The sequence below is a fragment of the Rhynchophorus ferrugineus genome, unplaced genomic scaffold (genome assembly GCF_030347505.1).
Source record: "Rhynchophorus ferrugineus isolate W39M unplaced genomic scaffold, kcgeb_rfMv2 rfM18, whole genome shotgun sequence".
Lineage (NCBI taxonomy): Eukaryota > Metazoa > Arthropoda > Insecta > Coleoptera > Curculionidae > Rhynchophorus > Rhynchophorus ferrugineus.
The window spans coordinates 1,720,425-1,864,603 of NW_027472597.1; positions in this window are offsets into that span (position 1 = coordinate 1,720,425).

The following is a 144,179-nucleotide window of genomic DNA, read 5'->3' on the forward strand; positions in this document are numbered from 1 at the left end:
TTGCCAAATTGCATTATCTCTTATAGTTTCCGAGATATGGACAATCGAAATTTTACACCTTAGAGTCTGTTTCTAACTGGGGTCAAAATTGTAAAATGGTCTTACGAATTAGCGATTTCGTTCCAATTCACATTCCAAGTAATATTCGGCATGCTAATTACGTTGCCGATTGCCAAATTGCATTATCTCTTATGGTTTCCGAGATATGGACTATCGACATCTGACAATATTGGCTCTGCTTCTAACTTGGGCCAGAATTGTAAAATGGTCTTACGAATTAGCGATTTCGTCCCAATTCACATTCCAAGTAATATTCATTCGGCATGCTAATTACGTTGCCGATTGCCAAATTGCATTATCTCTTATAGTTTCCGAGATATGGACTATCGACTTCTGACAATATTGGCTCTGCTTCTAATTTGGGCCAGAATAGTAAAATGGTCTTATGAATTAGCGATTTCGTTCCAATTCACATTCCAGGTAATATTTGGCATGCTAATTACGTTGCCGATTGCCAAATTGCATTATCTCTTATAGTTTCCGAGATATGGACAATCGAAATTTTACAGCTTAGAGTCTGTTTCTAACTGGGGTCAAAATTGTAAAATGGTCTTACGAATTAGCGATTTCGTTCCAATTCACATTCCAAGTAATATTCGGCATGCTAATTACGTTGCCGATTGCCAAATTGCATTATCTCTTATAGTTTCCGAGATATGGACTATCGACATCTGACAATATTGGCTCTGCTTCTAACTTGGGCCAGAATTGTAAAATGGTCTTACGAATTAGCGATTTCGTCCCAATTCACATTCCAAGTAATATTCGGCATGCTAATTACGTTGCCGATTGCCAAATTGCATTATCTCTTATAGTTTCCGAGATATGGACTATCGACATCTGACAATATTGGCTCTGCTTTTAACTTGGGCCAGAATTGTAAAATGGTCTTATGAATTAGCGATTTCGTTTCAATTCACATTCCAACTAATATTCGGCATGCTAATTACGTTGCCGATTGTCAAATTGCATTATCTCTTATAGTTTCCGAGATATGGACTATCGACATCTGACAATATTGGCTCTGCTTCTAATTTGGGCCAGAATAGTAAAATGGTCTTTTGAATTAGCGATTTCGTTCCAATTCACATTCCAAGTAATATTCGGCATGCTAATTACGTTGCCGATTGCCAAATTGCATTATCTCTTATAGTTTCCGAGATATGGACAATCGAAATTTTACACCTTAGAGTCTGTTTCTAACTGGGGTCAAAATTGTAAAATGGTCTTACGAATTAGCGATTTCGTTCCAATTCACATTCCAAGTAATATTCGGCATGATAATTACGTTGCCGATTGCCAAATTGCATTATCTCTTATAGTTTCCGAGATATGGACTATCGACATATGACAATATTGGCTCTGCTTCTAACTTGCGCCAGAATTGTAAAATGGTCTTATGAATAAGCGATTTCGCTCCAATTCACATTCCAAGTAATATTCGGCATGCTAATTACGTTGCCGATTGCCAAATTGCATTATCTCTTATAGTTTCCGAGATATGGACTATCGACATTTGAAAATATTGGCTCTGCTTCTAACTTGGGCCAGAATTGTAAAATGGTCTTATGAATTAGCGATTTCGCTCCAATTCACACTCTAAGTAATATTCGGCATGCTAATTACGTTGCCGATTGCCAAATTGCATTATCTCTTATAGTTTTCGAGATATGGACTATCGACATCTGAAAATATTGGGTCTGCTTCTAACTTGGGCCAGAATTGTAAAATGGTCTTGTGAATTAGCGATTTCGCTCCAATTCACATTCCAAGTAATATTCGGCATGCCAATTACGTCGCCGATTGCCAAATTGCATTATCTCTTATAGTTTCTGAGATATGGACAATCGAAATTTTACACCTTAGAGTCTGTTTCTAACTGGGGTCAAAATTGTAAAATGGTCTTACGAATTAGCGATTTCGTTCCAATTCACATTCCAAGTAATATTCGGCATGCTAATTACGTTGCCGATTGCCAAATTGCATTATCTCTTATAGTTTCCGAGATATGGACTATCGACATCTGACAATATTGGCTCTGCTTCTAACTTGGGCCAGAATTGTAAAATGGTCTTATGAATTAGCGATTTCGTTCCAATTCACATTCCAAGTAATATTCGGCATGCTAATTACGTTGCCGATTGCCAAATTGCATTATCTCTTATAGTTTCCGAGATATGGACAATCGAAATTTTACACCTTAGAGTCTGTTTCTAACTTGGGTCAAAATTGTAAAATGGTCTTACGAATTAGCGATTTCGTTCCAATTCACATTCCAAGTAATATTCGGCATGCTAATTACGCTGCCGATTGCCAAATTGCATTATCTCTTATAGTTTCCGAGATATGGACTATCGACATCTAACAATATTGGCTCTGCTTATTACTTGGGCCATAATTGTAAAATGGTCTTACGAATTAGCGATTTCGTTCCAATTCACATTCCAAGTAATATTCAGCATGCTAATTACGTTGCCGATTACCAAATTGCATTATCTCTTCTAGTTTCCGAGTTATGGACTATCGACATCTGACAATATTGGCTCTACTTCTAACTTGCGCCAGAATTGTAATGGTCTTATGAAATAGCGATTTCGCTCCAATTCACATTCCAAGTTATATTCGGCATGCTAATTACATTGCCGATTGCCAAATTGCATTATCTCTTATAGTTTCCGAGATATGGACTATCGACATCTGACAATATTGGCTCTACTTCTAACTTGCGCCAGAATTGTAAAATGGTCTTATGAAATAGCGATTTCGCTCCAATTCACATTCCAAGTAATATTCAGCATGCTAATTACGTTGCCGATTGCCAAATTGCATTATCTCTTCTAGTTTCCGAGTTATGGACTATCGACATCTGACAATATTGGCTCTACTTCTAACTTGCGCCAGAATTGTAAAATGGTCTTATGAAATAGCGATTTCGTTCCAATTCACATTCCAGGTAATATTCGGCATGCTAATTACGTTGCCGATTGCCAAATTGCATTATCTCTTATAGTTTCCGAGATATGGACAATCGAAATTTTACACCTTAGAGTCTGTTTCTAACTGGGGTCAAAATTGTAAAATGGTCTTACGAATTAGCGATTTCGTTCCAATTCATATTCCAAGTAATATTCGGCATGCTAATTACGTTGCCGATTGCCAAATTGCATTATCTCTTATAGTTTCCGAGATATGGACTATCGACATCTGACAATATTGGCTCTGCTTCTAACTTGGGCCAGAATTGTAAAATGGTCTTACGAATTAGCGATTTCGTCCCAATTCACACTCCAAGTAATATTCGGCATGCTAATTACGTTGCCGATTGCCAAATTGCATTATCTCTTATAGTTTCCGAGATATGGACTATCGACATCTGACAATATTGGCTCTGCTTTTAACTTGGGCCAGAATTGTAAAATGGTCTTATGAATTAGCGACTTCGTTTCAATTCACATTCCAACTAATATTCGGCATGCTAATTACGTTGCCGATTGACAAATTGCATTATCTCTTATAGTTTCCGAGATATGGACTATCGACATCTGACAATATTGGCTCTGCTTCTAATTTGGGCCAGAATAGTAAAATGGTCTTATGAATTAGCGATTTTGTTCCAATTCACATTCCAAGTAATATTCGGCATGCTAATTACGTTGCCGATTGCCAAATTGCATTATCTCTTATAGTTTCCGAGATATGGACAATCGAAATTTTACACCTTAGAGTCTGTTTCTAACTGGGGTCAAAATTGTAAAATGGTCTTACGAATTAGCGATTTCGTTCCAATTCACATTCCAAGTAATATTCGGCATGCTAATTACGTTGCCGATTGCCCAATTGCATTATCTCTTATAGTTTCCGAGATATGGACTATCGACATCTGACAATATTGGCTCTGCTTCTAACTTGGGCCAGAATTGTAAAATGGTCTTACGAATTAGCGATTTCGTTCCAATTCACATTCCAAGTAATATTCAGCATGCTAATTACGTTGCCGATTGCCAAATTGCATTATCTTTATAGTTACCGAGATATGGACTATCGACATCTAACAATATTGGCTCTGCTTCTAACTTGGGCCAGAATTGTAAAATGGTCTTATGAATTAGCGATTTGGTTCCAATTCATATTCCAAGTAATATTCGGCATGCTAATTACGTTGCCGATTACCAAGTTGCATTATCTCTTATAGTTTCCGAGATATGGACTATCGACATCTGACAATATTGGCTCTGCTTCTAACTTGCGCCAGAATTGTAAAATGGTCTTATGAATTAGCGATTTGGCTCCAATTCACATTCCAAGTAATATTCGGCATGCTAATTACGTTGCCGATTGCCAAATTGCATTATCTCTTATAGTTTCCGAGATATGGACTATCGACATCTGACAATATTGGCTCTGCTTTTAACTTGCGCCAGAATTGTAAAATGGTCTTATGAATTAGCGATTTGGCTCCAATTCACATTCCAAGTAATATTCTTCATGCTAATTACGTTGCCGATTGCCAAATTGCATTATCTCTTATAGTTTCCGAGATATGGACTATCGACATCTGACAATATTGGCTCTGCTTTTAACTTGCGCCAGAATTGTAAAATGGTCTTATGAATTAGCGATTTGGCTCCAATTCACATTCCAAGTAATATTCTTCATGCTAATTACGTTGCCGATTGCCAATTTGCATTATCTCTTATAGTTTCCGAGATATGGGCAATCGAAATTTTACACCTTAGAGTTTGTTTCTAACTGGGGTCAAAATTGTCAAATGGTCTTAAGAATTAGCAATTTCGTTCCAATTCACATTCCAAGTAATATTCGGCATGCTAATTACGCTGCCGATTGCCAAATTACATTATCTCTTATTGTTTCCGAGATATGGACTATCGACATCTAACAATATTGGCTCTGCTTCTAACGTGGGCCAGAATTGTAAAATGGTCTTATGAATTAGCGATTTCGTTCCAATTCACTTTCCAAATAATATTCGGCATGCTAATTACGTTGCCGATTGCCAAATTGCATTATCTCTTATAGTTTCCGAGATATGGACAATCGAAATTTTACACCTTAGAGTCTGTTTCTAACTGGGGTCAAAATTGTAAAATGGTCTTACGAGTTAGCGATTTCGTTCCAATTCACATTCCAAGTAATATTCGGCATGCTAATTACGCTACCGATTGCCAAATTGCATTATCTCTTATAGTTTCCGAGATATGGACTATCGACATCTAACAATATTGGCTTAGCTTCTAACTTGGGCCAGAATTGTAAAATGGTCTTACGAATTAGCGATTTCGTTCCAATTCACATTCCAAGTAATATTCGGCATGCTAATTACGTTGCCGATTGCCATATTGCATTATCTCTTATAGTTTCCGAGATATGGACTATCGACATCTGACAATATTGGCTCTGCTTCTAACTTGCGCCAGAATTGTAAAATGGTCTTATGAAATAGCGATTTCGCTCCAGTTCACATTCCAAGTAATATTCGGCATGCTAATTACATTGCCGGTTGCCAAATTGCATTATCTCTTATAGTTTCCGAGATATGGACTATCGACATCTGACAATATTGGCTCTGCTTCTAACTTGGGCCAGAATTGTAAAATGGTCTTACGAATTAGCGATTTCGTTCCAATTCACATTCCAAGTAATATTCGGCATGCTAATTACGTTGCCGACTGCCAAATTGCATTATCTCTTATGGTTTCCGAGATATGGACTATCGTCATCTGACAATATTGGCTCTGCTTTTAACTTTGGCCAGAATTGTAAAATGGTCTTATGAATTAGCGATTTCGTTTCAATTCACATTCCAACTAATATTCGGCATGCTAATTACGTTGCCGATTGCCAAATTGCATTATCTCTTATAGTTTCCGAGATATTAACTATCGACATTTGACAATATTGGCTCTGCTTCTAATTTGGGCCAGAATAGTAAAATGGTCTTATGAATTAGCGATTTGGTTCCAATTCACATTCCAAGTAATATTCGGCATGCTAATTACGTTGCCGATTGCCAAATTGCATTATCTCTTATAGTTTCCGAGATATGAACTATCGACATCAAACAATATTGGCTCTGCTTCTAACTTGGCCCAGAATTGTAAAATGGTCTTATGAATTAGCGATTTCGCTCCAATTCACATTCCAAGTAATATTCGACATGCTAATTACGTTGCCGATTGCCAAATTGTATTTTCTCTTATAGTTTCCGAGATATGGACTATCGATATCTGACAATATTGGCTCTGCTTCTAACTTGGGCCAGAATTGTAAAATGGCCTTATGAATTAGCGATTTCGTTCCAATTCACATTCCAAGTAATATTCGGCATGCTAATTACGTTGTCGATTGCCAAATTGCATTATCTCTTATAGTTTCCGAGATATGGACTATCGACATCTGACAATATTGGCTCTGCTTCTACCTTGCGCCAGAATTGTAAAATGGTCTTATGAATTAGCGATTTCGCTCCAATTCACATTCCAAGTATTATTCAGCATGCTAATTACGCTGCCGTTTGCCAAATTGCATTATCTCTTATAGTTTCCGAGATATGGACAATCGAAATTTTACACCTTAGAGTCTGTTTCTAACTGGGGTCAAAATTGTAAAATGGTCTTACGAATTAGCGATTTCGTTCAAATTCACATTCCAAGTAATATTCGGCATGCTAATTACGTTGCCGATTGCCAAATTGCATTATCTCTTATAGTTTCCGAGATATGGACTATCGACATCTGACAATATTGGCTCTGCTTCTAACTTGCGCCAGAATTGTAAAATGGCCTTATGAATTAGCGATTTCGCTCCAATTCACATTCCAGGTAATATTCGGCATGCTAATTACGTTGCCGATTGCCAAATTGCATTATCTCTTATAGTTTCCGAGATATGGACTATCGACATCTGACAATATTGGCTCTGCTTCTACCTTGCGCCAGAATTGTAAAATGGTCTTATGAATTAGCGATTTCGCTCCAATTCACATTCCAAGTAATATTCAGCATGCTAATTACGCTGCCGTTTGCCAAATTGCATTATCTTTTATAGTTTCCGAGATATGGACAATCGAAATTTTACACCTTAGAGTCTGTTTCTAACTGGGGTCAAAATTGTAAAATGGTCTTAAGAATTAGCGATTTCGTTCAAATTCACATTCCAAGTAATATTCGGCATGCTAATTACGTTGCCGATTGCCAAATTGCATTATCTCTTATAGTTTCCGAGATATGGACTATCGACATCTGACAATATTGGCTCTGCTTCTAACTTGCGCCAGAATTGTAAAATGGCCTTATGAATTAGCGATTTCGCTCCAATTCACATTCCAGGTAATATTCGGCATGCTAATTACGTTGCCGATTGCCAAATTGCATTATCTCTTATAGTTTCCGAGATATGGACTATCGACATCTGACAATATTGGCTCTGCTTTTAACTTGGGCCAGAATTGTAAAATGGTCTTATGAATTAGCGATTTCGTTTCAATTCACATTCCAACTAATATTCGGCATGCTAATTACGTTGCCGATTGCCAAATTGCATTATCTCTTATAGTTTCCGAGATATGGACAATCGAAATTTTATACCTTAGAGTCCGATTCTAACTGGGGTCAAAATTGTAAAATGGTCTTACGAATTAGCGATTTCGTTCCAATTCACATTCCAAGTAATATTCGGCATGCTAATTACGTTGCCGATTACCAAATTGCATTATCTCTTATAGTTTCCGAGATATGGACTATCGACATCTGACAATATTGGCTCTGCTTCTAACTTGGGCCAGAATTGTAAAATGGTCTTACGAATTAGCGATTTCGTCCCAATTCACCTTCCAAGTAATATTCATTCGGCATGCTAATTACGTTTCCGATTACCAAATTGCATTATCTCTTATAGTTTCCGAGATATGGACTATCGACATCTGACAATATTGGCTCTGCTTTTAACTTGGGCCAGAATTGTAAAATGGTCTTATGAATTAGCGATTTCGTTTCAATTCACATTCCAACTAATATTCGGCATGCTAATTACGTTGCCGATTACCAAATTGCATTATCTCTTATAGTTTCCGAGATATGGACTATCGACATCTGACAATATTGGCTCTGCTTCTAATTTGGGCCAGAATAGTAAAATGGTCTTATGAATTAGCGATTTCGTTCCAATTCACATTCCAAGTAATATTCGGCATGCTAATTACGTTGCCGATTGCCAAATTGCATTATCTCTTATAGTTTCCGAGATATGGACAATCGAAATTTTACACCTTAGAGTCTGTTTCTAACTGGGGTCAAAATTGTAAAATGGTCTTACGAATTAGCGATTTCGTTCCAATTCACATTCCAAGTAATATTCGGCATGCTAATTACGCTGCCGATTGCCAAATTGCATTATCTCTCATAGTTTCCGAGATATGGACAATCGAAATTTTACACCTTAGAGTCTGTTTCTAACTGGGGTCAAAATTGTAAAATGGTCTTACGAATTAGCGATTTCGTTCCAATTCACATTCCAAGTAATATTCGGCATGCTATTTACGCTGCCGATTGCCAAATTGCATTATCTCTTATAGTTTCCGAGATATGGACTATCGACATCTAACAATATAGGCTCTGCTTCTAACTTGGGCCAGAATTGTAAAATGGTCTTACGAATTAGCGATTTCGTTCCAATTCACATTCCAAGTAATATTAGGCATGCTAATTACGTCGCCGATTGCCAAATTGCATTATCTCTTATAGTTTCCGAGATATGGACTATCGACATCTGACAATATTACCTCTGCTTCTAACTTGGGCCAGAATTGTAAAATGGTCTTACGAATTAGCGATTTCGTCCCAATTCACATTCCAAGTAATATTAGGCATGCTAATTACGTTGCCGATTGCCAAATTGCATTATCTCTTATAGTTTCCGATATATGGTCTATCGACATCTGACAATATTGGCTCTACTTTTAACTTGGGCCAGAATTGTAAAATGGTCTTATGAATTAGCGATTTCGTTTCAATTCACATTCCAACTAATATTCGGCATGCTAATTACGTTGCCGATTGCCAAATTGCATTATCTCTTATAGTTTCCGAGATATGGACTATCAACATCTGACAATATTGGCTCTGCTTCTAATTTGGGCCAGAATAGTAAAATGGTCTTATGAATTAGCGATTTCGTTCCAATTCACATTCCAAGTAATATTCGGCATGCTAATTACGTTGCCGATTGCCAAATTGCATAATCTCTTATAGTTTCCGAGATATGGACAATCGAAATTTTACACCTCAGAGTCTGTTTCTAACTGGGGTCAAAATTGTAAAATGGTCTTACGAATTAGCGATTTCGTTAGAATTCACATTCCGAGTAATATTCGGCATGCTAATTACGTTGCCGATTGCCAAATTGCATTATCTCTTATAGTTTCCGAGATATGGACTATCGACATCTGAAAATATTGGCTCTGCTTCTAACTTGGGCCAGAATTGTAAAATGGTCTTATGAATTAGCGATTTCGCTCCAATTCACATTCTAAGTAATATTCGGCATGCTAATTACGTTGCCGATTGCCAAATTGCATTATCTCTTATAGTTTCCGAGATATGGACTATCGACATCTGAAAATATTGGGTCTGCTTCTAACTTGGGCCAGAATTGTAAAATGGTCTTATGAATTAGCGATTTCGCTCCAATTCACATTCCAAGTAATATTCGGCATGCTAATTACGTTGCCGATTGCCAAATTGCATTATCTCTTATAGTTTCTGAGATATGGACAATCGAAATTTTACACCTTAGAGTCTGTTTCTAACTGGGGTCAAAATTGTAAAATGGTCTTACGAATTAGCGATTTCGTTCCAATTCACATTCCAAGTAATATTCGGCATGCTAATTACGTTGCCGATTGCCAAATTGCATTATCTCTTATAGTTTCCGAGATATGGACTATCGACATCTGACAATATTGGCTCTGCTTCTAACTTGGGCCAGAATTGTAAAATGGCCCTATGAATTAGCGATTTCGTTCCAATTCACATTCCAACTAATATTCGGCATGCTAATTACGTTGCCGATTGCCAAATTGCATTATCTCTTATAGTTTCCGGGATATTAACTATCGACATCTGACAATATTGGCTCTGCTTCTAATTTGGGCCAGAATAGTAAAATGGTCTTATGAATTAGCGATTTGGTTCCAATTCACATTCCAAGTAATATTCGGCATGCTAATTACGTTGCCGATTGCCAAATTGCATTATCTCTTATAGTTTCCGAGATATGAACTATCGACATCAAACAATATTGGCTCTGCTTCTAACTTGGCCCAGAATTGTAAAATGGTCTTATGAATTAGCGATTTCGCTCCAATTCACATTCCAAGTAATATTCGGCATGCTAATTACGTTGCCGATTGCCAAATTGTATTTTCTCTTATAGTTTCCGAGATATGGACTATCGATATCTGACAATATTGGCTCTGCTTCTAACTTGGGCCAGAATTGTAAAATGGCCTCATGAATTAGCGATTTCGTTCCAATTCACATTCCAAGTAATATTCGGCATGCTAATTACGTTGTCGATTGCCAAATTGCATTATCTCTTATAGTTTCCGAGATATGGACTATCGACATCTGACAATATTGGCTCTGCTTCTACCTTGCGCCAGAATTGTAAAATGGTCTTATGAATTAGCGATTTCGCTCCAATTCACATTCCAAGTAATATTCAGCATGCTAATTACGCTGCCGTTTGCCAAATTGCATTATCTCTTATAGTTTCCGAGATATGGACAATCGAAATTTTACACCTTAGAGTCTGTTTCTAACTGGGGTCAAAATTGTAAAATGGTCTTACGAATTAGCGATTTCGTTCAAATTCACATTCCAAGTAATATTCGGCATGCTAATTACGTTGCCGATTGCCAAATTGCATTATCTCTTATAGTTTCCGAGATATGGACTATCGACATCTGACAATATTGGCTCTGCTTCTAACTTGCGCCAGAATTGTAAAATGGCCTTATGAATTAGCGATTTCGCTCCAATTCACATTCCAGGTAATATTCGGCATGCTAATTACGTTGCCGATTGCCAAATTGCATTATCTCTTATAGTTTCCGAGATATGGACTATCGACATCTGACAATATTGGCTCTGCTTCTAATTTGGGCCAGAATAGTAAAATGGTCTTATGAATTAGCGATTTCGTTCCAATTCACATTCCAAGTAATATTCGGCATGCTAATTACGTTGCCGATTGCCAAATTGCATTATCTCTTATAGTTTCCGAGATATGGACAATCGAAATTTTATACCTTAGAGTCTGTTTCTAACTGGGGTCAAAATTGTAAAATGGTCTTACGAATTAGCGATTTCGTTCCAATTCACATTCCAAGTAATATTCGGCATGCTAATTACGTTGTCGATTGCCAAATTGCATTATCTCTTATAGTTTCCGAGATATGGACTATCGACATCTGACAATATTGGCTCTGCTTCTACCTTGCGCCAGAATTGTAAAATGGTCTTATGAATTAGCGATTTCGCTCCAATTCACATTCCAAGTAATATTCAGCATGCTAATTACGCTGCCGTTTGCCAAATTGCATTATCTTTTATAGTTTCCGAGATATGGACAATCGAAATTTTACACCTTAGAGTCTGTTTCTAACTGGGGTCAAAATTGTAAAATGGTCTTAAGAATTAGCGATTTCGTTCAAATTCACATTCCAAGTAATATTCGGCATGCTAATTACGTTGCCGATTGCCAAATTGCATTATCTCTTATAGTTTCCGAGATATGGACTATCGACATCTGACAATATTGGCTCTGCTTCTAACTTGCGCTAGAATTGTAAAATGGTCTTATGAATTAGCGATTTCGCTCCAATTCACATTCCAGGTAATATTCGGCATGCTAATTACGTTGCCGATTGCCAAATTGCATTATCTCTTATAGTTTCCGAGATATGGACTATCGACATCTGACAATATTGGCTCTGCTTTTAACTTGGGCCAGAATTGTAAAATGGTCTTATGAATTAGCGATTTCGTTTCAATTCACATTCCAACTAATATTCGGCATGCTAATTACGTTGCCGATTGCCAAATTGCATTATCTCTTATAGTTTCCGAGATATGGACAATCGAAATTTTATACCTTAGAGTCTGTTTCTAACTGGGGTCAAAATTGTAAAATGGTCTTACGAATTAGCGATTTCGTTCCAATTCACATTCCAAGTAATATTCGGCATGCTAATTACGTTGCCGATTACCAAATTGCATTATCTCTTATAGTTTCCGAGATATGGACTATCGACATCTGACAATATTGGCTCTGCTTCTAACTTGGGCCAGAATTGTAAAATGGTCTTACGAATTAGCGATTTCGTCCCAATTCACCTTCCAAGTAATATTCATTCGGCATGCTAATTACGTTTCCGATTGCCAAATTGCATTATCTCTTATTGTTTCCGAGATATGGACTATCGACATCTGACAATATTGGCTCTGCTTTTAACTTGGGCCAGAATTGTAAAATGGTCTTATGAATTAGCGATTTCGTTTCAATTCACATTCCAACTAATATTCGGCATGCTAATTACGTTGCCGATTGCCAAATTGCATTATCTCTTATAGTTTCCGAGATATGGACTATCGACATCTGACAATATTGGCTCTGCTTCTAATTTGGGCCAGAATAGTAAAATGGTCTTATGAATTAGCGATTTCGTTCCAATTCACATTCCAAGTAATATTCGGCATGCTAATTACGTTGCCGATTGCCAAATTGCATTATCTCTTATAGTTTCCGAGATATGGACAATCGAAATTTTACACCTTAGAGTCTGTTTCTAACTGGGGTCAAAATTGTAAAATGGTCTTACGAATTAGCGATTTCGTTCCAATTCACATTCCAAGTAATATTCGGCATGCTAATTACGCTGCCGATTGCCAAATTGCATTATCTCTCATAGTTTCCGAGATATGGACAATCGACATTTTACACCTTAGAGTCTGTTTCTAACTGGGGTCAAAATTGTAAAATGGTCTTACGAATTAGCGATTTCGTTCCAATTCACATTCCAAGTAATATTCGGCATGCTATTTACGCTGCCGATTGCCAAATTGCATTATCTCTTATAGTTTCCGAGATATGGACTATCGACATCTAACAATATAGGCTCTGCTTCTAACTTGGGCCAGAATTGTAAAATGGTCTTACGAATTAGCGATTTCGTTCCAATTCACATTCCAAGTAATATTAGGCATGCTAATTACGTCGCCGATTGCCAAATTGCATTATCTCTTATAGTTTCCGAGATATGGACTATCGACATCTGACATATTAGCCTCTGCTTCTAACTTGGGCCAGAATTGTAAAATGGTCTTACGAATTAGCGATTTCGTCCCAATTCACATTCCAAGTAATATTAGGCATGCTAATTACGTTGCCGATTGCCAAATTGCATTATCTCTTATAGTTTCCGATATATGGTCTATCGACATCTGACAATATTGGCTCTACTTTTAACTTGGGCCAGAATTGTAAAATGGTCTTATGAATTAGCGATTTCGTTTCAATTCACATTCCAACTAATATTCGGCATGCTAATTACGTTGCCGATTGCCAAATTGCATTATCTCTTATAGTTTCCGAGATATGGACTATCAACATCTGACAATATTGGCTCTGCTTCTAATTTGGGCCAGAATAGTAAAATGGTCTTATGAATTAGCGATTTCGTTCCAATTCACATTCCAAGTAATATTCGGCATGCTAATTACGTTGCCGATTGCCAAATTGCATAATCTCTTATAGTTTCCGAGATATGGACAATCGAAATTTTACACCTCAGAGTCTGTTTCTAACTGGGGTCAAAATTGTAAAATGGTCTTACGAATTAGCGATTTCGTTAGAATTCACATTCCGAGTAATATTCGGCATGCTAATTACGTTGCCGATTGCCAAATTGCATTATCTCTTATAGTTTCCGAGATATGGACTATCGACATCTGAAAATATTGGCTCTGCTTCTAACTTGGGCCAGAATTGTAAAATGGTCTTATGAATTAGCGATTTCGCTCCAATTCACATTCTAAGTAATATTCGGCATGCTAATTACGTTGCCGATTGCCAAATTGCATTATCTCTTATAGTTTCCGAGATATGGACTATCGACATCTGAAAATATTGGGTCTGCTTCTAACTTGGGCCAGAATTGTAAAATGGTCTTATGAATTAGCGATTTCGCTCCAATTCACATTCCAAGTAATATTCGGCATGCTAATTACGTTGCCGATCGCCAAATTGCATTATCTCTTATAGTTTCTGAGATATGGACAATCGAAATTTTACACCTTAGAGTCTGTTTCTAACTGGGGTCAAAATTGTAAAATGGTCTTACGAATTAGCGATTTCGTTCCAATTCACATTCCAAGTAATATTCGGCATGCTAATTACGTTGCCGATTGCCAAATTGCATTATCTCTTATAGTTTCCGAGATATGGACTATCGACATCTGACAATATTGGCTCTGCTTCTAACTTGGGCCAGAATTGTAAAATGGCCCTATGAATTAGCGATTTCGTTCCAATTCACATTCCAACTAATATTCGGCATGCTAATTACGTTGCCGATTGCCAAATTGCATTATCTCTTATAGTTTCCGGGATATTAACTATCGACATCTGACAATATTGGCTCTGCTTCTAATTTGGGCCAGAATAGTAAAATGGTCTTATGAATTAGCGATTTGGTTCCAATTCACATTCCAAGTAATATTCGGCATGCTAATTACGTTGCCGATTGCCAAATTGCATTATCTCTTATAGTTTCCGAGATATGAACTATCGACATCAAACAATATTGGCTCTGCTTCTAACTTGGCCCAGAATTGTAAAATGGTCTTATGAATTAGCGATTTCGCTCCAATTCACATTCCAAGTAATATTCATTCGGCATGCTAATTACGTTGCCGATTGCCAAATTGTATTTTCTCTTATAGTTTCCGAGATATGGACTATCGATATCTGACAATATTGGCTCTGCTTCTAACTTGGGCCAGAATTGTAAAATGGTCTCATGAATTAGCGATTTCGTTCCAATTCACATTCCAAGTAATATTCGGCATGCTAATTACGTTGTCGATTGCCAAATTGCATTATCTCTTATAGTTTCCGAGATATGGACTATCGACATCTGACAATATTGGCTCTGCTTCTACCTTGCGCCAGAATTGTAAAATGGTCTTATGAATTAGCGATTTCGCTCCAATTCACATTCCAAGTAATATTCAGCATGCTAATTACGTTGCCGATTGCCAAATTGCATTATCTCTTATAGTTTCCGAGATATGGACAATCGAAATTTTACACCTTAGAGTCTGTTTCTAACTGGGGTCAAAATTGTAAAATGGTCTTACGAATTAGCGATTTCGTTCCAATTCACATTCCAAGTAATATTCGGCATGCTAATTACGTTGCCGATTGCCAAATTGCATTATCTCTTATAGTTTCCGAGATATGGACTATCGACATCTGACAATATTGGCTCTGCTTCTAACTTGCGCCAGAATTGTAAAATGGTCTTATGAATTAGCGATTTCGCTCCAATTCACATTCCAAGTAATATTCGGCATGCTAATTACGTTGCCGATTGCCAAATTGCATTATCTCTTATAGTTTCCGAGATATGGACTATCGACATCTGACAATATTGGCTCTGCTTCTAATTTGGGCCAGAATAGTAAAATGGTCTTACGAATTAGCGATTTCGTTCCAATTCACATTCCAAGTAATATTCGGCATGCTAATTACGTTGCCGATTGCCAAATTGCATTATCTCTTATAGTTTCCGAGATATGGACAATCGAAATTTGACTACCTTAGCTCTGCTTCTAACTTGGGTCAAAATTGTAAAATGGACTTACGAATTAGCGATGTCGTTCCAATTCTCATTCCAAGTAATATTCCGCATGCTAATTACGTTGTCGATTGCCAAATTGCATTATCTCTTATAGTTTCCGAGATATGGACTATCGACATCTGACAATATTGGCTCTGCTTCTAACTTGGGCCAGAATTGTAAAATGGTCTTATGAATTAGCGATTTCGTTCCAATTCACATTCCAAGTAATATTCGGCATGCTAATTACGTTGCCGATTGCCAAATTGCATTATCTTTTATAGTTTCCGAGATATGGACAATCGAAATTTTACACCTTAGAGTCTGTTTCTAACTGGGGTCAAAATTGTAAAATGGTCTTAAGAATTAGCGATTTCGTTCCAATTCACATTCCAAGTAATATTCGGCATGCTAATTACGTTGCCGATTGCCAAATTGCATTATCTCTTATAGTTTCCGAGATATGGACTATCGACATCTGACAATATTGGCTCTGCTTCTAACTTGCGCCAGAATTGTAAAATGATCTTATGAATTAGCGATTTCGCTCCAATTCACATTCCAAGTAATATTCGGCATGCTAATTACGTTGCCGATTGCCAAATTGCATTATCTCTTATAGTTTCCGAGATATGGACTATCGACATCTGACAATATTGGCTCTGCTTTTAACTTGGGCCAGAATTGTAAAATGGTCTTATGAATTAGCGATTTCGTTCCAATTCACATTCCAAGTAATATTCGGCATGCTAATTACGTTGCCGATTGCCAAATTGCATTATCTCTTATAGTTTCCGAGATATGGACTATCGAAATTTTACACTTTTGGGTCTGCTTCTAACTTGGGTCAAAATTGTAAAATGGTCTTATGAATTAGCGATTTCGTTCCAATTCACATTCCAAGTAATATTCGGCATGCTAATTACGTTGCCGATTACCAAATTGCATTATCTCTTATAGTTTCCGAGATATGGACTATCGACATCTGACAATATTGGCTCTGCTTCTAACTTGGGCCAGAATTGTAAAATGGTCTTATGAATTAGCGATTTCGTTCCAATTCACATTCCAAGTAATATTCGGCATGCTAATTACGTTGCCGATTGCCAAATTGCATTATCTCTTATAGTTTCCGAGATATGGACTATCGACATCTAACAATATTGGCTCTGCTTCTAACTTGGGCCAGAATTGTAAAATGGTCTTATGAATTAGCGATTTCGTTCCAATTCACATTCCAAGTAATATTCGGCATGCTAATTACGTTGCCGATTGCCAAATTGCATTATCTCTTATAGTTTCCGAGATATGGACTATCGACATCTGACAATATTGGCTCTGCTTCTAACTTGGGCCAGAATTGTAAAATGGTCTTATGAATTAGCGATTTCGTTCCAATTCACATTCCAAGTAATATTCGGCATGCTAATTACGTTGCCGATTGCCAAATTGCATTATCTCTTATAGTTTCCGAGATATGGACTATCGACATCTGACAATATTGGCTCTGCTTCTAACTTGGGCCAGAATTGTAAAATGGTCTTATGAATTAGCGATTTCGCTCCAATTCACATTCCAAGTAATATTCAGCATGCTAATTACGTTGCCGATTGCCAAATTGCATTATCTCTTATAGTTTCCGAGATATGGACTATCGAAATTTGACAATATTGACTCTGCTTCTAACTTGGGTCAAAATTGTAAAATGGTCTTATGAATTAGCGATTTCGTTCCAATTCACATTCCAAGTAATATTCGGCATGCTAATTACGTTGCCGATTGCCAAATTGCATTATCTCTTATAGTTTCCGAGATATGGACTATCGACATCTGACAATATTGGCTCTGCTTCTAACTTGCGCCAGAATTGTAAAATGGTCTTATGAATTAGCGATTTCGCTCCAATTCACATTCCAAGTAATATTCGGCATGCTAATTACGCTGCCGATTGCCAAATTGCATTATCTCTTATAGTTTCCGAGATATGGACTATCGAAATTTGACAATTTAGAGTCTGCTTCTAACTTGGGTCAAAATTGTAAAATGGTCTTACGAATTAGCGATTTCGTTCCAATTCACATTCCAAGTAATATTCGGCATGCTAATTACGTTGCCGATTGCCAAATTGCATTATCTCTTATAGTTTCCGAGATATGGACTATCGAAATCTGACACCTTTGGCTCTGCTTCTAACTTGGGTCAAAATTGTAAAATGGCCTTACGAATTAGCGATTTCGTTCCAATTCACATTCCAAGTAATATTCGGCATGCTAATTACGTTGCCGATTGCCAAATTGCATTATCTCTTATAGTTTCCGAGATATGGACTATCGACATCTGACAATATTGGCTCTGCTTCTAACTTGGGCCAGAATTGTAAAATGGTCTTATGAATTAGCGATTTCGTTCCAATTCACATTCCAAGTAATATTCGGCATGCTAATTACGTTGCCGATTGCCAAATTGCATTATCTCTTATAGTTTCCGAGATATGGACAATCGAAATTTTACACCTTAGGGTCTGTTTCTAACTGGGGTCAAAATTGTAAAATGGTCTTACGAATTAGCGATTTCGTTCCAATTCACATTCCAAGTAATATTCGGCATGCTAATTACGTTGCCGATTGCCAAATTGCATTATCTCTTATAGTTTCCGAGATATGGACTATCGACATCTGACAATATTGGCTCTGCTTCTAACTTGCGCCAGAATTGTAAAATGGTCTTATGAATTAGCGATTTCGCTCCAATTCACATTCCAAGTAATATTCGGCATGCTAATTACGTTGCCGATTGCCAAATTGCATTATCTCTTATAGTTTCCGAGATATGGACTATCGACATCTGACAATATTGGGTCTGCTTCTAACTTGGGCCAGAATTGTAAAATGGTCTTATGAATTAGCGATTTCGTTCCAATTCACATTCCAAGTAATATTCGGCATGCTAATTACGTTGCCGATTGCCAAATTGCATTATCTCTTATAGTTTCCGAGATATGGACTATCGAAATTTTACAATTTAGAGTCTGCTTCTAACTTGGGTCAAAATTGTAAAATGGTCTTATGAATTAGCGATTTCGTTCCAATTCACATTCCAAGTAATATTCGGCATGCTAATTACGTTGCCGATTGCCAAATTGCATTATCTCTTATAGTTTCCGAGATATGGACTATCGACATCTGACAATATTGGCTCTGCTTCTAACTTGGGCCAGAATTGTAAAATGGTCTTATGAATTAGCGATTTCGTTTCAATTCACATTCCAACTAATATTCGGCATGCTAATTACGTTGCCGATTGCCAAATTGCATTATCTCTTATAGTTTCCGAGATATGGACAATCGAAATTTTATACCTTAGAGTCTGTTTCTAACTGGGGTCAAAATTGTAAAATGGTCTTACGAATTAGCGATTTCGTTCCAATTCACATTCCAAGTAATATTCGGCATGCTAATTACGTTGCCGATTGCCAAATTGCATTATCTCTTATAGTTTCCGAGATATGGACTATCGACATCTGACAATATTGGCTCTGCTTCTAACTTGGGCCAGAATTGTAAAATGGTCTTATGAATTAGCGATTTCGTTCCAATTCACATTCCAAGTAATATTCATTCGGCATGCTAATTACGTTGCCGATTGCCAAATTGCATTATCTCTTATAGTTTCCGAGATATGGACTATCGACATCTGACAATATTGGCTCTGCTTCTAACTTGGGCCAGAATTGTAAAATGGTCTTATGAATTAGCGATTTCGTTCCAATTCACATTCCAAGTAATATTCGGCATGCTAATTACGTTGCCGATTGCCAAATTGCATTATCTCTTATAGTTTCCGAGATATGGACTATCGACATCTGACAATATTGGCTCTGCTTCTAACTTGGGCCAGAATTGTAAAATGGTCTTATGAATTAGCGATTTCGTTCCAATTCACATTCCAAGTAATATTCGGCATGCTAATTACGTTGCCGATTGCCAAATTGCATTATCTCTTATAGTTTCCGAGATATGGACAATCGAAATTTTACACCTTAGAGTCTGTTTCTAACTGGGGTCAAAATTGTAAAATGGTCTTACGAATTAGCGATTTCGTTCCAATTCACATTCCAAGTAATATTCGGCATGCTAATTACGCTGCCGATTGCCAAATTGCATTATCTCTTATAGTTTCCGAGATATGGACTATCGACATCTAACAATATAGGCTCTGCTTCTAACTTGGGCCAGAATTGTAAAATGGTCTTACGAATTAGCGATTTCGTTCCAATTCACATTCCAAGTAATATTAGGCATGCTAATTACGTTGCCGATTGCCAAATTGCATTATCTCTTATAGTTTCCGAGATATGGACTATCGACATCTGACAATATTACCTCTGCTTCTAACTTGGGCCAAAATTGTAAAATGGTCTTACGAATTAGCGATTTCGTCCCAATTCACATTCCAAGTAATATTAGGCATGCTAATTACGTTGCCGATTGCCAAATTGCATTATCTCTTATAGTTTCCGATATATGGTCTATCGACATCTGACAATATTGGCTCTACTTTTAACTTGGGCCAGAATTGTAAAATGGTCTTATGAATTAGCGATTTCGTTTCAATTCACATTCCAATTAATATTCGGCATGCTAATTACGTTGCCGATTGCCAAATTGCATTATCTCTTATAGTTTCCGAGATATGGACTATCAACATCTGACAATATTGGCTCTGCTTCTAATTTGGGCCAGAATAGTAAAATGGTCTTATGAATTAGCGATTTCGTTCCAATTCACATTCCAAGTAATATTCGGCATGCTAATTACGTTGCCGATTGCCAAATTGCATTATCTCTTATAGTTTCCAAGATATGAACTATCGACATCAAACAATATTGGCTCTGCTTCTAACTTGGCCCAGAATTGTAAAATGGTCTTATGAATTAGCGATTTCGCTCCAATTCACATTCCAAGTAATATTCGGCATGCTAATTACGTTGCCGATTGCCAAATTGCATTATCTCTTATAGTTTCCGAGATATGGACTATCGACATCTGAAAATATTGGGTCTGCTTCTAACTTGGGCCAGAATTGTAAAATGGTCTTATGAATTAGCGATTTCGCTCCAATTCACATTCCAAGTAATATTCGGCATGCTAATTACGTTGCCGATTGCCAAATTGCATTATCTCTTATAGTTTCTGAGATATGGACAATCGAAATTTTACACCTTAGAGTCTGTTTCTAACTGGGGTCAAAATTGTAAAATGGTCTTACGAATTAGCGATTTCGTTCCAATTCACATTCCAAGTAATATTCGGCATGCTAATTACGTTGCCGATTGCCAAATTGCATTATCTCTTATAGTTTCCGAGATATGGACTATCGACATCTGACAATATTGGCTCTGCTTCTAACTTGGGCCAGAATTGTAAAATGGCCTTATGAATTAGCGATTTCGTTCCAATTCACATTCCAACTAATATTCGGCATGCTAATTACGTTGCCGATTGCCAAATTGCATTATCTCTTATAGTTTCCGGGATATTAACTATCGACATCTGACAATATTGGCTCTGCTTCTAATTTGGGCCAGAATAGTAAAATGGTCTTATGAATTAGCGATTTGGTTCCAATTCACATTCCAAGTAATATTCGGCATGCTAATTACGTTGCCGATTGCCAAATTGCATTATCTCTTATAGTTTCCGAGATATGAACTATCGACATCAAACAATATTGGCTCTGCTTCTAACTTGGCCCAGAATTGTAAAATGGTCTTATGAATTAGCGATTTCGCTCCAATTCACATTCCAAGTAATATTCGGCATGCTAATTACGTTGCCGATTGCCAAATTGTATTTTCTCTTATAGTTTCCGAGATATGGACTATCGATATCTGACAATATTGGCTCTGCTTCTAACTTGGGCCAGAATTGTAAAATGGCCTTATGAATTAGCGATTTCGTTCCAATTCACATTTCAAGTAATATTCGGCATGCTAATTACGTTGTCGATTGCCAAATTGCATTATCTCTTATAGTTTCCGAGATATGGACTATCGACATCTGACAATATTGGCTCTGCTTCTACCTTGCGCCAGAATTGTAAAATGGTCTTATGAATTAGCGATTTCGCTCCAATTCACATTCCAAGTAATATTCAGCATGCTAATTACGCTGCCGTTTGCCAAATTGCATTATCTCTTATAGTTTCCGAGATATGGACAATCGAAATTTTACACCTTAGAGTCTGTTTCTAACTGGGGTCAAAATTGTAAAATGGTCTTACGAATTAGCGATTTCGTTCAAATTCACATTCCAAGTAATATTCGGCATGCTAATTACGTTGCCGATTGCCAAATTGCATTATCTCTTATAGTTTCCGAGATATGGACTATCGACATCTGACAATATTGGCTCTTCTTCTAACTTGCGCCAGAATTGTAAAATGGCCTTATGAATTAGCGATTTCGCTCCAATTCACATTCCAGGTAATATTCGGCATGCTAATTACGTTGCCGATTGCCAAATTGCATTATCTCTTATAGTTTCCGAGATATGGACTATCGACATCTGACAATATTGGCTCTGCTTCTAATTTGGGCCAGAATAGTAAAATGGTCTTATGAATTAGCGATTTCGTTCCAATTCACATTCCAAGTAATATTCGGCATGCTAATTACGTTGCCGATTGCCAAATTGCATTATCTCTTATAGTTTCCGAGATATGGACAATCGAAATTTTATACCTTAGAGTCTGTTTCTAACTGGGGTCAAAATTGTAAAATGGTCTTACGAATTAGCGATTTCGTTCAAATTCACATTCCAAGTAATATTCGGCATGCTAATTACGTTGCCGATTGCCAAATTGCATTATCTCTTATAGTTTCCGAGATATGGACTATCGACATCTGACAATATTGGCTCTTCTTCTAACTTGCGCCAGAATTGTAAAATGGTCTTATGAATTAGCGATTTCGTTTCAATTCACATTCCAACTAATATTCGGCATGCTAATTACGTTGCCGATTGCCAAATTGCATTATCTCTTATAGTTTCCGAGATATGGACAATCGAAATTTTATACCTTAGAGTCTGTTTCTAACTGGGGTCAAAATTGTAAAATGGTCTTAAGAATTAGCGATTTCGTTCAAATTCACATTCCAAGTAATATTCGGCATGCTAATTACGTTGCCGATTGCCAAATTGCATTATCTCTTATAGTTTCCGAGATATGGACTATCGACATCTGACAATATTGGCTCTTCTTCTAACTTGCGCCAGAATTGTAAAATGGTCTTATGAATTAGCGATTTCGTTTCAATTCACATTCCAACTAATATTCGGCATGCTAATTACGTTGCCGATTGCCAAATTGCATTATCTCTTATAGTTTCCGAGATATGGACAATCGAAATTTTATACCTTAGAGTCTGTTTCTAACTGGGGTCAAAATTGTAAAATGGTCTTACGAATTAGCGATTTCGTTCCAATTCACATTCCAAGTAATATTCGGCATGCTAATTACGTTGCCGATTACCAAATTGCATTATCTCTTATAGTTTCCGAGATATGGACTATCGACATCTGACAATATTGGCTCTGCTTCTAACTTGGGCCAGAATTGTAAAATGGTCTTACGAATTAGCGATTTCGTCCCAATTCACCTTCCAAGTAATATTCATTCGGCATGCTAATTACGTTTCCGATTGCCAAATTGCATTATCTCTTATAGTTTCCGAGATATGGACTATCGACATCTGACAATATTGGCTCTGCTTTTAACTTGGGCCAGAATTCTAAAATGGTCTTATGAATTAGCGATTTCGTTTCAATTCACATTCCAACTAATATTCGGCATGCTAATTACGTTGCCGATTGCCAAATTGCATTATCTCTTATAGTTTCCGAGATATGGACTATCGACATCTGACAATATTGGCTCTGCTTCTAATTTGGGCCAGAATAGTAAAATGGTCTTATGAATTAGCGATTTCGTTCCAATTCACATTCCAAGTAATATTCGGCATGCTAATTACGTTGCCGATTGCCAAATTGCATTATCTCTTATAGTTTCCGAGATATGGACAATCGAAATTTTACACCTTAGAGTCTGTTTCTAACTGGGGTCAAAATTGTAAAATGGTCTTACGAATTAGCGATTTCGTTCCAATTCACATTCCAAGTAATATTCGGCATGCTAATTACGCTGCCGATTGCCAAATTGCATTATCTCTCATAGTTTCCGAGATATGGACATTCGAAATTTTACACCTTAGAGTCTGTTTCTAACTGGGGTCAAAATTGTAAAATGGTCTTACGAATTAGCGATTTCGTTCCAATTCACATTCCAAGTAATATTCGGCATGCTATTTACGCTGCCGATTGCCAAATTGCATTATCTCTTATAGTTTCCGAGATATGGACTATCGACATCTAACAATATAGGCTCTGCTTCTAACTTGGGCCAGAATTGTAAAATGGTCTTACGAATTAGCGATTTCGTTCCAATTCACATTCCAAGTAATATTAGGCATGCTAATTACGTTGCCGATTGCCAAATTGCATTATCTCTTATAGTTTCCGAGATATGGACTATCGACATCTGACAATATTACCTCTGCTTCTAACTTGGGCCAAAATTGTAAAATGGTCTTACGAATTAGCGATTTCGTCCCAATTCACATTCCAAGTAATATTAGGCATGCTAATTACGTTGCCGATTGCCAAATTGCATTATCTCTTATAGTTTCCGATATATGGTCTATCGACATCTGACAATATTGGCTCTACTTTTAACTTGGGCCAGAATTGTAAAATGGTCTTATGAATTAGCGATTTCGTTTCAATTCACATTCCAACTAATATTCGGCATGCTAATTACGTTGCCGATTGCCAAATTGCATTATATCTTATAGTTTCCGAGATATGGACTATCAACATCTGACAATATTGGCTCTGCTTCTAATTTGGGCCAGAATAGTAAAATGGTCTTATGAATTAGCGATTTCGTTCCAATTCACATTCCAAGTAATATTCGGCATGCTAATTACGTTGCCGATTGCCAAATTGCATAATCTCTTATAGTTTCCGAGATATGGACAATCGAAATTTTACACCTCAGAGTCTGTTTCTAACTGGGGTCAAAATTGTAAAATGGTCTTACGAATTAGCGATTTCGTTAGAATTCACATTCCGAGTAATATTCGGCATGCTAATTACGTTGCCGATTGCCAAATTGCATTATCTCTTATAGTTTCCGAGATATGGACTATCGACATCTGAAAATATTGGCTCTGCTTCTAACTTGGGCCAGAATTGTAAAATGGTCTTATGAATTAGCGATTTCGCTCCAATTCACATTCTAAGTAATATTCGGCATGCTAATTAAGTTGCCGATTGCCAAATTGCATTATCTCTTATAGTTTCCGAGATATGGACTATCGACATCTGAAAATATTGGGTCTGCTTCTAACTTGGGCCAGAATTGTAAAATGGTCTTATGAATTAGCGATTTCGCTCCAATTCACATTCCAAGTAATATTCGGCATGCTAATTACGTTGCCGATTGCCAAATTGCATTATCTCTTATAGTTTCTGAGATATGGACAATCGAAATTTTACACCTTAGAGTCTGTTTCTAACTGGGGTCAAAATTGTAAAATGGTCTTACGAATTAGCGATTTCGTTCCAATTCACATTCCAAGTAATATTCGGCATGCTAATTACGTTCCGATTGCCAAATTGCATTATCTCTTATAGTTTCCGAGATATGGACTATCGACATCTGACAATATTGGCTCTGCTTCTAACTTGGGCCAGAATTGTAAAATGGTCTTACGAATTAGCGATTTCGTCCCAATTCACATTCCAAGTAATATTCGGCATGCTAATTACGTTGCCGATTGCCAAATTGCATTATCTCTTATAGTTTCCGTGATATGGACTATCGACATATGACAATATTGGCTCTGCTTCTAACTTGCGCCAGAATTGTAAAATGGTCTTATGAATTAGCGATTTCGCTCCAATTCACATTCCAAGTAATATTCGGCATGCTAATTACGTTGCCGATTGCCAAATTGCATTATCTCTTATAGTTTCCGAGATATGGACAATCGAAATTTTACACCTTAGAGTCTGTTGCTAACTGGGGTCAAAATTGTAAAATGGTCTTACGAGTTAGCGATTTCGTTCCAATTCACATTCCGAGTAATATTCGGCATGCTAATTACGTTGCCGATTGCCAAATTGCATTATCTCTTATAGTTTCCGAGATATGGACTATCGACATCTGAAAATATTGGCTCTGCTTCTAACTTGGGCCAGAATTGTAAAATGGTCTTATGAATTAGCGATTTCGCTCCAATTCACATTCTAAGTAATATTCGGCATGCTAATTACGTTGCCGATTGCTAAATTGCATTATCTCTTATAGTTTCCGAGATATGGACTATCGACATCTGAAAATATTGGGTCTGCTTCTAACTTGGGCCAGAATTGTAAAATGGTCTTATGAATTAGCGATTTCGTTCCAATTCACATTCCAAGTAATATTCGGCATGCTAATTACGTTGCCGATTGCCAAATTGCATTATCTCTTATAGTTTCCGAGATATGGACAATCGAAATTTTACACCTTAGAGTCTGTTTCTAACTTGGGTCAAAATTGTAAAATGGTCTTACGAATTAGCGATTTCGTTCCAATTCACATTCCAAGTAATATTCGGCATGCTAATTACGTTGCCGATTGCCAAATTGCATTATCTCTTATAGTTTCCGAGATATGGACAATCGAAATTTTACACCTTAGAGTCTGTTTCTAACTGGGGTCAAAATTGTAAAATGGTCTTACGAATTAGCGATTTCGCTCCAATTCACATTCCAAGTAATATTCGGCATGCTAATTACGTTGCCGATTGCCAAATTGCATTATCTCTTATAGTTTCCGAGATATGGACTATCGACATCTGAAAATATTGGCTCTGCTTCTAACTTGGGCCAGAATTGTAAAATGGTCTTATGAATTAGCGATTTCGTTCCAATTCACATTCCAAGTAATATTCGGCATGCTAATTACGTTGCCGATTGCCAAATTGCATTATTTCTTATAGTTTCCGAGATATGGGCAATCGAAATTTTACACCTTAGAGTCAGTTTCTAACTGGGTTCAAAATTGTAAAATGGTCTTATGAATTAGCGATTTCGTTCCAATTCACATTCCAAGTAACATTCGGCATGCTAATTACATTGCCGATTGCCAAATTGCATTATCTCTTATAGTTTTCGAGATATGGACAATCGAAATTTTACACCTTAGAGTCTGTTTCTAACTTTAGTCAAAATTGTAAAATGGTCTTAAGAATTAGCGATTTCGTTCCAATTCACATTATAAGTAATATTCGGCATGCTAATTACGCTGCCGATTGCCAAATTGCATTATCTCTTATAGTTTCCGAGATATGGACAATCGAAATTTTACACCTTAGAGTCTGTTTCTAACTGGGGTCAAAATTGTAAAATGGTCTTACGAATTAGCGATTTCGTTCCAATTCACATTCCAAGTAATATTCGGCATGCTAATTACGTTGCCGATTGCCAAATTGCATTATCTCTTATAGTTTCCGAGATATGGACTATCGACATCTGACAATATTGGCTCTGCTTCTAACTTGCGCCAGAATTGTAAAATGGTCTTATGAATTAGCGATTTCGCTCCAATTCACATTCCAAGTAATATTCGGCATGCTAATTACGTTGCCGATTGCCAAATTGCATTATCTCTTATAGTTTCCGAGATATGAACTATCGACATCTGACAATATTGGCTCTGCTTCTAACTTGCGCCAGAATTGTAAAATTGTCTTATGAATTAGCGATTTCGCTCCAATTCACATTCCAAGTAATATTCGGCATGCTAATTACGTTGCCGATTGCCAAATTGCATTATCTCTTATAGTTTCCGAGATATGGACTATCGACATCTGACAATATTGGCTCTGCTTTTAACTTGCGCCAGAATTGTAAAATGGTCTTATGAATTAGCGATTTGGCTCCAATTCACATTCCAAGTAATATTCGGCATGCTAATTACGTTGCCGATTGCCAAATTGCATTATCTCTTATAGTTTCCGAGATATGGGCAATCGAAATTTTACACCTTAGAGTTTGTTTCTAACTGGGGTCAAAATTGTCAAATGGTCTTAAGAATTAGCGATTTCGTTCCAATTCACATTCCAAGTAATATTCGGCATGCTAATTACGCTGCCGATTGCCAAATTACATTATCTCTTATTGTTTCCGAGATATGGACTATCGACATCTAACAATATTGGCTCTGCTTCTAACTTGGGCCAGAATTGTAAAATGGTCTTATGAATTAGCGATTTCGTTCCAATTCACATTCAAAATAATATTCGGCATGGTAATTACGTTGCCGATTGCCAAATTGCATTATCTCTTATAGTTTCCGAGATATGGACTATCGACATCTAACAATATTGGCTCTGCTTCTAACTTGGGCCAGAATTGTAAAATGGTCTTATGAATTAGCGATTTCGCTCCAATTCACATTCTAAGTAATATTCGGAATGCTAATTACGTTGCCGATTGCCAAATTGCATTATCTCTTATAGTTTCCGAGATATGGACTATCGACATCTGAAAATATTGGGTCTGCTTCTAACTTGGGCCAGAATTGTAAAATGGTCTTATGAATTAGCGATTTCGTTCCAATTCACATTCCAAGTAATATTCGGCATGCTAATTACGTTGCCGATTGCCAAATTGCATTATCTCTTATAGTTTCCGAGATATGGACAATCGAAATTTTACACCTTAGAGTCTGTTTCTAACTTGGGTCAAAATTGTAAAATGGTCTTACGAATTAGCGATTTCGTTCCAATTCACATTCCAAGTAATATTCGGCATGCTAATTACGTTGCCGATTGCCAAATTGCATTATCTCTTATAGTTTCCGAGATATGGACAATCGAAATTTTACACCTTAGAGTCTGTTTCTAACTGGGGTCAAAATTGTAAAATGGTCTTACGAATTAGCGATTTCGCTCCAATTCACATTCCAAGTAATATTCGGCATGCTAATTACGTTGCCGATTGCCAAATTGCATTATCTCTTATAGTTTCCGAGATATGGACTATCGACATCTGAAAATATTGGCTCTGCTTCTAACTTGGGCCAGAATTGTAAAATGGTCTTATGAATTAGCGATTTCGTTCCAATTCACATTCCAAGTAATATTCGGCATGCTAATTACGTTGCCGATTGCCAAATTGCATTATTTCTTATAGTTTCCGAGATATGGGCAATCGAAATTTTACACCTTAGAGTCAGTTTCTAACTGGGTTCAAAATTGTAAAATGGTCTTATGAATTAGCGATTTCGTTCCAATTCACATTCCAAGTAACATTCGGCATGCTAATTACGTTGCCGATTGCCAAATTGCATTATCTCTTATAGTTTTCGAGATATGGACAATCGAAATTTTACACCTTAGAGTCTGTTTCTAACTTTAGTCAAAATTGTAAAATGGTCTTAAGAATTAGCGATTTCGTTCCAATTCACATTATAAGTAATATTCGGCATGCTAATTACGCTGCCGATTGCCAAATTGCATTATCTCTTATAGTTTCCGAGATATGGACAATCGAAATTTTACACCTTAGAGTCTGTTTCTAACTGGGGTCAAAATTGTAAAATGGTCTTAAGAATTAGCGATTTCGTTCCAATTCACATTCCAAGTAATATTCGGCATGCTAATTACGCTGCCGATTGCCAAATTACATTATCTCTTATTGTTTCCGAGATATGGACTATCGACATCTAACAATATTGGCTCTGCTTCTAACTTGGGCCAGAATTGTAAAATGGTCTTATGAATTAGCGATTTCGTTCCAATTCACATTCAAAATAATATTCGGCATGGTAATTACGTTGCCGATTGCCAAATTGCATTATCTCTTATAGTTTCCGAGATATGGACTATCGACATCTAACAATATTGGCTTAGCTTCTAACTTGGGCCAGAATTGTAAAATGGTCTTACGAATTAGCGATTTCGTTCCAATTCACATTCCAAGTAATATTCGGCATGCTAATTACGCTGCCGATTGCCAAATTGCATTATCTCTTATAGTTTCCGAGATATGGACTATCGACATCTAACAATATTGGCTTAGCTTCTAACTTGGGCCAGAATTGTAAAATGGTCTTACGAATTAGCGATTTCGTTCCAATTCACATTCCAAGTAATATTCGGCATGCTAATTACGTTGCCGATTGCCATATTGCATTATCTCTTATAGTTTCCGAGATATGGACTATCGACATCTGACAATATTGGCTCTGCTTCTAACTTGCGCCAGAATTGTAAAATGGTCTTATGAAATAGCAATTTCGCTCCAATTCACATTCCAAGTAATATTCGGCATGCTAATTACATTGCCGATTGCCAAATTGCATTATCTCTTATAGTTTCCGAGATATGGACTATCGACATCTGACAATATTGGCTCTGCTTCTAACTTGGGCCAGAATTGTAAAATGGTCTTACGAATTAGCGATTTCGTTCCAATTCACATTCCAAGTAATATTCGGCATGCTAATTACGTTGCCGACTGCCAAATTGCATTATCTCTTATGGTTTCCGGGATATGGACTATCGACATCTGACAATATTGGCTCTGCTTTTAACTTGGGCCAGAATTGTAAAATGGTCTTATGAATTAGCGATTTCGTTTCAATTCACATTCCAACTAATATTCGGCATGCTAATTACGTTGCCGATTGCCAAATTGCATTATCTCTTATAGTTTCCGAGATATTAACTATCGACATCTGACAATATTGGCTCTGCTTCTAATTTGGGTCAGAATAGTAAAATGGTCTTATGAATTAGCGATTTGGTTCCAATTCACATTCCAAGTAATATTCGGCATGCTAATTACGTTGCCGATTGCCAAATTGCATTATCTCTTATAGTTTCCGAGATATGAACTATCGACATCAAACAATATTGGCTCTGCTTCTAACTTGGCCCAGAATTGTAAAATGGTCTTATGAATTAGCGATTTCGCTCCAATTCACATTCCAAGTCATATTCGGCATGCTAATTACGTTGCCGATTGCCAAATTGCATTATTTCTTATAGTTTCCGAGATATGGGCAATCGAAATTTTACACCTTAGAGTCAGTTTCTAACTGGGTTCAAAATTGTAAAATGGTCTTATGAATTAGCGATTTCGTTCCAATTCACATTCCAAGTAACATTCGGCATGCTAATTACATTGCCGATTGCCAAATTGCATTATCTCTTATAGTTTTCGAGATATGGACAATCGAAATTTTACACCTTAGAGTCTGTTTCTAACTTTAGTCAAAATTGTAAAATGGTCTTAAGAATTAGCGATTTCGTTCCAATTCACATTATAAGTAATATTCGGCATGCTAATTACGCTGCCGATTGCCAAATTGCATTATCTCTTATAGTTTCCGAGATATGGACAATCGAAATTTTACACCTTAGAGTCTGTTTCTAACTGGGGTCAAAATTGTAAAATGGTCTTACGAATTAGCGATTTCGTTCCAATTCACATTCCAAGTAATATTCGGCATGCTAATTACGTTGCCGATTGCCAAATTGCATTATCTCTTATAGTTTCCGAGATATGGACTATCGACATCTGACAATATTGGCTCTGCTTCTAACTTGCGCCAGAATTGTAAAATGGTCTTATGAATTAGCGATTTCGCTCCAATTCACATTCCAAGTAATATTCGGCATGCTAATTACGTTGCCGATTGCCAAATTGCATTATCTCTTATAGTTTCCGAGATATGAACTATCGACATCTGACAATATTGGCTCTGCTTCTAACTTGCGCCAGAATTGTAAAATTGTCTTATGAATTAGCGATTTCGCTCCAATTCACATTCCAAGTAATATTCGGCATGCTAATTACGTTGCCGATTGCCAAATTGCATTATCTCTTATAGTTTCCGAGATATGGACTATCGACATCTGACAATATTGGCTCTGCTTTTAACTTGCGCCAGAATTGTAAAATGGTCTTATGAATTAGCGATTTGGCTCCAATTCACATTCCAAGTAATATTCGGCATGCTAATTACGTTGCCGATTGCCAAATTGCATTATCTCTTATAGTTTCCGAGATATGGGCAATCGAAATTTTACACCTTAGAGTTTGTTTCTAACTGGGGTCAAAATTGTCAAATGGTCTTAAGAATTAGCGATTTCGTTCCAATTCACATTCCAAGTAATATTCGGCATGCTAATTACGCTGCCGATTGCCAAATTACATTATCTCTTATTGTTTCCGAGATATGGACTATCGACATCTAACAATATTGGCTCTGCTTCTAACTTGGGCCAGAATTGTAAAATGGTCTTATGAATTAGCGATTTCGTTCCAATTCACATTCAAAATAATATTCGGCATGGTAATTACGTTGCCGATTGCCAAATTGCATTATCTCTTATAGTTTCCGAGATATGGACTATCGACATCTAACAATATTGGCTCTGCTTCTAACTTGGGCCAGAATTGTAAAATGGTCTTATGAATTAGCGATTTCGCTCCAATTCACATTCTAAGTAATATTCGGAATGCTAATTACGTTGCCGATTGCCAAATTGCATTATCTCTTATAGTTTCCGAGATATGGACTATCGACATCTGAAAATATTGGGTCTGCTTCTAACTTGGGCCAGAATTGTAAAATGGTCTTATGAATTAGCGATTTCGTTCCAATTCACATTCCAAGTAATATTCGGCATGCTAATTACGTTGCCGATTGCCAAATTGCATTATCTCTTATAGTTTCCGAGATATGGACAATCGAAATTTTACACCTTAGAGTCTGTTTCTAACTTGGGTCAAAATTGTAAAATGGTCTTACGAATTAGCGATTTCGTTCCAATTCACATTCCAAGTAATATTCGGCATGCTAATTACGTTGCCGATTGCCAAATTGCATTATCTCTTATAGTTTCCGAGATATGGACAATCGAAATTTTACACCTTAGAGTCTGTTTCTAACTGGGGTCAAAATTGTAAAATGGTCTTACGAATTAGCGATTTCGCTCCAATTCACATTCCAAGTAATATTCGGCATGCTAATTACGTTGCCGATTGCCAAATTGCATTATCTCTTATAGTTTCCGAGATATGGACTATCGACATCTGAAAATATTGGCTCTGCTTCTAACTTGGGCCAGAATTGTAAAATGGTCTTATGAATTAGCGATTTCGTTCCAATTCACATTCCAAGTAATATTCGGCATGCTAATTACGTTGCCGATTGCCAAATTGCATTATTTCTTATAGTTTCCGAGATATGGGCAATCGAAATTTTACACCTTAGAGTCAGTTTCTAACTGGGTTCAAAATTGTAAAATGGTCTTATGAATTAGCGATTTCGTTCCAATTCACATTCCAAGTAACATTCGGCATGCTAATTACGTTGCCGATTGCCAAATTGCATTATCTCTTATAGTTTTCGAGATATGGACAATCGAAATTTTACACCTTAGAGTCTGTTTCTAACTTTAGTCAAAATTGTAAAATGGTCTTAAGAATTAGCGATTTCGTTCCAATTCACATTATAAGTAATATTCGGCATGCTAATTACGCTGCCGATTGCCAAATTGCATTATCTCTTATAGTTTCCGAGATATGGACAATCGAAATTTTACACCTTAGAGTCTGTTTCTAACTGGGGTCAAAATTGTAAAATGGTCTTAAGAATTAGCGATTTCGTTCCAATTCACATTCCAAGTAATATTCGGCATGCTAATTACGCTGCCGATTGCCAAATTACATTATCTCTTATTGTTTCCGAGATATGGACTATCGACATCTAACAATATTGGCTCTGCTTCTAACTTGGGCCAGAATTGTAAAATGGTCTTATGAATTAGCGATTTCGTTCCAATTCACATTCAAAATAATATTCGGCATGGTAATTACGTTGCCGATTGCCAAATTGCATTATCTCTTATAGTTTCCGAGATATGGACTATCGACATCTAACAATATTGGCTTAGCTTCTAACTTGGGCCAGAATTGTAAAATGGTCTTACGAATTAGCGATTTCGTTCCAATTCACATTCCAAGTAATATTCGGCATGCTAATTACGTTGCCGATTGCCAAATTGCATTATCTCTTATAGTTTCCGAGATATGGGCAATCGAAATTTTACACCTTAGAGTTTGTTTCTAACTGGGGTCAAAATTGTCAAATGGTCTTAAGAATTAGCGATTTCGTTCCAATTCACATTCCAAGTAATATTCGGCATGCTAATTACGCTGCCGATTGCCAAATTACATTATCTCTTATTGTTTCCGAGATATGTACTATCGACATCTAACAATATTGGCTCTGCTTCTAACTTGGGCCAGAATTGTAAAATGGTCTTATGAATTAGCGATTTCGTTCCAATTCACATTCAAAATAATATTCGGCATGCTAATTACGTTGCCGATTGCCAAATTGCATTTTCTCTTATAGTTTCCGAGATATGGACAATCGAAATTTTATACCTTAGAGTCTGTTTCTAACTGGGGTCAAAATTGTAAAATGGTCTTACGAATTAGCGATTTCGTTCCAATTCACATTCCAAGTAATATTCGGCATGCTAATTACGCTGCCGATTGCCAAATTGCATTATCTCTTATAGTTTCCGAGATATGGACTATCGACATCTAACAATATTGGCTTAGCTTCTAACTTGGGCCAGAATTGTAAAATGGTCTTACGAATTAGCGATTTCGTTCCAATTCACATTCCATGTAATATTCGGCATGCTAATTACGTTGCCGATTGCCATATTGCATTATCTCTTATAGTTTCCGAGATATGGACTATCGACATCTGACAATATTGGCTCTGCTTCTAACTTGCGCCAGAATTGTAAAATGGTCTTATGAAATAGCGATTTCGCTCCAATTCACATTCCAAGTAATATTCGGCATGCTAATTACATTGCCGATTGCCAAATTGCATTATCTCTTATAGTTTCCGAGATATGGACTATCGACATCTGACAATATTGGCTCTGCTTCTAACTTGGGCCAGAATTGTAAAATGGTCTTACGAATTAGCGATTTCGTTCCAATTCACATTCCAAGTAATATTCGGCATGCTAATTACGTTGCCGACTGCCAAATTGCATTATCTCTTATGGTTTCCGAGATATGGACTATCGACATCTGACAATATTGGCTCTGCTTTTAACTTGGGCCAGAATTGTAAAATGGTCTTATGAATTAGCGATTTCGTTTCAATTCACATTCCAACTAATATTCGGCATGACAATTACGTTGCCGATTGCCAAATTGTATTTTCTCTTATAGTTTCCGAGATATGGACTATCGATATCTGACAATATTGGCTCTGCTTCTAACTTGGGCCAGGATTGTAAAATGGCCTTATGAATTAGCGATTTCGTTCCAATTCACATTCCAAGTAATATTCGGCATGCTAATGACGTTGTCGATTGCCAAATTGCATTATCTCTTATAGTTTCCGAGATATGGACTATCGACATCTGACAATATTGGCTCTGCTTCTACCTTGCGCCAGAATTGTAAAATGGTCTTATGAATTAGCGATTTCGCTCCAATTCACATTCCAAGTAATATTCAGCATGCTAATTACGCTGCCGTTTGCCAAATTGCATTATCTCTTATAGTTTCCGAGATATGGACAATCGAAATTTTACACCTTAGAGTCTGTTTCTAACTGGGGTCAAAATTGTAAAATGGTCTTACGAATTAGCGATTTCGTTCAAATTCACATTCCAAGTAATATTCGGCATGCTAATTACGTTGCCGATTGCCAAATTGCATTATCTCTTATAGATTCCGAGATATGGACAATCGAAATTTTACACCTTAGAGTCTGTTTCTAACTGGGGTCAAAATTGTAAAATGGTCTTACGAATTAGCGATTTCGTTCAAATTCACATTCCAAGTAATATTCGGCATGCTAATTACGTTGCCGATTGCCAAATTGCATTATCTCTTATAGATTCCGAGATATGGACAATCGAAATTTTACACCTTAGAGTCTGTTTCTAACTTGGGTCAAAATTGTAAAATGGTCTTACGAATTAGCGATTTCGTTCCAATTCACATTCCAAGTAATATTCGGCATGCTAATTACGTTGCCGATTGCCAAATTGCATTATCTCTTATAGTTTCCGAGATATGGACAATCGAAATTTTACACCTTAGAGTCTGTTTCTAACTGGGGTCAAAATTGTAAAATGGTCTTACGAATTAGCGATTTCGTTCCAATTCACATTCCAAGTAATATTCGGCATGCTAATTACGTTGCCGATTGCCAAATTGCATTATCTCTTATAGTTTCCGAGATATGGACTATCGACTTCTGAAAATATTGGCTCTGCTTCTAACTTGGGCCAGAATTGTGAAATGGTCTTATGAATTAGCGATTTCGCTCCAATTCACATTCTAAGTAATATTCGGCATGCTAATTACGTTGCCGATTGCCAAATTGCATTATCTCTTATAGTTTCCGAGATATGGACTATCGACATCTGAAAATATTGGGTCTGCTTCTAACTTGGGCCAGAATTGTAAAATGGTCTTATGAATTAGCGATTTCGCTCCAATTCACATTCCAAGTGATATTCGGCATGCTAATTACGTTGCCGATTGCCAAATTGCATTATCTCTTATAGTTTCTGAGATATGGACAATCGAAATTTTACACCTTAGAGTCTGTTTCTAACTGGGGTCAAAATTGTAAAATGGTCTTACGAATTAGCGATTTCGTTCCAATTCACATTCCAAGTAATATTCGGCATGCTAATTACGTTGCCGATTGCCAAATTGCATTATCTCTTATAGTTTCTGAGATATGGACTATCGACATCTGACAATATTGGCTCTGCTTCTAACTTGGGCCAGAATTGTAAAGTGGTCTTATGAATTAGCGATTTCGTTCCAATTCACAATCCAAGTAATATTCGGCATGCTAATTACGTTGCCGATTGCCAAATTGCATTATCTCTTATAGTTTCCGAGATATGAACTATCGACATTTGACAATATTGGCTCTGCTTCTAACTTGCGCCAGAATTGTAAAATTGTCTTATGAATTAGCGATTTCGCTCCAATTCACACTCCAAGTAATATTCGGCATGCTAATTACGTTGCCGGTTGCCAAATTGCATTATTTCTTATAGTTTCCGAGATATGGGCAATCGAAATTTTACACCTTAGAGTCAGTTTCTAACTGGGTTCAAAATTGTAAAATGGTCTTATGAATTAGCGATTTCGTTCCAATTCACATTCCAAGTAACATTCGGCATGCTAATTACGTTGCCGATTGCCAAATTGCATTATCTCTTATAGTTTCCGAGATATGGACTATCGACATCTGAAAATATTGGGTCTGCTTCTAACTTGGGCCAGAATTGTAAAATGGTCTTATGAATTAGCGATTTCGCTCCAATTCACATTCCAAGTGATATTCGGCATGCTAATTACGTTGCCGATTGCCAAATTGCATTATCTCTTATAGTTTCTGAGATATGGACAATCGAAATTTTACACCTTAGAGTCTGTTTCTAACTGGGGTCAAAATTGTAAAATGGTCTTACGAATTAGCGATTTCGTTCCAATTCACATTCCAAGTAATATTCGGCATGCTAATTACGTTGCCGATTGCCAAATTGCATTATCTCTTATAGTTTCTGAGATATGGACTATCGACATCTGACAATATTGGCTCTGCTTCTAACTTGGGCCAGAATTGTAAAGTGGTCTTATGAATTAGCGATTTCGTTCCAATTCACAATCCAAGTAATATTCGGCATGCTAATTACGTTGCCGATTGCCAAATTGCATTATCTCTTATAGTTTCCGAGATATGAACTATCGACATTTGACAATATTGGCTCTGCTTCTAACTTGCGCCAGAATTGTAAAATTGTCTTATGAATTAGCGATTTCGCTCCAATTCACACTCCAAGTAATATTCGGCATGCTAATTACGTTGCCGGTTGCCAAATTGCATTATTTCTTATAGTTTCCGAGATATGGGCAATCGAAATTTTACACCTTAGAGTCAGTTTCTAACTGGGTTCAAAATTGTAAAATGGTCTTATGAATTAGCGATTTCGTTCCAATTCACATTCCAAGTAACATTCGGCATGCTAATTACGTTGCCGATTGCCAAATTGCATTATCTCTTATAGTTTTCGAGATATGGACAATCGAAATTTTACACCTTAGAGTCTGTTTCTAACTTTAGTCAAAATTGTAAAATGGTCTTAAGAATTAGCGATTTCGTTCCAATTCACATTATAAGTAATATTCGGCATGCTAATTACGCTGCCGATTGCCAAATTGCATTATCTCTTATAGTTTCCGAGATATGGACAATCGAAATTTTACACCTTAGAGTCTGTTTCTAACTGGGGTCAAAATTGTAAAATGGTCTTACGAATTAGCGATTTCGTTCCAATTCACATTCCAAGTAATATTCGGCATGCTAATTACGTTGACGATTGCCAAATTGCATTATCTCTTATAGTTTCCGAGATATGGACTATCGACATCTGACAATATTGGCTCTGCTTCTAACTTGCGCCAGAATTGTAAAATGGTCTTATGAATTAGCGATTTCGCTCCAATTCACATTCCAAGTAATATTCGGCATGCTAATTACGTTGCCGATTGCCAAATTGCATTATCTCTTATAGTTTCCGAGATATGAACTATCGACATCTGACAATATTGGCTCTGCTTCTAACTTGCGCCAGAATTGTAAAATTGTCTTATGAATTAGCGATTTCGCTCCAATTCACATTCCAAGTAATATTCGGCATGCTAATTACGTTGCCGATTGCCAAATTGCATTATCTCTTATAGTTTCCGAGATATGGACTATCGACATCTGACAATATTGGCTCTGCTTTTAACTTGCGCCAGAATTGTAAAATGGTCTTATGAATTAGCGATTTGGCTCCAATTCACATTCCAAGTAATATTCGGCATGCTAATTACGTTGCCGATTGCCAAATTGCATTATCTCTTATAGTTTCCGAGATATGGGCAATCGAAATTTTACACCTTAGAGTTTGTTTCTAACTGGGGTCAAAATTGTCAAATGGTCTTAAGAATTAGCGATTTCGTTCCAATTCACATTCCAAGTGATATTCGGCATGCTAATTACGCTGCCGATTGCCAAATTGCATTATCTCTTATAGTTTCCGAGATATGGACTATCGACATCTAACAATATTGGCTTAGCTTCTAACTTGGGCCAGAATTGTAAAATGGTCTTACGAATTAGCGATTTCGTTCCAATTCACATTCCAATTAATATTTGGCATGCTAATTACGTTGCCGATTGCCATATTGCATTATCTCTTATAGTTTCCGAGATATGGACTATCGACATCTGACAATATTGGCTCTGCTTCTAACTTGCGCCAGAATTGTAAAATGGTCTTATGAAATAGCGATTTCGCTCCAATTCACATTCCAAGTAATATTCGGCATGCTAATTAAATTGCCGATTGCCAAATTGCATTATCTCTTATAGTTTCCGAGATATGGACTATCGACATCTGACAATATTGGCTCTGCTTTTAACTTGGGCCAGAATTGTAAAATGGTCTTATGAATTAGCGATTTCGTTTCAATTCACATTCCAACTAATATTCGGCATGCTAATTACGTTGCCGATTGCCAAATTGCATTATCTCTTATAGTTTCCGAGATATTAACTATCGACATCTGACAATATTGGCTCTGCTTCTAATTTGGGCCAGAATAGTAAAATGGTCTTATGAATTAGTTTCCGAGATATGGACAATCGAAATTTTACACCTTAGAGTCTGTTTCTAACTGCATGTTGCCGATTGCCAAATTGCATTATCTCTTATAGTTTCAGAGATATGAACTATCGACATCTGACAATATTGGCTCTGCTTCTAACTTGCGCCAGAATTGTAAAATTGTCTTATGAATTAGCGATTTCGCTCCAATTCACATTCCAAGTAATATTCGGCATGCTAATTACGTTGCCGATTGCCAAATTGCATTATCTCTTATAGTTTCCGAGATATGGACTATCGACATCTGACAATATTGGCTCTGCTTTTAACTTGCGCCAGAATTGTAAAATGGTCTTATGAATTAGCGATTTGGCTCCAATTCACATTCCAAGTAATATTCGGCATGCTAATTACGTTGCCGATTGCCAAATTGCATTATCTCTTATAGTTTCCGAGATATGGGCAATCGAAATTTTACACCTTAGAGTTTGTTTCTAACTGGGGTCAAAATTGTCAAATGGTCTTAAGAATTAGCGATTTCGTTCCAACTCACATTCCAAGTAATATTCGGCATGCTAATTACGCTGCCGATTGCCAAATTGCATTATCTCTTATAGTTTCCGAGATATGGACTATCGACATCTAACAATATTGGCTTAGCTTCTAACTTGGGCCAGAATTGTAAAATGGTCTTACGAATTAGCGATTTCGTTCCAATTCACATTCCAATTAATATTCGGCATGCTAATTACGTTGCCGATTGCCATATTGCATTATCTCTTATAGTTTCCGAGATATGGACTATCGACATCTGACAATATTGGCTCTGCTTCTAACTTGCGCCAGAATTGTAAAATGGTCTTATGAAATAGCGATTTCGCTCCAATTCACATTCCAAGTAATATTCGGCATGCTAATTACATTACCGATTGCCAAATTGCATTATCTCTTATAGTTTCCGAGATATGGACTATCGACATCTGACAATATTGGCTCTGCTTTTAACTTGGGCCAGAATTGTAAAATGGTCTTATGAATTAGCGATTTCGTTTCAATTCACATTCCTAGTAATATTCGGCATGCTAATTACGTTGCCGATTGCCAAATTGCATTATCTCTTATAGTTTCCGAGATATGAACTATCGACATCAAACAATATTGGCTCTGCTTCTAACTTGGCCCAGAATTGTAAAATGGTCTTATGAATTAGCGATTTCGCTCCAATTCACATTCCAAGTAATATTCGGCATGCTAATTACGTTGCCGATTGCCAAATTGTATTTTCTCTTATAGTTTCCGAGATATGGACTATCGATATCTGACAATATTGGCTCTGCTTCTAACTTGGGCCAGAATTGTAAAATGGCCTTATGAATTAGCGATTTCGTTCCAATTCACATTCCAAGTAATATTCGGCATGCTAATTACGTTGTCGATTGCCAAATTGCATTATCTCTTATAGTTTCCGAGATATAGACTATCGACATCTGACAATATTGGCTCTGCTTCTACCTTGCGCCAGAATTGTAAAATGGTCTTATGAATTAGCGATTTGGCTCCAATTCACATTCCAAGTAATATTCGGCATGCTAATTACGTTGCCGATTGCCAAATTGCATTATCTCTTATAGTTTCCGAGATATGGGCAATCGAAATTTTACACCTTAGAGTTTGTTTCTAACTGGGGTCAAAATTGTCAAATGGTCTTAAGAATTAGCGATTTCGTTCCAATTCACATTCCAAGTAATATTCGGCATGCTAATTACGCTGCCGATTGCCAAATTACATTATCTCTTATTGTTTCCGAGATATGGACTATCGACATCTAACAATATTGGCTCTGCTTCTAACTTGGGCCAGAATTGTAAAATGGTCTTATGAATTAGCGATTTCGTTCCAATTCACATTCAAAATAATATTCGGCATGCTAATTACGTTGCCGATTTGCATTATCTCTTATAGTTTCCGAGATATGGACAATCGAAATTTTATACCTTAGAGTCTGTTTCTAACTGGGGTCAAAATTGTAAAATGGTCTTACGAATTAGCGATTTCGTTCCAATTCACATTCCAAGTAATATTCGGCATGCTAATTACGCTGCCGATTGCCAAATTGCATTATCTCTTATAGTTTCCGAGATATGGACTATCGACATCTAACAATATTGGCTTAGCTTCTAACTTGGGCCAGAATTGTAAAATGTTCTTACGAATTAGCGATTTCGTTCCAATTCACATTCCAAGTAATATTCGGCATGCTAATTACGTTGCCGATTGCCATATTGCATTATCTCTTATAGTTTCCGAGATATGGACTATCGACATCTGACAATATTGACTCTGCTTCTAACTTGCGCCAGAATTGTAAAATGGTCTTATGAAATAGCGATTTCGCTCCAATTCACATTCCAAGTAATATTCGGCATGCTAATTACATTGCTGATTGCCAAATTGCATTATCTCTTATAGTTTCCGAGATATGGACTATCGACATCTGACAATATTGGCTCTGCTTCTAACTTGGGCCAGAATTGTAAAATGGTCTTACGAATTAGCGATTTCGTTCCAATTCACATTCCAAGTAATATTCGGCATGCTAATTACGTTGCCGATTGCCAAATTGCATTATCTCTTATAGTTTCCGAGATATGGACTATCGACATCTGACAATATTGGCTCTGCTTTTAACTTGGGCCAGAATTGTAAAATGGTCTTATGAATTAGCGATTTCGTTTCAATTCACATTCCAAGTAATATTCGGCATGCTAATTACGTTGTCGATTGCCAAATTGCATTATCTCTTATAGTTTCCGAGATATTAACTATCGACATCTGACAATATTGGCTCTGCTTCTAATTTGGGCCAGAATAGTAAAATGGTCTTATGAATTAGCGATTTGGTTCCAATTCACATTCCAAGTAATATTCGGCATGCTAATTACGTTGCCGATTGCCAAATTGCATTATCTCTTATAGTTTCCGATATATGAACTATCGACATCAAACAATATTGGCTCTGCTTCTAACTTGGCCCAGAATTGTAAAATGGTCTTATGAATTAGCGATTTCGCTCCAATTCACATTCCAAGTAATATTCGGCATGCTAATTACGTTGCCGATTGCCAAATTGTATTTTCTCTTATAGTTTCCGAGATATGGACTATCGATATCTGACAATATTGGCTCTGCTTTTAACTTGGGCCAGAATTGTAAAATGGTCTTATGAATTAGCGATTTCGTTTCAATTCACATTCCAAGTAATATTCGGCATGCTAATTACGTTGTCGATTGCCAAATTGCATTATCTCTTATAGTTTCCGAGATATGGACTATCGACATCTAACAATATTGGCTTAGCTTCTAACTTGGGCCAGAATTGTAAAATGGTCTTACGAATTAGCGATTTCGTTCCAATTCACATTCCAAGTAATATTCGGCATGCTAATTACGTTGCCGATTGCCATATTGCATTATCTCTTATAGTTTCCGAGATATGGACTATCGACATCTGACAATATTGGCTCTGCTTCTAACTTGCGCCAGAATTGTAAAATGGTCTTATGAAATAGCGATTTCGCTCCAATTCACATTCCAAGTAATATTCGGCATGCTAATTACATTGCCGATTGCCAAATTGCATTATCTCTTATAGTTTCCGAGATATGGACTATCGACATCTGACAATATTGGCTCTGCTTCTAACTTGGGCCAGAATTGTAAAATGCTCTTACGAATTAGCGATTTCGTTCCAATTCACATTCCAAGTAATATTCGGCATGCTAATTACGTTGCCGATTGCCAAATTGTATTATCTCTTATAGTTTCCGAGATATGGACTATCGACATCTGACAATATTGGCTCTGCTTTTAACTTGGGCCAGAATTGTAAAATGGTCTTATGAATTAGCGATTTCGTTTCAATTCACATTCCAACTAATATTCGGCATGCTAATTACGTTGCCGATTGCCAAATTGCATTATCTCTTATAGTTTCCGAGATATTAACTATCGACATCTGACAATATTGGCTCTGCTTCTAATTTGGGCCAGAATAGTAAAATGGTCTTATGAATTAGCGATTTGGTTCCAATTCACATTCCAAGTAATATTCGGCATGCTAATTACGTTGCCGATTGCCAAATTGCATTATCTCTTATAGTTTCCGATATATGAACTATCGACATCAAACAATATTGGCTCTGCTTCTAACTTGGCCCAGAATTGTAAAATGGTCTTATGAATTAGCGATTTCGCTCCAATTCACATTCCAAGTAATATTCGGCATGCTAATTACGTTGCCGATTGCCAAATTGTATTTTCTCTTATAGTTTCCGAGATATGGACTATCGATATCTGACAATATTGGCTCTGCTTTTAACTTGGGCCAGAATTGTAAAATGGTCTTATGAATTAGCGATTTCGTTTCAATTCACATTCCAAGTAATATTCGGCATGCTAATTACGTTGTCGATTGCCAAATTGCATTATCTCTTATAGTTTCCGAGATATGGACTATCGACATCTAACAATATTGGCTTAGCTTCTAACTTGGGCCAGAATTGTAAAATGGTCTTACGAATTAGCGATTTCGTTCCAATTCACATTCCAAGTAATATTCGGCATGCTAATTACGTTGCCGATTGCCATATTGCATTATCTCTTATAGTTTCCGAGATATGGACTATCGACATCTGACAATATTGGCTCTGCTTCTAACTTGCGCCAGAATTGTAAAATGGTCTTATGAAATAGCGATTTCGCTCCAATTCACATTCCAAGTAATATTCGGCATGCTAATTACATTGCCGATTGCCAAATTGCATTATCTCTTATAGTTTCCGAGATATGGACTATCGACATCTGACAATATTGGCTCTGCTTCTAACTTGGGCCAGAATTGTAAAATGCTCTTACGAATTAGCGATTTCGTTCCAATTCACATTCCAAGTAATATTCGGCATGCTAATTACGTTGCCGATTGCCAAATTGTATTATCTCTTATAGTTTCCGAGATATGGACTATCGACATCTGACAATATTGGCTCTGCTTTTAACTTGGGCCAGAATGGTAAAATGGTCTTATGAATTAGCGATTTCGTTTCAATTCACATTCCAACTAATATTCGGCATGCTAATTACGTTGCCGATAGCCAAATTGCATTATCTCTTATAGTTTCCGAGATATTAACTATCGACATCTGACAATATTGGCTCTGCTTCTAATTTGGGCCAGAATAGTAAAATGGTCTTATGAATTAGCGATTTGGTTCCAATTCACATTCCAAGTAATATTCGGCATGCTAATTACGTTGCCGATTGCCAAATTGCATTATCTCTTATAGTTTCCGAGATATGAACTATCGACATCAAACAATATTGGCTCTGCTTCTAACTTGGCCCAGAATTGTAAAATGGTCTTATGAATTAGCGATTTCGCTCCAATTCACATTCCAAGTAATATTCGGCATGCTAATTACGTTGCCGATTGCCAAATTGTATTTTCTCTTATAGTTTCCGAGATATGGACTATCGATATCTGACAATATTGGCTCTGCTTCTAACTTGGGCCAGAATTGTAAAATGGCCTTATGAATTAGCGATTTCGTTCCAATTCACATTCCAAGTAATATTCGGCATGCTAATTACGTTGTCGATTGCCAAATTGCATTATCTCTTATAGTTTCCGAGATATGGACTATCGACATCTGACAATATTGGCTCTGCTTCTACCTTGCGCCAGAATTGTAAAATGGTCTTATGAATTAGCGATTTCGCTCCAATTCACATTCCAAGTAATATTCAGCATGCTAATTACGCTGCCGTTTGCCAAATTGCATTATCTCTTATAGTTTCCGAGATATGGACAATCGAAATTTTACACCTTAGAGTCTGTTTCTAACTGGGGTCAAAATTGTAAAATGGTCTTACGAATTAGCGATTTCGTTCAAATTCACATTCCAAGTAATATTCGGCATGCTAATTACGTTGCCGATTGCCAAACTGCATTATCTCTTATAGTTTCCGAGATATGGACAATCGAAATTTTACACCTTAGAGTCTGTTTCTAACTGGAGTCAAAATTGTAAAATGGTCTTAAGAATTAGCGATTTCGTTCCAATTCAGATTATAAGTAATATTCGGCATGCTAATTACGCTGCCGATTGCCAAATTGCATTATCTCTTATAGTTTCCGAGATATGGACAATCGAAATTTTACACCTTAGAGTCTGTTTCTAACTGGGGTCAAAATTGTAAAATGGTCTTACGAATTAGCGATTTCGTTCCAATTCACATTCCAAGTAATATTCGGCATGCTAATTACGTTGCCGATTGCCAAATCGCATTATCTCTTATAGTTTCCGAGATATGGACTATCGACATCTGACAATATTGGCTCTGCTTCTAACTTGCGCCAGAATTGTAAAATGGTCTTATGAATTAGCTATTTCGCTCCAATTCACATTCCAAGTAATATTCGGCATGCTAATTGCGTTGCCGATTGCCAAATTGCATTATCTCTTATAGTTTCCGAGATATGAACTATCGACATCTGACAATATTGGCTCTGCTTCTAACTTGCGCCAGAATTGTAAAATTGTCTTATGAATTAGCGATTTCGCTCCAATTCACATTCCAAGTAATATTCGGCATGCTAATTACGTTGCCGATTGCCAAATTGCATTATCTCTTATAGTTTCCGAGATATGGACTATCGACATCTGACAATATTGGCTCTGCTTTTAACTTGCGCCAGAATTGTAAAATGGTCTTATGAATTAGCGATTTCGTTCCAATTCACATTCAAAATAATATTCGGCATGCTAATTACGTTGCCGATTGCCAAATTGCATTATCTCTTATAGTTTCCGAGATATGGACAATCGAAATTTTACACCTTAGAGTCTGTTTCTAACTGGGGTCAAAATTGTAAAATGGTCTTACGAATTAGCGATTTCGTTCCAATTCACATTCCAAGTAATATTCGGCATGCTAATTACGCTGCCGATTGCCAAATTACATTATCTCTTATTGTTTCCGAGATATGGACTATCGACATCTAACAATATTGGCTCTGCTTCTAACTTGGGCCAGAATTGTAAAATGGTCTTATGAATTAGCGATTTCGTTCCAATTCACATTCAAAATAATATTCGGCATGCTAATTACGTTGCCGATTGCCAAATTGTATTATCTCTTATAGTTTCCGAGATATGGACAATCGAAATTTTACACCTTAGAGTCTGTTTCTAACTGGGTTCAAAATTGTAAAATGGTCTTACGAATTAGCGATTTGGTTCCAATTCACATTCCAAGTAATATTCGGCATGCTAATTACGCTGCCGATTGCCAAATTGCATTATCTCTTATAGTTTCCGAGATATGGACTATCGACATCTAACAATATTGGCTTAGCTTCTAACTTGGGCCAGAATTGTAAAATGGTCTTACGAATTAGCGATTTCGTTCCAATTCACATTCCAAGTAATATTCGTCATGCTAATTACGTTGCCGATTGCCATATTGCATTATCTCTTATAGTTTCCGAGATATGGACTATCGACATCTGATAATATTGGCTCTGCTTCTAACTTGCGCCAGAATTGTAAAATGGTCTTATGAAATAGCGATTTCGCTCCAATTCACATTCCAAGTAATATTCGGCATGCTAATTAGATTGCCGATTGCCAAATTGCATTATCTCTTATAGTTTCCGAGATATGGACTATCGACATGTGACAATATTGGCTCTGCTTCTAACTTGGGCCAGAATTGTAAAATGGTCTTACGAATTAGCGATTTCGTTCCAATTCACATTCCAAGTAATATTCGGCATGCTAATTACGTTGCCGACTGCCAAATTGCATTATCTCTTGTGGTTTCCGAGATATGGACTATCGACATCTGACAATATTGGCTCTGCTTTTAACTTGGGCCAGAATTGTAAAATGGTCTTATGAATTAGCGATTTCGTTTCAATTCACATTCCAACTAATATTCGGCATGCTAATTACGTTGCCGATTGCCAAATTGCATTATCTCTTATTGTTTCCGAGATATTAACTATCGACATCTGACAATATTGGCTCTGCTTCTAATTTGGGCCAGAATAGTAAAATGGTCTTATGAATTAGCGATTTGGTTCCAATTCACATTCCAAGTAATATTCGGCATGCTAATTACGTTGCCGATTGCCAAATTGCATTATCTCTTATAGTTTCCGAGATATGAACTATCGACATCAAACAATATTGGCTCTGCTTCTAACTTGGCCCAGAATTATAAAATGGTGTTATGAATTAGCGATTTCGCTCCAATTCACATTCCAAGTAATATTCGGCATGCTAATTACGTTGCCGATTGCCAAATTGTATTTTCTCTTATAGTTTCCGAGATATGGACTATCGATATCTGACAATATTGGCTCTGCTTCTAACTTGGGCCAGAATTGTAAAATGGCCTTATGAATTAGCGATTTCGTTCCAATTCACATTCCAAGTAATATTCGGCATGCTAATTACGTTGTCGATTGCCAAATTGCATTATCTCTTATAGTTTCCGAGATATGGGCAATCGAAATTTTACACCTTAGAGTTTGTTTCTAACTGGGGTCAAAATTGTCAAATGGTCTTAAGAATTAGCGATTTCGTTCCAATTCACATTCCAAGTAACATTCGGCATGCTAATTACGTTGCCGATTGCCAAATTGCATTATCTCTTATAGTTTCCGAGATATGGACAATCGAAATTTTACACCTTAGAGTCTGTTTCTAACTTGGGTCAAAATTGTAAAATGGTCTTACGAATTAGCGATTTCGTTCCAATTGACATTCCAAGTAATATTCGGCATGCTAATTACGTTGCCGATTGCCAAATTGCATTATCTCTTATAGTTTCCGAGATATGGACTATCGACATCTGAAAATATTGGGTCTGCTTCTAACTTGGGCCAGAAATGTAAAATGGTCTTATGAATTAGCGATTTCGCTCCAATTCACATTCCAAGTAATATTCGGCATGCTAATTACGTTGCCGATTGCCAAATTGCATTATCTCTTATAGTTTCTGAGATATGGACAATCGAAATTTTACACCTTAGAGTCTGTTTCTAACTGGGGTCAAAATTGTAAAATGGTCTTACGAATTAGCGATTTCGTTCCAATTCACATTCCAAGTAATATTCGGCATGCTAATTACGTTGCCGATTGCCAAATTGCATTATCTCTTATAGTTTCCGAGATATGGACTATCGGCATCTGACAATATTGGCTCTGCTTCTAACTTGGGCCAGAATTGTAAAATGGTCTTATGAATTAGCGATTTCGTTCCAATTCACATTCCAAGTAATATTCGGCATGCTAATTACGTTGCCGATTGCCAAATTGCATTATCTCTTATAGTTTCCGAGATATGAACTATCGACATCTGACAATATTGGCTCTGCTTCTAACTTGCGCCAGAATTGTAAAATTGTCTTATGAATTAGCGATTTCGCTCCAATTCACACTCCAAGTAATATTCGGCATGCTAATTACGTTGCCGGTTGCCAAATTGCATTATTTCTTATAGTTTTCGAGATATGGGCAATCGAAATTTTACACCTTAGAGTCAGTTTCTAACTGGGTTCAAAATTGTAAAATGGTCTTATGAATTAGCGATTTCGTTCCAATTCACATTCCAAGTAACATTCGGCATGCTAATTACGTTGCCGATTGCCAAATTGCATTATCTCTTATAGTTTTCGAGATATGGACAATCGAAATTTTACACCTTAGAGTCTGTTTCTAACTTTAGTCAAAATTGTAAAATGGTCTTAAGAATTAGCGATTTCGTTCCAATTCATATTATAAGTAATATTCGGCATGCTAATTACGTTGCCGATTGCCAAATTGCATTATCTCTTATAGTTTCTGAGATATGGACAATCGAAATTTTACACCTTAGAGTCTGTTTCTAACTGGGGTCAAAATTATAAAATGGTCTTACGAATTAGCGACTTCGTTCCAATTCACATTCCAAGTAATATTCGGCAAGCTAATTACGTTGCCGATTGCCAAATTGCATTATCTCTTATAGTTTCCGAGATATGGACTATCGACATCTGACAATATTGGCTCTGCTTCTAACTTGCGCCAGAATTGTAAAATGGTCTTATGAATTAGCGATTTCGCTCCAATTCACATTCCAAGTAACATTCGGCATGCTAATTACGTTGCCAATTGCCAAATTGCATTATCTCTTATAGTTTCCGAGATATGAACTATCGACATCTGACAATATTGGCTCTGCTTCTAACTTGCGCCAGAATTGTAAAATTGTCTTATGAATTAGCGATTTCGCTCCAATTCACATTCCAAGTAATATTCGGCATGCTAATTACGTTGCCGATTACCAAATTGCATTATCTCTTATAGCTTCCGAGATATGGACTATCGACATCTGAAAATATTGGCTCTGCTTCTAACTTGGGCCAGAATTGTAAAATGGTCTTATGAATTAGCGATTTCGCTCCAATTCACATTCTAAGTAATATTTGGCATGCTAATTACGTTGCCGATTGCCAAATTGCATTATCTCTTATAGTTTTCGAGATATGGACTATCGACATCTGAAAATATTGGGTCTGCTTCTAACTTGGGCCAGAAATGTAAAATGGTCTTATGAATTAGCGATTTCGCTCCAATTCACATTCCAAGTAATATTCGGCATGCTAATTACGTTGCCGATTGCCAAATTGCATTATCTCTTATAGTTTCCGAGATATGGACAATCGAAATTTTACACCTTAGAGTCTGTTTCTAACTGGGGTCAAAATTGTAAAATGGTCTTACGAATTAGCGATTTCGTTCCAATTCACATTCCAAGTAATATTCGGCATGCTAATTACGTTGCCGATTGCCAAATTGCATTATCTCTTATAGTTTCCGAGATATGGACTATCGGCATCTGACCATATTGGCTCTGCTTCTAACTTGGGCCAGAATTGTAAAATGGTCTTATGAATTAGCGATTTCGTTCCAATTCACATTCCAAGTAATATTCGGCATGCTAATTACGTTGCCGATTGCCAAATTGCATTATCTCTTATAGTTTCCGAGATATGAACTATCGACATCTGACAATATTGGCTCTGCTTCTAACTTGCGCCAGAATTGTAAAATTGTCTTATGAATTAGCGATTTCGCTCCAATTCACACTCCAAGTAATATTCGGCATGCTAATTACGTTGCCGGTTGCCAAATTGCATTATTTCTTATAGTTTCCGAGATATGGGCAATCGAAATTTTACACCTTAGAGTCAGTTTCTAACTGGGTTCAAAATTGTAAAATGGTCTTATGAATTAGCGATTTCGTTCCAATTCACATTCCAAGTAACATTCGGCATGCTAATTACGTTGCCGATTGCCAAATTGCATTATCTCTTATAGTTTTCGAGATATGGACAATCGAAATTTTACACCTTAGAGTCTGTTTCTAACTTTAGTCAAAATTGTAAAATGGTCTTAAGAATTAGCGATTTCGTTCCAATTCATATTATAAGTAATATTCGGCATGCTAATTACGCTGCCGATTGCCATATTGCATTATCTCTTATAGTTTCCGAGATATGGACTATCGACATCTGACAATATTGACTCTGCTTCTAACTTGCGCCAGAATTGTAAAATGGTCTTATGAAATAGCGATTTCGCTCCAATTCACATTCCAAGTAATATTCGGCATGCTAATTACATTGCCGATTGCCAAATTGCATTATCTCTTATAGTTTCCGAGATATGGACTATCGACATGTGACAATATTGGCTCTGCTTCTAACTTGGGCCAGAATTGTAAAATGGTCTTACGAATTAGCGATTTCGTTCCAATTCACATTCCAAGTAATATTCGGCATGCTAATTACGTTGCCGACTGCCAAATTGCATTATCTCTTATGGTTTCCGAGATATGGACTATCGACATCTGACAATATTGGCTCTGCTTTTAACTTGGGCCAGAATTGTAAAATGGTCTTATGAATTAGCGATTTCGTTTCAATTCACATTCCAACTAATATTCGGCATGCTAATTACGTTGCCGATTGCCAAATTGCATTATCTCTTATTGTTTCCGAGATATTAACTATCGACATCTGACAATATTGGCTCTGCTTCTAATTTGGGCCAGAATAGTAAAATGGTCTTATGAATTAGCGATTTGGTTCCAATTCACATTCCAAGTAATATTCGGCATGCTAATTACGTTGCCGATTGCCAAATTGCATTATCTCTTATAGTTTCCGAGATATGAACTATCGACATCAAACAATATTGGCTCTGCTTCTAACTTGGCCCAGAATTATAAAATGGTGTTATGAATTAGCGATTTCGCTCCAATTCACATTCCAAGTAATATTCGGCATGCTAATTACGTTGCCGATTGCCAAATTGTATTTTCTCTTATAGTTTCCGAGATATGGACTATCGATATCTGACAATATTGGCTCTGCTTCTAACTTGGGCCAGAATTGTAAAATGGCCTTATGAATTAGCGATTTCGTTCCAATTCACATTCCAAGTAATATTCGGCATGCTAATTACGTTGTCGATTGCCAAATTGCATTATCTCTTATAGTTTCCGAGATATGGGCAATCGAAATTTTACACCTTAGAGTTTGTTTCTAACTGGGGTCAAAATTGTCAAATGGTCTTAAGAATTAGCGATTTCGTTCCAATTCACATTCCAAGTAATATTCGGCATGCTAATTACGTTGCCGATTGCCAAATTGCATTATCTCTTATAGTTTCCGAGATATGGACAATCGAAATTTTACACCTTAGAGTCTGTTTCTAACTTGGGTCAAAATTGTAAAATGGTCTTATGAATTAGCGATTTCGTTCCAATTGACATTCCAAGTAATATTCGGCATGCTAATTACGTTGCCGATTGCCAAATTGCATTATCTCTTATAGTTTCCGAGATATGGACTATCGACATCTGAAAATATTGGGTCTGCTTCTAACTTGGGCCAGAAATGTAAAATGGTCTTATGAATTAGCGATTTCGCTCCAATTCACATTCCAAGTAATATTCGGCATGCTAATTACGTTGCCGATTGCCAAATTGCATTATCTCTTATAGTTTCTGAGATATGAACAATCGAAATTTTACACCTTAGAGTCTGTTTCTAACTGGGGTCAAAATTGTAAAATGGTCTTACGAATTAGCGATTTCGTTCCAATTCACATTCCAAGTAATATTCGGCATGCTAATTACGTTGCCGATTGCCAAATTGCATTATCTCTTATAGTTTCCGAGATATGGACTATCGGCATCTGACAATATTGGCTCTGCTTCTAACTTGGGCCAGAATTGTAAAATGGTCTTATGAATTAGCGATTTCGTTCCAATTCACATTCCAAGTAATATTCGGCATGCTAATTACGTTGCCGATTGCCAAATTGCATTATCTCTTATAGTTTCCGAGATATGAACTATCGACATCTGACAATATTGGCTCTGCTTCTAACTTGCGCCAGAATTGTAAAATTGTCTTATGAATTAGCGATTTCGCTCCAATTCACACTCCAAGTAATATTCGGCATGCTAATTACGTTGCCGGTTGCCAAATTGCATTATTTCTTATAGTTTTCGAGATATGGGCAATCGAAATTTTACACCTTAGAGTCAGTTTCTAACTGGGTTCAAAATTGTAAAATGGTCTTATGAATTAGCGATTTCGTTCCAATTCACATTCCAAGTAACATTCGGCATGCTAATTACGTTGCCGATTGCCAAATTGCATTATCTCTTATAGTTTTCGAGATATGGACAATCGAAATTTTACACCTTAGAGTCTGTTTCTAACTTTAGTCAAAATTGTAAAATGGTCTTAAGAATTAGCGATTTCGTTCCAATTCATATTATAAGTAATATTCGGCATGCTAATTACGCTGCCGATTGCCAAATTGCATTATCTCTTATAGTTTCTGAGATATGGACAATCGAAATTTTACACCTTAGAGTCTGTTTCTAACTGGGGTCAAAATTATAAAATGGTCTTACGAATTAGCGACTTCGTTCCAATTCACATTCCAAGTAATATTCGGCAAGCTAATTACGTTGCCGATTGCCAAATTGCATTATCTCTTATAGTTTCCGAGATATGGACTATCGACATCTGACAATATTGGCTCTGCTTCTAACTTGCGCCAGAATTGTAAAATGGTCTTATGAATTAGCGATTTCGCTCCAATTCACATTCCAAGTAACATTCGGCATGCTAATTACGTTGCCAATTGCCAAATTGCATTATCTCTTATAGTTTCCGAGATATGAACTATCGACATCTGACAATATTGGCTCTGCTTCTAACTTGCGCCAGAATTGTAAAATTGTCTTATGAATTAGCGATTTCGCTCCAATTCACATTCCAAGTAATATTCGGCATGCTAATTACGTTGCCGATTGCCAAATTGCATTATCTCTTATAGTTTCCGAGATATGGACTATCGACATCTGACAATATTGGCTCTGCTTCTAACTTGCGCCAGAATTGTAAAATTGTCTTATGAATTAGCGATTTCGCTCCAATTCACATTCCAAGTAATATTCGGCATGCTAATTACGTTGCCGATTGCCAAACTGCATTATCTCTTATAGTTTCTGAGATATGGACAATCGAAATTTTACACCTTAGAGTCTGTTTCTAACTGGGGTCAAAATTGTAAAATGGTCTTACGAATTAGCGATTTCGTTCCAATTCACATTCCAAGTAATATTCGGCATGCTAATTACGTTGCCGATTGCCAAATTGCATTATCTCTTATAGTTTCCGAGATATGGACTATCGGCATCTGACCATATTGGCTCTGCTTCTAACTTGGGCCAGAATTGTAAAATGGTCTTATGAATTAGCGATTTCGTTCCAATTCACATTCCAAGTAATATTCGGCATGCTAATTACGTTGCCGATTGCCAAATTGCATTATCTCTTATAGTTTCCGAGATATGAACTATCGACATCTGACAATATTGGCTCTGCTTCTAACTTGCGCCAGAATTGTAAAATTGTTTTATGAATTAGCGATTTCGCTCCAATTCACACTCCAAGTAATATTCGGCATGCTAATTACGTTGCCGGTTGCCAAATTGCATTATTTCTTATAGTTTCCGAGATATGGGCAATCGAAATTTTACACCTTAGAGTCAGTTTCTAACTGGGTTCAAAATTGTAAAATGGTCTTATGAATTAGCGATTTCGTTCCAATTCACATTCCAAGTAACATTCGGCATGCTAATTACGTTGCCGATTGCCAAATTGCATTATCTCTTATAGTTTTCGAGATATGGACAATCGAAATTTTACACCTTAGAGTCTGTTTCTAACTTTAGTCAAAATTGTAAAATGGTCTTAAGAATTAGCGATTTCGTTCCAATTCATATTATAAGTAATATTCGGCATGCTAATTACGCTGCCGATTGCCAAATTGCATTATCTCTTATAGTTTCCGAGATATGGACAATCGAAATTTTACACCTTAGAGTCTGTTTCTAACTTGGGTCAAAATTATAAAATGGTCTTACGAATTAGCGACTTCGTTCCAATTAACATTCCAAGTAATATTCGGCATGCTAATTACGTTGCCGATTGCCAAATTGCATTATCTCTTATAGTTTCCGAGATATGGACTATCGACATCTGACAATATTGGCTCTGCTTCTAACTTGCGCCAGAATTGTAAAATGGTCTTATGAATTAGCGATTTCGCTCCAATTCACATTCCAAGTAACATTCGGCATGCTAATTACGTTGCCGATTGCCAAATTGCATTATCTCTTATAGTTTCCGAGATATGAACTATCGACATCTGACAATATTGGCTCTGCTTCTAACTTGCGCCAGAATTGTAAAATGGTCTTATGAATTAGCGATTTCGCTCCAATTCACATTCCAAGTAACATTCGGCATGCTAATTACGTTGCCGATTGCCAAATTGCATTATCTCTTATAGTTTCCGAGATATGAACTATCGACATCTGACAATATTGGCTCTGCTTCTAACTTGCGCCAGAATTGTAAAATTGTCTTATGAATTAGCGATTTCGCTCCAATTCACATTCCAAGTAATATTCGGCATGCTAATTACGTTGCCGATTGCCGAATTGCATTATCTCTTATAGTTTCCGAGATATGGACTATCGACATCTGACAATATTGGCTCTGCTTTTAACTTGCGCCAGAATTGTAAAATGGTCTTATGAATTAGCGATTTGGCTCCAATTCACATTCCAAGTAATATTCGGCATGCTAATTACGTTGCCGATTGCCAAATTGCATTATCTCTTATAGTTTCCGAGATATGGGCAATCGAAATTTTACACCTTAGAGTTTGTTTCTAACTGGGGTCAAAATTGTCAAATGGTCTTAAGAATTAACGATTTCGTTCCAATTCACATTCCAAGTAATATTCGGCATGCTAATTACGCTGCCGATTGCCAAATTACATTATCTCTTATTGTTTCCGAGATATGGACTATCGACATCTAACAATATTGGCTCTGCTTCTAACTTGGGCCAGAATTGTAAAATGGTCTTATGAAGTAGCGATTTCGTTCCAATTCACATTCAAAATAATATTCGGCATGCTAATTACGTTGCCGATTGCCAAATTGCATTATCTCTTATTGTTTCCGAGATATGGACAATCGAAATTTTACACCTTAGAGTCTGTTTCTAACTTTGGTCAAAATTGTAAAATGGTCTTACGAATTAGCGATTTCGTTCCAATTCACATTCCAAGTAATATTCGGCATGCTAATTACGCTGCCGATTGCCAAATTGCTTTATCTCTTATAGTTTCCGAGATATGGACTATCGACATCTAACAATATTGGCTTAGCTTCTAACTTGGGCCAGAATTGTAAAATGGTCTTAAGAATTAGCGATTTCGTTCCAATTCACATTCCAAGTAATATTCGGCATGCTAATTACGTTGCCGATTGCCATATTGCATTATCTCTTATAGTTTCCGAGATATGGACTATCGACATCTGACAATATTGGCTCTGCTTCTAACTTGCGCCAGAATTGTAAAATTGTCTTATGAATTAGCGATTTCGCTCCAATTCACACTCCAAGTAATATTCGGCATGCTAATTACGTTGCCGGTTGCCAAATTGCATTATTTCTTATAGTTTCCGAGATATGGGCAATCGAAATTTTACACCTTAGAGTCAGTTTCTAACTGGGTTCAAAATTGTAAAATGGTCTTATGAATTAGCGATTTCGTTCCAATTCACATTCCAAGTAACATTCGGCATGCTAATTACGTTGCCGATTGCCAAATTGCATTATCTCTTATAGTTTTCGAGATATGGACAATCGAAATTTTACACCTTAGAGTCTGTTTCTAACTTTAATCAAAATTGTAAAATGGTCTTAAGAATTAGCGATTTCGTTCCAATTCATATTATAAGTAATATTCGGCATGCTAATTACGCTGCCGATTGCCAAATTGCATTATCTCTTATAGTTTCCGAGATATGGACAATCGAAATTTTACACCTTAGAGTCTGTTTCTAACTGGGGTCAAAATTATAAAATGGTCTTACCAATTAGCGACTTCGTTCCAATTCACATTCCAAGTAATATTCGGCATGCTAATTACGTTGCCGATTGCCAAATTGCATTATCTCTTATAGTTTCCGAGATATGGACTATCGGCATCTGACCATATTGGCTCTGCTTCTAACTTGGGCCAGAATTGTAAAATGGTCTTATGAATTAGCGATTTCGTTCCAATTCACATTCCAAGTAATATTCGGCATGCTAATTACGTTGCCGATTGCCAAATTGCATTATCTCTTATAGTTTCCGAGATATGAACTATCGACATCTGACAATATTGGCTCTGCTTCTAACTTGCGCCAGAATTGTAAAATTGTCTTATGAATTAGCGATTTCGCTCCAATTCACACTCCAAGTAATATTCGGCATGCTAATTACGTTGCCGGTTGCCAAATTGCATTATTTCTTATAGTTTCCGAGATATGGGCAATCGAAATTTTACACCTTAGAGTCAGTTTCTAACTGGGTTCAAAATTGTAAAATGGTCTTATGAATTAGCGATTTCGTTCCAATTCACATTCCAAGTAACATTCGGCATGCTAATTACGTTGCCGATTGCCAAATTGCATTATCTCTTATAGTTTTCGAGATATGGACAATCGAAATTTTACACCTTAGAGTCTGTTTCTAACTTTAGTCAAAATTGTAAAATGGTCTTAAGAATTAGCGATTTCGTTCCAATTCATATTATAAGTAATATTCGGCATGCTAATTACGCTGCCGATTGCCAAATTGCATTATCTCTTATAGTTTCCGAGATATGGACAATCGAAATTTTACACCTTAGAGTCTGTTTCTAACTGGGGTCAAAATTATAAAATGGTCTTACGAATTAGCGACTTCGTTCCAATTCACATTCCAAGTAATATTCGGCATGCTAATTACGTTGCCGATTGCCAAATTGCATTATCTCTTATAGTTTCCGAGATATGGACTATCGACATCTGACAATATTGGCTCTGCTTCTAACTTGCGCCAGAATTGTAAAATGGTCTTATGAATTAGCGATTTCGCTCCAATTCACATTCCAAGTAACATTCGGCATGCTAATTACGTTGCCGATTGCCAAATTGCATTATCTCTTATAGTTTCCGAGATATGAACTATCGACATCTGACAATATTGGCTCTGCTTCTAACTTGCGCCAGAATTGTAAAATGGTCTTATGAATTAGCGATTTCGCTCCAATTCACATTCCAAGTAACATTCGGCATGCTAATTACGTTGCCGATTGCCAAATTGCATTATCTCTTATAGTTTCCGAGATATGAACTATCGACATCTGACAATATTGGCTCTGCTTCTAACTTGCGCCAGAATTGTAAAATTGTCTTATGAATTAGCGATTTCGCTCCAATTCACATTCCAAGTAATATTCGGCATGCTAATTACGTTGCCGATTGCCGAATTGCATTATCTCTTATAGTTTCCGAGATATGGACTATCGACATCTGACAATATTGGCTCTGCTTTTAACTTGCGCCAGAATTGTAAAATGGTCTTATGAATTAGCGATTTGGCTCCAATTCACATTCCAAGTAATATTCGGCATGCTAATTACGTTGCCGATTGCCAAATTGCATTATCTCTTATAGTTTCCGAGATATGGGCAATCGAAATTTTACACCTTAGAGTTTGTTTCTAACTGGGGTCAAAATTGTCAAATGGTCTTAAGAATTAGCGATTTCGTTCCAATTCACATTCCAAGTAATATTCGGCATGCTAATTACGCTGCCGATTGCCAAATTACATTATCTCTTATTGTTTCCGAGATATGGACTATCGACATCTAACAATATTGGCTCTGCTTCTAACTTGGGCCAGAATTGTAAAATGGTCTTATGAAGTAGCGATTTCGTTCCAATTCACATTCAAAATAATATTCGGCATGCTAATTACGTTGCCGATTGCCAAATTGCATTATCTCTTATAGTTTCCGAGATATGGACAATCGAAATTTTACACCTTAGAGTCTGTTTCTAACTTTGGTCAAAATTGTAAAATGGTCTTACGAATTAGCGATTTCGTTCCAATTCACATTCCAAGTAATATTCGGCATGCTAATTACGCTGCCGATTGCCAAATTGCTTTATCTCTTATAGTTTCCGAGATATGGACTATCGACATCTAACAATATTGGCTTAGCTTCTAACTTGGGCCAGAATTGTAAAATGGTCTTACGAATTAGCGATTTCGTTCCAATTCACATTCCAAGTAATATTCGGCATGCTAATTACGTTGCCGATTGCCATATTGCATTATCTCTTATAGTTTCCGAGATATGGACAATCGAAATTTTACACCTTAGAGTCTGTTTCTAACTTTAGTCAAAATTGTAAAATGGTCTTAAGAATTAGCGATTTCGTTCCAATTCATATTATAAGTAATATTCGGCATGCTAATTACGCTGCCGATTGCCAAATTGCATTATCTCTTATAGTTTCCGAGATATGGACAATCGAAATTTTACACCTTAGAGTCTGTTTCTAACTGGGGTCAAAATTATAAAATGGTCTTACGAATTAGCGACTTCGTTCCAATTCACATTCCAAGTAATATTCGGCATGCTAATTACGTTGCCGATTGCCAAATTGAATTATCTCTTATAGTTTCCGAGATATGGACTATCGACATCTGACAATATTGGCTCTGCTTCTAACTTGCGCCAGAATTGTAAAATGGTCTTATGAATTAGCGATTTCGCTCCAATTCACATTCCAAGTAACATTCGGCATGCTAATTACGTTGCCGATTGCCAAATTGCATTATCTCTTATAGTTTCCGAGATATGAACTATCGACATCTGACAATATTGGCTCTGCTTCTAACTTGCGCCAGAATTGTAAAATTGTCTTATGAATTAGCGATTTCGCTCCAATTCACATTCCAAGTAATATTCGGCATGCTAATTACGTTGCCGATTGCCGAATTGCATTATCTCTTATAGTTTCCGAGATATGGACTATCGACATCTGACAATATTGGCTCTGCTTTTAACTTGCGCCAGAATTGTAAAATGGTCTTATGAATTAGCGATTTGGCTCCAATTCACATTCCAAGTAATATTCGGCATGCTAATTACGTTGCCGATTGCCAAATTGCATTATCTCTTATAGTTTCCGAGATATGGGCAATCGAAATTTTACACCTTAGAGTTTGTTTCTAACTGGGGTCAAAATTGTCAAATGGTCTTAAGAATTAGCGATTTCGTTCCAATTCACATTCCAAGTAATATTCGGCATGCTAATTACGCTGCCGATTGCCAAATTACATTATCTCTTATTGTTTCCGAGATATGGACTATCGACATCTAACAATATTGGCTCTGCTTCTAACTTGGGCCAGAATTGTAAAATGGTCTTATGAAGTAGCGATTTCGTTCCAATTCACATTCAAAATAATATTCGGCATGCTAATTACGTTGCCGATTGCCAAATTGCATTATCTCTTATAGTTTCCGAGATATGGACAATCGAAATTTTACACCTTAGAGTCTGTTTCTAACTTTGGTCAAAATTGTAAAATGGTCTTACGAATTAGCGATTTCGTTCCAATTCACATTCCAAGTAATATTCGGCATGCTAATTACGTTGCCGATTGCCATATTGCATTATCTCTTATAGTTTCCGAGATATGGACTATCGACATCTGACAATATTGGCTCTGCTTCTAACTTGCGCCAGAATTGTAAAATGGTCTTATGAAATAGCGATTTCGCTCCAATTCACATTCCAAGTAATATTCGGCATGCTAATTACATTGCCGATTGCCAAATTGCATTATCTCTTATAGTTTCCGAGATATGGACTATCGACATCTGACAATATTGGCTCTGCTTCTAACTTGGGCCAGAATTGTAAAATGGTCTTACGAATTAGCGATTTCGTTCCAATTCACATTCCAAGTAATATTCGGCATGCTAATTACGTTCCCGACTGCCAAATTGCATTATCTCTTATGGTTTCCGAGATATGGACTATCGACATCTGACAATATTGGCTCTGCTTTTAACTTGGGCCAGAATTGTAAAATGGTCTTATGAATTAGCGATTTCGCTCCAATTCACATTCCAAGTAACATTCGGCATGCTAATTACGTTGCCGATTGCCAAATTGCATTATCTCTTATAGTTTCCGAGATATGAACTATCGACATCTGACAATATTGGCTCTGCTTCTAACTTGCGCCAGAATTGTAAAATTGTCTTATGAATTAGCGATTTCGCTCCAATTCACATTCCAAGTAATATTCGGCATGCTAATTACGTTGCCGATTGCCGAATTGCATTATCTCTTATAGTTTCCGAGATATGGACTATCGACATCTGACAATATTGGCTCTGCTTTTAACTTGCGCCAGAATTGTAAAATGGTCTTATGAATTAGCGATTTGGCTCCAATTCACATTCCAAGTAATATTCGGCATGCTAATTACGTTGCCGATTGCCAAATTGCATTATCTCTTATAGTTTCCGAGATATGGGCAATCGAAATTTTACACCTTAGAGTTTGTTTCTAACTGGGGTCAAAATTGTCAAATGGTCTTAAGAATTAGCGATTTCGTTCCAATTCACATTCCAAGTAATATTCGGCATGCTAATTACGCTGCCGATTGCCAAATTACATTATCTCTTATTGTTTCCGAGATATGGACTATCGACATCTAACAATATTGGCTCTGCTTCTAACTTGGGCCAGAATTGTAAAATGGTCTTATGAAGTAGCGATTTCGTTCCAATTCACATTCAAAATAATATTCGGCATGCTAATTACGTTGCCGATTGCCAAATTGCATTATCTCTTATAGTTTCCGAGATATGGACAATCGAAATTTTACACCTTAGAGTCTGTTTCTAACTTTGGTCAAAATTGTAAAATGGTCTTACGAATTAGCGATTTCGTTCCAATTCACATTCCAAGTAATATTCGGCATGCTAATTACGCTGCCGATTGCCAAATTGCTTTATCTCTTATAGTTTCCGAGATATGGACTATCGACATCTAACAATATTGGCTTAGCTTCTAACTTGGGCCAGAATTGTAAAATGGTCTTACGAATTAGCGATTTCGTTCCAATTCACATTCCAAGTAATATTCGGCATGCTAATTACGTTGCCGATTGCCATATTGCATTATCTCTTATAGTTTCCGAGATATGGACAATCGAAATTTTACACCTTAGAGTCTGTTTCTAACTTTAGTCAAAATTGTAAAATGGTCTTAAGAATTAGCGATTTCGTTCCAATTCATATTATAAGTAATATTCGGCATGCTAATTACGCTGCCGATTGCCAAATTGCATTATCTCTTATAGTTTCCGAGATATGGACAATCGAAATTTTACACCTTAGAGTCTGTTTCTAACTGGGGTCAAAATTATAAAATGGTCTTACGAATTAGCGACTTCGTTCCAATTCACATTCCAAGTAATATTCGGCATGCTAATTACGTTGCCGATTGCCAAATTGAATTATCTCTTATAGTTTCCGAGATATGGACTATCGACATCTGACAATATTGGCTCTGCTTCTAACTTGCGCCAGAATTGTAAAATGGTCTTATGAATTAGCGATTTCGCTCCAATTCACATTCCAAGTAACATTCGGCATGCTAATTACGTTGCCGATTGCCAAATTGCATTATCTCTTATAGTTTCCGAGATATGAACTATCGACATCTGACAATATTGGCTCTGCTTCTAACTTGCGCCAGAATTGTAAAATTGTCTTATGAATTAGCGATTTCGCTCCAATTCACATTCCAAGTAATATTCGGCATGCTAATTACGTTGCCGATTGCCGAATTGCATTATCTCTTATAGTTTCCGAGATATGGACTATCGACATCTGACAATATTGGCTCTGCTTTTAACTTGCGCCAGAATTGTAAAATGGTCTTATGAATTAGCGATTTGGCTCCAATTCACATTCCAAGTAATATTCGGCATGCTAATTACGTTGCCGATTGCCAAATTGCATTATCTCTTATAGTTTCCGAGATATGGGCAATCGAAATTTTACACCTTAGAGTTTGTTTCTAACTGGGGTCAAAATTGTCAAATGGTCTTAAGAATTAGCGATTTCGTTCCAATTCACATTCCAAGTAATATTCGGCATGCTAATTACGCTGCCGATTGCCAAATTACATTATCTCTTATTGTTTCCGAGATATGGACTATCGACATCTAACAATATTGGCTCTGCTTCTAACTTGGGCCAGAATTGTAAAATGGTCTTATGAAGTAGCGATTTCGTTCCAATTCACATTCAAAATAATATTCGGCATGCTAATTACGTTGCCGATTGCCAAATTGCATTATCTCTTATAGTTTCCGAGATATGGACAATCGAAATTTTACACCTTAGAGTCTGTTTCTAACTTTGGTCAAAATTGTAAAATGGTCTTACGAATTAGCGATTTCGTTCCAATTCACATTCCAAGTAATATTCGGCATGCTAATTACGTTGCCGATTGCCATATTGCATTATCTCTTATAGTTTCCGAGATATGGACTATCGACATCTGACAATATTGGCTCTGCTTCTAACTTGCGCCAGAATTGTAAAATGGTCTTATGAAATAGCGATTTCGCTCCAATTCACATTCCAAGTAATATTCGGCATGCTAATTACATTGCCGGTTGCCAAATTGCATTATCTCTTATAGTTTCCGAGATATGGACTATCGACATCTGACAATATTGGCTCTGCTTCTAACTTGGGCCAGAATTGTAAAATGGTCTTACGAATTAGCGATTTCGTTCCAATTCACATTCCAAGTAATATTCGGCATGCTAATTACGTTCCCGACTGCCAAATTGCATTATCTCTTATGGTTTCCGAGATATGGACTATCGACATCTGACAATATTGGCTCTGCTTTTAACTTGGGCCAGAATTGTAAAATGGTCTTATGAATTAGCGATTTCGTTTCAATTCACATTCCAACTAATATTCGGCATGCTAATTACGTTGCCGATTGCCAAATTGCATTATCTCTTATAGTTTCCGAGATATTAACTATCGACATCTGACAATATTGGCTCTGCTTCTAATTTGGGCCAGAATAGTAAAATGGTCTTATGAATTAGCGATTTGGTTCCAATTCACATTCCAAGTAATATTCGGCATGCTAATTACGTTGCCGATTGCCAAATTGCATTATCTCTTATAGTTTCCGAGATATGAACTATCGACATCAAACAATATTGGCTCTGCTTCTAACTTGGCCCAGAATTGTAAAATGGTCTTATGAATTAGCGATTTCGCTCCAATTCACATTCCAAGTAATACTCGGCATGCTAATTTCGTTGCCGATTGCCAAATTGTATTTTCTCTTATAGTTTCCGAGATATGGACTATCGATATCTGACAATATTGGCTCTGCTTCTAACTTGGGCCAGAATTGTAAAATGGCCTTATGAATTAGCGATTTCGTTCCAATTCACATTCCAAGTAATATTCGGCATGCTAATTACGTTGTCGATTGCCAAATTGCATTATCTCTTATAGTTTCCGAGATATGGACTATCGACATCTGACAATATTGGCTCTGCTTCTACCTTTCGCCAGAATTGTAAAATGGTCTTATGAATTAGCGATTTGGCTCCAATTCACATTCCAAGTAATATTCGGCATGCTAATTACGTTGCCGATTGCCAAATTGCATTATCTCTTATAGTTTCCGAGATATGGACAATCGAAATTTTACACCTTAGAGTTTGTTTCTAACTGGGGTCAAAATTGTCAAATGGTCTTAAGAATTAGCGATTTCGTTCCAATTCACATTCCAAGTAATATTCGGCATGCTAATTACGCTGCCGATTGCCAAATTACATTATCTCTTATTGTTTCCGAGATATGGACTATCGACATCTAACAATATTGGCTCTGCTTCTAACTTGGGCCAGAATTGTAAAATGGTCTTATGAATTAGCGATTTCGTTCCAATTCACATTCAAAATAATATTCGGCATGCTAATTACGTTGCCGATTGCCAAATTGCATTATCTCTTATAGTTTCCGAGATATGGACAATCGAAATTTTATACCTTAGAGTCTGTTTCTAACTGGGGTCAAAATTGTAAAATGGTCTTACGAATTAGCGATTTCGTTCCAATTCACATTCCAAGTAATATTCGGCATGCTAACTACGCTGCCGATTGCCAAATTGCATTATCTCTTATAGTTTCCGAGATATGGACTATCGACATCTAACAATATTGGCTTAGCTTCTAACTTGGGCCAGAATTGTAAAATGGTCTTACGAATTAGCGATTTCGTTCCAATTCACATTCCAAGTAATATTCGGCATGCTAATTACGTTGCCGATTGCCATATTGCATTATCTCTTATAGTTTCCGAGATATGGACTATCGACATCTGACAATATTGGCTCTGCTTCTAACTTGCGCCAGAATTGTAAAATGGTCTTATGAAATAGCGATTTCGCTCCAATTCACATTGCAAGTAATATTCGGCATGCTAATTACATTGCCGATTGCCAAATTGCATTATCTCTTATAGTTTCCGAGATATGGACTATCGACATCTGACAATATTGGCTCTGCTTCTAACTTGGGCCAGAATTGTAAAATGGTCTTACGAATTAGCGATTTCGTTCCAATTCACATTCCAAGTAATATTCGGCATGCTAATTACGTTGCCGACTGCCAAATTGCATTATCTCTTATGGTTTCCGAGATATGGACTATCGACATCTGACAATATTGGCTCTGCTTTTAACTTGGGCCAGAATTGTAAAATGGTCTTATGAATTAGCGATTTCGTTTCAATTCACATTCCAACTAATATTCGGCATGCTAATTACGTTGCCGATTGCCAAATTGCATTATCTCTTATAGTTTCCGAGATATTAACTATCGACATCTGACAATATTGGCTCTGCTTCTAATTTGGGCCAGAATAGTAAAATGGTCTTATGAATTAGCGATTTGGTTCCAATTCACATTCCAAGTAATATTCGGCATGCTAATTACGTTGCCGATTGCCAAATTGCATTATCTCTTATAGTTTCCGAGATATGAACTATCGACATCAAACAATATTGGCTCTGCTTCTAACTTGGCCCAGAATTGTAAAATGGTGTTATGAATTAGCGATTTCGCTCCAATTCACATTCCAAGTAATACTCGGCATGCTAATTACGTTGCCGATTGCCAAATTGTATTTTCTCTTATAGTTTCCGAGATATGGACTATCGATATCTGACAATATTGGCTCTGCTTCTAACTTGGGCCAGAATTGTAAAATGGCCTTATGAATTAGCGATTTCGTTCCAATTCACATTCCAAGTAATATTCGGCATGCTAATTACGTTGTCGATTGCCAAATTGCATTATCTCTTATAGTTTCCGAGATATGGACTATCGACATCTGACAATATTGGCTCTGCTTCTACCTTGCGCCAGAATTGTAAAATGGTCTTATGAATTAGCGATTTGGCTCCAATTCACATTCCAAGTAATATTCGGCATGCTAATTACGTTGCCGATTGCCAAATTGCATTATCTCTTATAGTTTCCGAGATATGGACAATCGAAATTTTACACCTTAGAGTTTGTTTCTAACTGGGGTCAAAATTGTCAAATGGTCTTAAGAATTAGCGATTTCGTTCCAATTCACATTCCAAGTAATATTCGGCATGCTAATTACGCTGCCGATTGCCAAATTACATTATCTCTTATTGTTTCCGAGATATGGACTATCGACATCTAACAATATTGGCTCTGCTTCTAACTTGGGCCAGAATTGTAAAATGGTCTTATGAATTAGCGATTTCGTTCCAATTCACATTCAAAATAATATTCGGCATGCTAATTACGTTGCCGATTGCCAAATTGCATTATCTCTTATAGTTTCCGAGATATGGATAATCGAAATTTTATACCTTAGAGTCTGTTTCTAACTGGGGTCAAAATTGTAAAATGGTCTTACGAATTAGCGATTTCGTTCCAATTCACATTCCAAGTAATATTCGGCATGCTAACTACGCTGCCGATTGCCAAATTGCATTATCTCTTATAGTTTCCGAGATATGGACTATCGACATCTAACAATATTGGCTTAGCTTCTAACTTGGGCCAGAATTGTAAAATGGTCTTACGAATTAGCGATTTCGTTCCAATTCACATTCCAAGTAATATTCGGCATGCTAATTACGTTGCCGATTGCCATATTGCATTATCTCTTATAGTTTCCGAGATATGGACTATCGACATCTGACAATATTGGCTCTGCTTCTAACTTGCGCCAGAATTTTAAAATGGTCTTATGAAATAGCGATTTCGTTCCAATTCACATTCCAAGTAATATTCGGCATGCTAATTACGTTGTCGATTGCCAAATTGCATTATCTCTTATAGTTTCCGAGATATGGACTATCGACATCTGACAATATTGGCTCTGCTTCTAACTTGGGCCAGAATTGTAAAATGGTCTTACGAATTAGCGATTTCGTTCCAATTCACATTCCAAGTAATATTCGGCATGCTAATTACGTTGCCGATTGCCAAATTGCATTATCTCTTATGGTTTCCGAGATATGGACAATCGAAATTTTACACCTTAGAGTCTGTTTCTAACTGGAGTCAAAATTGTAAAATGGTCTTAAGAATTAGCGATTTCGTTCCAATTCACATTATAAGTAATATTCGCCATGCTAATTACGCTGCCGATTGCCAAATTGCATTATCTCTTATAGTTTCCGAGATATGGACAATCGAAATTTTACACCTTAGAGTCTGTTTCTAACTGGGGTCAAAATTGTAAAATGGTCTTACGAATTAGCGATTTCGTTCCAATTCACATTCCAAGTAATATTCGGCATGCTAATTACGTTGCCGATTGCCAAATCGCATTATCTCTTATAGTTTCCGAGATATGGACTATCGACATCTGGCAATATTGGCTCTGCTTCTAACTTGCGCCAGAATTGTAAAATGGTCTTATGAATTAGCTATTTCGCTCCAATTCACATTCCAAGTAATATTCGGCATGCTAATTGCGTTGCCGATTGCCAAATTGCATTATCTCTTATAGTTTCCGAGATATGAACTATCGACATCTGACTATATTGGCTCTGCTTCTAACTTGCGCCAGAATTGTAAAATTGCCTTATGAATTAGCGATTTCGCTCCAATTCACATTCCAAGTAATATTCGGCATGCTAATTACGTTGCCGATTGCCAAATTGCATTATCTCTTATAGTTTCCGAGATATGGACTATCGACATCTGACAATATTGGCTCTGCTTTTAACTTGCGCCAGAATTGTAAAATGGTCTTATGAATTAGCGATTTGGCTCCAATTCACATTCCAAGTAATATTCGGCATGCTAATTACGTTGCCGATTGCCAAATTGCATTATCTCTTATAGTTTCCGAGATATGGGCAATCGAAATTTTACACCTTAGAGTTTGTTTCTAACTGGGGTCAAAATTGTCAAATGGTCTTAAGAATTAGCGATTTCGTTCCAATTCACATTCCAAGTAATATTCGGCATGCTAATTACGCTGCCGATTGCCAAATTACATTATCTCTTATTGTTTCCGAGATATGGACTATCGACATCTAACAATATTGGCTCTGCTTCTAACTTGGGCCAGAATTGTAAAATGGTCTTATGAATTAGCGATTTCGTTCCAATTCACATTCAAAATAATATTCGGCATGCTAATTACGTTGCCGATTGCCAAATTGCATTATCTCTTATAGTTTCCGAGATATGGACAATCGAAATTTTACACCTTAGAGTCTGTTTCTAACTGGGGTCAAAATTGTAAAATGGTCTTACGAATTAGCGATTTCGTTCCAATTCACATTCCAAGTAATATTCGGCATGCTAATTAGGCTGCCGATTGCCAAATTGCATTATCTCTTATAGTTTCCGAGATATGGACTATCGACATCTAACAATATTGGCTTAGCTTCTAACTTGGGCCAGAATTGTAAAATGGTCTTACGAATTAGCGATTTCGTTCCAATTCACATTCCAAGTAATATTCGTCATGCTAATTACGTTGCCGATTGCCATATTGCATTATCTCTTATAGTTTCCGAGATATGGACTATCGACATCTGACAATATTGGCTCTGCTTCTAACTTGCGCCAGAATTGTAAAATGGTCTTATGAAATAGCGATTTCCCTCCAATTCACATTCCAAGTAATATTCGGCATGCTAATTACATTGCCGATTGCCAAATTGCATTATCTCTTATAGTTTCCGAGATATATACTATCGACATCTGACAATATTGGCTCTGCTTCTAACTTGGGCCAGAATTGTAAAATGGTCTTACGAATTAGCGATTTCGTTCCAATTCACATTCCAAGTAATATTCGGCATGCTAATTACGTTGCCGACTGCCAAATTGCATTATCTCTTATGGTTTCCGAGATATGGACTATCGACATCTGACGATATTGGCTCTGCTTTTAACTTGGGCCAGAATTGTAAAATGGTCTTATGAATTAGCGATTTCGTTTCAATTCACATTCCAACTAATATTCGGCATGCTAATTACGTTGCCGATTGCCAAATTGCATTATCTCTTATAGTTTCCGAGATATTAACTATCGACATCTGACAATATTGGCTCTGCTTCTAATTTGGGCCAGAATAGTAAAATGGTCTTATGAATTAGCGATTTGGTTCCAATTCACATTCCAAGTAATATTCGGCATGCTAATTACGTTGCCGATTGCCAAATTGCATTATCTCTTATAGTTTCCGAGATATGAACTATCGACATCAAACAATATTGGCTCTGCTTCTAACTTGGCCCAGAATTGTAAAATGGTCTTATGAATTAGCGATTTCGCTCCAATTCACATTCCAAGTAATATTCGGCATGCTAATTACGTTGCCGATTGCCAAATTGTATTTTCTCTTATAGTTTCCGAGATATGGACTATCGATATCTGACAATATTGGCTCTGCTTCTAACTTGGGCCAGAATTGTAAAATGGCCTTATGAATTAGCGATTTCGTTCCAATTCACATTCCAAGTAATATTCGGCATGCTAATTACGTTGTCGATTGCCAAATTGCATTATCTCTTATAGTTTCCGAGATATGGACTATCGACATCTGACAATATTGGCTCTGCTTCTACCTTGCGCCAGAATTGTAAAATGGTCTTATGAATTAGCGGTTTGGCTCCAATTCACATTCCAAGTAATATTCGGCATGCTAATTACGTTGCCGATTGCCAAATTGCATTATCTCTTATAGTTTCCGAGATATGGGCAATCGAAATTTTACACCTTAGAGTTTGTTTCTAACTGGGGTCAAAATTGTCAAATGGTCTTAAGAATTAGCGATTTCGTTCCAATTCACATTCCAAGTAATATTCGGCATGCTAATTACGCTGCCGATTGCCAAATTACATTATCTCTTATTGTTTCCGAGATATGGACTATCGACATCTAACAATATTGGCTCTGCTTCTAATTTGGGCCAGAATAGTAAAATGGTCTTATGAATTAGCGATTTGGTTCCAATTCACATTCCAAGTAATATTCGGCATGCTAATTACGTTGCCGATTGCCAAATTGCATTATCTCTTATAGTTTCCGAGATATGAACTATCGACATCAAACAATATTGGCTCTGCTTCTAACTTGGCCCAGAATTGTAAAATGGTCTTATGAATTAGCGATTTCGCTCCAATTCACATTCCAAGTAATATTCGGCATGCTAATTACGTTGCCGATTGCCAAATTGTATTTTCTCTTATAGTTTCCGAGATATGGACTATCGATATCTGACAATATTGGCTCTGCTTCTAACTTGGGCCAGAATTGTAAAATGGCCTTATGAATTAGCGATTTCGTTCCAATTCACATTCCAAGTAATATTCGGCATGCTAATTACGTTGTCGATTGCCAAATTGCATTATCTCTTATAGTTTCCGAGATATGGACTATCGACATCTGACAATATTGGCTCTGCTTCTACCTTGCGCCAGAATTGTAAAATGGTCTTATGAATTAGCGATTTGGCTCCAATTCACATTCCAAGTAATATTCGGCATGCTAATTACGTTGCCGATTGCCAAATTGCATTATCTCTTATAGTTTCCGAGATATGGGCAATCGAAATTTTACACCTTAGAGTTTGTTTCTAACTGGGGTCAAAATTGTCAAATGGTCTTAAGAATTAGCGATTTGGCTCCAATTCACATTCCAAGTAATATTCGGCATGCTAATTACGTTGCCGATTGCCAAATTGCATTATCTCTTATAGTTTCCGAGATATGGGCAATCGAAATTTTACACCTTAGAGTTTGTTTCTAACTGGGGTCAAAATTGTCAAATGGTCTTAAGAATTAGCGATTTCGTTCCAATTCACATTCCAAGTAATATTCGGCATGCTAATTACGCTGCCGATTGCCAAATTACATTATCTCTTATTGTTTCCGAGATATGGACTATCGACATCTAACAATATTGGCTCTGCTTCTAACTTGGGCCAGAATTGTAAAATGGTCTTATGAATTAGCGATTTCGTTCCAATTCACATTCAAAATAATATTCGGCATGCTAATTACGTTGCCGATTGCCAAATTGCATTATCTCTTATAGTTTCCGAGATATGGACAATCGAAATTTTACACCTTAGAGTCTGTTTCTAACTGGGGTCAAAATTGTAAAATGGTCTTACGAATTAGCGATTTCGTTCCAATTCACATTCCAAGTAATATTCGGCATGCTAATTACGCTGCCGATTGCCAAATTGCATTATCTCTTATAGTTTCCGAGATATGGACTATCGACATCTAACAATATTGGCTTAGCTTCTAACTTGGGCCAGAATTGTAAAATGGTCTTACGAATTAGCGATTTCGTTCCAATTCACATTCCAAGTAATATTCGTCATGCTAATTACGTTGCCGATTGCCATATTGCATTATCTCTTATAGTTTCCGAGATATGGACTATCGACATCTGACAATATTGGCTCTGCTTCTAACTTGCGCCAGAATTGTAAAATGGTCTTATGAAATAGCGATTTCCCTCCAATTCACATTCCAAGTAATATTCGGCATGCTAATTACATTGCCGATTGCCAAATTGCATTATCTCTTATAGTTTCCGAGATATATACTATCGACATCTGACAATATTGGCTCTGCTTCTAACTTGGGCCAGAATTGTAAAATGGTCTTACGAATTAGCGATTTCGTTCCAATTCACATTCCAAGTAATATTCGGCATGCTAATTACGTTGCCGACTGCCAAATTGCATTATCTCTTATGGTTTCCGAGATATGGACTATCGACATCTGACGATATTGGCTCTGCTTTTAACTTGGGCCAGAATTGTAAAATGGTCTTATGAATTAGCGATTTCGTTTCAATTCACATTCCAACTAATATTCGGCATGCTAATTACGTTGCCGATTGCCAAATTGCATTATCTCTTATAGTTTCCGAGATATTAACTATCGACATCTGACAATATTGGCTCTGCTTCTAATTTGGGCCAGAATAGTAAAATGGTCTTATGAATTAGCGATTTGGTTCCAATTCACATTCCAAGTAATATTCGGCATGCTAATTACGTTGCCGATTGCCAAATTGCATTATCTCTTATAGTTTCCGAGATATGAACTATCGACATCAAACAATATTGGCTCTGCTTCTAACTTGGCCCAGAATTGTAAAATGGTCTTATGAATTAGCGATTTCGCTCCAATTCACATTCCAAGTAATATTCGGCATGCTAATTACGTTGCCGATTGCCAAATTGTATTTTCTCTTATAGTTTCCGAGATATGGACTATCGATATCTGACAATATTGGCTCTGCTTCTAACTTGGGCCAGAATTGTAAAATGGCCTTATGAATTAGCGATTTCGTTCCAATTCACATTCCAAGTAATATTCGGCATGCTAATTACGTTGTCGATTGCCAAATTGCATTATCTCTTATAGTTTCCGAGATATGGACTATCGACATCTGACAATATTGGCTCTGCTTCTACCTTGCGCCAGAATTGTAAAATGGTCTTATGAATTAGCGATTTGGCTCCAATTCACATTCCAAGTAATATTCGGCATGCTAATTACGTTGCCGATTGCCAAATTGCATTATCTCTTATAGTTTCCGAGATATGGGCAATCGAAATTTTACACCTTAGAGTTTGTTTCTAACTGGGGTCAAAATTGTCAAATGGTCTTAAGAATTAGCGATTTCGTTCCAATTCACATTCCAAGTAATATTCGGCATGCTAATTACGCTGCCGATTGCCAAATTACATTATCTCTTATTGTTTCCGAGATATGGACTATCGACATCTAACAATATTGGCTCTGCTTCTAACTTGGGCCAGAATTGTAAAATGGTCTTATGAATTAGCGATTTCGTTCCAATTCACATTATAAGTAATATTCGGCATGCTAATTACGCTGCCGATTGCCAAATTGCATTATCTCTTATAGTTTCCGAGATATGGACAATCGAAATTTTACACCTTAGAGTCTGTTTCTAACTGGGGTCAAAATTGTAAAATGGTCTTACGAATTAGCGATTTCGTTCCAATTCACATTCCAAGTAATATTCGGCATGCTAATTACGTTGCCGATTGCCAAATCGCATTATCTCTTATAGTTTCCGAGATATGGACTATCGACATCTGACAATATTGGCTCTGCTTCTAACTTGCGCCAGAATTGTAAAATGGTCTTATGAATTAGCTATTTCGCTCCAATTCACATTCCAAGTAATATTCGGCATGCTAATTGCGTTGCCGATTGCCAAATTGCATTATCTCTTATAGTTTCCGAGATATGAACTATCGACATCTGACAATATTGGCTCTGCTTCTAACTTGCGCCAGAATTGTAAAATTGTCTTATGAATTAGCGATTTCGCTCCAATTCACATTCCAAGTAATATTCGGCATGCTAATTACGTTGCCGATTGCCAAATTGCATTATCTCTTATAGTTTCCGAGATATGGACTATCGACATCTGACAATATTGGCTCTGCTTTTAACTTGCGCCAGAATTGTAAAATGGCCTTATAAATTAGCGATTTGGCTCCAATTCACATTCCAAGTAATATTCGGCATGCTAATTACGTTGCCGATTGCCAAATTGCATTATCTCTTATAGTTTCCGAGATATGGACTATCGACATCTGACAATATTGGCTCTGCTTCTAACTTGGGCCAGAATTGTAAAATGGTCTTACGAATTAGCGATTTCGTTCCAATTCACATTCCAAGTAATATTCGGCATGCTAATTACGTTGCCGACTGCCAAATTGCATTATCTCTTATGGTTTCCGAGATATGGACTATCGACATCTGACAATATTGGCTCTGCTTCTAATTTGGGCCAGAATAGTAAAATGGTCTTATGAATTAGCGATTTGGTTCCAATTCACATTCCAAGTAATATTCGGCATGCTAATTACGTTGCCGATTGCCAAATTGCATTATCTCTTATAGTTTCCGAGATATGAACTATCGACATCAAACAATATTGGCTCTGCTTCTAACTTGGCCCAGAATTGTAAAATGGTCTTATGAATTAGCGATTTCGCTCCAATTCACATTCCAAGTAATATTCGGTATGCTAATTACGTTGCCGATTGCCAAATTGTATTTTCCCTTATAGTTTCCGAGATATGGACTATCGATATCTGACAATATTGGCTCTGCTTCTAACTTGGGCCAGAATTGTAAAATGGTCTTATGAATTAGCGATTTCGTTCCAATTCACATTCCAAGTAATATTCGGCATGCTAATTACGTTGTCGATTGCCAAATTGCATTATCTCTTATAGTTTCCGAGATATGGACTATCGACATCTGACAATATTGGCTCTGCTTCTACCTTGCGCCAGAATTGTAAAATGGTCTTATGAATTAGCGATTTCGCTCCAATTCACATTCCAAGTAATATTCGGTATGCTAATTACGTTGCCGATTGCCAAATTGTATTTTCCCTTATAGTTTCCGAGATATGGACTATCGACATCAAACAATATTGGCTCTGCTTCTAACTTGGCCCAGAATTGTAAAATGGTCTTATGAATTAGCGATTTCGTTCCAATTCACATTCCAAGTAATATTCGGCATGCTAATTACGTTGTCGATTGCCAAATTGCATTATCTCTTATAGTTTCCGAGATATGGACTATCGACATCTGACAATATTGGCTCTGCTTCTACCTTGCGCCAGAATTGTAAAATGGTCTTATGAATTAGCGATTTCGCTCCAATTCACATTCCAAGTAATATTCAGCATGCTAATTACGCTGCCGTTTGCCAAATTGCATTATCTCTTATAGTTTCCGAGATATGGACTATCGAAATTTTACACCTTAGAGTCTGTTTCTAACTGGGGTCAAAATTGTAAAATGGTCTTATGAATTAGCGATTTGGCTCCAATTCACATTCCAAGTAATATTCGGCATGCTAATTACGTTGCCGATTGCCAAATTGCATTATCTCTTATAGTTTCCGAGATATGGGCAATCGAAATTTTACACCTTAGAGTTTGTTTCTAACTGGGGTCAAAATTGTCAAATGGTCTTAAGAATTAGCGATTTCGTTCCAATTCACATTCCAAGTAATATTCGGCATGCTAATTACGCTGCCGATTGCCAAATTACATTATCTCTTATTGTTTCCGAGATATGGACTATCGACATCTAACAATATTGGCTCTGCTTCTAACTTGGGCCAGAATTGTAAAATGGTCTTATGAATTAGCGATTTCGTTCCAATTCACATTATAAGTAATATTCGGCATGCTAATTACGCTGCCGATTGCCAAATTGCATTATCTCTTATAGTTTCCGAGATATGGACAATCGAAATTTTACACCTTAGAGTCTGTTTCTAACTGGGGTCAAAATTGTAAAATGGTCTTACGAATTAGCGATTTCGTTCCAATTCACATTCCAAGTAATATTCGGCATGCTAATTACGTTGCCGATTGCCAAATCGCATTATCTCTTATAGTTTCCGAGATATGGACTATCGACATCTGACAATATTGGCTCTGCTTCTAACTTGCGCCAGAATTGTAAAATGGTCTTATGAATTAGCTATTTCGCTCCAATTCACATTCCAAGTAATATTCGGCATGCTAATTGCGTTGCCGATTGCCAAATTGCATTATCTCTTATAGTTTCCGAGATATGAACTATCGACATCTGACAATATTGGCTCTGCTTCTAACTTGCGCCAGAATTGTAAAATTGTCTTATGAATTAGCGATTTCGCTCCAATTCACATTCCAAGTAATATTCGGCATGCTAATTACGTTGCCGATTGCCAAATTGCATTATCTCTTATAGTTTCCGAGATATGGACTATCGACATCTGACAATATTGGCTCTGCTTTTAACTTGCGCCAGAATTGTAAAATGGCCTTATAAATTAGCGATTTGGCTCCAATTCACATTCCAAGTAATATTCGGCATGCTAATTACGTTGCCGATTGCCAAATTGCATTATCTCTTATAGTTTCCGAGATATGGACTATCGACATCTGACAATATTGGCTCTGCTTCTAACTTGGGCCAGAATTGTAAAATGGTCTTACGAATTAGCGATTTCGTTCCAATTCACATTCCAAGTAATATTCGGCATGCTAATTACGTTGCCGACTGCCAAATTGCATTATCTCTTATGGTTTCCGAGATATGGACTATCGACATCTGACAATATTGGCTCTGCTTTTAACTTGGGCCAGAATTGTAAAATGGTCTTATGAATTAGCGACTTCGTTTCAATTCACATTCCAACTAATATTCGGCATGCTAATTACGTTGCCGATTGCCAAATTGCATTATCTCTTATAGTTTCCGAGATATTAACTATCGACATCTGACAATATTGGCTCTGCTTCTAATTTGGGCCAGAATAGTAAAATGGTCTTATGAATTAGCGATTTGGTTCCAATTCACATTCCAAGTAATATTCGGCATGCTAATTACGTTGCCGATTGCCAAATTGCATTATCTCTTATAGTTTCCGAGATATGAACTATCGACATCAAACAATATTGGCTCTGCTTCTAACTTGGCCCAGAATTGTAAAATGGTCTTATGAATTAGCGATTTCGCTCCAATTCACATTCCAAGTAATATTCGGTATGCTAATTACGTTGCCGATTGCCAAATTGTATTTTCCCTTATAGTTTCCGAGATATGGACTATCGATATCTGACAATATTGGCTCTGCTTCTAACTTGGGCCAGAATTGTAAAATGGCCTTATGAATTAGCGATTTCGTTCCAATTCACATTCCAAGTAATATTCGGCATGCTAATTACGTTGTCGATTGCCAAATTGCATTATCTCTTATAGTTTCCGAGATATGGACTATCGACATCTGACAATATTGGCTCTGCTTCTACCTTGCGCCAGAATTGTAAAATGGTCTTATGAATTAGCGATTTCGCTCCAATTCACATTCCAAGTAATATTCAGCATGCTAATTACGCTGCCGTTTGCCAAATTGCATTATCTCTTATAGTTTCCGAGATATGGACTATCGAAATTTTACACCTTAGAGTCTGTTTCTAACTGGGGTCAAAATTGTAAAATGGTCTTACGAATTAGCGATTTCGTTCAAATTCACATTCCAAGTAATATTCGGCATGCTAATTACGTTGCCGGTTGCCAAATTGCATTATCTCTTATAGTTTCCGAGATATGGACAATCGAAATTTTACACCTTAGAGTCTGTTTCTAACTGGAGTCAAAATTGTAAAATGGTCTTAAGAATTAGCGATTTCGTTCCAATTCACATTATAAGTAATATTCGGCATGCTAATTACGCTGCCGATTGCCAAATTGCATTATCTCTTATAGTTTCCGAGATATGGACAATCGAAATTTTACACCTTAGAGTCTGTTTCTAACTGGGGTCAAAATTGTAAAATGGTCTTACGAATTAGCGATTTCGTTCCAATTCACATTCCAAGTAATATTCGGCATGCTAATTACGTTGCCGATTGCCAAATCGCATTATCTCTTATAGTTTCCGAGATATGGACTATCGACATCTGACAATATTGGCTCTGCTTCTAACTTGCGCCAGAATTGTAAAATGGTCTTATGAATTAGCTATTTCGCTCCAATTCACATTCCAAGTAATATTCGGCATGCTAATTGCGTTGCCGATTGCCAAATTGCATTATCTCTTATAGTTTCCGAGATATGAACTATCGACATCTGACTATATTGGCTCTGCTTCTAACTTGCGCCAGAATTGTAAAATTGTCTTATGAATTAGCGATTTCGCTCCAATTCACTTTCCAAGTAATATTCGGCATGCTAATTACGTTGCCGATTGCCAAATTGCATTATCTCTTATAGTTTCCGAGATATGGACTATCGACATCTGACAATATTGGCTCTGCTTTTAACTTGCGCCAGAATTGTAAAATGGTCTTATGAATTAGCGATTTGGCTCCAATTCACATTCCAAGTAATATTCGGCATGCTAATTACGTTGCCGATTGCCAAATTGCATTATCTCTTATAGTTTCCGAGATATGGGCAATCGAAATTTTACACCTTAGAGTTTGTTTCTAACTGGGGTCAAAATTGTCAAATGGTCTTAAGAATTAGCGATTTCGTTCCAATTCACATTCCAAGTAATATTCGGCATGCTAATTACGCTGCCGATTGCCAAATTACATTATCTCTTATTGTTTCCGAGATATGGACTATCGACATCTAACAATATTGGCTCTGCTTCTAACTTGGGCCAGAATTGTAAAATGGTCTTATGAATTAGCGATTTCGTTCCAATTCACATTCAAAATAATATTCGGCATGCTAATTACGTTGCCGATTGCCAAATTGCATTATCTCTTATAGTTTCCGAGATATGGACAATCGAAATTTTACACCTTAGAGTCTGTTTCTAACTGGGGTCAAAATTGTAAAATGGTCTTACGAATTAGCGATTTCGTTCCAATTCACATTCCAAGTAATATTCGGCATGCTAATTACGTTGCCGATTGCCATATTGCATTATCTCTTATAGTTTCCGAGATATGGACTATCGACATCTGACAATATTGGCTCTGCTTCTAACTTGCGCCAGAATTGTAAAATGGTCTTATGAAATAGCGATTTCGCTCCAATTCACATTCCAAATAATATTCGGCATGCTAATTACATTGCCGATTGCCAAATTGCATTATCTCTTATAGTTTCCGAGATATGGACTATCGACATCTGACAATATTGGCTCTGCTTCTAACTTGGGCCAGAATTGTAAAATGGTCTTACGAATTAGCGATTTCATTCCAATTCACATTAAAAGTAATATTCGGCATGCTAATTACGTTGCCGACTGCCAAATTGCATTATCTCTTATGGTTTCCGAGGTATGGACTATCGACATCTGACCATATTGGCTCTGCTTTTAACTTGGGCCAGAATTGTAAAATGGTCTTATGAATTAGCGATTTCGTTTCAATTCACATTCCAACTAATATTCGGCATGCTAATTACGTTGCCGATTGCCAAATTGCATTATCTCTTATAGTTTCCGAGATATTAACTATCGACATCTGACAATATTGGCTCTGCTTCTAATTTGGGCCAGAATAGTAAAATGGTCTTATGAATTAGCGATTTGGTTCCAATTCACATTCCAAGTAATATTCGGCATGCTAATTACGTTGCCGATTGCCAAATTGCATTATCTCTTATAGTTTCCGAGATATGAACTATCGACATCAAACAATATTGGCTCTGCTTCTAACTTGGCCCAGAATTGTAAAATGGTCTTATGAATTAGCGATTTCGCTCCAATTCACATTCCAAGTAATATTCGGCATGCTAATTACGTTGCCGATTGCCAAATTGCATTATCTCTTATAGTTTCCGAGATATGGACAATCGAACTTTTACACCTTAGAGTCTGTTTCTAACTGGGGTCAAAATTGTAAAATGGTCTTACGAATTAGCGATTTCGTTCCAATTCACATTCCAAGTAATATTCGGCATGCTAATTACGTTGCCGATTGCCAAATCGCATTATCTCTTATAGTTTCCGAGATATGGACTATCGACATCTGACAATATTGGCTCTGCTTCTACCTTGCGCCAGAATTGTAAAATGGTCTTATGAATTAGCTATTTCGCTCCAATTCACATTCCAAGTAATATTCGGCATGCTAATTGCGTTGCCGATTGCCAAATTGCATTATCTCTTATAGTTTCCGAGATATGAACTATCGACATCTGACAATATTGGCTCTGCTTCTAACTTGCGCCAGAATTGTAAAATTGTCTTATGAATTAGCGATTTCGCTCCAATTCACATTCCAAGTAATATTCGGCATGCTAATTACGTTGCCGATTGCCAAATTGCATTATCTCTTATAGTTTCCGAGATATGGACTATCGACATCTGACAATATTGGCTCTGCTTTTAACTTGCGCCAGAATTGTAAAATGGCCTTATGAATTAGCGATTTGGCTCCAATTCACATTCCAAGTAATATTCGGCAAGCTAATTACGTTGCCGATTGCCAAATTGCATTATCTCTTATAGTTTCCGAGATATGGGCAATCGAAATTTTACACCTTAGAGTTTGTTTCTAACTGGGGTCAAAATTGTCAAATGGTCTTAAGAATTAGCGATTTCGTTCCAATTCACATTCCAAGTAATATTCGGCATGCTAATTACGCTGCCGATTGCCAAATTACATTATCTCTTATTGTTTCCGAGATATGGACTATCGACATCTAACAATATTGGCTCTGCTTCTAACTTGGGCCAGAATTGTAAAATGGTCTTATGAATTAGCGATTTCGTTCCAATTCACATTCAAAATAATATTCGGCATGCTAATTACGTTGCCGATTGCCAAATTGCATTATCTCTTATAGTTTCCGAGATATGGACAATCGAAATTTTACACCTTAGAGTCTGTTCCTAACTGGGGTCAAAATTGTAAAATGGTCTTACGAATTAGCGATTTCATTCCAATTCACATTCCAAGTAATATTCGGCATGCTAATTACGCTGCCGATTGCCAAATTGCATTATCTCTTATAGTTTCCGAGATATGGACTATCGACATCTAACAATATTGGCTTAGCTTCTAACTTGGGCCAGAATTGTAAAATGGTCTTACGAATTAGCGATTTCGTTCCAATTCACATTCCAAGTAATATTCGTCATGCTAATTACGTTGCCGATTGCCATATTGCATTATCTCTTATAGTTTCCGAGATATGGACTATCGACATCTGACAATATTGGCTCTGCTTCTAACTTGCGCCAGAATTGTAAAATGGTCTTATGAAATAGCGATTTCGCTCCAATTCACATTCCAAGTAATATTCGGCATGCTAATTACATTGCCGATTGCCAAATTGCATTATCTCTTATAGTTTCCGAGATATGGACTATCGACATCTGACAATATTGGCTCTGCTTCTAACTTGGGCCAGAATTGTAAAATGGTCTTACGAATTAGCGATTTCGTTCCAATTCACATTCCAAGTAATATTCGGCATGCTAATTACGTTGCCGACTGCCAAATTGCATTATCTCTTATGGTTTCCGAGATATGGACTATCGACATCTGACCATATTGGCTCTGCTTTTAACTTGGGCCAGAATTGTAAAATGGTCTTATGAATTAGCGATTTCGTTTCAATTCACATTCCAACTAATATTCGGCATGCTAATTACGTTGCCGATTGCCAAATTGCATTATCTCTTATAGTTTCCGAGATATTAACTATCGACATCTGACAATATTGGCTCTGCTTCTAATTTGGGCCAGAATAGTAAAATGGTCTTATGAATTAGCGATTTAGTTCCAATTCACATTCCAAGTAATATTCGGCATGCTAATTACGTTGCCGATTGCCAAATTGCATTATCTCTTATAGTTTCCGAGATATGAACTATCGACATCAAACAATATTGGCTCTGCTTCTAACTTGGCCCAGAATTGTAAAATGGTCTTATGAATTAGCGATTTCGCTCCAATTCACATTCCAAGTAATATTCGGCATGCTAATTACGTTGCCGATTGCCAAATTGTATTTTCTCTTATAGTTTCCGAGATATGGACTATCGATATCTGACAATATTGGCTCTGCTTCTAACTTGGGCCAGAATAGTAAAATGGCCTTATGAATTAGCGATTTCGTTCCAATTCACATTCCAAGTAATATTCGGCATGCTAATTACGTTGTCGATTGCCAAATTGCATTATCTCTTATAGTTTCCGAGATATGGGCAATCGAAATTTTACACCTTAGAGTTTGTTTCTAACTGGGGTCAAAATTGTCAAATGGTCTTAAGAATTAGCGATTTCGTTCCAATTCACATTCCAAGTAATATTCGGCATGCTAATTACGCTGCCGATTGCCAAATTACATTATCTCTTATTGTTTCCGAGGTATGGACTATCGACATCTAACAATATTGGCTCTGCTTCTAACTTGGGCCAGAATTGTAAAATGGTCTTATGAATTAGCGATTTCGTTCCAATTCACATTCAAAATAATATTCGGCATGCTAATTACGTTGCCGATTGCCAAATTGCATTATCTCTTATAGTTTCCGAGATATGGACAATCGAAATTTTACACCTTAGAGTCTGTTTCTAACTGGGGTCAAAATTGTAAAATGGTCTTACGAATTAGCGAATTCGTTCCAATTCACATTCCAAGTAATATTCGGCATGCTAATTACGCTGCCGATTGCCAAATTGCATTATCTCTTATAGTTTCCGAGATATGGACTATCGACATCTAACAATATTGGCTTAGCTTCTAACTTGGGCCAGAATTGTAAAATGGTCTTACGAATTAGCGATTTCGTTCCAATTCACATTCCAAGTAATATTCGGCATGCTAATTACGTTGCCGATTGCCATATTGTATTATCTCTTATAGTTTCCGAGATATGGACTATCGACATCTGACAATATTGGCTCTGCTTCTAACTTGCGCCAGAATTGTAAAATGGTCTTATGAAATAGCGATTTCGCTCCAATTCACATTCCAAGTAATATTCGGCATGCTAATTACATTGCCGATTGCCAAATTGCATTATCTCTTATAGTTTCCGAGATATGGACTATCGACATCTGACAATATTGGCTCTGCTTCTAACTTGGGCCAGAATTGTAAAATGGTCTTACGAATTAGCGATTTCGTTCCAATTCACATTCCAAGTAATATTCGGCATGCTAATTACGTTGCCGACTGCCAAATTGCATTATCTCTTATGGTTTCCGAGATATGGACTATCGACATCTGACAATATTGGCTCTGCTTTTAACTTGGGCCAGAATTGTAAAATGGTCTTATGAATTAGCGATTTCGTTTCAATTCACATTCCAGCTAATATTCGGCATGCTAATTACGTTGCCGACTGCCAAATTGCATTATCTCTTATGGTTTCCGAGATATGGACTATCGACATCTGACAATATTGGCTCTGCTTCTAACTTGGGCCAGAATTGTAAAATGGTCTTACGAATTAGCGATTTCGTTCCAATTCACATTCCAAGTAATATTCGGCATGCTAATTACGTTGCCGACTGCCAAATTGCATTATCTCTTATAGTTTCCGAGATATTATCTATCGACATCTGACAATATTGGCTCTGCTTCTAATTTGGGCCAGAATAGTAAAATGGTCTTATGAATTAGCGATTTGGTTCCAATTCACATTCCAAGTAATATTCGGCATGCTAATTACGTTGCCGATTGCCAAATTGCATTATCTCTTATAGTTTCCGAGATATGAACTATCGACATCAAACAATATTGGCTCTGCTTCTAACTTGGCCCAGAATTGTAAAATGGTCTTATGAATTAGCGATTTCGCTCCAATTCACATTCCAAGTAATATTCGGCATGCTAATTACGTTGCCGATTGCCAAATTGTACTTTCTCTTATAGTTTCCGAGATATGGACTATCGATATCTGACAATATTGGCTCTGCTTCTAACTTGGGCCAGAATTGTAAAATGGCCTTATGAATTAGCGATTTCGTTCCAATTCACATTCCAAGTAATATTCGGCATGCTAATTACGTTGTCGATTGCCAAATTGCATTATCTATTATAGTTTCCGAGATATGGACTATCGACATCTGACAATATTGGCTCTGCTTCTACCTTGCGCCAGAATTGTAAAATGGTCTTATGAATTAGCGATTTCGCTCCAATTCACATTCCAAGTAATATTCAGCATGCTAATTACACTGCCGTTTGCCAAATTGCATTATCTCTTATAGTTTCCGAGATATGGACAATCGAAATTTTACACCTTAGAGTCTGTTTCTAACTGGGGTCAAAATTGTAAAATGGTCTTACGAATTAGCGATTTCGTTCAAATTCACATTCCAAGTAATATTCGGCATGCTAATTACGTTGCCGATTGCCAAATTGCATTATCTCTTATAGTTTCCGAGATATGGACTATCGACATCTGACAATATTGGCTCTGCTTCTAACTTGCGCCAGAATTGTAAAATGGTCTTATGAATTAGCGATTTCGCTCCAATTCACATTCCAGGTAATATTCGGCATGCTAATTACGTTGCCGATTGCCAAATTGCATTATCTCTTATAGTTTCCGAGATATGGACTATCGACATCTGACAATATTGGCTCTGCTTCTACCTTGCGCCAGAATTGTAAAATGGTCTTATGAATTAGCGATTTCGCTCCAATTCACATTCCAAGTAATATTCAGCATGCTAATTACGCTGCCGTTTGCCAAATTGCATTATCTTTTATAGTTTCTGAGATATGGACAATCGAAATTTTACACCTTAGAGTCTGTTTCTAACTGGGGTCCAAATTGTAAAATGGTCTTACGAATTAGCGATTTCGTTCAAATTCACATTCCAAGTAATATTCGGCATGCTAATTACGTTGCCGATTGCCAAATTGCATTATCTCTTATAGTTTCCGAGATATGGACTATCGACATCTGACAATATTGGCTCTGCTTTTAACTTGGGCCCGAATTGTAAAATGGTCTTATGAATTAGCGATTTCGTTTCAATTCACATTCCAACTAATATTCGGCATGCTAATTACGTTGCCGATTGCCAAATTGCATTATCTCTTATAGTTTCCGAGATATTAACTATCGACATCTGACAATATTGGCTCTGCTTCTAATTTGGGCCAGAATAGTAAAATGGTCTTATGAATTAGCGATTTGGTTCCAATTCACATTCCAAGTAATATTCGGCATGCTAATTACGTTGCCGATTGCCAAATTGCATTATCTCTTATAGTTTCCGAGATATGAACTATCGACATCAAACAATATTGGCTCTGCTTCTAACTTGGCCCAGAATTGTAAAATGGTCTTATGAATTAGCGATTTCGCTCCAATTCACATTCCAAGTAATATTCGGCATGCTAATTACGTTGCCGATTGCCAAATTGTATTTTCTCTTATAGTTTCCGAGATATGGACTATCGATATCTGACAATATTGGCTCTGCTTCTAACTTGGGCCAGAATTGTAAAATGGCCTTATGAATTAGCGATTTCGTTCCAATTCACATTCCAAGTAATATTCGGCATGCTAATTACGTTGTCGATTGCCAAATTCGCTAATTCGCTAGCATTATCTCTTATAGTTTCCGAGATATGGACAATCGAAATTTTACACCTTAGAATCTGTTTCTAACTGGGGTCAAAATTGTAAAATGGTCTTACGAATTAGCGATTTCGTTCAAATTCACATTCCAAGTAATATTCGGCATGCTAATTACGTTGCCGATTGCCAAATTGCATTATCTCTTATAGTTTCCGAGATATGGACTATCGACATCTGACAATATTGGCTCTGCTTCTAACTTGCGCCAGAATTGTAAAATGGTCTTATGAATTAGCGATTTCGCTCCAATTCACATTCCAGGTAATATTCGGCATGCTAATTACGTTGCCGATTGCCAAATTGCATTATCTCTTATAGTTTCCGAGATATGGACTATCGACATCTGACAATATTGGCTCTGCTTCTAATTTGGGCCAGAATAGTAAAATGGTCTTATGAATTAGCGATTTCGTTCCAATTCACATTCCAAGTAATATTCGGCATGCTAATTACGTTGCCGATTGCCAAATTGCATTATCTCTTATAGTTTCCGAGATATGGACAATCGAAATTTTATACCTTAGAGTCTGTTTCTAACTGGGGTCAAAATAGTAAAATGGTCTTACGAATTAGCGATTTCGTTCCAATTCACATTCCAAGTAATATTCGGCATGCTAATTACATTGCCGATTGCCAAATTGCATTATCTCTTATAGTTTCCGAGATATGAACTATCGACATCTGACAATATTGGCTCTGCTTCTAACTTGGGCCAGAATTGTAAAATGGACTTACGAATTAGCGATTTCGTTCCAATTCACATTCCAAGTAATATTCGGCATGCTAATTACGTTGCCGACTGCCAAATTGCATTATCTCTCATGGTTTCCGAGATATGGACTATCGACATCTGACAATATTGGCTCTGCTTTTAACTTGGGCCAGAATTGTAAAATGGTCTTATGAATTAGCGATTTCGTTTCAATTCACATTCCAACTAATATTCGGCATGCTAATTACGTTGCCGACTGCCAAATTGCATTATCTCTTATGGTTTCCGAGATATGGACTATCGACATCTGACAATATTGGCTCTGCTTCTAACTTGGGCCAGAATTGTAAAATGGTCTTACGAATTAGCGATTTCGTTCCAATTCACATTCCAAGTAATATTCGGCATGCTAATTACGTTGCCGATTGCCAAATTGCATTATCTCTTATAGTTTCCGAGATATGGACAATCGAAATTTTACACCTTAGAGTCTGTTTCTAACTGGGGTCAAAATTGTAAAATGGTCTTACGAATTAGCGATTTCGTTCCAATTCACATTCCAAGTAATATTCGGCATGCTATTTACGTTGCCGATTGCCAAATTGCATTATCTCTTATAGTTTCCGAGATATGAACTATCGACATCAAACAATATTGGCTCTGCTTCTACCTTGCGCCAGAATTGTAAAATGGTCTTATGAATTAGCGATTTCGCTCCAATTCACATTCCAAGTAATATTCAGCATGCTAATTACGCTGCCGTTTGCCAAATTGCATTATCTCTTATAGTTTCCGAGATATGGACAATCGAAATTTTACACCTTAGAATCTGTTTCTAACTGGGGTCAAAATTGTAAAATGGTCTTACGAATTAGCGATTTCGTTCAAATTCACATTCCAAGTAATATTCGGCATGCTAATTACGTTGCCGATTGCCAAATTGCATTATCTCTTATAGTTTCCGAGATATGGACTATCGACATCTGACAATATTGGCTCTGCTTCTAACTTGCGCCAGAATTGTAAAATGGTCTTATGAATTAGCGATTTCGCTCCAATTCACATTCCAGGTAATATTCGGCATGCTAATTACGTTGCCGATTGCCAAATTGCATTATCTCTTATAGTTTCCGAGATATGGACTATCGACATCTGACAATATTGGCTCTGCTTCTAATTTGGGCCAGAATAGTAAAATGGTCTTATGAATTAGCGATTTCGTTCCAATTCACATTCCAAGTAATATTCGGCATGCTAATTACGTTGCCGATTGCCAAATTGCATTATCTCTTATAGTTTCCGAGATATGGACAATCGAAATTTTATACCTTAGAGTCTGTTTCTAACTGGGGTCAAAATAGTAAAATGGTCTTACGAATTAGCGATTTCGTTCCAATTCACATTCCAAGTAATATTCGGCATGCTAATTACATTGCCGATTGCCAAATTGCATTATCTCTTATAGTTTCCGAGATATGGACTATCGACATCTGACAATATTGGCTCTGCTTCTAACTTGGGCCAGAATTGTAAAATGGTCTTACGAATTAGCGATTTCGTTCCAATTCACATTCCAAGTAATATTCGGCATGCTAATTACGTTGCCGACTGCCAAATTGCATTATCTCTTATGGTTTCCGAGATATGGACTATCGACATCTGACAATATTGGCTCTGCTTTTAACTTGGGCCAGAATTGTAAAATGGTCTTATGAATTAGCGATTTCGTTTCAATTCACATTCCAACTAATATTCGGCATGCTAATTACGTTGCCGACTGCCAAATTGCATTATCTCTTATGGTTTCCGAGATATGGACTATCGATATCTGACAATATTGGCTCTGCTTCTAACTTGGGCCAGAATTGTAAAATGGCCTTATGAATTAGCGATTTCGTTCCAATTCACATTCCAAGTAATATTCGGCATGCTAATTACGTTGTCGATTGCCAAATTGCATTATCTATTATAGTTTCCGAGATATGGACTATCGACATCTGACAATATTGGCTCTGCTTCTACCTTGCGCCAGAATTGTAAAATGGTCTTATGAATTAGCGATTTCGCTCCAATTCACATTCCAAGTAATATTCAGCATGCTAATTACACTGCCGTTTGCCAAATTGCATTATCTCTTATAGTTTCCGAGATATGGACAATCGAAATTTTACACCTTAGAGTCTGTTTCTAACTGGGGTCAAAATTGTAAAATGGTCTTACGAATTAGCGATTTCGTTCAAATTCACATTCCAAGTAATATTCGGCATGCTAATTACGTTGCCGATTGCCAAATTGCATTATCTCTTATAGTTTCCGAGATATGGACTATCGACATCTGACAATATTGGCTCTGCTTCTAACTTGCGCCAGAATTGTAAAATGGTCTTATGAATTAGCGATTTCGCTCCAATTCACATTCCAGGTAATATTCGGCATGCTAATTACGTTGCCGATTGCCAAATTGCATTATCTCTTATAGTTTCCGAGATATGGACTATCGACATCTGACAATATTGGCTCTGCTTCTACCTTGCGCCAGAATTGTAAAATGGTCTTATGAATTAGCGATTTCGCTCCAATTCACATTCCAAGTAATATTCAGCATGCTAATTACGCTGCCGTTTGCCAAATTGCATTATCTTTTATAGTTTCTGAGATATGGACAATCGAAATTTTACACCTTAGAGTCTGTTTCTAACTGGGGTCCAAATTGTAAAATGGTCTTACGAATTAGCGATTTCGTTCAAATTCACATTCCAAGTAATATTCGGCATGCTAATTACGTTGCCGATTGCCAAATTGCATTATCTCTTATAGTTTCCGAGATATGGACTATCGACATCTGACAATATTGGCTCTGCTTTTAACTTGGGCCAGAATTGTAAAATGGTCTTATGAATTAGCGATTTCGTTTCAATTCACATTCCAACTAATATTCGGCATGCTAATTACGTTGCCGATTGCCAAATTGCATTATCTCTTATAGTTTCCGAGATATTAACTATCGACATCTGACAATATTGGCTCTGCTTCTAATTTGGGCCAGAATAGTAAAATGGTCTTATGAATTAGCGATTTGGTTCCAATTCACATTCCAAGTAATATTCGGCATGCTAATTACGTTGCCGATTGCCAAATTGCATTATCTCTTATAGTTTCCGAGATATGAACTATCGACATCAAACAATATTGGCTCTGCTTCTAACTTGGCCCAGAATTGTAAAATGGTCTTATGAATTAGCGATTTCGCTCCAATTCACATTCCAAGTAATATTCGGCATGCTAATTACGTTGCCGATTGCCAAATTGTATTTTCTCTTATAGTTTCCGAGATATGGACTATCGATATCTGACAATATTGGCTCTGCTTCTAACTTGGGCCAGAATTGTAAAATGGCCTTATGAATTAGCGATTTCGTTCCAATTCACATTCCAAGTAATATTCGGCATGCTAATTACGTTGTCGATTGCCAAATTCGCTAATTCGCTAGCATTATCTCTTATAGTTTCCGAGATATGGACTATCGACATCTGACAATATTGGCTCTGCTTCTACCTTGCGCCAGAATTGTAAAATGGTCTTATGAATTAGCGATTTCGCTCCAATTCACATTCCAAGTAATATTCAGCATGCTAATTACGCTGCCGTTTGCCAAATTGCATTATCTCTTATAGTTTCCGAGATATGGACAATCGAAATTTTACACCTTAGAATCTGTTTCTAACTGGGGTCAAAATTGTAAAATGGTCTTACGAATTAGCGATTTCGTTCAAATTCACATTCCAAGTAATATTCGGCATGCTAATTACGTTGCCGATTGCCAAATTGCATTATCTCTTATAGTTTCCGAGATATGGACTATCGACATCTGACAATATTGGCTCTGCTTCTAACTTGCGCCAGAATTGTAAAATGGTCTTATGAATTAGCGATTTCGCTCCAATTCACATTCCAGGTAATATTCGGCATGCTAATTACGTTGCCGATTGCCAAATTGCATTATCTCTTATAGTTTCCGAGATATGGACTATCGACATCTGACAATATTGGCTCTGCTTCTAATTTGGGCCAGAATAGTAAAATGGTCTTATGAATTAGCGATTTCGTTCCAATTCACATTCCAAGTAATATTCGGCATGCTAATTACGTTGCCGATTGCCAAATTGCATTATCTCTTATAGTTTCCGAGATATGGACAATCGAAATTTTATACCTTAGAGTCTGTTTCTAACTGGGGTCAAAATAGTAAAATGGTCTTACGAATTGGCGATTTCGTTCCAATTCACATTCCAAGTAATATTCGGCATGCTAATTACATTGCCGGTTGCCAAATTGCATTATCTCTTATAGTTTCCGAGATATGGACTATCGTCATCTGACAATATTGGCTCTGCTTCTAACTTGGGCCAGAATTGTAAAATGGACTTACGAATTAGCGATTTCGTTCCAATTCACATTCCAAGTAATATTCGGCATGCTAATTACGTTGCCGACTGCCAAATTGCATTATCTCTCATGGTTTCCGAGATATGGACTATCGACATCTGACAATATTGGCTCTGCTTTTAACTTGGGCCAGAATTGTAAAATGGTCTTATGAATTAGCGATTTCGTTTCAATTCACATTCCAACTAATATTCGGCATGCTAATTACGTTGCCGACTGCCAAATTGCATTATCTCTTATGGTTTCCGAGATATGGACTATCGACATCTGACAATATTGGCTCTGCTTCTAACTTGGGCCAGAATTGTAAAATGGTCTTACGAATTAGCGATTTCGTTCCAATTCACATTCCAAGTAATATTCGGCATGCTAATTACGTTGCCGACTGCCAAATTGCATTATCTCTTATAGTTTCCGAGATATTAACTATCGACATCTGACAATATTGGCTCTGCTTCTAATTTGGGCCAGAATAGTAAAATGGTCTTATGAATTAGCGATTTGGTTCCAATTCACATTCCAAGTAATATTCGGCATGCTAATTACGTTGCCGATTGCCAAATTGCATTATCTCTTATAGTTTCCGAGATATGAACTATCGACATCAAACAATATTGGCTCTGCTTCTAACTTGGCCCAGAATTGTAAAATGGTCTTATGAATTAGCGATTTCGCTCCAATTCACATTCCAAGTAATATTCGGCATGCTAATTACGTTGCCGATTGCCAAATTGTATTTTCTCTTATAGTTTCCGAGATATGGACTATCGATATCTGACAATATTGGCTCTGCTTCTAACTTGGGCCAGAATTGTAAAATGGCCTTATGAATTAGCGATTTCGTTCCAATTCACATTCCAAGTAATATTCGGCATGCTAATTACGTTGTCGATTGCCAAATTGCATTATCTATTATAGTTTCCGAGATATGGACTATCGACATCTGACAATATTGGCTCTGCTTCTAACTTGCGCCAGAATTGTAAAATGGTCTTATGAATTAGCGATTTCGCTCCAATTCACATTCCAGGTAATATTCGGCATGCTAATTACGTTGCCGATTGCCAAATTGCATTATCTCTTATAGTTTCCGTGATATGGACTATCGACATCTGACAATATTGGCTCTGCTTTTAACTTGGGCCAGAATTGTAAAATGGTCTTATGAATTAGCGATTTCGTTTCAATTCACATTCCAACTAATATTCGGCATGCTAATTACGTTGCCGATTGCCAAATTGCATTATCTCTTATAGTTTCCGAGATATGGACTATCGACATCTGACAATATTGGCTCTGCTTCTAATTTGGGCCAGAATAGTAAAATGGTCTTATGAATTAGCGATTTCGTTCAAATTCACATTCCAAGTAATATTCGGCATGCTAATTACGTTGCCGATTGCCAAATTGCATTATCTCTTATAGTTTCCGAGATATGGACAATCGAAATTTTACACCTTAGAGTCTGTTTCTAACTGGGGTCAAAATTGTAAAATGGTCTTACGAATTAGCGATTTCGTTCCAATTCACATTCCAAGTAATATTCGGCATGCTATTTACGTTGCCGATTGCCAAATTGCATTATCTCTTATAGTTTCCGAGATATGAACTATCGACATCAAACAATATTGGCTCTGCTTCTACCTTGCGCCAGAATTGTAAAATGGTCTTATGAATTAGCGATTTCGCTCCAATTCACATTCCAAGTAATATTCAGCATGCTAATTACGCTGCCGTTTGCCAAATTGCATTATCTCTTATAGTTTCCGAGATATGGACAATCGAAATTTTACACCTTAGAATCTGTTTCTAACTGGGGTCAAAATTGTAAAATGGTCTTACGAATTAGCGATTTCGTTCAAATTCACATTCCAAGTAATATTCGGCATGCTAATTACGTTGCCGATTGCCAAATTGCATTATCTCTTATAGTTTCCGAGATATGGACTATCGACATCTGACAATATTGGCTCTGCTTCTAACTTGCGCCAGAATTGTAAAATGGTCTTATGAATTAGCGATTTCGCTCCAATTCACATTCCAGGTAATATTCGGCATGCTAATTACGTTGCCGATTGCCAAATTGCATTATCTCTTATAGTTTCCGAGATATGGACTATCGACATCTGACAATATTGGCTCTGCTTCTAATTTGGGCCAGAATAGTAAAATGGTCTTATGAATTAGCGATTTCGTTCCAATTCACATTCCAAGTAATATTCGGCATGCTAATTACGTTGCCGATTGCCAAATTGCATTATCTCTTATAGTTTCCGAGATATGGACAATCGAAATTTTATACCTTAGAGTCTGTTTCTAACTGGGGTCAAAATAGTAAAATGGTCTTACGAATTAGCGATTTCGTTCCAATTCACATTCCAAGTAATATTCGGCATGCTAATTACATTGCCGATTGCCAAATTGCATTATCTCTTATAGTTTCCGAGATATGGACTATCGACATCTGACAATATTGGCTCTGCTTCTAACTTGGGCCAGAATTGTAAAATGGTCTTACGAATTAGCGATTTCGTTCCAATTCACATTCCAAGTAATATTCGGCATGCTAATTACGTTGCCGACTGCCAAATTGCATTATCTCTTATGGTTTCCGAGATATGGACTATCGACATCTGACAATATTGGCTCTGCTTTTAACTTGGGCCAGAATTGTAAAATGGTCTTATGAATTAGCGATTTCGTTTCAATTCACATTCCAACTAATATTCGGCATGCTAATTACGTTGCCGACTGCCAAATTGCATTATCTCTTATGGTTTCCGAGATATGGACTATCGACATCTGACAATATTGGCTCAGCTTCTAACTTGGGCCAGAATTGTAAAATGGTCTTACGAATTAGCGATTTCGTTCCAATTCACATTCCAAGTAATATTCGGCATGCTAATTACGTTGCCGACTGCCAAATTGCATTATCTCTTATAGTTTCCGAGATATTAACTATCGACATCTGACAATATTGGCTCTGCTTCTAATTTGGGCCAGAATAGTAAAATGGTCTTATGAATTAGCGATTTGGTTCCAATTCACATTCCAAGTAATATTCGGCATGCTAATTACGTTGCCGATTGCCAAATTGCATTATCTCTTATAGTTTCCGAGATATGAACTATCGACATCAAACAATATTGGCTCTGCTTCTAACTTGGCCCAGAATTGTAAAATGGTCTTATGAATTAGCGATTTCGCTCCAATTCACATTCCAAGTAATATTCGGCATGCTAATTACGTTGTCGATTGCCAAATTGTATTTTCTCTTATAGTTTCCGAGATATGGACTATCGATATCTGACAATATTGGCTCTGCTTCTAACTTGGGCCAGAATTGTAAAATGGCCTTATGAATTAGCGATTTCGTTCCAATTCACATTCCAAGTAATATTCGGCATGCTAATTACGTTGTCGATTGCCAAATTGCATTATCTATTATAGTTTCCGAGATATGGACTATCGACATCTGACAATATTGGCTCTGCTTCTAACTTGCGCCAGAATTGTAAAATGGTCTTATGAATTAGCGATTTCGCTCCAATTCACATTCCAGGTAATATTCGGCATGCTAATTACGTTGCCGATTGCCAAATTGCATTATCTCTTATAGTTTCCGTGATATGGACTATCGACATCTGACAATATTGGCTCTGCTTTTAACTTGGGCCAGAATTGTAAAATGGTCTTATGAATTAGCGATTTCGTTTCAATTCACATTCCAACTAATATTCGGCATGCTAATTACGTTGCCGATTGCCAAATTGCATTATCTCTTATAGTTTCCGAGATATGGACTATCGACATCTGACAATATTGGCTCTGCTTCTAATTTGGGCCAGAATAGTAAAATGGTCTTATGAATTAGCGATTTCGTTCAAATTCACATTCCAAGTAATATTCGGCATGCTAATTACGTTGCCGATTGCCAAATTGCATTATCTCTTATAGTTTCCGAGATATGGACAATCGAAATTTTACACCTTAGAGTCTGTTTCTAACTGGGGTCAAAATTGTAAAATGGTCTTACGAATTAGCGATTTCGTTCCAATTCACATTCCAAGTAATATTCGGCATGCTAATTACGTTGCCGATTGCCAAATTGCATTATCTCTTATAGTTTCCGAGATATGGACAATCGAAATTTTACACCTTAGAGTCTGTTGCTAACTGGGGTCAAAATTGTAAAATGGTCTTACGAATTAGCGATTTCGTTCCAATTCAAATTCCGAGTAATATTCGGCATGCTAATTACGTTGCCGATTGCCAAATTGCATTATCTCTTATAGTTTCCGAGATATGGACTATCGACATCTGAAAATATTGGCTCTGCTTCTAACTTGGGCCAGAATTGTAAAATGGTCTTATGAATTAGCGATTTCGCTCCAATTCACATTCTAAGTAATATTCGGCATGCTAATTACGTTGCCGATTGCCAAATTGCATTATCTCTTATAGTTTCCGAGATATGGACTATCGACATCTGAAAATATTGGGTCTGCTTCTAACTTGGGCCAGAATTGTAAAATGGTCTTATGAATTAGCGATTTCGCTCCAATTCACATTCCAAGTAATATTCGGCATGCTAATTACGTTGCCGATTGCCAAATTGCATTATCTCTTATAGTTTCTGAGATATGGCCAATCGAAATTTCACACCTTAGAGTCTGTTTCTAACTGGGGTCAAAATTGTAAAATGGTCTTACGAATTAGCGATTTCGTTCCAATTCACATTCCAAGTAATATTCGGCATGCTAATTACATTGCCGATTGCCAAATTGCATTATCTCTTATAGTTTCCGAGATATGGACTATCGACATCTGACAATATTGGCTCTGCTTCTAACTTGGGCCAGAATTGTAAAATGGTCTTACGAATTAGCGATTTCGTTCCAATTCACATTCCAAGTAATATTCGGCATGCTAATTACGTTGCCGACTGCCAAATTGCATTATCTCTTATGGTTTCCGAGATATGGACTATCGACATCTGACAATATTGGCTCTGCTTTTAACTTGGGCCAGAATTGTAAAATGGTCTTATGAATTAGCGATTTCGTTTCAATTCACATTCCAGCTAATATTCGGCATGCTAATTACGTTGCCGACTGCCAAATTGCATTATCTCTTATGGTTTCCGAGATATGGACTATCGACATCTGACAATATTGGCTCTGCTTCTAACTTGGGCCAGAATTGTAAAATGGTCTTACGAATTAGCGATTTCGTTCCAATTCACATTCCAAGTAATATTCGGCATGCTAATTACGTTGCCGACTGCCAAATTGCATTATCTCTTATAGTTTCCGAGATATTATCTATCGACATCTGACAATATTGGCTCTGCTTCTAATTTGGGCCAGAATAGTAAAATGGTCTTATGAATTAGCGATTTGGTTCCAATTCACATTCCAAGTAATATTCGGCATGCTAATTACGTTGCCGATTGCCAAATTGCATTATCTCTTATAGTTTCCGAGATATGAACTATCGACATCAAACAATATTGGCTCTGCTTCTAACTTGGCCCAGAATTGTAAAATGGTCTTATGAATTAGCGATTTCGCTCCAATTCACATTCCAAGTAATATTCGGCATGCTAATTACGTTGCCGATTGCCAAATTGTATTTTCTCTTATAGTTTCCGAGATATGGACTATCGATATCTGACAATATTGGCTCTGCTTCTAACTTGGGCCAGAATTGTAAAATGGCCTTATGAATTAGCGATTTCGTTCCAATTCACATTCCAAGTAATATTCGGCATGCTAATTACGTTGTCGATTGCCAAATTGCATTATCTATTATAGTTTCCGAGATATGGACTATCGACATCTGACAATATTGGCTCTGCTTCTACCTTGCGCCAGAATTGTAAAATGGTCTTATGAATTAGCGATTTCGCTCCAATTCACATTCCAAGTAATATTCAGCATGCTAATTACACTGCCGTTTGCCAAATTGCATTATCTCTTATAGTTTCCGAGATATGGACAATCGAAATTTTACACCTTAGAGTCTGTTTCTAACTGGGGTCAAAATTGTAAAATGGTCTTACGAATTAGCGATTTCGTTCAAATTCACATTCCAAGTAATATTCGGCATGCTAATTACGTTGCCGATTGCCAAATTGCATTATCTCTTATAGTTTCCGAGATATGGACTATCGACATCTGACAATATTGGCTCTGCTTCTAACTTGCGCCAGAATTGTAAAATGGTCTTATGAATTAGCGATTTCGCTCCAATTCACATTCCAGGTAATATTCGGCATGCTAATTACGTTGCCGATTGCCAAATTGCATTATCTCTTATAGTTTCCGAGATATGGACTATCGACATCTGACAATATTGGCTCTGCTTCTACCTTGCGCCAGAATTGTAAAATGGTCTTATGAATTAGCGATTTCGCTCCAATTCACATTCCAAGTAATATTCAGCATGCTAATTACGCTGCCGTTTGCCAAATTGCATTATCTTTTATAGTTTCTGAGATATGGACAATCGAAATTTTACACCTTAGAGTCTGTTTCTAACTGGGGTCCAAATTGTAAAATGGTCTTACGAATTAGCGATTTCGTTCAAATTCACATTCCAAGTAATATTCGGCATGCTAATTACGTTGCCGATTGCCAAATTGCATTATCTCTTATAGTTTCCGAGATATGGACTATCGACATCTGACAATATTGGCTCTGCTTTTAACTTGGGCCAGAATTGTAAAATGGTCTTATGAATTAGCGATTTCGTTTCAATTCACATTCCAACTAATATTCGGCATGCTAATTACGTTGCCGATTGCCAAATTGCATTATCTCTTATAGTTTCCGAGATATTAACTATCGACATCTGACAATATTGGCTCTGCTTCTAATTTGGGCCAGAATAGTAAAATGGTCTTATGAATTAGCGATTTGGTTCCAATTCACATTCCAAGTAATATTCGGCATGCTAATTACGTTGCCGATTGCCAAATTGCATTATCTCTTATAGTTTCCGAGATATGAACTATCGACATCAAACAATATTGGCTCTGCTTCTAACTTGGCCCAGAATTGTAAAATGGTCTTATGAATTAGCGATTTCGCTCCAATTCACATTCCAAGTAATATTCGGCATGCTAATTACGTTGCCGATTGCCAAATTGTATTTTCTCTTATAGTTTCCGAGATATGGACTATCGATATCTGACAATATTGGCTCTGCTTCTAACTTGGGCCAGAATTGTAAAATGGCCTTATGAATTAGCGATTTCGTTCCAATTCACATTCCAAGTAATATTCGGCATGCTAATTACGTTGTCGATTGCCAAATTGCATTATCTCTTATAGTTTCCGAGATATGGACAATCGAAATTTTACACCTTAGAATCTGTTTCTAACTGGGGTCAAAATTGTAAAATGGTCTTACGAATTAGCGATTTCGTTCAAATTCACATTCCAAGTAATATTCGGCATGCTAATTACGTTGCCGATTGCCAAATTGCATTATCTCTTATAGTTTCCGAGATATGGACTATCGACATCTGACAATATTGGCTCTGCTTCTAACTTGCGCCAAAATTGTAAAATGGTCTTATGAATTAGCGATTTCGCTCCAATTCACATTCCAGGTAATATTCGGCATGCTAATTACGTTGCCGATTGCCAAATTGCATTATCTCTTATAGTTTCCGAGATATGGACTATCGACATCTGACAATATTGGCTCTGCTTCTAATTTGGGCCAGAATAGTAAAATGGTCTTATGAATTAGCGATTTCGTTCCAATTCACATTCCAAGTAATATTCGGCATGCTAATTACGTTGCCGATTGCCAAATTGCATTATCTCTTATAGTTTCCGAGATATGGACAATCGAAATTTTATACCTTAGAGTCTGTTTCTAACTGGGGTCAAAATAGTAAAATGGTCTTACGAATTAGCGATTTCGTTCCAATTCACATTCCAAGTAATATTCGGCATGCTAATTACATTGCCGATTGCCAAATTGCATTATCTCTTATAGTTTCCGAGATATGAACTATCGACATCTGACAATATTGGCTCTGCTTCTAACTTGGGCCAGAATTGTAAAATGGACTTACGAATTAGCGATTTCGTTCCAATTCACATTCCAAGTAATATTCGGCATGCTAATTACGTTGCCGACTGCCAAATTGCATTATCTCTCATGGTTTCCGAGATATGGACTATCGACATCTGACAATATTGGCTCTGCTTTTAACTTGGGCCAGAATTGTAAAATGGTCTTATGAATTAGCGATTTCGTTTCAATTCACATTCCAACTAATATTCGGCATGCTAATTACGTTGCCGACTGCCAAATTGCATTATCTCTTATGGTTTCCGAGATATGGACTATCGACATCTGACAATATTGGCTCTGCTTCTAACTTGGGCCAGAATTGTAAAATGGTCTTACGAATTAGCGATTTCGTTCCAATTCACATTCCAAGTAATATTCGGCATGCTAATTACGTTGCCGATTGCCAAATTGCATTATCTCTTATAGTTTCCGAGATATGGACAATCGAAATTTTACACCTTAGAGTCTGTTTCTAACTGGGGTCAAAATTGTAAAATGGTCTTACGAATTAGCGATTTCGTTCCAATTCACATTCCAAGTAATATTCGGCATGCTATTTACGTTGCCGATTGCCAAATTGCATTATCTCTTATAGTTTCCGAGATATGAACTATCGACATCAAACAATATTGGCTCTGCTTCTACCTTGCGCCAGAATTGTAAAATGGTCTTATGAATTAGCGATTTCGCTCCAATTCACATTCCAAGTAATATTCAGCATGCTAATTACGCTGCCGTTTGCCAAATTGCATTATCTCTTATAGTTTCCGAGATATGGACAATCGAAATTTTACACCTTAGAATCTGTTTCTAACTGGGGTCAAAATTGTAAAATGGTCTTACGAATTAGCGATTTCGTTCAAATTCACATTCCAAGTAATATTCGGCATGCTAATTACGTTGCCGATTGCCAAATTGCATTATCTCTTATAGTTTCCGAGATATGGACTATCGACATCTGACAATATTGGCTCTGCTTCTAACTTGCGCCAGAATTGTAAAATGGTCTTATGAATTAGCGATTTCGCTCCAATTCACATTCCAGGTAATATTCGGCATGCTAATTACGTTGCCGATTGCCAAATTGCATTATCTCTTATAGTTTCCGAGATATGGACTATCGACATCTGACAATATTGGCTCTGCTTCTAATTTGGGCCAGAATAGTAAAATGGTCTTATGAATTAGCGATTTCGTTCCAATTCACATTCCAAGTAATATTCGGCATGCTAATTACGTTGCCGATTGCCAAATTGCATTATCTCTTATAGTTTCCGAGATATGGACAATCGAAATTTTATACCTTAGAGTCTGTTTCTAACTGGGGTCAAAATAGTAAAATGGTCTTACGAATTAGCGATTTCGTTCCAATTCACATTCCAAGTAATATTCGGCATGCTAATTACATTGCCGATTGCCAAATTGCATTATCTCTTATAGTTTCCGAGATATGGACTATCGACATCTGACAATATTGGCTCTGCTTCTAACTTGGGCCAGAATTGTAAAATGGTCTTACGAATTAGCGATTTCGTTCCAATTCACATTCCAAGTAATATTCGGCATGCTAATTACGTTGCCGACTGCCAAATTGCATTATCTCTTATGGTTTCCGAGATATGGACTATCGACATCTGACAATATTGGCTCTGCTTTTAACTTGGGCCAGAATTGTAAAATGGTCTTATGAATTAGCGATTTCGTTTCAATTCACATTCCAACTAATATTCGGCATGCTAATTACGTTGCCGACTGCCAAATTGCATTATCTCTTATGGTTTCCGAGATATGGACTATCGATATCTGACAATATTGGCTCTGCTTCTAACTTGGGCCAGAATTGTAAAATGGCCTTATGAATTAGCGATTTCGTTCCAATTCACATTCCAAGTAATATTCGGCATGCTAATTACGTTGTCGATTGCCAAATTGCATTATCTATTATAGTTTCCGAGATATGGACTATCGACATCTGACAATATTGGCTCTGCTTCTACCTTGCGCCAGAATTGTAAAATGGTCTTATGAATTAGCGATTTCGCTCCAATTCACATTCCAAGTAATATTCAGCATGCTAATTACACTGCCGTTTGCCAAATTGCATTATCTCTTATAGTTTCCGAGATATGGACAATCGAAATTTTACACCTTAGAGTCTGTTTCTAACTGGGGTCAAAATTGTAAAATGGTCTTACGAATTAGCGATTTCGTTCAAATTCACATTCCAAGTAATATTCGGCATGCTAATTACGTTGCCGATTGCCAAATTGCATTATCTCTTATAGTTTCCGAGATATGGACTATCGACATCTGACAATATTGGCTCTGCTTCTAACTTGCGCCAGAATTGTAAAATGGTCTTATGAATTAGCGATTTCGCTCCAATTCACATTCCAGGTAATATTCGGCATGCTAATTACGTTGCCGATTGCCAAATTGCATTATCTCTTATAGTTTCCGAGATATGGACTATCGACATCTGACAATATTGGCTCTGCTTCTACCTTGCGCCAGAATTGTAAAATGGTCTTATGAATTAGCGATTTCGCTCCAATTCACATTCCAAGTAATATTCAGCATGCTAATTACGCTGCCGTTTGCCAAATTGCATTATCTTTTATAGTTTCTGAGATATGGACAATCGAAATTTTACACCTTAGAGTCTGTTTCTAACTGGGGTCCAAATTGTAAAATGGTCTTACGAATTAGCGATTTCGTTCAAATTCACATTCCAAGTAATATTCGGCATGCTAATTACGTTGCCGATTGCCAAATTGCATTATCTCTTATAGTTTCCGAGATATGGACTATCGACATCTGACAATATTGGCTCTGCTTTTAACTTGGGCCAGAATTGTAAAATGGTCTTATGAATTAGCGATTTCGTTTCAATTCACATTCCAACTAATATTCGGCATGCTAATTACGTTGCCGATTGCCAAATTGCATTATCTCTTATAGTTTCCGAGATATTAACTATCGACATCTGACAATATTGGCTCTGCTTCTAATTTGGGCCAGAATAGTAAAATGGTCTTATGAATTAGCGATTTGGTTCCAATTCACATTCCAAGTAATATTCGGCATGCTAATTACGTTGCCGATTGCCAAATTGCATTATCTCTTATAGTTTCCGAGATATGAACTATCGACATCAAACAATATTGGCTCTGCTTCTAACTTGGCCCAGAATTGTAAAATGGTCTTATGAATTAGCGATTTCGCTCCAATTCACATTCCAAGTAATATTCGGCATGCTAATTACGTTGCCGATTGCCAAATTGTATTTTCTCTTATAGTTTCCGAGATATGGACTATCGATATCTGACAATATTGGCTCTGCTTCTAACTTGGGCCAGAATTGTAAAATGGCCTTATGAATTAGCGATTTCGTTCCAATTCACATTCCAAGTAATATTCGGCATGCTAATTACGTTGTCGATTGCCAAATTGCATTATCTCTTATAGTTTCCGAGATATGGACTATCGACATCTGACAATATTGGCTCTGCTTCTACCTTGCGCCAGAATTGTAAAATGGTCTTATGAATTAGCGATTTCGCTCCAATTCACATTCCAAGTAATATTCAGCATGCTAATTACGCTGCCGTTTGCCAAATTGCATTATCTCTTATAGTTTCCGAGATATGGACAATCGAAATTTTACACCTTAGAATCTGTTTCTAACTGGGGTCAAAATTGTAAAATGGTCTTACGAATTAGCGATTTCGTTCAAATTCACATTCCAAGTAATATTCGGCATGCTAATTACGTTGCCGATTGCCAAATTGCATTATCTCTTATAGTTTCCGAGATATGGACTATCGACATCTGACAATATTGGCTCTGCTTCTAACTTGCGCCAGAATTGTAAAATGGTCTTATGAATTAGCGATTTCGCTCCAATTCACATTCCAGGTAATATTCGGCATGCTAATTACGTTGCCGATTGCCAAATTGCATTATCTCTTATAGTTTCCGAGATATGGACTATCGACATCTGACAATATTGGCTCTGCTTCTAATTTGGGCCAGAATAGTAAAATGGTCTTATGAATTAGCGATTTCGTTCCAATTCACATTCCAAGTAATATTCGGCATGCTAATTACGTTGCCGATTGCCAAATTGCATTATCTCTTATAGTTTCCGAGATATGGACAATCGAAATTTTATACCTTAGAGTCTGTTTCTAACTGGGGTCAAAATAGTAAAATGGTCTTACGAATTAGCGATTTCGTTCCAATTCACATTCCAAGTAATATTCGGCATGCTAATTACATTGCCGATTGCCAAATTGCATTATCTCTTATAGTTTCCGAGATATGGACTATCGACATCTGACAATATTGGCTCTGCTTCTAACTTGGGCCAGAATTGTAAAATGGACTTACGAATTAGCGATTTCGTTCCAATTCACATTCCAAGTAATATTCGGCATGCTAATTACGTTGCCGACTGCCAAATTGCATTATCTCTCATGGTTTCCGAGATATGGACTATCGACATCTGACAATATTGGCTCTGCTTTTAACTTGGGCCAGAATTGTAAAATGGTCTTATGAATTAGCGATTTCGTTTCAATTCACATTCCAACTAATATTCGGCATGCTAATTACGTTGCCGACTGCCAAATTGCATTATCTCTTATGGTTTCCGAGATATGGACTATCGACATCTGACAATATTGGCTCTGCTTCTAACTTGGGCCAGAATTGTAAAATGGTCTTACGAATTAGCGATTTCGTTCCAATTCACATTCCAAGTAATATTCGGCATGCTAATTACGTTGCCGACTGCCAAATTGCATTATCTCTTATAGTTTCCGAGATATTAACTATCGACATCTGACAATATTGGCTCTGCTTCTAATTTGGGCCAGAATAGTAAAATGGTCTTATGAATTAGCGATTTGGTTCCAATTCACATTCCAAGTAATATTCGGCATGCTAATTACGTTGCCGATTGCCAAATTGCATTATCTCTTATAGTTTCCGAGATATGAACTATCGACATCAAACAATATTGGCTCTGCTTCTAACTTGGCCCAGAATTGTAAAATGGTCTTATGAATTAGCGATTTCGCTCCAATTCACATTCCAAGTAATATTCGGCATGCTAATTACGTTGCCGATTGCCAAATTGTATTTTCTCTTATAGTTTCCGAGATATGGACTATCGATATCTGACAATATTGGCTCTGCTTCTAACTTGGGCCAGAATTGTAAAATGGCCTTATGAATTAGCGATTTCGTTCCAATTCACATTCCAAGTAATATTCGGCATGCTAATTACGTTGTCGATTGCCAAATTGCATTATCTATTATAGTTTCCGAGATATGGACTATCGACATCTGACAATATTGGCTCTGCTTCTAACTTGCGCCAGAATTGTAAAATGGTCTTATGAATTAGCGATTTCGCTCCAATTCACATTCCAGGTAATATTCGGCATGCTAATTACGTTGCCGATTGCCAAATTGCATTATCTCTTATAGTTTCCGTGATATGGACTATCGACATCTGACAATATTGGCTCTGCTTTTAACTTGGGCCAGAATTGTAAAATGGTCTTATGAATTAGCGATTTCGTTTCAATTCACATTCCAACTAATATTCGGCATGCTAATTACGTTGCCGATTGCCAAATTGCATTATCTCTTATAGTTTCCGAGATATGGACTATCGACATCTGACAATATTGGCTCTGCTTCTAATTTGGGCCAGAATAGTAAAATGGTCTTATGAATTAGCGATTTCGTTCAAATTCACATTCCAAGTAATATTCGGCATGCTAATTACGTTGCCGATTGCCAAATTGCATTATCTCTTATAGTTTCCGAGATATGGACAATCGAAATTTTACACCTTAGAGTCTGTTTCTAACTGGGGTCAAAATTGTAAAATGGTCTTACGAATTAGCGATTTCGTTCCAATTCACATTCCAAGTAATATTCGGCATGCTATTTACGTTGCCGATTGCCAAATTGCATTATCTCTTATAGTTTCCGAGATATGAACTATCGACATCAAACAATATTGGCTCTGCTTCTACCTTGCGCCAGAATTGTAAAATGGTCTTATGAATTAGCGATTTCGCTCCAATTCACATTCCAAGTAATATTCAGCATGCTAATTACGCTGCCGTTTGCCAAATTGCATTATCTCTTATAGTTTCCGAGATATGGACAATCGAAATTTTACACCTTAGAATCTGTTTCTAACTGGGGTCCAAATTGTAAAATGGTCTTACGAATTAGCGATTTCGTTCAAATTCACATTCCAAGTAATATTCGGCATGCTAATTACGTTGCCGATTGCCAAATTGCATTATCTCTTATAGTTTCCGAGATATGGACTATCGACATCTGACAATATTGGCTCTGCTTCTAACTTGCGCCAGAATTGTAAAATGGTCTTATGAATTAGCGATTTCGCTCCAATTCACATTCCAGGTAATATTCGGCATGCTAATTACGTTGCCGATTGCCAAATTGCATTATCTCTTATAGTTTCCGAGATATGGACTATCGACATCTGACAATATTGGCTCTGCTTCTAATTTGGGCCAGAATAGTAAAATGGTCTTATGAATTAGCGATTTCGTTCCAATTCACATTCCAAGTAATATTCGGCATGCTAATTACGTTGCCGATTGCCAAATTGCATTATCTCTTATAGTTTCCGAGATATGGACAATCGAAATTTTATACCTTAGAGTCTGTTTCTAACTGGGGTCAAAATAGTAAAATGGTCTTACGAATTAGCGATTTCGTTCCAATTCACATTCCAAGTAATATTCGGCATGCTAATTACATTGCCGGTTGCCAAATTGCATTATCTCTTATAGTTTCCGAGATATGGACTATCGACATCTGACAATATTGGCTCTGCTTCTAACTTGGGCCAGAATTGTAAAATGGTCTTACGAATTAGCGATTTCGTTCCAATTCACATTCCAAGTAATATTCGGCATGCTAATTACGTTGCCGACTGCCAAATTGCATTATCTCTTATGGTTTCCGAGATATGGACTATCGACATCTGACAATATTGGCTCTGCTTTTAACTTGGGCCAGAATTGTAAAATGGTCTTATGAATTAGCGATTTCGTTTCAATTCACATTCCAACTAATATTCGGCATGCTAATTACGTTGCCGACTGCCAAATTGCATTATCTCTTATGGTTTCCGAGATATGGACTATCGACATCTGACAATATTGGCTCAGCTTCTAACTTGGGCCAGAATTGTAAAATGGTCTTACGAATTAGCGATTTCGTTCCAATTCACATTCCAAGTAATATTCGGCATGCTAATTACGTTGCCGACTGCCAAATTGCATTATCTCTTATAGTTTCCGAGATATTAACTATCGACATCTGACAATATTGGCTCTGCTTCTAATTTGGGCCAGAATAGTAAAATGGTCTTATGAATTAGCGATTTGGTTCCAATTCACATTCCAAGTAATATTCGGCATGCTAATTACGTTGCCGATTGCCAAATTGCATTATCTCTTATAGTTTCCGAGATATGAACTATCGACATCAAACAATATTGGCTCTGCTTCTAACTTGGCCCAGAATTGTAAAATGGTCTTATGAATTAGCGATTTCGCTCCAATTCACATTCCAAGTAATATTCGGCATGCTAATTACGTTGTCGATTGCCAAATTGTATTTTCTCTTATAGTTTCCGAGATATGGACTATCGATATCTGACAATATTGGCTCTGCTTCTAACTTGGGCCAGAATTGTAAAATGGCCTTATGAATTAGCGATTTCGTTCCAATTCACATTCCAAGTAATATTCGGCATGCTAATTACGTTGTCGATTGCCAAATTGCATTATCTATTATAGTTTCCGAGATATGGACTATCGACATCTGACAATATTGGCTCTGCTTCTAACTTGCGCCAGAATTGTAAAATGGTCTTATGAATTAGCGATTTCGCTCCAATTCACATTCCAAGTAATATTCGGCATGCTAATTACGTTGCCGATTGCCAAATTGCATTATCTCTTATAGTTTCCGTGATATGGACTATCGACATCTGACAATATTGGCTCTGCTTTTAACTTGGGCCAGAATTGTAAAATGGTCTTATGAATTAGCGATTTCGTTTCAATTCACATTCCAACTAATATTCGGCATGCTAATTACGTTGCCGATTGCCAAATTGCATTATCTCTTATAGTTTCCGAGATATGGACTATCGACATCTGACAATATTGGCTCTGCTTCTAATTTGGGCCAGAATAGTAAAATGGTCTTATGAATTAGCGATTTCGTTCAAATTCACATTCCAAGTAATATTCGGCATGCTAATTACGTTGCCGATTGCCAAATTGCATTATCTCTTATAGTTTCCGAGATATGGACAATCGAAATTTTACACCTTAGAGTCTGTTTCTAACTGGGGTCAAAATTGTAAAATGGTCTTACGAATTAGCGATTTCGTTCCAATTCACATTCCAAGTAATATTCGGCATGCTAATTACGTTGCCGATTGCCAAATTGCATTATCTCTTATAGTTTCCGAGATATGGACAATCGAAATTTTACACCTTAGAGTCTGTTGCTAACTGGGGTCAAAATTGTAAAATGGTCTTACGAATTAGCGATTTCGTTCCAATTCAAATTCCGAGTAATATTCGGCATGCTAATTACGTTGCCGATTGCCAAATTGCATTATCTCTTATAGTTTCCGAGATATGGACTATCGACATCTGAAAATATTGGCTCTGCTTCTAACTTGGGCCAGAATTGTAAAATGGTCTTATGAATTAGCGATTTCGCTCCAATTCACATTCTAAGTAATATTCGGCATGCTAATTACGTTGCCGATTGCCAAATTGCATTATCTCTTATAGTTTCCGAGATATGGACTATCGACATCTGAAAATATTGGGTCTGCTTCTAACTTGGGCCAGAATTGTAAAATGGTCTTATGAATTAGCGATTTCGCTCCAATTCACATTCCAAGTAATATTCGGCATGCTAATTACGTTGCCGATTGCCAAATTGCATTATCTCTTATAGTTTCTGAGATATGGCCAATCGAAATTTCACACCTTAGAGTCTGTTTCTAACTGGGGTCAAAATTGTAAAATGGTCTTACGAATTAGCGATTTCGTTCCAATTCACATTCCAAGTAATATTCGGCATGCTAATTACGTTGCCGATTGCCAAATTGCATTATCTCTTATAGTTTCCGAGATATGGACTATCGACATCTGACAATATTGGCTCTGCTTCTAACTTGGGCCAGAATTGTAAAATGGTCTTACGAATTAGCGATTTCGTCCCAATTCACATTCCAAGTAATATTAGGCATGCTAATTACGTTGCCGATTGCCAAATTGCATTATCTCTTATAGTTTCCGATATATGGTCTATCGACATCTGACAATATTGGCTCTGCTTTTAACTTGGGCCAGAATTGTAAAATGGTCTTATGAATTAGCGATTTCGTTTCAATTCACATTCCAACTAATATTCGGCATGCTAATTACGTTGCCGATTGTCAAATTGCATTATCTCTTATAGTTTCCGAGATATGGACTATCAACATCTGACAATATTGGCTCTGCTTCTAATTTGGGCCAGAATAGTAAAATGGTTTTATGAATTAGCGATTTCGTTCCAATTCACATTCCAAGTAATATTCGGCATGCTAATTACGTTGCCGATTGCCAAATTGCATTATCTCTTATAGTTTCCGAGATATGGACAATCGAAATTTTACACCTCAGAGTCTGTTTCTAACTGGGGTCAAAATTGTAAAATGGTCTTACGAATTAGCGATTTCGTTCCAATTCACATTCCAAGTAATATTCGGCATGCTAATTACGTTGCCGATTGCCAAATTGCATTATCTCTTATAGTTTCCGAGATATGGACTATCGACATATGACAATATTGGCTCTGCTTCTAACTTGCGCCAGAATTGTAAAATGGTCTTATGAATTAGCGATTTCGCTCCAATTCACATTCCAAGTAATATTCGGCATGCTAATTACGTTGCCGATTGCCAAATTGCATTATCTCTTATAGTTTCCGAGATATGGACTATCGACATCTGACAATATTGGCTCTGCTTCTAACTTGGGCCAGAATTGTAAAATGGTCTTACGAATTAGCGATTTCGTCCCAATTCACATTCCAAGTAATATTCGGCATGCTAATTACGTTGCCGATTGCCAAATTGCATTATCTCTTATAGTTTCCGAGATATGGACTATCGACATATGACAATATTGGCTCTGCTTCTAACTTGCGCCAGAATTGTAAAATGGTCTTATGAATTAGCGATTTCGCTCCAATTCACATTCCAAGTAATATTCGGCATGCTAATTACGTTGCCGATTGCCAAATTGCATTATCCCTTATAGTTTCCGAGATATATACTATCGACATCTGACAATATTGGCTCTGCTTCTAACTTGGGCCAGAATTGTAAAATGGTCTTATAAATTAGCGATTTCGCTCCAATTCACATTCTAAGTAATATTCGGCATGCTAATTACGTTGCTGATTGCCAAATTGCATTATCTCTTATAGTTTCCGAGATATGGACAATCGAAATTTTACACCTTAGAGTCTGTTTCTAACTGGGGTCAAAATTGTAAAATGGTCTTACGAATTAGCGATTTCGTTCCAATTCACATTCCGAGTAATATTCGGCATGCTAATTACGTTGCCGATTGCCAAATTGCATTATCTCTTATAGTTTCCGAGATATGGACTATCGACATCTGAAAATATTGGCTCTGCTTCTAACTTGGACCAGAATTGTAAAATGGTCTTATGAATTAGCGATTTCTCTCCAATTCACATTCTAAGTAATATTCGGCATGCTAATTACGTTGCCGATTACCAAATTGCATTATCTCTTATAGTTTCCGAGATATGGACTATCGACATCTGAAAATATTGGGTCTGCTTCTAACTTGGGCCAGAATTGTAAAATGGTCTTATGAATTAGCGATTTCGCTCCAATTCACATTCCAAGTAATATTCGGCATGCTAATTACGTTGCCGATTGCCAAATTGCATTATCTCTTATAGTTTCTGAGATATGGACAATCAAAATTTTACACCTTAGAGTCTGTTTCTAACTGGGGTCAAAATTGTAAAATGGTCTTACGAATTAGCGATTTCGTTCCAATTCACATTCCAAGTAATATTCGGCATGCTAATTACGTTGCCGATTGCCAAATTGCATTATCTCTTATAGTTTCCGAGATATGGACTATCGACATCTGACAATATTGGCTCTGCTTCCAACTTGGGCCAGAATTGTAAAATGGTCTTATGAATTAGCGATTTCGTTCCAATTCACATTCCAAGTAATATTCGGCATGCTAATTACGTTGCCGATTGCCAAATTGCATTATCTCTTATAGTTTCCGAGATATGGACAATCGAAATTTTACACCTTAGAGTTTGTTTCTAACTTGGGTCAAAATTGTAAAATGGTCTTACGAATTAGCGATTTCGTTCCAATTCACATTCCAAGTAATATTCGGCATGCTAATTACGCTGCCGATTGCCAAATTGCATTATCTCTTATAGTTTCCGAGATATGGACTATCGACATCTAACAATATTGGCTCTGCTTCTAACTTGGGCCATAATTGTAAAATGGTCTTACGAATTAGCGATTTCGTTCCAATTCACATTCCAAGTAATATTCAGCATGCTAATTACGTTGCCGATTGCCAAATTGCATTATCTCTTATAGTTTCCGATTTATGGACTATCGACATCTGACAATATTCGCTCTGCTTCTAACTTGCGCCAGAATTGTAAAATGGTCTTATGAATTAGCGATTTCGCTCCAATTCACATTCCAAGTAATATTCGGCATGCTAATTACGTTGCCGATTGCCAAATTGCATTATCTCTTATAGTTTCCGAGATATGAACTATCGACATCTGACAATATTGGCTCTGCTTCTAACTTGCGTCAGAATTGTAAAATTGTCTTATGAATTAGCGATTTCGCTCCAATTCACATTCCAAGTAATATTCGGCATGCTGATTACGTTGCCGGTTGCCAAATTGCATTATTTCTTATAGTTTCCGAGATATGGGCAATCGAAATTTTACACCTTAGAGTCAGTTTCTAACTGGGTTCAAAATTGTAAAATGGTCTTATGAATTAGCGATTTCGTTCCAATTCACATTCCAAGTAACATTCGGCATGCTAATTACGTTGCCGATTGCCAAATTGCATTATCTCTTATAGTTTTCGAGATATGGACAATCGAAATTTTACACCTTAGAGTCTGTTTCTAACTGGAGTCAAAATTGTAAAATGGTCTTAAGAATTAGCGACTTCGTTCCAATTCACATTATAAGTAATATTCGGCATGCTAATTACGCTGCCGATTGCCAAATTGCATTATCTCTTATAGTTTCCGAGATATGGACAATCGAAATTTTACACCTTAGAGTCTGTTTCTAACTGGGGTCAAAATTGTAAAATGGTCTTACGAATTAGCAATTTCGTTCCAATTCACATTCCAAGTAATATTCGGCATGCTAATTACGTTGCCGATTGCCAAATTGCATTATCTCTTATAGTTTCCGAGATATGGACTATCGACATCTGACAATATTGGCTCTGCTTCTAACTTGGGCCAGAATTGTAAAATGGTCTTATGAATTAGCGATTTCGTTCCAATTCACATTCCCAGTAATATTCGGCATGCTAATTACGTTGCCGATTGCCAAATTACATTATCTCTTATAGTTTCCGAGATATGGACAATCGAAATTTTACACCTTAGAGTCTGTTGCTAACTGGGGTCAAAATTGTAAAATGGTCTTACGAATTAGCGATTTCGTTCCAATAGACATTCCGAGTAATATTCGGCATGCTAATTACGTTGCCGATTGCCAAATTGCATTATCTCTTATAGTTTCCGAGATATGGACTATCGACATCTGAAATAATGGCTCTGCTTCTAACTTGCTTCCAAGTAATATTCGGCAGGCTAATTACGTTGCCGGTTGCCAAATTATTTCTTATAGTTTCCGAGATATGGGCAATCGAAATTTTACACCTTAGAGTCAGTTTCTAACTGGGTTCGAAATTGTAAAATGGTCTTATGAATTAGCGATTTCGCTCCAATTCACATTCTAAGTAATATTTGGCATGCTAATTACGTTGCCGATTGCCAAATTGCATTATCTCTTATAGTTTCCGAGATATGGACTATCGACATCTGACAATATTGGCTCTGCTTCTAACTTGGGCCAGAATTGTAAAATGGTCTTATGAATTAGCGATTTCGTTCCAATTCACATTCCAAGTAATATTCGGCATGCTAATTACGTTGCCGATTGCCAAATTGCATTATCTCTTATAGTTTTCGAGATATGGACAATCGAAATTTTACACCTTAGAGTCTGTTTCTAACTGGAGTCAAAATTGTAAAATGGTCTTAAGAATTAGCGATTTCGTTCCAATTCACATTATAAGTAATATTCGGCATGCTAATTACGCTGCCGATTGCCAAATTGCATTATCTCTTATAGTTTCCGAGATATGGACTATCGACATCTGACAATATTGGCTTTGCTTCTAACTTGCGCCAGAATTGTAAAATGGTCGTATGAATTAGCGATTTCGCTCCAATTCACATTCCAAGTAATATTCAGCATGCTAATTACGCTGCCGATTGCCAAATTGCATTATCTCTTATAGTTTCCGAGATATGGACAATCGAAATTTTACACCTTAGAGTCTGTTTCTAACTGGAGTCAAAATTGTAAAATGGTCTTAAGAATTAGCGATTTCGTTCCAATTCACATTATAAGTAATATTCGGCATGCTAATTACGCTGCCGATTGCCAAATTGCATTATCTCTTATAGTTTCCGAGATATGGACAATCGAAATTTTACACCTTAGAGTCTGTTTCTAACTGGAGTCAAAATTGTAAAATGGTCTTAAGAATTAGCGATTTCGTTCCAATTCACATTATAAGTAATATTCAGCATGCTAATTACGCTGCCGATTGCCAAATTGCATTATCTCTTATAGTTTCCGAGATATGGACAATCGAAATTTTACACCTTAGAGTCTGTTTCTAACTGGAGTCAAAATTGTAAAATGGTCTTATGAATTAGCGATTTCGTTCCAATTCACATTCCCAGTAATATTCGGCATGCTAATTACGTTGCCGATTGCCAAATTGCATTATCTCTTACAGTTTCCGAGATATGGACAATCGAAATTTGACACCTTAGAGTCTGTTGCTAACTGGGGTCAAAATTGTGAAATGGTCTTACGAATTAGCGATTTCGTTCCAATTGACATTCCGAGTAATATTCGGCATGCTAATTACGTTGCCGATTGCCAAATTGCATTATCTCTTATAGTTTCCGTGATATGGACTATCGACATCTGAAAATATTGGCTCTGCTTCTAACTTGGGCCAGTATTGTAAAATGGTCTTATGAATTAGCGATTTCGATCCAATTCACATTCTAAGTAATATTCGGCATGCTAATTACGTTGCCGATTGCCAAATTGCATTATCTCTTATAGTTTCCGAGATATGGACTATCGACATCTGAAAATACTGGGTCTGCTTCTAACTTGGGCCAGAATTGTAAAATGGTCTTATGAATTAGCGATGTCGCTCCAATTCACATTCCAAGTAATATTCGGCATGCTAATTACGTTGCCGATTGCCAAATTGCATTATCTCTTATAGTTTCTGAGATATGGACAATCGAAATTTTACACCTTAGAGTCTGTTTCTAACTGGGGTCAAAATTGTAAAATGGTCTTACGAATTAGCGATTTCGTTCCAATTCACATTCCAAGTAATATTCGGCATGCTAATTACGTTGCCGATTGCCAAATTGCATTATCTCTTATAGTTTCCGAGATATGGACTATCGACATCTGACAATATTGGCTCTGCTTCTAACTTGGGCCAGAATTGTTAAATGGTCTTATGAATTAGCGATTTCGTTCCAATTCACATTCCAAGTAATATTCGGCATGCTAATTACGCTGCCGATTGCCAAATTGCATTATCTCTTATAGTTTCCGAGATATGGACAATCGAAATTTTACACCTTAGACTCTGTTTCTAACTGGGGTCAAAATTGTAAAATGGTCTTACGAATTAGCGATTTCGTTCCAATTCACATTCCAAGTAATATTCGGCATGCTAATTACGTTGCCGATTGCCAAATTGCATTATCTCTTATAGTTTCCGAGATATGGACTATCGACATCTGACAATATTGGCTCTGCTTCTAATTTGGGCCAGAATAGTAAAATGATCTAATGAATTAGTGATTTGGTTCCAATTCACATTCCAAGTAATATTCGGCATGCTAATTACGTTGCCGATTGCCAAATTGCATTATCTCTTATAGTTTCCGAGATATGGACTATCGACATATGACAATATTGGCTCTGCTTCTAACTTGCGCCAGAATTGTAAAATGGTCTTATGAATTAGCGATTTCGCTCCAATTCACATTCCAAGTAATATTCGGCATGCTAATTACGTTGCCGATTGCCAAATTGCATTATCTCTTATAGTTTCCGAGATATGGACTATCGACATCTGACAATATTGGCTCTGCTTCTAACTTGGGCCAGAATTGTAAAATGGTCTTACGAATTAGCGATTTCGTCCCAATTCACATTCCAAGTAATATTCGGCATGCTAATTACGTTGCCGATTGCCAAATTGCATTATCTCTTATAGTTTCCGAGATATGGACTATCGACATATGACAATATTGGCTCTGCTTCTAACTTGCGCCAGAATTGTAAAATGGTCTTATGAATTAGCGATTTCGCTCCAATTCACATTCCAAGTAATATTCGGCATGCTAATTACGTTGCCGATTGCCAAATTGCATTATCCCTTATAGTTTCCGAGATATATACTATCGACATCTGACAATATTGGCTCTGCTTCTAACTTGGGCCAGAATTGTAAAATGGTCTTATAAATTAGCGATTTCGCTCCAATTCACATTCTAAGTAATATTCGGCATGCTAATTACGTTGCTGATTGCCAAATTGCATTATCTCTTATAGTTTCCGAGATATGGACAATCGAAATTTTACACCTTAGAGTCTGTTTCTAACTGGGGTCAAAATTGTAAAATGGTCTTACGAATTAGCGATTTCGTTCCAATTCACATTCCGAGTAATATTCGGCATGCTAATTACGTTGCCGATTGCCAAATTGCATTATCTCTTATAGTTTCCGAGATATGGACTATCGACTTCTGAAAATATTGGCTCTGCTTCTAACTTGGACCAGAATTGTAAAATGGTCTTATGAATTAGCGATTTCTCTCCAATTCACATTCTAAGTAATATTCGGCATGCTAATTACGTTGCCGATTACCAAATTGCATTATCTCTTATAGTTTCCGAGATATGGACTATCGACATCTGAAAATATTGGGTCTGCTTCTAACTTGGGCCAGAATTGTAAAATGGTCTTATGAATTAGCGATTTCGCTCCAATTCACATTCCAAGTAATATTCGGCATGCTAATTACGTTGCCGATTGCCAAATTGCATTATCTCTTATAGTTTCTGAGATATGGACAATCAAAATTTTACACCTTAGAGTCTGTTTCTAACTGGGGTCAAAATTGTAAAATGGTCTTACGAATTAGCGATTTCGTTCCAATTCACATTCCAAGTAATATTCGGCATGCTAATTACGTTGCCGATTGCCAAATTGCATTATCTCTTATAGTTTCCGAGATATGGACTATCGACATCTGACAATATTGGCTCTGCTTCTAACTTGGGCCAGAATTGTAAAATGGTCTTATGAATTAGCGATTTCGTTCCAATTCACATTCCAAGTAATATTCGGCATGCTAATTACGTTGCCGATTGCCAAATTGCATTATCTCTTATAGTTTCCGAGATATGGACAATCGAAATTTTACACCTTAGAGTTTGTTTCTAACTTGGGTCAAAATTGTAAAATGGTCTTACGAATTAGCGATTTCGTTCCAATTCACATTCCAAGTAATATTCGGCATGCTAATTACGCTGCCGATTGCCAAATTGCATTAACTCTTATAGTTTCCGAGATATGGACTATCGACATCTAACAATATTGGCTCTGCTTCTAACTTGGGCCATAATTGTAAAATGGTCTTACGAATTAGCGATTTCGTTCCAATTCACATTCCAAGTAATATTCAGCATGCTAATTACGTTGCCGATTGCCAAATTGCATTATCTCTTATAGTTTCCGATTTATGGACTATCGACATCTGACAATATTCGCTCTGCTTCTAACTTGCGCCAGAATTGTAAAATGGTCTTATGAATTAGCGATTTCGCTCCAATTCACATTCCAAGTAATATTCGGCATGCTAATTACGTTGCCGATTGCCAAATTGCATTATCTCTTATAGTTTCCGAGATATGAACTATCGACATCTGACAATATTGGCTCTGCTTCTAACTTGCGTCAGAATTGTAAAATTGTCTTATGAATTAGCGATTTCGCTCCAATTCACATTCCAAGTAATATTCGGCATGCTGATTACGTTGCCGGTTGCCAAATTGCATTATTTCTTATAGTTTCCGAGATATGGGCAATCGAAATTTTACACCTTAGAGTCAGTTTCTAACTGGGTTCAAAATTGTAAAATGGTCTTATGAATTAGCGATTTCGTTCCAATTCACATTCCAAGTAACATTCGGCATGCTAATTACGTTGCCGATTGCCAAATTGCATTATCTCTTATAGTTTTCGAGATATGGACAATCGAAATTTTACACCTTAGAGTCTGTTTCTAACTGGAGTCAAAATTGTAAAATGGTCTTAAGAATTAGCGACTTCGTTCCAATTCACATTATAAGTAATATTCGGCATGCTAATTACGCTGCCGATTGCCAAATTGCATTATCTCTTATAGTTTCCGAGATATGGACAATCGAAATTTTACACCTTAGAGTCTGTTTCTAACTGGGGTCAAAATTGTAAAATGGTCTTACGAATTAGCAATTTCGTTCCAATTCACATTCCAAGTAATATTCGGCATGCTAATTACGTTGCCGATTGCCAAATTGCATTATCTCTTATAGTTTCCGAGATATGGACTATCGACATCTGACAATATTGGCTCTGCTTCTAACTTGGGCCAGAATTGTAAAATGGTCTTATGAATTAGCGATTTCGTTCCAATTCACATTCCCAGTAATATTCGGCATGCTAATTACGTTGCCGATTGCCAAATTACATTATCTCTTATAGTTTCCGAGATATGGACAATCGAAATTTTACACCTTAGAGTCTGTTGCTAACTGGGGTCAAAATTGTAAAATGGTCTTACGAATTAGCGATTTCGTTCCAATAGACATTCCGAGTAATATTCGGCATGCTAATTACGTTGCCGATTGCCAAATTGCATTATCTCTTATAGTTTCCGAGATATGGACTATCGACATCTGAAATAATGGCTCTGCTTCTAACTTGCTCCAGAATTGTAAAATGGTCTTATGAATTAGCGATTTCGCTCCAAGTAATATTCGGCAGGCTAATTACGTTGCCGGTTGCCAAATTATTTCTTATAGTTTCCGAGATATGGGCAATCGAAATTTTACACCTTAGAGTCAGTTTCTAACTGGGTTCGAAATTGTAAAATGGTCTTATGAATTAGCGATTTCGCTCCAATTCACATTCTAAGTAATATTTGGCATGCTAATTACGTTGCCGATTGCCAAATTGCATTATCTCTTATAGTTTCCGAGATATGGACTATCGACATCTGACAATATTGGCTCTGCTTCTAACTTGGGCCAGAATTGTAAAATGGTCTTATGAATTAGCGATTTCGTTCCAATTCACATTCCAAGTAATATTCGGCATGCTAATTACGTTGCCGATTGCCAAATTGCATTATCTCTTATAGTTTTCGAGATATGGACAATCGAAATTTTACACCTTAGAGTCTGTTTCTAACTGGAGTCAAAATTGTAAAATGGTCTTAAGAATTAGCGATTTCGTTCCAATTCACATTATAAGTAATATTCGGCATGCTAATTACGCTGCCGATTGCCAAATTGCATTATCTCTTATAGTTTCCGAGATATGGACTATCGACATCTGACAATATTGGCTTTGCTTCTAACTTGCGCCAGAATTGTAAAATGGTCGTATGAATTAGCGATTTCGCTCCAATTCACATTCCAAGTAATATTCAGCATGCTAATTACGCTGCCGATTGCCAAATTGCATTATCTCTTATAGTTTCCGAGATATGGACAATCGAAATTTTACACCTTAGAGTCTGTTTCTAACTGGAGTCAAAATTGTAAAATGGTCTTAAGAATTAGCGATTTCGTTCCAATTCACATTATAAGTAATATTCGGCATGCTAATTACGCTGCCGATTGCCAAATTGCATTATCTCTTATAGTTTCCGAGATATGGACTATCGACATCTGACAATATTGGCTCTGCTTCTAACTTGCTCCAGAATTGTAAAATGGTCTTATGAATTAGCGATTTCGCTCCAATTCACATTCCAAGTAATATTCGGTATGCTAATTACGTTGCCGATTGCCAAATTGTATTTTCTCTTATAGTTTCCGAGATATGGACTATCGATATCTGACAATATTTACTCTGCTTCTAACTTGGGCCAGAATTGTAAAATGGTCTTATGAATTAGCGATTTCGTTCCAATTCACATTCCAAGTAATATTCGGCATGCTAATTACGTTGTCGATTGCCAAATTGCATTATCTCTTATAGTTTCCGAGATATGGACTATCGACATCTGACAATATTGGCTCTGCTTCTTACTTGCGCCAGAATTGTAAAATGGCCTTATGAATTAGCGATTTCGCTCCAATTCACATTCCAAGTAATATTCAGCATGCTAATTACGCTGCCGATTGCCAAATTGCATTATCTCTTATAGTTTCCGAGATATGGACAATCGAAATTTTACACCTTAGAGTCTGTTTCTAACTGGGGTCAAAATTGTAAAATGGTCTTACGAATTAGCGATTTCGTTCCAATTCACATTCCCAGTAATATTCGGCATGCTAATTACGTTGCCGATTGCCAAATTGCATTATCTCTTACAGTTTCCGAGATATGGACAATCGAAATTTTACACCTTAGAGTCTGTTGCTAACTGGGGTCAAAATTGTGAAATGGTCTTACGAATTAGCGATTTCGTTCCAATTGACATTCCGAGTAATATTCGGCATGCTAATTACGTTGCCGATTGCCAAATTGCATTATCTCTTATAGTTTCCGTGATATGGACTATCGACATCTGAAAATATTGGCTCTGCTTCTAACTTGGGCCAGTATTGTAAAATGGTCTTATGAATTAGCGATTTCGATCCAATTCACATTCTAAGTAATATTCGGCATGCTAATTACGTTGCCGATTGCCAAATTGCATTATCTCTTATAGTTTCCGAGATATGGACTATCGACATCTGAAAATACTGGCTCTGCTTCTAACTTGGGCCAGAATTGTAAAATGGTCTTATGAATTAGCGATTTCGCTCCAATTCACATTCCAAGTAATATTCGGCATGCTAATTACGTTGCCGATTGCCAAATTGCATTATCTCTTATAGTTTCTGAGATATGGACAATCGAAATTTTACACCTTAGAGTCTGTTTCTAACTGGGGTCAAAATTGTAAAATGGTGTTACGAATTAGCGATTTCGTTCCAATTCACATTCCAAGTAATATTCGGCATGCTAATTACGTTGCCGATTGCCAAATTGCATTATCTCTTATAGTTTCCGAGATATGGACTATCGACATCTGACAATATTGGCTCTGCTTCTAACTTGGGCCAGAATTGTTAAATGGTCTTATGAATTAGCGATTTCGTTCCAATTCACATTCCAAGTAATATTCGGCATGCTAATTACGCTGCCGATTGCCAAATTGCATTATCTCTTATAGTTTCCGAGATATGGACAATCGAAATTTTACACCTTAGAGTCTGTTTCTAACTGGGGTCAAAATTGTAAAATGGCCTTATGAATTAGCGATTTCGTTCCAATTCACATTCCAAGTAATATTCGGCATGCTAATTACGTTGCCGATTGCCAAATTGCATTATCTCTTATAGTTTCCGAGATATGGACTATCGACATCTGACAATATTGGCTCTGCTTCTAATTTGGGCCAGAATAGTAAAATGATCTAATGAATTAGTGATTTGGTTCCAATTCACATTCCAAGTAATATTCGGCATGCTAATTACGTTGCCGATTGCCAAATTGCATTATCTCTTATAGTTTCCGAGATATGGACTATCGACATCTTACAATATTGGCTCTGCTTCTAACTTGGCCCAGAATTGTAAAATGGTCTTATGAATTAGCGATTTCGCTCCAATTCACATTCCAAGTAATATTCGGCATGCTAATTACGTTGCCGATTGCCAAATTGCATTATCTCTTATAGTTTCCGAGATATGGACTATCGACATCTTACAATATTGGCTCTGCTTCTAACTTGGCCCAGAATTGTAAAATGGTCTTATGAATTAGCGATTTCGCTCCAATTCACATTCCAAGTAATATTCGGCATGCTAATTACGTTGTCGATTGCCAAATTGTATTATCTCTTATAGTTTCCGAGATATGGACTATCGATATCTGACAATATTGGCTCTGCTTCTAACTTGGGCCAGAATTGTAAAATGGTCTTATGAATTAGCGATTTGGTTCCAATTCACATTCCAAGTAATATTCGGCATGCTAATTACGTTGCCGATTGCCAAAATGCATTATCTCTTATAGTTTCCGAGATATGGACTATCGACATCTTACAATATTGGCTCTGCTTCTAACTTGGCCCAGAATTGTAAAATTGTCTTATGAATTAGCGATTTCGCTCCAATTCACATTCCAAGTAATATTCGGCATGCTAATTACGTTGTCGATTGCCAAATTGTATTATCTCTTATAGTTTCCGAGATATGGACTATCGATATCTGACAATATTGGCTCTGCTTCTAATTTGGGCCAGAATAGTAAAATGGTCTTATGAATTAGCGATTTGGTTCCAATTCACATTCCAAGTAATATTCGGCATGCTAATTACGTTGCCGATTGCCAAATTGCATTATCTCTTATAGTTTCCGAGATATGAACTATCGACATCAAACAATATTGGCTCTGCTTCTAACTTGGCCCAGAATTGTAAAATGGTCTTATGAATTAGCGATTTCGCTCCAATTCACATTCCAAGTAATATTCGTCATGCTAATTACGTTGCCGATTGCCAAATTGTATTTTCTCTTATAGTTTCCGAGATATGGACTATCGATATCTGACAATATTGGCTCTGCTTCTAACTTGGGCCAGAATTGTAAAATGGCCTTATGAATTAGCGATTTCGTTCCAATTCACATTCCAAGTAATATTCGGCATGCTAATTACGTTGTCGATTGCCAAATTGCATTATCTATTATAGTTTCCGAGATATGGACTATCGACATCTGACAATATTGGCTCTGCTTCTAACTTGCGCCAGAATTGTAAAATGGTCTTATGAATTAGAGATTTCGCTCCAATTCACATTCCAGGTAATATTCGGCATGCTAATTACGTTGCCGATTGCCAAATTGCATTATCTCTTATAGTTTCCGTGATATGGACTATCGACATCTGACAATATTGGCTCTGCTTTTAACTTGGGCCAGAATTGTAAAATGGTCTTATGAATTAGCGATTTCGTTTCAATTCACATTCCAACTAATATTCGGCATGCTAATTACGTTGCCGATTGCCAAATTGCATTATCTCTTATAGTTTCCGAGATATGGACTATCGACATCTGACAATATTGGCTCTGCTTCTAATTTGGGCCAGAATAGTAAAATGGTCTTATGAATTAGCGATTTCGTTCAAATTCACATTCCAAGTAATATTCGGCATGCTAATTACGTTGCCGATTGCCAAATTGCATTATCTCTTATAGTTTCCGAGATATGGACAATCGAAATTTTACACCTTAGAGTCTGTTTCTAACTGGGGTCAAAATTGTAAAATGGTCTTACGAATTAGCGATTTCGTTCCAATTCACATTCCAAGTAATATTCGGCATGCTAATTACGTTGCCGATTGCCAAATTGCATTATCTCTTATAGTTTCCGAGATATGGACAATCGAAATTTTACACCTTAGAGTCTGTTGCTAACTGGGGTCAAAATTGTAAAATGGTCTTACGAATTAGCGATTTCGTTCCAATTCAAATTCCGAGTAATATTCGGCATGCTAATTACGTTGCCGATTGCCAAATTGCATTATCTCTTATAGTTTCCGAGATATGGACTATCGACATCTGAAAATATTGGCTCTGCTTCTAACTTGGGCCAGAATTGTAAAATGGTCTTATGAATTAGCGATTTCGCTCCAATTCACATTCTAAGTAATATTCGGCATGCTAATTACGTTGCCGATTGCCAAATTGCATTATCTCTTATAGTTTCCGAGATATGGACTATCGACATCTGAAAATATTGGGTCTGCTTCTAACTTGGGCCAGAATTGTAAAATGGTCTTATGAATTAGCGATTTCGCTCCAATTCACATTCCAAGTAATATTCGGCATGCTAATTACGTTGCCGATTGCCAAATTGCATTATCTCTTATAGTTTCTGAGATATGGACAATCGAAATTTCACACCTTAGAGTCTGTTTCTAACTGGGGTCAAAATTGTAAAATGGTCTTACGAATTAGCGATTTCGTTCCAATTCACATTCCAAGTAATATTCGGCATGCTAATTACGTTGCCGATTGCCAAATTGCATTATCTCTTATAGTTTCCGAGATATGGACTATCGACATCTGACAATATTGGCTCTGCTTCTAACTTGGGCCAGAATTGTAAAATGGTCTTACGAATTAGCGATTTCGTCCCAATTCACATTCCAAGTAATATTAGGCATGCTAATTACGTTGCCGATTGCCAAATTGCATTATCTCTTATAGTTTCCGATATATGGTCTATCGACATCTGACAATATTGGCTCTGCTTTTAACTTGGGCCAGAATTGTAAAATGGTCTTATGAATTAGCGATTTCGTTTCAATTCACATTCCAACTAATATTCGGCATGCTAATTACGTTGCCGATTGTCAAATTGCATTATCTCTTATAGTTTCCGAGATATGGACTATCAACATCTGACAATATTGGCTCTGCTTCTAATTTGGGCCAGAATAGTAAAATGGTCTTATGAATTAGCGATTTCGTTCCAATTCACATTCCAAGTAATATTCGGCATGCTAATTACGTTGCCGATTGCCAAATTGCATTATCTCTTATAGTTTCCGAGATATGGACAATCGAAATTTTACACCTCAGAGTCTGTTTCCAACTGGGGTCAAAATTGTAAAATGGTCTTACGAATTAGCGATTTCGTTCCAATTCACATTCCAAGTAATATTCGGCATGCTAATTACGTTGCCGATTGCCAAATTGCATTATCTCTTATAGTTTCCGAGATATGGACTATCGACATATGACAATATTGGCTCTGCTTCTAACTTGCGCCAGAATTGTAAAATGGTCTTATGAATTAGCGATTTCGCTCCAATTCACATTCCAAGTAATATTCGGCATGCTAATTACGTTGCCGATTGCCAAATTGCATTATCTCTTATAGTTTCCGAGATATGGACTATCGACATCTGACAATATTGGCTCTGCTTCTAACTTGGGCCAGAATTGTAAAATGGTCTTACGAATTAGCGATTTCGTCCCAATTCACATTCCAAGTAATATTCGGCATGCTAATTACGTTTCCGATTGCCAAATTGCATTATCTCTTATAGTTTCCGAGATATGGACTATCGACATATGACAATATTGGCTCTGCTTCTAACTTGCGCCAGAATTGTAAAATGGTCTTATGAATTAGCGATTTCGCTCCAATTCACATTCCAAGTAATATTCGGCATGCTAATTACGTTGCCGATTGCCAAATTGCATTATCCCTTATAGTTTCCGAGATATATACTATCGACATCTGACAATATTGGCTCTGCTTCTAACTTGGGCCAGAATTGTAAAATGGTCTTATAAATTAGCGATTTCGCTCCAATTCACATTCTAAGTAATATTCGGCATGCTAATTACGTTGCTGATTGCCAAATTGCATTATCTCTTATAGTTTCCGAGATATGGACAATCGAAATTTTACACCTTAGAGTCTGTTTCTAACTGGGGTCAAAATTGTAAAATGGTCTTACGAATTAGCGATTTCGTTCCAATTCACATTCCGAGTAATATTCGGCATGCTAATTACGTTGCCGATTGCCAAATTGCATTATCTCTTATAGTTTCCGAGATATGGACTATCGACATCTGAAAATATTGGCTCTGCTTCTAACTTGGACCAGAATTGTAAAATGGTCTTATGAATTAGCGATTTCTCTCCAATTCACATTCTAAGTAATATTCGGCATGCTAATTACGTTGCCGATTGCCAAATTGCATTATCTCTTATAGTTTCCGAGATATGGACTATCGACATCTGAAAATATTGGGTCTGCTTCTAACTTGGGCCAGAATTGTAAAATGGTCTTATGAATTAGCGATTTCGCTCCAATTCACATTCCAAGTAATATTCGGCATGCTAATTACGTTGCCGATTGCCAAATTGCATTATCTCTTATAGTTTCTGAGATATGGACAATCAAAATTTTACACCTTAGAGTCTGTTTCTAACTGGGGTCAAAATTGTAAAATGGTCTTACGAATTAGCGATTTCGTTCCAATTCACATTCCAAGTAATATTCGGCATGCTAATTACGTTGCCGATTACCAAATTGCATTATCTCTTATAGTTTCCGAGATATGGACTATCGACATCTGACAATATTGGCTCTGCTTCCAACTTGGGCCAGAATTGTAAAATGGTCTTATGAATTAGCGATTTCGTTCCAATTCACATTCCAAGTAATATTCGGCATGCTAATTACGTTGCCGATTGCCAAATTGCATTATCTCTTATAGTTTCCGAGATATGGACAATCGAAATTTTACACCTTAGAGTTTGTTTCTAACTTGGGTCAAAATTGTAAAATGGTCTTACGAATTAGCGATTTCGTTCCAATTCACATTCCAAGTAATATTCGGCATGCTAATTACGCTGCCGATTGCCAAATTGCATTATCTCTTATAGTTTCCGAGATATGGACTATCGACATCTAACAATATTGGCTCTGCTTCTAACTTGGGCCATAATTGTAAAATGGTCTTACGAATTAGCGATTTCGTTCCAATTCACATTCCAAGTAATATTCAGCATGCTAATTACGTTGCCGATTGCCAAATTGCATTATCTCTTATAGTTTCCGATTTATGGACTATCGACATCTGACAATATTCGCTCTGCTTCTAACTTGCGCCAGAATTGTAAAATGGTCTTATGAATTAGCGATTTCGCTCCAATTCACATTCCAAGTAATATTCGGCATGCTAATTACGTTGCCGATTGCCAAATTGCATTATCTCTAATAGTTTCCGAGATATGAACTATCGACATCTGACAATATTGGCTCTGCTTCTAACTTGCGTCAGAATTGTAAAATTGTCTTATGAATTAGCGATTTCGCTCCAATTCACATTCCAAGTAATATTCGGCATGCTGATTACGTTGCCGGTTGCCAAATTGCATTATTTCTTATAGTTTCCGAGATATGGGCAATCGAAATTTTACACCTTAGAGTCAGTTTCTAACTGGGTTCAAAATTGTAAAATGGTCTTATGAATTAGCGATTTCGTTCCAATTCACATTCCAAGTAACATTCGGCATGCTAATTACGTTGCCGATTGCCAAATTGCATTATCTCTTATAGTTTTCGAGATATGGACAATCGAAATTTTACACCTTAGAGTCTGTTTCTAACTGGAGTCAAAATTGTAAAATGGTCTTAAGAATTAGCGACTTCGTTCCAATTCACATTATAAGTAATATTCGGCATGCTAATTACGCTGCCGATTGCCAAATTGCATTATCTCTTATAGTTTCCGAGATATGGACAATCGAAATTTTACACCTTAGAGTCTGTTTCTAACTGGGGTCAAAATTGTAAAATGGTCTTACGAATTAGCAATTTCGTTCCAATTCACATTCCAAGTAATATTCGGCATGCTAATTACGTTGCCGATTGCCAAATTGCATTATCTCTTATAGTTTCCGAGATATGGACTATCGACATCTGACAATATTGGCTCTGCTTCTAACTTGGGCCAGAATTGTAAAATGGTCTTATGAATTAGCGATTTCGTTCCAATTCACATTCCCAGTAATATTCGGCATGCTAATTACGTTGCCGATTGCCAAATTACATTATCTCTTATAGTTTCCGAGATATGGACAATCGAAATTTTACACCTTAGAGTCTGTTGCTAACTGGGGTCAAAATTGTAAAATGGTCTTACGAATTAGCGATTTCGTTCCAATAGACATTCCGAGTAATATTCGGCATGCTAATTACGTTGCCGATTGCCAAATTGCATTATCTCTTATAGTTTCCGAGATATGGACTATCGACATCTGAAATAATGGCTCTGCTTCTAACTTGCGCCAGAATTGTAAAATGGCCTTATGAATTAGCGATTTCGCTCCAATTCACATTCCAAGTAATATTCGGCAGGCTAATTACGTTGCCGGTTGCCAAATTATTTCTTATAGTTTCCGAGATATGGGCAATCGAAATTTTACACCTTAGAGTCAGTTTCTAACTGGGTTCGAAATTGTAAAATGGTCTTATGAATTAGCGATTTCGCTCCAATTCACATTCTAAGTAATATTTGGCATGCTAATTACGTTGCCGATTGCCAAATTGCATTATCTCTTATAGTTTCCGAGATATGGACTATCGACATCTGACAATATTGGCTCTGCTTCTAACTTGGGCCAGAATTGTAAAATGGTCTTATGAATTAGCGATTTCGTTCCAATTCACATTCCAAGTAATATTCGGCATGCTAATTACGTTGCCGATTGCCAAATTGCATTATCTCTTATAGTTTTCGAGATATGGACAATCGAAATTTTACACCTTAGAGTCTGTTTCTAACTGGAGTCAAAATTGTAAAATGGTCTTAAGAATTAGCGATTTCGTTCCAATTCACATTATAAGTAATATTCGGCATGCTAATTACGCTGCCGATTGCCAAATTGCATTATCTCTTATAGTTTCCGAGATATGGACTATCGACATCTGACAATATTGGCTTTGCTTCTAACTTGCGCCAGAATTGTAAAATGGTCGTATGAATTAGCGATTTCGCTCCAATTCACATTCCAAGTAATATTCAGCATGCTAATTACGCTGCCGATTGCCAAATTGCATTATCTCTTATAGTTTCCGAGATATGGACAATCGAAATTTTACACCTTAGAGTCTGTTTCTAACTGGAGTCAAAATTGTAAAATGGTCTTAAGAATTAGCGATTTCGTTCCAATTCACATTATAAGTAATATTCGGCATGCTAATTACGCTGCCGATTGCCAAATTGCATTATCTCTTATAGTTTCCGAGATATGGACTATCGACATCTGACAATATTGGCTCTGCTTCTAACTTGCTCCAGAATTGTAAAATGGTCTTATGAATTAGCGATTTCGCTCCAATTCACATTCCAAGTAATATTCGGCATGCTAATTACGTTGCCGATTGCCAAATTGTATTTTCTCTTATAGTTTCCGAGATATGGACTATCGATATCTGACAATATTTACTCTGCTTCTAACTTGGGCCAGAATTGTAAAATGGTCTTATGAATTAGCGATTTCGTTCCAATTCACATTCCAAGTAATATTCGGCATGCTAATTACGTTGTCGATTGCCAAATTGCATTATCTCTTATAGTTTCCGAGATATGGACTATCGACATCTGACAATATTGGCTCTGCTTCTTACTTGCGCCAGAATTGTAAAATGGCCTTATGAATTAGCGATTTCGCTCCAATTCACATTCCAAGTAATATTCAGCATGCTAATTACGCTGCCGATTGCCAAATTGCATTATCTCTTATAGTTTCCGAGATATGGACTATCGACATCTGACAATATTGGCTCTGCTTCTAACTTGGGCCAGAATTGTAAAATGGTCTTATGAATTAGCGATTTCGTTCCAATTCACATTCCCAGTAATATTCGGCATGCTAATTACGTTGCCGATTGCCAAATTGCATTATCTCTTACAGTTTCCGAGATATGGACAATCGAAATTTTACACCTTAGAGTCTGTTGCTAACTGGGGTCAAAATTGTGAAATGGTCTTACGAATTAGCGATTTCGTTCCAATTGACATTCCGAGTAATATTCGGCATGCTAATTACGTTGCCGATTGCCAAATTGCATTATCTCTTATAGTTTCCGTGATATGGACTATCGACATCTGAAAATATTGGCTCTGCTTCTAACTTGGGCCAGTATTGTAAAATGGTCTTATGAATTAGCGATTTCGATCCAATTCACATTCTAAGTAATATTCGGCATGCTAATTACGTTGCCGATTGCCAAATTGCATTATCTCTTATAGTTTCCGAGATATGGACTATCGACATCTGAAAATACTGGGTCTGCTTCTAACTTGGGCCAGAATTGTAAAATGGTCTTATGAATTAGCGATTTCGCTCCAATTCACATTCCAAGTAATATTCGGCATGCTAATTACGTTGCCGATTGCCAAATTGCATTATCTCTTATAGTTTCTGAGATATGGACAATCGAAATTTTACACCTTAGAGTCTGTTTCTAACTGGGGTCAAAATTGTAAAATGGTCTTACGAATTAGCGATTTCGTTCCAATTCACATTCCAAGTAATATTCGGCATGCTAATTACGTTGCCGATTGCCAAATTGCATTATCTCTTATAGTTTCCGAGATATGGACTATCGACATCTGACAATATTGGCTCTGCTTCTAACTTGGGCCAGAATTGTTAAATGGTCTTATGAATTAGCGATTTCGTTCCAATTCACATTCCAAGTAATATTCGGCATGCTAATTACGCTGCCGATTGCCAAATTGCATTATCTCTTATAGTTTCCGAGATATGGACAATCGAAATTTTACACCTTAGACTCTGTTTCTAACTGGGGTCAAAATTGTAAAATGGTCTTACGAATTAGCGATTTCGTTCCAATTCACATTCCAAGTAATATTCGGCATGCTAATTACGTTGCCGATTGCCAAATTGCATTATCTCTTATAGTTTCCGAGATATGGACTATCGACATCTGACAATATTGGCTCTGCTTCTAATTTGGGCCAGAATAGTAAAATGATCTAATGAATTAGTGATTTGGTTCCAATTCACATTCCAAGTAATATTCGGCATGCTAATTACGTTGCCGATTGCCAAATTGCATTATCTCTTATAGTTTCCGAGATATGGACTATCGACATCTTACAATATTGGCTCTGCTTCTAACTTGGCCCAGAATGGTAAAATGGTCTTATGAATTAGCGATTTCGCTCCAATTCACATTCCAAGTAATATTCGGCATGCTAATTACGTTGTCGATTGCCAAATTGTATTATCTCTTATAGTTTCCGAGATATGGACTATCGATATCTGACAATATTGGCTCTGCTTCTAACTTGGGCCAGAATTGTAAAATGGTCTTATGAATTAGCGATTTCGTTCCAATTCACATTCCAAGTAATATTCGGCATGCTAATTACGTTGTCGATTGCCAAATTGCATTATCTCTTATAGTTTCCGAGATATGGACTATCGACATCTGACAATATTGGCTCTGCTTCTAACTTGGGCCAGAATTGTAAAATGGTCTTATGAATTAGCGATTTCGCTCCAATTCACATTCCATGTAATATTCGGCACGCTAAATACGTTGCCGATTGCCAAATTGCATTATCCCTTATAGTTTCCGAGATATGGACAATCGAAATTTTACACCTTAGAGTCTGTTTCTAACTGGGGTCAAAATTGTAAAATGGTCTTATGAATTAGCGATTTCGCTCCAATTCACATTCCAAGTAATATTCGGCATGCCAATTACATTTCCGATTGCCAAATTGTATTATCTCTTATAGTTTCCGAGATATGGACTATCGACATCTGACAATATTGGCTCTGCTTCTAACTTGGGCCAGAATTGTAAAATGGTCTTATGAATTAGCGATTTGGCTCCAATTCACATTCCAAGTAATATTCGGCATGCTAATTACGTTGCCAGTTGCCAAATTGCATTATTTCTTATAGTTTCCGAGATATGGGCAATCGAAATTTTACACCTTAGAGTCTGTTTCTAACTGGTTTCAAAATTGTAAAATGGTCTTATGAATTAGCGATTTCGCTCCAATTCACATTCCAAGTAATATTCGGCATGCTAATTACGTTGCCGATTGCCAAATTTCATTATCTCTTATAGTTTCCGAGATATGAACTATCGACATCTGACAATATTGACTCTGCTTCTAACTTGCCCCAGAATTGTAAAATGGTCTTATGAATTAGCGATTTCGCTCCAATTCACATTCCTAGTAATATTCGGCATGCTAATTACGTTGCCGATTGCCAAATTGCATTATCTCTTATAGTTTACGAGATATGGACTATCGACATCTGACAATATTGGCTCTGCTTCTAACTTGGGCCAGAATTGTAAAATGGTCTTATGAATTAGCGATTTCGTTTCAATTCACATTCCAAGTAATATTCGGCATGCTAATTACGTTGCCGATTGCCAAATTGCATTATCTCTTATAGTTTTCGGGATATGGACAATCGATATTTTACACCTTAGAGTCTGTTTCTAACTGGAGTCAAAATTGTAAAATGGTCTTAAGAATTAGCGATTTTGTTCCAATTCACATTATAGGTAATATTCGGCATGCTAATTACGCTGCCGATTGCCAAATTGCATTATCTCTTATAGTTTTCGAGATATGGACTATCGACATCTAACAATATTGGCTCTGCTTCTAACTTGGGCCAGAATTGTAAAATGGTCTTACGAATTAGCGATTTCGTCCCAACTCACATTCCAAGTAATATTCGGTATGCTAATTACGTTGCCAATTGCCAAATTGCATTATCTCTTATAGTTTCCGAGATATGGACTATCGATATCTGACAATATTGGCTCTGCTTCTAACTTGGGCCAGAATTGTAAAATAGTCTTATGAATTAGCGATTTCGTTCCAATTCACATTCCAAGTAATATTCGGCGTGCTAATTACGTTGTCGATTGCCAAATTGCATTATCTCTTATAGTTTTCGAGATATGGACTATCGACATCTGACAATATTGGCTCTGCTTCTAACTTGGGCCAGAATTGTAAAATGGTCTTATGAATTAGCGATTTGGCTCCAATTCACATTCCAAGTAATATTCGGCATGCTAATTACGTTGCCAGTTGCCAAATTGCATTACTTCTTATAGTTTCCGAGTTATGGGCAATCGAAATTTTACACCTTAGAGTCTGTTTCTAACTGGGGTCAAAATTGTAAAATGGTCTTATGAATTAGCGATTTCGCTCCAATTCACATTCCAAGTAATATTCGGCATGCTAATTACGTTGCCGATTGCCAAATTTCATTATCTCTTATAGTTTCCGAGATATGAACTATCGACATCTGACAATATTGGCTCTGCTTCTATCTTGCGCCAGAATTGTAAAATGGTCTTATGAATTAGCGATTTCGCTCCAATTCACATTCCTAGTAATATTCGGCATGCTAATTACGTTGCCGATTGCCAAATTGCATTATCTCTTATAGTTTCCGAGATATGGACTATCGACATCTGACAATATTGGCTCTGCTTCTAACTTGGGCCAGAATTGTAAAATGGTCTTATGAATTAGCGATTTCGTTCAAATTCACATTCCAAGTAATATTCGGCATGCTAATTACGTTGCCGATTGCCAAATTGCATTATCTCTTATAGTTTTCGAGATATGGACAATCGAAATTTTACACCTTAGAGTCTGTTTCTAACTGGAGTCAAAATTGTAAAATGGTCTTAAGAATTAGCGATTTCGTTCCAATTCACATTATAGGTAATATTCGGCATGCTAATTACGCTGCCGATTGCCAAATTGCATTATCTCTTATAGTTTCCGAGATATGGACAATCGAAATTTTACACCTTAGAGTCTGTTTCTAACTTGGGTCAAAATTGTAAAATGGTCTTACGAATTAGCGATTTCGTTCCAATTCACATTCCAAGTAATATTCGGCATGCTAATTACGCTGCCGATTGCCAAATTGCATTATCTCTTATAGTTTCCGAGATATGGACTATCGACATCTGACAATATTGGCTCTACTTCTAACTTGCGCCAGAATTGTAATGGTCTTATGAAATAGCGATTTCGCTCCAATTCACATTCCAAGTTATATTCGGCATGCTAATTACATTGCCGGTTGCCAAATTGCATTATCTCTTATAGTTTCCGAGATATGGACTATCGACATCTGACAATATTGGCTCTACTTCTAACTTGCGCCAGAATTGTAAAATGGTCTTATGAAATAGCGATTTCGCTCCAATTCACATTCCAAGTAATATTCAGCATGCTAATTACGTTGCCGATTGCCAAATTGCATTATCTCTTCTAGTTTCGGAGTTATGGACTATCGACATCTGACAATATTGGCGCTACTTCTAACTTGCGCCAGAATTGTAAAATGGTCTTATGAAATAGCGATTTCGTTCCAATTCACATTCCAGGTAATATTCGGCATGCTAATTACGTTGCCGATTGCCAAATTGCATTATCTCTTATAGTTTCCGAGATATGGACAATCGAAATTTTACACCTTAGAGTCTGTTTCTAACTGGGGTCAAAATTGTAAAATGGTCTTACGAATTAGCGATTTCGTTCCAATTCACATTCCAAGTAATATTCGGCATGCTAATTACGTTGCCGATTGCCAAATTGCATTATCTCTTATAGTTTCCGAGATATGGACTATCGACATCTGACAATATTGGCTCTGCTTCTAACTTGGGCCAGAATTGTAAAATGGTTTTATGAATTAGCGATTTCGTTCCAATTCACATTCCAAGTAATATTCGGCATGCTAATTACGTTGTCGATTGCCAAATTGCATTATCTCTTATAGTTTCCGAGATATGGACTATCGACATCTGACAATATTGGCTCTGTTTCTAACTTGGGCCAGAATTGTAAAATGGTCTTATGAATTAGCGATTTCGCTCCAATTCACATTCCATGTAATATTCGGCATGCTAAATACGTTGCCGATTGCCAAATTGCATTATCCCTTATAGTTTCCGAGATATGGACAATCGAAATTTTACACCTTAGAGTCTGTTTCTAACTGGGGTCAAAATTGTAAAATGGTCTTACGAATTAGCGATTTCGTTCCAATTCACATTCCAAGTAATATTCAGCATGCTAATTACGCTGCCGATTGCCATATTGCATTATCTCTTATAGTTTCCGAGATATGGACAATCGAAATTTTACACCTTAGAGTCTGTTTCTAACTTTGGTCAAAATTGTAAAATGGTCTTACGAATTAGCGATTTCGTTCCAATTCACATTCCAAGTAATATTCGGCATGCTAATTACGTTGCCGATTGCCAAATTGCATTATCTCTTATAGTTTCCGAGATATGGACTATCGACATCTGACAATATTGGCTCTGCTTCTAACTTGCGCCAGAATTGTAAAATGGTCTTATGAATTAACGATTTCGCTCCAATTCTCATTCCAAGTAATATTTGGCATGCTAATTACGTTGCCGATTGCCAAATTACATTATCTCTTATAGTTTCCGAGATATGGACTATCGACATCTGACAATATTGGCTCTGTTTCTAACTTGGGCCAGAATTGTAAAATGGTCTTATGAATTAGCGATTTCGTTCCAATTCATATTCCAAGTAATATTCGGCATGCTAATTACGTTGCCGATTGCCAAATTGCATTATCTCTTATAGTTTTCGAGATATGGACAATCGAAATTTTACACCTTAGAGTCTGTTTCTAACTGGAGTCAAAATTGTAAAATGGTCTTAAGAATTAGCGATTTCGTTCCAATTCACATTATAAGTAATATTCGTCATGCTAATTACGCTGCCGATTGCCAAATTGCATTATCTCTTATAGTTTCCGAGATATGGACTATCGACTTCTAACAATATTGGCTCTGCTTCTAACTTGGGCCAGAATTGTAAAATGGTCTTACGAATTAGCGATTTCGTCCCAATTCACATTCCAAGTAATATTCGGCATGCTAATTACGTTGCCGATTGCCAAATTGCATTATCTCTTATAGTTTCCGAGATATGGACTATCGACATCTGACAATATTGGCTCTGCTTCTAACTTGGGCCAGAATTGTAAAATGGTCTTATAAATTAGCGATTTCGTTTCAATTCATATTCCAAGTAATATTCGGCATGCTAATTACGTTGCCGATTGCCAAATTGCATTATTTCTTATAGTTTCCGAGATATGGGCAATCGAAATTTTACTCCTTAGAGTCTGTTTCTAACTGGGGTCAAAATTGTAAAATGGTCTTATGAATAAGCGATTTCGCTCCAATTCACATTCCAAGTAATATTTGGCATGCTAATTACGTTGCCGATTGCCAAATTGCATTATCTCTTATAGTTTCTGAGATATGGACAATTGAAATTTTACACCTTAGAGTCTGTTTCTAACTGGGGTCAAAATTGTAAAATGGTCTTACGAATTAGCGATTTCGTTCCAATTCACATTCCAAGTAATATTCGGCATGCTAATTACGTTGCCGATTGCCAAATTGCATTATCTCTTATAGTTTCCGAGATATGGACTATCGACATCTGACAATATTGGCTCTGCTTCTAACTTGGGCCAGAATTGTAAAATGGTCTTATGAATTAGCGATTTCGCTTCAATTCACATTCCAAGTAATATTCGGCATGCTAATTACGTTGCCGGTTGCCAAATTGCATTATTTCTTATAGTTTCCGAGATATGGGCAATCGAAATTTTACACCTTAGAGTCTGTTTCTAACTGGGGTCAAAATTGTAAAATGGTCTTATGAATAAGCGATTTCGCTCCAATTCACATTCCAAGTAATATTCGGCATGCTAATTACGTTGCCGATTGCCAAATTGCATTATCTCTTATAGTTTCTGAGATATGGACAATAGAAATTTTACACCATAGAGTCTGTTTCTAACTGGGGTCAAAATTGTAAAATGGTCTTACGAATTAGCGATTTCGTTCCAATTCACATTCCAAGTAATATTCGACATGCTAATTACGTTGCCGATTGCCAAATTGCATTATCTCTTATAGTTTCCGAGATATGGACTATCGACATCTGGCAATATTGGCTCTGCTTCTAACTTGGGCCAGAATTGTAAAATGGTCTTATGAATTAGCGATTTCGTTCCAATTCACATTCCAAGTAATATTCGGCATGCTAATTACGCTGCCGATTGCCAAATTGCATTATCTCTTATAGTTTCCGAGATATGGACAATCGAAATTTTACACCTTAGACTCTGTTTCTAACTGGGGTCAAAATTGTAAAATGGTCTTACGAATTAGCGATTTCGTTCCAATTCACATTCCAAGTAATATTCGGCATGCTAATTACGTTGCCGATTGCCAAATTGCATTATCTCTTATAGTTTCCGAGATATGGACTATCGACATCTGACAATATTGGCTCTGCTTCTAATTTGGGCCAGAATAGTTAAATGATCTTATGAATTAGTGATTTGGTTCCAATTCACATTCCAAGTAATATTCAGCATGCTAATTACGTTGCCGATTGCCAAATTGCATTATCTCTTATAGTTTCTGAGATATGGACTATCGACATCTTACAATATTGGCTCTGCTTCTAACTTGGCCCAGAATTGTAAAATGGTCTTATGAATTAGCGATTTCGCTCCAATTCACATTCCAAGTAATATTCGGCATGCTAATTACGTTGTCGATTGCCAAATTGTATTATCTCTTATAGTTTCCGAGATATGGACTATCGATATCTGACAATATTGGCTCTGCTTCTAACTTGGGCCAGAATTGTAAAATGGTCTTATGAATTAGCGATTTCGTTCCAATTCACATTCCAAGTAATATTCGGCATGCTAATTATGTTGTCGATTGCCAAATTGCATTATCTCTTATAGTTTCCGAGATATGGACTATCGACATCTGACAATAATGGCTCTGCTTCTAAGTAATATTCGGCATCCTAATTACGTTGCCGATTGCCAAATTGCATTATCTCTTATAGTTTCCGAGATATGGACAATCGAAATTTTACACATTAGAGTCTGTTTCTAAATGGGGTCAAAATTGTAAAATGGTCTTACGAATTAGCGATTTCGTTCCAATTCACATTCCAAGTAATATTCAGCATGCTAATTACGCTGCCGATTGCCATATTGCATTATCTCTTATAGTTTCCGAGATATGGACAATCGAAATTTTACACCTTAGAGTCTGTTTCTAACTTTGGTCAAAATTGTAAAATGGTCTTACGAATTAGCGATTTCGTTCCAATTCACATTCCAAGTAATATTCGGCATGCTAATTACGTTGCCGATTGCCAAATTGCATTATCTCTTATAGTTTCCGAGATATGGACTATCGACATCTGACAATATTGGCTCAGCTTCTAACTTGCGCCAGAATTGTAAAATGGTCTTATGAATTAACGATTTCGCTCCAATTCTCATTCCAAGTAATATTTGGAATGCTAATTACGTTGCCGATTGCCAAATTGCATTATCTCTTATAGTTTCCGAGATATAGACTATCGACATCTGACAATATTGGCTCTGTTTCTAACTTGGGCCAGAATTGTAAAATGGTCTTATGAATTAGCGATTTCGTTCCAATTCATATTCCAAGTAATATTCGGCATGCTAATTACGGTGCCGATTGCCAAATTGCATTATCTCTTATAGTTTTCGAGATATGGACAATCGAAATTTTACACCTTCGTGTCTGTTTCTAACTGGAGTCAAAATTGTAAAATGGTCTTAAGAATTAGCGATTTCGTTCCAATTCACATTATAAGTAATATTCGGCATGCTAATTACGCTGCCGATTGCCAAATTGCATTATCTCTTATAGTTTCCGAGATATGGACTATCGACTTCTAACAATATTGGCTCTGCTTCTAACTTGGGCCAGAATTGTAAAATGGTCTTACGAATTAGCGATTTCGTCCCAATTCACATTCCAAGTAATATTCGGCATGCTAATTACGTTGCCGATTGCCAAATTGCATTATCTCTTATAGCTTCCGAGATATGGACTATCGACATCTGACAATATTGGCTCTGCTTCTAACTTGGGCCAGAATTGTAAAATAGTCTTATGAATTAGCGATTTCGCTTCAATTCACATTCCAAGTAATATTCGGCATGCTAATTACGTTGCCGGTTGCCAAATTGCATTATTTCTTATAGTTTCCGAGATATGGGCAATCGAAATTTTACACCTTAGAGTCTGTTTCTAACTGGTTTCAAAATTGTAAAATGGTCTTATGAATTAGCGATTTCGCTCCAATTCACATTCCAAGTAATATTCGGCATGCTAATTACGTTGCCGATTGCCAAATTTCATTATCTCTTATAGTTTCCGAGATATGAACTATCGACATCTGACAATATTGACTCTGCTTCTAACTTGCCCCAGAATTGTAAAATGGTCTTATGAATTAGCGATTTCGCTCCAATTCACATTCCTAGTAATATTCGGCATGCTAATTACGTTGCCGATTGCCAAATTGCATTATCTCTTATAGTTTTCGGGATATGGACAATCGATATTTTACACCTTAGAGTCTGTTTCTAACTGGAGTCAAAATTGTAAAATGGCCTTAAGAATTAGCGATTTCGTTCCAATTCACATTATAGGTAATATTCGGCATGCTAATTACGCTGCCGATTGCCAAATTGCATTATCTCTTATAGTTTTCGAGATATGGACTATCGACATCTAACAATATTGGCTCTGCTTCTAACTTGGGCCAGAATTGTAAAATGGTCTTACGAATTAGCGATTTCGTCCCAACTCACATTCCAAGTAATATTCGGCATGCTAATTACGTTGCCGATTGCCAAATTGCATTATCTCTTATAGTTTCCGAGATATGGACTATCGATATCTGACAATATTGGCTCTGCTTCTAACTTGGGCCAGAATTGTAAAATGGTCTTATGAATTAGCGATTTCGTTCCAATTCACATTCCAAGTAATATTCGGCATGCTAATTACGTTGTCGATTGCCAAATTGCATTATCTCTTATAGTTTCCGAGATATGGACTATCGACATCTGACAATATTGGCTCTGCTTCTAACTTGGGCCAGAATTGTAAAATGGTCTTATGAATTAGCGATTTGGCTCCAATTCACATTCCAAGTAATATTCGGCATGCTAATTACGTTGCCAGTTGCCAAATTGCATTATTTCTTATAGTTTCCGAGTTATGGACAATCGAAATTTTACACCTTAGAGTCTGTCTCTAACTGGGGTCAAAATTATAAAATGGTCTTATGAATTAGCGATTTCGCTCCAATTCACATTCCAAGTAATATTCGGCATGCTAATTACGTTGCCGATTGCCAAATTTCATTATCTCTTATAGTTTCCGAGATATGAACTATCGACATCTGACAATATTGGCTCTGCTTCTAACTTGCGCCAGAATTGTAAAATGGTCTTATGAATTAGCGATTTCGCTCCAATTCACATTCCTAGTAATATTCGGCATGCTAATTACGTTGCCGATTGCCAAATTGCATTATCTCTTATAGTTTCCGAGATATGGACTATCGACATCTGACAATATTGGCTCTGCTTCTAACTTGGGCCAGAATTGTAAAATGGTCTTATGAATTAGCGATTTCGTTCAAATTCACATTCCAAGTAATACTCGGCATGCTAATTACGTTGCCGATTGCCAAATTGCATTATCTCTTATAGTTTTCGAGATATGGACAATCGAAATTTTACACCTTAGAGTCTGTTTCTAACTGGAGTCAAAATTGTAAAATGGTCTTAAGAATTAGCGATATCGTTCCAATTCACATTATAGGTATTATTCGGCATGCTAATTACGCTGCCGATTGCCAAATTGCATTATCTCTTATAGTTTCCGAGATATGGACTATCGACATATGACAATATTGGCTCTGCTTCTAACTTGCGCCAGAATTGTAAAATGGTCTTATGAATAAGCGATTTCGCTCCAATTCACATTCCAAGTAATATTCGGCATGCTAATTACGTTGCCGATTGCCAAATTGCATTATCTCTTATAGTTTCCGAGATATGGACTATCGATATTTGAAAATATTGGCTCTGCTTCTAACTTGGGCCAGAATTGTAAAATGGTCTTATGAATTAGCGATTTCGCTCCAATTCACATTCTAAGTAATATTCGGCATGCTAATTACGTTGCCGATTGCCAAATTGCATTATCTCTTATAGTTTTCGAGATATGGACTATCGACATCTGAAAATATTGGGTCTGCTTCTAACTTGGGCCAGAATTGTAAAATGGTCTTGTGAATTAGCGATTTCGCTCCAATTCACATTCCAAGTAATATTCGGCATGCTAATTACGTTGCCGATTGCCAAATTGCATTATCTCTTATAGTTTCCGAGATATGGACAATCGAAATTTTACACCTTAGAGTCTGTTTCTAACTTGGGTCAAAATTGTAAAATGGTCTTACGAATTAGCGATTTCGTTCCAATTCACATTCCAAGTAATATTCGGCATGCTAATTACGCTGCCGATTGCCAAATTGCATTATCTCTTATAGTTTCCGAGATATGGACTATCGACATCTAACAATATTGGCTCTGCTTATTACTTGGGCCATAATTGTAAAATGGTCTTACGAATTAGCGATTTCGTTCCAATTCACATTCCAAGTAATATTCAGCATGCTAATTACGTTGCCGATTGCCAAATTGCATTATCTCTTATAGTTTCCGAGATATGGACTATCGACATCTGACAATATTGGCTCTACTTCTAACTTGCGCCAGATTTGTAAAATGGTCTTATGAAATAGCGATTTCGCTCCAATTCACATTCCAAGTAATATTCAGCATGCTAATTACGTTGCCGATTGCCAAATTGCATTATCTCTTCTAGTTTCCGAGTTATGGACTATCGACATCTGACAATATTGGCTCTACTTCTAACTTGCGCCAGAATTGTAAAATGGTCTTATGAAATAGCGATTTCGTTCCAATTCACATTCCAGGTAATATTCGGCATGCTAATTACGTTGCCGATTGTCAAATTGCATTATCTCTTATAGTTTCCGAGATATGGACAATCGAAATTTTACACCTTAGAGTCTGTTTCTAACTGGGGTCAAAATTGTAAAATGGTCTTACGAATTAGCGATTTCGTTCCAATTCACATTCCAAGTAATATTCGGCATGCTAATTACGTTGCCGATTGCCAAATTGCATTATCTCTTATAGTTTCCGAGATATGGACTATCGACATCTGGCAATATTGGCTCTGCTTCTAACTTGGGCCAGAATTGTAAAATGGTCTTACGAATTAGCGATTTCGTCCCAATTCACATTCCAAGTAATATTCGGCATGCTAATTACGTTGCCGATTGACAAATTGCATTATCTCTTATAGTTTCCGAGATATGGACTATCGACATCTGACAGTATTGGCTCTGCTTTTAACTTGGGCCAGAATTGTAAAATGGTCTTATGAATTAGCGACTTCGTTTCAATTCACATTCCAACTAATATTCGGCATGCTAATTACGTTGCCGATTGACAAATTGCATTATCTCTTATAGTTTCCGAGATATGGACTATCGACATCTGACAATATTGGCTCTGCTTCTAATTTGGGCCAGAATAGTAAAATGGTCTTATGAATTAGCGATTTCGTTCCAATTCACATTCCAAGTAATATTCGGCATGCTAATTACGTTGCCGATTGCCAAATTGCATTATATCTTATAGTTTCCGAGTTATGGACAATCGAAATTTTACACCTTAGAGTCTGTTTCTAACTGGGGTCAAAATTGTAAAATGGTCTTACGAATTAGCGATTTCGTTCCAATTCACATTCCAAGTAATATTCGGCATGCTAATTAGGTTGCCGATTGCCAAATTGCATTATCTCTTATAGTTTCCGAGATATGGACTATCGACATCTGACAATATTGGCTCTGCTTCTAACTTGGGCCAGAATTGTAAAATGGTCTTACGAATTAGCGATTTCGTTCCAATTCACATTCCAAGTAATATTCAGCATGCTAATTACGTTGCCGATTGCCAAATTGCATTATCTCTTATAGTTACCGAGATATGGACTATCGACATCTAACAATATTGGCTCTGCTTCTAACTTGGGCCAGAATTGTAAAATGGTCTTATGAATTAGCGATTTGGTTCCAATTCATATTCCAAGTAATTTTCGGCATGCTAATTACGTTGCCGATTGCCAAATTGCATTATCTCTTATAGTTTCCGAGATATGGACTATCGACATCTGACAATATTGGCTCTGCTTCTAACTTGCGCCAGAATTGTAAAATGGTCTAATGAATTAACGATTTGGCTCCAATTCACATTCCAAGTAATATTCGGCATGCTAATTACGTTGCCGATTGCCAAATTGCATTATCTCTTATAGTTTCCGAGATATGGGCAATCGAAATTTTTCACCTTAGAGTCTGTTTCTAACTGGGGTCAAAATTGCCAAATGGTCTTAAGAATTAGCGATTTCGTTCCAATTCACATTCCAAGTAATATTCGGCATGCTAATTACGCTGCCGATTGTCAAATTACATTATCTCTTATTGTTTCCGAGATATGGACTATCGACATCTAACAATATTGGCTCTGCTTCTAACTTGGGCCAGAATTGTAAAATGGCCTTATAAATTAGCGATTTCGCTCCAATTCACATTCCAAGTAATATTCGGCATGCTAATTACGTTGCCGATTGCCAAATTGCATTATCTCTTATAGTTTCCGAGATATGGACTATCGACATATGACAATATTGGCTCTGCTTCTAACTTGCGCCAGAATTGTAAAATGGTCTTATGAATTAGCGATTTCGCTCCAATTCACATTCCAAGTAATATTCGGCATGCTAATTACGTTGCCGGTTGCCAAATTGCATTATTTCTCATAGTTTCCGAGATATGGACAATCGAAATTTTACACCTTAGAATCTGTTTCTAACTGGGGTCAAAATTGTAAAATGGTCTTACGAATTAGCGATTTCGTTCCAATTCACATTCCAAGTAATATTCGGCATGCTAATTACGTTGCCGATTGCCAAATTGCATTATCTCTTATAGTTTCCGAGATATGGACTATCGACATATGACAATATTGGCTCTGCTTCTAACTTGCGCCAGAATTGTAAAATGGTCTTATGAATTAGCGATTTCGCTCCAATTCACATTCCAAGTAATATTCGGCATGCTAATTACGTTGCCGATTGCCAAATTGCATTATCCCTTATAGTTTCCGAGATATGGACTATCGACATCTGACAATATTGGCTCTGCTTCTAACTGGTGCCAGAATTGTAAAATGGTCTTATGAATTAGCGATTTCGCTCCAATTCACATTCCAAGTAATATTCGGCATGCTAATTACGTTGCCGGTTGCCAAATTGCATTATTTCTTATAGTTTCCGAGATATCGGCAATCGAAATTTTACACCTTAGAATCTGTTTCTAACTGGGGTCAAAATTGTAAAATGGTCTTATGAATTAGCGATTTCGCTCCAATTCACATTCCAAGTAATATTCGGCATGCTAATTACGTTGCCGATTGCCAAATTGCATTATCTCCTATAGTTTCCGAGATATGGACTATCGACATCTGACAATATTGGCTCTGCTTCTAACTTGGGTCAGAATTGTAAGATGGTCTTATGAATTAGCGATTTCGCTCCAATTCACATTCCAAGTAATATTTGGCATGCTAATTACGTTGCCGGTTGCCAAATTGCATTATTTCTTATAGTTTCCGAGATATGGGCAATCGAAATTTTACACCTTAGAATCTGTTTCTAACTGGGGTCAAAATTGTAAAATGATCTTATGAATTAGCGATTTCGCTCCAATTCACATTCCAAGTAATATTTGGCATGCTAATTACGTTGCCGATTGCCAAATTGCATTATCTCTTATAGTTTCCGAGATATGGACTATCGACATCTGACAATATTGGCTCTGCTTTTAACTTGGGCCAGAATTGTAAAATGGTCTTATGAATTAGCGATTTCGTTCCAATTCACATTCCAAGTAATATTCGGCATGCTAATTACGTTGCCGATTGCCAAATTGCATTATCTCTTATAGTTTTCGAGATATGGACAATCGAAATTTTACCCCTTAGAGTCTGTTTCTAACTGGAGTCAAAATTGTAAAATGGTCTTAAGAATTAGCGATTTCGTTCCAATTCACATTATAAGTAATATTCGGCATGCTAATTACGCTGCCGATTGCCAAATTGCATTATCTCTTATAGTTTCCGAGATATGGACTATCGACATCTGACAATATTGGCTCTGCTTCTAACTTGCGCCAGAATTGTAAAATGGTCTTATGAATTAGTGATTTCGCTCCAATTCACATTCCAAGTAATATTCGGCATGCTAATTACGTTGCCGATTGCCAAATTGCATTATCTCTTATAGTTTCCGAGATATGGGCAATCGAAATTTTACACCTTAGAGTCTGTTTCTAACTGGGGTCAAAATTGTAAAATGGTCTTATGAATTAGCGATTTCGC